This window comes from Rhineura floridana, chromosome 5, assembly GCF_030035675.1.
Source record: "Rhineura floridana isolate rRhiFlo1 chromosome 5, rRhiFlo1.hap2, whole genome shotgun sequence".
NCBI lineage: Eukaryota > Metazoa > Chordata > Lepidosauria > Squamata > Rhineuridae > Rhineura > Rhineura floridana.
Window position 1 is genome coordinate 97,839,137 of NC_084484.1, and position 144,179 is coordinate 97,983,315.

The window sequence follows — 144,179 nt, forward strand, 5'->3', positions numbered from 1 at the left end:
TATGAGGAACCTATGCAAAATTTCTGCTGAGTTCGTCCTACAGAATACAGCGAAACGTATTTCCGCACAAAGTACGAGGCATAATAGGATGGGGCTGGGAAAACCTCGACTACGGGGCCGCAACCTCAGCAAGACGCTCCTCTCGGCCCACAGCGGCCGCCGCTTCAGCCCTCTCCTCTGACTAGGTCCCAGCGGGAGGAAGGGTTCTTCCCTACCGGGACGTACGAAGGAACGCGAATCGGGGCGCCGTCGCTATGGGAACCTGGCGGCGTGACGTCACTTACAATGGAAGAGCAAGAGGGCAGTAGGATTTTGAGAAGGTTACACAAGAACACGGAGCTCAGCACAAGGAACCACGCGCCGCCATCTGCCACACTTCCCGTTTCCACTCGTAGGTCGTCCATGTCTTACACCGGAGAGAAGGGGCACAGAAGAAAAGCGGCTACCAGTCTCTCGATACCAGCTCTCTCATTCAATTACGCGAAGGGCGGGGTGGGGTGGGGGACCAATACAACAGAAAGGCTCGCGCTCACTGCTCAAAACCGCGCAGGCGCACATCTCCGCAGTGCAATTTATGCCTCGTTGCTTTTGTAATAACCAGCGGCTGACCTCACGCGCGACTGTCATGTGGACGCTTGCGTACATATCATAGCTGCCGTCACCCTACTGCTGAGACGTGAACGTAAAGGGACGGGACATCCTATTAGACCCGCCCCGGTAGAGGAGGAGGGCCACCCGCCTCTTTGCCAGGAGAGAGAATATGAAGTTGACGGGTATCGCCTCCTGGATGGGACGGACTGTTGTGATTTAAAAGCGGTCCCGCGAGTTGGGTTATCCAATAGGAATGCGCGCGCCTAGTAGTAGGGGGGCGGCGCTGAGATGAGTGCCCCCCCATCCCCTCAATCCGGCTGGATCCTGTTGCGGTGCCGCTGGCGCTGCTGGGATGGTTGCGGGAGGAGAAGGGGGGTCAGGAAAGCAGGCGGGCATTCTGGTCTGTGCGCAGTAGTGAGAGTCGGACTCCCAGTAGGCTGGAGTAAGAAGTACCAGTGATCGCCGCTTGTGCTGCGAGAACGAGCGCTCCCGCTGCACGACGATAGGGAAAAATAAAAGCAAAAGGAAAGCCGAGTGCCGTCGCTCGGCATCGCTGCTTACTCCGCCATGCCGAAGAGAAAGGTTGGCGACGAGCGCGCGCACACTTTAACGTGTGCTAAGAACGCGTACTTCTCCCTTTTCCATCCCTTTACCTCCCCCCCTTTAAAAAAAAATAGGCGGGCGAGCGGGCTGTCCTTTCATACTGGGGCGTTCTTTTCTACGACGACTCCGTCTGTCGTGAAGGCCCACAGTTTTCGCGCTCATATTATAGGTCCAGGAAGGGGGGAGGGGGCGTGACGGTTGTAAATGGCCGCGATGATCGCCAGACTGTGGCCCATCTGTCTCGTACCCGTTCCGTGTAAGGCAAGCTATATTGGAACGAGCCTCTCGCAGGTTCTAACGTCTAGAACTTTCTGCAGGCATTGGTGGGATACGGCCTCAGGTTCGAATTCTCAACATAGCGGCGGGAAGGGGACGTGTGATGTCACGGCCCCTGGAATGGTGTTCAGCGTGACGTTAATGCGCATGCGATGTTTTTTCTCATATTTTGAAACACGTTCCATTACAGGTGAACGCTGCTGAAGAGGAGGTAAGTACTAAATATATTATGGTGTAATGACGAGGAGGGTTGGTAGTATTATGGAAGTCATTAATATCTGTTTTGTGGTTTGTTTTGCTATAGCCAAAAAGGCGATCAGCACGACTATCAGCTGTAAGTATAGGTTTGCTCTGCCTTTTTTCTTACTTTATTCATTGCAATTATTAGAAGGAAGCCGTAATAGATGTGTGGTGCTCCTCTTTCAGAAACCTGTGACTGCCAAAACTGAAACCAAAAAAAAAAAAACAGCTTCAAAGGTAAGAGGATTTTGGGGAGGGAGAGTTATATAAAAAGACAAATTGTTAATTTATTTGAAATCTGGTTTGGAGCTGGATGAAGGACTTTTTATTTCATTTTAAAAATAGCAGCATTACTAAATGTCTACAGCAGAGGTAGGGAATTGATATGTGGCCAACCTACAGGCCACATTCTATTGGTGGTGGAGCCAAAGGTGGATGTGGGTATGATAAAATTCATGCTTACCTGCCCATCACCTGATATTATAAGATTCCCATGTGAGAAAGGTAAAGCTATGTCTCTCAATTGTTTCTATGCAGCTACAGCTTGAAATATGTTACTTTTCTCTGCCATGCTGTTTTTGGTGGGGTTTGGATACACTTGGGAGAGAGTAGGAGCATGAGTTTATCTGAGCCTTGCTAAAACCAGCATGACAGGCAAAGGCATCAGATTCAAGCCATGGCTGGAAAATGATGTTTCTGATTGCTCCTGAGTGTATCCGATCACTGCCAAATTCTGTAAAGCACCAAATTCAAACTGCTGAATTCAGGTTGTGTCTGCAAAGGAATAATAATTGGGAACTTGCTCTAAGGCAGAGGTTTACAAACTGGTACGTGGACCACCAGTGATCTGTGAGCTTCATTCAGGTGCTGTGAGGCATATCTGTGGATTTGTGGCTGAAGACAGGAGACAGTACATCTATTGCATTAAATATTTTCACTGATTTCAAATTGTATTTTTATTGCTTCTAAGTTTTATTCAGTTCTGTGGAATTCACATTGTAACACAATAAAACAGTACATTAGACATAAAAGACACATTCAAAATACAATTTGAAATCATACAGTATATAGCACAGTGCATTACAATCGCTACCATAGGCAAAAAAGTCATTAAGTGACCTACCAAAACCATTAGCAATTTTCAAGTAGTCCATGGAGGAAAAAGTTTGGGAACCGCTGCTCCAAGGCTTAGAGTGTGGTCTGATTATCACTTTGTAGCGGTGGCTTTATATTTCCCATGCCTGGCGTCATATAACATTAGGTGATGGGCAAGCAAACAGCCTTACAGGCCAGATGGGAAGGCCTGATGGACTAATTAGACCACAGGTTGGTACTTCCTCATTCCACACTGTACTATGCCGAGATCAGAGCTTGGAAAAGTTACTTTTTTTAAACTACAACTCCTATCATCCCCAGCCAGCATGCCCACTGGATTGGGCTGATGGGAGTTGTAGTTCAAAAAAAACTTTTGTAACTTTTCCAAGCTCTGGCCAAGATACTTTAAAACAGCCTTTCCCAACCTTTGGGTCCCCAGATGTTGCTGGACTGTTTTTTGTTGTTGTGTGCCTTCAAGCCGATTATGACTTATGGCAACCCTATCAATCAATGATCTCTAATAGCATCTGTCATGAACCACCCTGTTCAGATCTTGTAAGTTCAGTTCTGCTTCCTTTATGGAATTAATCCATCCCTTGTTTGGCCCCCTTTTTTCCCTTCTGTTTTTCCCAGCATAATTGTCTTTTCTAGTGAATCATGTCTTCTGATTATATGTCCAAAGTATGATAACCTAAGTTTCATCATTTTAGCTGCTTGTGATAGTTCTGGTTTAATTTGTTCTAACCAGGGCTGTGGAGTCGGTACGCCAGACCTTCGACTCCGACTCCTCTATTTTTCTACGGTCCGACTCAGACTCCTTCATAAATGGCAAATGTATATTAACTAGTAATAACAAATTTACTGTAGTAAAATGGTAGCACAAGGCATTTCATCATCACCACGTGAATCCAGAGCTTGGAAAAGTTACTTTTTTGAACTGCAACTCCCACGAGCCCAATCCCTGGGGCTGATGGGAGTTGTAGTTTAAAAAAGTAACTTTTCCAAGCTCTGGATTCACGTGGTGGTGATGAAATGCCTTGTGCTACCATTTTACTACAGTAAATTTGTTATTACTAGTTAATATACATTTGCCATTTATGAAGGAGTCTGAATCGGAGTCGGTACATTGCTACCGACTCCACCCAAAATTGCTTCCGACTCCACGACTCCGACTCCACATCCCTGGTTCTAACACCCAATTATTTGTCTTTTTCGAAGTCCATGGTTATCTGCAAAGCTCTCCTCCAACACCATATTTCAAATGAGTTGATTGTCTCCTATCCGCTTTTTTCACTGTCCAACTTTTACATCCATACATAGAGATTGAGAATACCATGGTCTGAATGATCCTGACTTTAGTGTTCAGTGATACATCTTTGCATTTGAGGACCTTCTCAAGTTCTCTCATAGCTGCCCTCCCTAGTCCTAGCCTTCTTCATTCCTATCCATTGGCTATGCTGGCTGGGGCTGATGGCAATTGTAGGTTAACAACATCTGGGGACCTAAAGGTTGGGAAAGGTTGCTTTAAAATACACTTGTAGGCTTGTATTATGCTGAGGTACTTTTCAGCCAAGGAGACCTGTTAATTACATAGATCTCTTCAAAATTTAAAGACTACATGCATTCAAATGCCACTAACGGTAGTAGATACCAACATGGGGTTGTAGCTAGTCAAACAACCTATGTTGTACAACTTATTTGGGCAGCTATATTTCTGAAAGCAACCTCTATGTTCTAAAACCATAAAAAATAATAAGCGTTCTCTTACATGTTGCTTAACAAAGAGTAAGTTTGACAGGGCCCTATCTCAAGAGGCTTGTTACCTACAATAGACATGTTTTCTTAACATACTGCAGTCCTATGGGAATTTGTTGAAATCCTAAAACTGCTTAATAGTTAACAATTGAAATGAAATTTCAGACAGGGTTTGACTTATATTTTGTTTTGCTGTTCATAATTTTAGTGTAGGATACCATTTAAGAATTTTCCAATGAATTGTGCCTCAGTCAGGAACTCACTAAATGGACTTGACCAAACCCTTATTTTCTCAGCCTTGCCCTTCTCCCTAGCAATGTGGGGATAATATTGTACAGCATTGTTGGAAAGATTGCTGGCATATGCGTGTCCAAATGCTTCACATGCCAGAGTGTGCTATAAAGGCTCACTAATTGCTATAGGATAACCATTGTGCACTATAGAGCTTGTGGTAGCAGTACTATCACATAAGCTGACTGGTTTTCTCAATCCTAGGGCTCTCAGCTGATTAGGTTGACTAGTATCTAAATTATTGGAACTTTTTACAGTTTGTATTGGAAAATTTCAACAAAAGTGCCTCTCTGAGGTGTCAAAACTGAATCAGTGACTCACTATAAAAATACACTGAGTTAAAGCAGGGGTAGGATATCTTCATTCTGCAGGCTGTAACAATGAAAATATTGAGAAGGGTTTCAAAAGGAAATGTTTGGATAATGTGTACACAAGCTGGATCAATGAATAATCTCAGCTCTAAAATTTAATGGGAGATTCTTCATTTTTGTTATGTACTAGTAAGTGCATTAATTTTCTGTAGTAACATATTTAGGGATTTCTGTAGTTTAGATAATTCTTGGAGTGGTATTTCCCCCCTCTAAAATTAGATTTAGGATCAATTCCTACAGTAGAAGTGCAAGCGCTTATCTTTACCATTTGGTTCCAGAATCCTGGTTTAGATATAAGAGAAAATCTATAACATCTGCAACTTCAGGATCCTCAGTTGGATTCATGACTAGTAGTGGCAGTGCTGTGATTAAAATATTTGTCAGATAGTTTGCTATCTGTAGCAAATACTTCCTCCATCCAGGAAAATGAAGGGTTTGAAATAAGGACCAGCAACACTCTGTAAATGAAAAAATTGCTCAGTACTTCTGTAACAGATGACTATGGGATTCTTTTTGAAAGATATCTCTTAATTAAATCAGGAAATGCCCAAACAGCAGAATACTCAAATGCTGTAGAAAGTTTTAAGTAAAGAAAGATGTTGAATACTCAGTATTCATCTGTGACAACTGTTTTGTTTCAGGTTCACTGAAAAGGGCAGGAGCAGCAGATTAATACTGATTCAGAACTAAAGCGCTGTGAACTCCAGTAATTGGTTGATTTGAACAAATAAATAATAGATCTACAGATTAGTAAAATAATTGGCAAATTCCCTTATCCAAAATATCTGATGTTGGTTTAAACAGATACAATGTTGCATGAGCGCCATTGCACTTGGAACAACAAAAAGATGACGTGCCCATTGATGGAAGTTTATATAATGAATGGAAAGGAAAATAAAAACCTCAGCCAGTTGATTCTAGACCTAACTAAATTGATTAGAAATAGATTTGGGATAGAGAAAAATGAGTAATTTACACAATTCATGAAGTAATAGAATTCCTTACTATGGCCATTGCTGGAAAAACCAGACTGGATCTTAATTTCCATATCTTTGGCATCAGTCCTACTAACCCAGCCTTTCCCAACTAGTGGGCCACCAGGTGTTGTTGGACCACAGCTACCATCAGCCTCAGCCAGCATTGTCAATGGCCAGGAAAGATGGGAATTGTGGTCCAACAACATCTGGTGGCCCACTAGTTGGGAAAGGCTGTACTAACCAGATGGCAGAGAAGCAGTCTCATCTGCTAGTAAGCCTTCAGCTGATTCATTGAATTTATTGCTCAAAGATATGTTGGCTTCTTTGGCAGTTTAATGAGTGAATCTTGGCAGAAAAAATAATTTAAATAGCTGAAAATTTTACTCCCTTTTTAGTGGTGCCCCAAGCATGCTACTGAAAGCAGCTTCCTCACCGCCTAATGATGAGAGAGGAAAGTTGTAGTTCTTTTCACCTCTAGCCTTAGTCCCTGTAACACTCACTTGCCATATGCCCCTTGAGTTACTTGGGATTCACTATCAAATTTTAGCTGTTAGCATAAAATGTAGAAAAATATCTTGTCCCTATTTATGTCACTATATATGACACCACAATAATTCTGCTAGAGATTATCAGGTTTCCCTTAAAGAGGACAGTGTTAGTACAAAAATACACATTATTTGTTGTATGTTATTTTATGATTCATAGTTCTTCACTTTGCGCTATAGATGGATATGGATTGTCAAAAGTATAAAATGTCCTTTTAGGCTTCTATTGTGATCTGTTTATGAAAACACAAGGTACTGCTTCATGTATACATACCAAAACTACAGAAACATCAAAGACCTGTTTTAGTATTCTATTGGTTGATTGTAATGCAAATGTTGGAATAACTAAGAATAGCTAGATACCTTTTCACCACACTAGCAGCTATGTTTTTTCTATTAATGATGCTTGACACTATACATACAAATACATGTGATGAGTTCTTCTGGTGATGTGCTAAGACATCATGCCACTAAAAATATGAGTTCTTTCTGAGGCTAGGTGTATATATGAGTCAGCGCTTCATTCCTGACATTCCTACATTTTCTATTTAGATTACTTCTTGGTGTCCTAAGACATTTTAATTGCATTGGGATCATGAATCTTCACATTCTGTCAAATGAGTTATTTTTAAAGGCTAGATGCTGATGGTCTGCTTTATTGCAGGAGAAGCCTGAGGAAAAGAAAGCCCAAACAAAAGGGAAAAGAGGACCAAAAGGTAAACAAACTGAAGATATTAACGAAGAGGAATTAAAGGATAACTTGCCTGCGGAAAATGGAGAAGCAAAAAGTGATGAGGTAAATCCTATGGCTTTGTTGTGTATTCTACAGCCTTCAAAATGGCTATGCTGTCTTACTGGCAGAGATGAGAATGCATATGAAATGTCATGTCATGCTGCAGCATTGCCCTGTGTGGATGTTGCATAATGACATTTAAACAAATTTAAGATCCCTTTCTTCTGGGCACAGCGAAAATACTTATAGTGATAAAAAGGATGATGAGGCAGGAAGAATAGGTGGAGGGGTTTCATTCCTCTGTGTACCTGTTGCTGGGAACTGCAAGTGGGGAAGTGCTGTTGCACACAGGTCCTGCTTGCAGGTGTCCTATAGGCATCTGGTTGAACACTGAGAAAACCAGGATGCTGGACCAGACAGGCCTTTAGCCTGATCCATCGGGCCTTTTCTTATGTTCTTACCCTGATTTCAAATGGCAGAACAAAGGGGTTTGCTGTATGTTCTAGCAAATTCGTTCTTCTCTACTAGCGTCTTTCAGTAGTGAGTTCAGTGGATTTGGCATATTTTCAGCATTAATAAAGTAGGGCTCCACTTTAGGGCGCTTCGCTAATGCGGCAGTCTCAATTAGACGCAATAGAGTAAAGCCCCACTCATACGGCGCTTGTTCCGCTTTTATGGCGGTTTTCGGGCGCCACGCACCATTCTATTCAATGAGTTCCGCTTTTCAGCGGGGGTCCAGAATGTAACCCATCGTATGAGTGGTGCCCTACCATATTCCCAGTCCAAGGGTTGACAGCAGGAAGCATTCTCTTACCAGCCTAGATGATCAGGCCAACTAAATCAGTTCACCAAACATCTGGCATGTATAATATGTGTTTCTATGCATCATTTAATTTGTATATAATTTAAAAAGTAAGTATATACTCTACAAAATGCTTGATTTTTAAACCTGTCAAAAACAGCATTGTCATGAAACACAGCTTTTGACGTTCCTATTTAAGTCCTTGAATTTAAAACTGCTCTGTGTTAATTGAAGTGAAACCTAATGAAAAGTATTAACCTAACTTAAGTATATGATTATTTGTAAAGTTAATCATGTACTTTAGTTATATGGCTCTCATAAAACTGCCTGGCTGTACACAGAATTAGTATTGGTCCTATAGTTTTATGAGTAAATGCATTCTTTGTTAATCAGATAATAATCTTTTTAGTAGGATAATAGGTGCAGAAAGACATATACTATGAGAATAGAATATGCAAGCTTTGATGGGTATTTATTGATATTAATGTGGAAACCAGTACAGTAGGGCCCCGTTTTACAGTGCTTTGCTTTACAGCGTTCCGCTAATGCAGCGGTTGTCAGTTGCAGAAAGGCCCTGCTCTTACAGCGCTTGTTCTGCTTTTACAGTGTTTTCTTGCCGTCGGGCGCCATTTTGGTCAATGTTAGTCAATGGGTTCAGCTTTACAGCAGTTTTCACTTTACAGCGGGGGTCCGGAACGTAACCCGCTGTATGAGTGGGGCCCTACTGTACTGAACATTCTTGAAAATGCACAGGAGCAGAATAATCAAACTCAAACCGCCACTCCAAACTGATATACCATAATGGATTATGAATTTTGTCACTGGAGGCTTCCGTGTTCAGTGTTTGCTTTTAAAGGTCTATATATACCGAAGGTTGTTCTACATGGAGATTGAAGATACAAATATATTGTGGCTGTACCTAATCTGTTGTAGCTGTGCCTAAAAAGGCAAGCTCAAACTGGTTGATTAAAACATTTAAAAACATTTTGGCTCAGAGTAATAGAATACAAAATTCTGTTGCTTCTATATTTCAAATTTGATATACAATATACTTTTTAAAACAATATTTTAATAGGTTTGAACTTGGAAACAAATATATAAAAGTGGTTAAACTATTTTTCCCCCTTTCAGGCCCCAGTATCTGATGCAGCAGGAGAGAAAGAAGCAAAATCTGAGTAACATCTTGTACAAAGTCTCTTAATCAGTGGTTTCTTTACCACCATCTTGTACAATTCAGAGGAATATTTTTATCAACTATTTTGTAAATGCAAGTTTTTTAGTGGTTTTAGAAAACTCATTTTTTTTAAACATGAGGGGATCCCCCCATATCCTTTTTTTAACATAGTTTGAGTGTCAGTGCTTTGTTTTTAAAAGATAAAAATCAAGTACTGGTTGTCTCTCTATATAGCCAGCAATTAATGGAATGTTAGATTAAGGAGAAATTTCAAAATATTACTTACAGTGCTATCCTGTACATCTTTACTTAGACGTAAATCCCACTGATTTCAGTGGTGCTTATGATTTAGCAGGTGTGCATAGGATTGCAGCCTTAACATTCCGGAGGCCAGGGTGGGCAACTTGCAATTTACATGTGGCCCTTTAAGCTATTTTCTTGCAGGATTTCAGTTATCTTAAATTTAGCTTTGTTTCCTTAAATTGTTAGCCTTTACAGTAGTAGAGATAAATTTGAATATATGATGGAAAAAACATGGTCATTGTATGCCAGTATGGTCCCCAGAGGCAAACAAGTTGCTCACCCCTGCTGTAAACTAAGGGATGATTTTTGTAATTTGTTAAAAGAAGCATCACAGACAAAATTTTGGCATTGTGACAAGTAGGAAAATGTCTTTACACTTAACACTTACCCCTCAATTTGTCATCAGTAAATGCTTCCTCAAAACAACTTGTTCCCTGGTGTTGGATCTCCCTTCCAGATTTGTTTTATCTGTGATGAGAGTTATTTTTTGTAGTGGTAGTTTATTTTTTCAACAGCTTTGTAATGTGTTGTGAAAGGTTGGAAATCTGGGTGTTAGTGTGTGTGGTGTTCAATTATTGATTAGATAAATTTTCTGGCTAAGCAGGCATGACTTCACATTATAGTATTGGAGGAGTCACTGGTACTTTTCTACATTGAATGAAAGGTATATCACAGAAGTCATAATTGTCTGACTGGTTTACATTCAAATTATTGGAAGAAGAATCAGTACAAATAGTTAATGTCTGTGATTCATCAAGCAAGATCCAATAAAATGTTGGTCATAAACATTTTGGTGTGTGTATCTCTCTTCAACTTAACTGAAAACTTGCATGTAGATTTTTTTTAAAATGCAGTTGTATTATTGTAAAACGTTTTATCTTTAATTCAGTATTCTGTAGTTTAATAGCCATTCTCTGTATCTCTTTTATGACAGCTTGAAACTATATATATCTGTAGCCATGTTTCCCAAAGGTTTTGCATGAGAGGAGAGTTGGAAATTAGAAGCCAGGAGACTGTGGTGAAGCAACTCAATTGGCCAAGCATAAAAACAGTAAAGGTGGTCCTTAACTTTTGCTTATCCTTAATTTAACTTGGTTTTTTTCGCAGAGCATTGCTGGAAACTTGTTGGTAGCAGGCTCTTTGAATGAATTGACACGACAATGAACTTTCATTAAAGAAAAATGTCTCATAGACAAACTTGCATATATTTACCCATATTTCTATCTTCTCTCAATAGTTCTGATACTGTAGAAAAGGCTTACAATATTTATATTTAGTTGGAGCATTTTTGCCCAACTCTTGAACTGAAATAGGCTTCCACCATAGCTTACAGAGATCAGTAAGTTTGTCTTCATGTTTACAATCTAAAAGACGCAACACAGGGTTGGGGAAGGAAAAAAAGCAAACCCTAACCACCTCTACTCAGAAGTAAGTCCTATTGAATTCAACAGGGCTTATGTCCAGGTAAGGGGTTAAGATTGTAGTCTTAAACACTAGTTCTTATAGCAACAGCTGAAATGGAAAGAGTTGGAGAGGATGAGCCAAAAGCTGCTAGTCTTTCAGTTGAGCTTATGGAGTGGCTTTACATCCCTTATCTCTCCTGCTGCCTGATGAAATGGCTGCTGCTAGGTGACAGTTAATGGAGTGGGGATCCTGATAGAGTTGACTTCTCAGAGCTTTAGCAAGCACAGCTTTGATATTGTGTAAAGCTCTCAGAATCAAAACAATAGCACAACCTTTGGAACAGGGCTGTGGAGTCGGAAGCAATTTTGGGTGGAGTCGGTAGAAATGTTCCGACTCCTTCATAAATGGCAAATGTATATTAACTAGTAGTAACAAATTTACTGTAGTAAAATGGTAGCACAAGGCATTTCATCACCACCACGTGAATCCAGAGCTTGGAAAAGTTACTTTTTAAAACTACAACTCCCATCAGCCCCAGGGATTGGGCTCGTGGGAGTTGTAGTTCAAAAAAGTAACTTTTCCAAGTTCTGGATTCACGTGGTGGTGATGAAATGCCTTGTGCTACCATTTTACTACAGTAAATTTGTTACTACTAGTTAATATACATTTGCCATTTACGAAGGAGTCTGAGTCGGACCGTAGAAAAATAGAAGAGTCGGAGTCGAAGGTCTGGCGTACTGACTCCACAGCCCTGCTTTGGAACACTGACTCCTGTCTACAAAACAGAAATATGAAATATGGAGGACTTGATAGGAGAAGCTTAACTGGATAAGATCGATGGTAAAAGTTAACATTTTCAGGTGTCAAAAGACGTAACTTCTATTGAATAATTTGTGAAAGGAGGATTCCGCCCAACTTGTAGGGGATGTTGTGTTACATTGATGCTAGAGGAGCAGATGCATACAGGATTGCTTCTTTTAATATCCTGGCATGTTAAGGAGAACATAAGTAATGTGAGTCTTCTGCCCAGCATAGCAATAGTCTTGACTTCTGCTTGGATACAGAAGGGATGGCAAAGGGATCCAATGTCTTTCAACAGGCACAGATGGTGGTACATAATTGTATGAAGAGGTCATTAAAAGCAAGACCCTTGGCAAAACTCCATTTTTAATATGGATGTGGTCCAGTATTTTGGGCAAGGTCATGAGGAATTGGTGCAACCAGTTAAAGACTTCCAGGAAAATTAGTGATGTTGAAACACAGGAAGAGTAATACATCTACCTTGAGTGATACTACCACTTAGATCAGGGGTCACCAACCCTTTTCGAGCAGACAACACATTTTGAATTTTGAGAGTGTGCCGTGGGGCCAGTAACAATATGGTTGCCATGGGGGGCATGGCATAACAAAGAGTACAGGTGTTGCTGCTTCTCCTTCCAGACAACCTCACACTTACCATAGGGAGGGAGCAGCTATATCCTGCTGGTGGAGATACAGCTACTAACAGCACAGAACCCTGTTTTCCCCAATGCAGACTCTAAACCAATGCCTGTCATCTTATTTATTTATTACATTTATATACTGCCCCATAGCTGAAGCTCTCTGGGTGGTTTACAGCAATTAAAAACAATAAAAACAAATATACAAATCTTAAAACACAAAAAACAATTTAAAAACACAATTAAATAAAAACAATCTAAAAACACATGCTGAAATGCTTGGAAGAAGAGGAAAGTCCTGACCTGGCACCGAAAAAATAACAGTGTTGGTGCCAGGTGCACCTTGTCAGGGAGATCATTCCATAATTTGGGGGCCACCACTGAGAAGGCCCTCTCGTTGCCAGACTCCCAGCTTCCCTCGGAGTAGGCACCCAGAGGAGTGCCTTAGATGTTGGGCATAGTGTACGGGTGGGTTCATGTCGGGAGAGGCGGTCCATATTGTGGTCCTAAGCCATGTAAGGCTTTATAGGTTAAAACCAGCACCTTGAATCGAGCTCTGAAACATACAGGCAGCCAATGCAAGCGGGCCAGAAACTGTTTTATGTGTTTGAACCGTCTGGTCCCTGTTACCAATCTGACCGCTGCATTTTGCACAAGCTGCAGCTTCCGAACCATCTTCAAAGGCAGCCCCACGTACAGCGCATTGCAGTAATCTAGCTTGGAGGTTACCAGACCATGGACAACTGAAGCCAAGTTATCCCTGTCCAGATAGGGGCGTAGCTGGGCCACTAACCAAGTTGGTAGAAGGCACTGCGTGCCACTGAGGCTACCTGAGCCTTAAGTGACAGAGATGGTTCTAGGAGAACCCCTAAGCTATGAACTTGCTCCTTCAGGGGGAGTGCAGTCCCATCCAGGACAGGTTGGACATCCACCATCTGGTCAGAAGAACCACCCACTAGCAGCATCTCAGTCTTGTCTGAATTGAGCCTCAGTTTATTAGCCCTCATCCAGTCCATTGTCCGCAGCCAGGCACTGGTTCAGCACATTGACAGCCTCACCTGAAAAGGATGAAAAGGAGAAATAGAGCTGCGTGTCATCAGCATACTGATGGCAATGCACTCCAAAGCTCTGGATTACCAAACCCAACGGTTTCATGTAGATGTTGAACAGCATGGGGGACAGAACTGATCCCTGCGGAACCCCATACTGGAGAGTCCAGGGGGCCGAGCAATGCTCCCCAAGCACCACCTTCTGGAGGCGACCCGCCAAGTAGGAGTGGAACCACCGCAATGCAGTCCCTCCTACTCTCAGCCAGTCTTCTCAGAAGGATACCATGGTCAATGGTATTGAAAGCCGCTGAGAGATCAAGGAGAATCAACAGAGTTGCACTCCCCGTCTCTCTCCTGACAGAGGTCATCATACAGGGCGACCAAGGCTGTTTCCGTGCCAAAACCAGGCCTGAAACCCAACTGAAATGGATCCAGATAATGGGTCTCATCCAAGAGTGTCTGGAAGTGGCCTGCCACCAGTCGTTCAAGGACCTTGCCCAGGAATGGAACATTTGCTACCAGCCTATAGTTATTAAGATTTTCTGGGTCCAGGGAGGGTCTCTTCAGAAGTGGTCTCACTACTGCCTCTTTCAGACTGCCAGGGACCACCCCCTCTCACAGAGAGGCATTAATCACTTCCCTAGCCCGGCCAGCTGTTCCATCCCTGCTAGCTTTTATTAGCCAAGAAAGGCAAGGATCCAGCACAGTTGCATGAACCTGTCCAAGCACCTTGTTAATGTCCTCAGGCTATACCAACTGAAACTCATCCAAGAAATCGGGACAAGGCTGTGCTCTGGATACCCCACTTGATTCACCTGCTATAACAATGGAGTCTAAGTCCTGGCAGATGCTAAAGATTTTATCCTGGAAGTGCCTAGCAAATTCATTACAGCGGGCCTCAGATGGTTCTATCATGTCCTTGAAGCCAGCATGTAATAGCCCCCAGACAATTCTGAAGATCTCTGCTGGGCGGCAGATTGATTATTTGATAGTGGCAGCAAAATACTGTTTGTTTGCTTCCCTCACTGCCCCTAAATACAGCTTACCATAGGCACTTACCAGTGTGCAACTGCATCCACCAGCTGTTCGTCTCCATCTGCACTCAAGCCGTCTCCTATGTTGTTTCATCGCTCTCAGCTCTGGGGTATACCATGGAGCCGTACGAGCTCTACACAGCAGAGGGCGCTCAGGAGCAATCATGTCAACCGCCCGGGTCATTTCTGTATTCCACAGTTCAATCAGGGTTTTGACAGGAGCACCAGCCCTATCAGCCGGAAAACTCCTCAGAGCCCTTTGGAAACCATCCGGATCCATTAGTCTCTGAGGGCGGACCAGCTTAATAGGTCCCCCACCCTTGCAGAGGGGAAAAGCGGCTGTAAGTCTAAACTTCAGCAAGCAGTGATCTGTCCATGACAGAGGGACTGATGTAAGGCCCCCCACATTCAGATCACCATCTCCATGTCCAGTTGCAAAAACCAAGTCTAGAGTAAGCCCTGCTACATGTGTTGGGCCAATGGCATGTTGGGACAGTCCCATGGTTGTCATGGAAACCATGAAATCCTGAGCCGCCCTGGATAAGGTGGCCTCGGCATGGATGTTGACATCCCCCAGAACCAACAATCTGGGGGATCTCAACAGTACACCCGAGACCACCTCTGTCAGCTCAGCTAGGGAGTCTGTTGGGCAGTGGGGTGGGCGGTACACCAACAGAATATCCAGTCTGTCCTGCTGACCCAACACAAGGTGCAAACACTCCAGACCAGTAGTCACATGGACAGGGTGCTTGCAGAGGGAGATGGAGCTCCTATAGAGCACAGCAAAAACCCCTCCCTGCTTGCCTGGGAGTAAGCCCTATTAAACACAAAGAGACTTGTTGAGTAGAGATGTATAGCATTGAACTGTAAGTTAACTATACAGTTCATTCTTAATCAGAGTCTGGCTTTGGTTCCAGAGCAGGAGACGTGCCTAAGCCTCTTAGCAAAGTTTTCATAGAATCATAGAATAGAGTTGGAAGGGGGGCCTATAAGGCCATCAAATCCAACCCCCTGCTCAATGCAGGAATCAAAATCAAAGCATTCCCTCTTGAATGGCTCCAGTGTTGGAGAGCGCGCTACCTCTCTAGGTAATTGGTTCCATTGTCATATGGCTGTAACAGGAAGGTTTTCCTGATGTCCAGTTGAAATCTGGCTTCCTGCAGCTTGAGCTCATTATTCTATGTCCTGCACTCTGGGACAATCAAGGAGAGATCCCAGCCCTCTGTGTGACAACATTTCACGTACTTGAAGAATGCTATCATATCTCCCCTCAGTCTTCTCCAGGCTAAACATGCCCAGTTCTTTCAGTGTCTCCTCATAGGGCTTTGTTTCCAGTCCCCTGATCATCCTTGTTGCCCTCCTCTGAACCTGTTCCAGTTTGTCTGCATATTTCTGAAGTGCGGAGACCAGAACTTGATGCAATACTCAAGATCTCACATTTTGTATTTGCCATTTGGGGAGGAAACTCTAACATCCTGCACTTAACATACAGTAGTATAACTTCTAGAGTACCTGATCTCTAATGAACCCACCAAAGGAAAGATGCATCCTGGTTGCTAAGAAAACAAGGAAGAGCAAACTATGGAGATTACATGGGATACAAGAAAAAGTGCACTAGATAATGCTTTTTTAAAATACTGCATCTTTTCCACAGTGGCCAAAGCAAAATCCACAAACTGGGCATGAGGCAATATCCTTCCTCAGTTGGTTCTCCCTAGCAACTAATATTTAGTGATATACTGTTTCTGAACATGGACATTCTATTTAGCTTTCTTGGCTAATGGCATTAATCTTCCATGAAAGTTCTTTTGAAGCCACCTATGCCCAGGAAGAAGCACTATTATGGTGGCTTACGTGGCATAGCTTAGTGAGGGATGTATTAGTGGCTTTTTAGGGCTGTTTCCCAATTAAATATGTAGGAGAGTGACATGGGATAATTCACATTGCTTCTTAAGACAGAAGCTGAACTCATGTGCATTTTCAGATGTTTTAATTATTACTTGTTTTCCCCCCCTGCTTCAGCAAATGTGCATTACTACTATTATCAAATTCTACTCTCCATGAATTAAATCTCATTACACACACCCCTTCACTATTACAGGATTCTCTGATTAGATTGGGATGCAATCTTACAGGTTTCCTAGCTTTCATCCCTACAATCCTTTTTTCAAGAAAAACTGACAAGATGTATTAATGCCTTGTATGCTTGCTGTAAATGAAACTATTACTTGTACTCCAGCACATATGAAGGGGGAAACTCCTCTTCCCTTTTTACTCAGCAGTAATGATAGCAAGAAGAGGTGACAGATTTTCCAAATGCTGATAAATTTCCCCCAGCCTTGTCTGTTTTATTGGGGAGCACATGAAGTCTTGTTGCCTTAGTAAAAGTGTTCCATACACGGCAGAAACATTGAAACACTTCCAAGTGTCTACTCTTGAGTATGACTGACATTAGATACAACCCAAACAAACCAACGTGGCATTTGTCAAAAGAGGCTCATGGGCATTGCCGATTTATCTATGGAGTTAGAAGCTGGAGTTTTCACATTCTGAACCAATAGCTCAAGGAGTAGAATATGGAATGGCCTTTTCTGTTTAAGAGAACAGGTTTTTCTTTATGTTTCTGCTTGCAGGTTTTGTTTTTTTTAATACCCCCATGTCCAAAGAAGATTATGTCCTACATTAATGAAAAACCTCCATTCTGGACAGGAGAATATTCTACCCCCACAATCGATGAAGATGTTGGGTTTTGCTTAGGATAGTCTGTTCTCTTTTGTCCTTTGTCTTCTGGTTAAAGTCAGGGGGACATGTCCGAAGCCCCTCTGTCAGGTAAAGGTAACTTGCACTTCTGCCTCCCAAATATTGAGATTACTGCTTCTAAAAATTTATTTACTCACGCAATTTTTATACGTGTCTTTCCACCACAATGGTTCACAAGGTGGCTTACAACAAGAATAACACAACTTCAATAACATTCAAACAATATTCTCACACAGGAGTTACCGGGCAGTCTGTTCCTGTAGGTTAAGCATCTGTAATAATAATAATAAATAATAATAAATTTAATTTCTTCGTTGCCTATCTGGCCAATGGCCACTCTAGGCGACTTACAAAATTGTTAAAATACAATTGATAAAATACAGTAATACAATATAAAAACAATACATCTGCAGCAACAATATTAAAACTGGGCAGGAGGCATTACAGTTATAACAATTAACCCTCCCCGGATACCCCGAAGGCCTGCTGAAAGAGCCAGGTCTTTAAGGCTTTCCGAAACACATTTAGGGAAGAGGCGTGCCGGAGATCTTGTGGGAGGGAGTTCCAAAGAGTGGGGGCCGCCACTGAGAATGCCCTCTCTCTTGTACCCGCCAATCTGGCTGTTTTTGTTGGCGGGATTGAGAGAAGGCCCTGTGTGGCCGATCTTGTCGGGCGGCATAATTGGTGGCGTTGAAGGCGCTCCGTGAGATAAACTGGGCCGGAACCGTGTAGGGATTTAAAGGTCAATACCAACACCTTGAATTGGGCTCGGAAAACAACTGGTAGCCAGTGTAGGTCGAACAACACTGGGGTGATGTGATCTCGGCGGCGACTATTCGTAAGTAGTCGAGCCGCCGCATTTTGTATCAGTTGTAATTTCCGGACCGTTTTCAAGGGTAACCCCACGTAGAGTGCATTACAGTAGTCCAAACGAGAGGTGACCAGGGCATGTACCACTAGTGGGAGCTGGTGAACAGGAAGGTAGGGTTGCAGCCTTCGTATGAGGTGTAGTTGGTACCAGGCTGCCCGGCTCACTGCCGAAATCTGAGCCTCCATGGACAGCCTGGAATCAAGCACAACCCCGAGGCTGCGGACCTGGTCCTTTAGGGGTAGACTCACCCCGTTGAACTTCAGGTCAATGTCGCCCAACCTTCTCTTGTCCCCCACAAGTAGTACCTCGGTCTTATCAGGGTTCAACTTCAGCTTGTTCCTTCCCATCCAACCACTCACAGATTCCAGGCACTTGGACAAGGTCTCCACAGCCAACTCTGGTGAAGATTTAAACGAGAGATAGAGCTGAGTGTCATCCGCATATTGATGACACTGCAGCCCAAATCTCCTGATGATTGCCCCCAGCGGCTTCATATAGATGTTAAATAGCATGGGAGAGAGGATAGAGCCCTGTGGCACACCACAATTGAGAGGCCAAGGGTCTGATACCTCCTCCCCCAACGCTACCTGTTGGTACCTGTCGGAGAGAAAGGAATGGAACCACTGTAATACAGTGCCTCCAATTCCCAATCCCTCCAGGCGAAGCAGAAGGATACTGTGGTCGACAGTATCAAAAGCCGCTGAGAGATCGAGGAGGACAAGAAAGGTGGATTCTCCCCTATCTAATGCCCTCCTCAAATCATCTACCAGAGCGACCAAGGCTGTTTCAGTTCCGTGACCAGTCCTGAAACCCGATTGGTATGGATCCAAATAATCCGTTTCATCCAAGTGTGCTGACAACTGGTTGGCCACCACTCGCTCAATGACCTTGCCCAGAAATGGTCGATTCGAAATTGGGCGGAAGTTATCGAATACTTGGGGATCCAAGGAGGGCTTCTTTAAGATGGGCTTTACAATTGCCTCCTTGAAGGCTGATGGCATCACACCCTCTTTCAAGGATGTGTTTACCACCGCTTTGATCCCCTCGCCCAATTTCTCTCTGCAGCTCACAAGGAGCCACGAAGGGCAAGGATCAGTAAGACAAGTGGTTGGCTTCACAGATGAAAGCACCTTGTCCACTTCCTCAGAAGAGAGAAGCCAAAACCGATCCCAATTTACCGGCATGCAACTGGCCAACTCTGGTTCATCCACTGTGTCCACGGCGCACGGGATCGAGCTCCGTAAGTGTTCGATTTTATCGGCGAAGTGTTTTGCTAATAAGTCACAGGAGGCCTTTGACTGTTCCAAGGGTTCCTGAGCAACTGGACCGACCAGGCTTTGGACCACCTGGAACAGCCTCCTGGGACAGCACTCCGCAGACGCAATAGAGGCAGCAAAGAAAGCCTTCTTTCCTACCTTTATTGCCACTTGGTAGGCAGCTACTGCTGCTCTAACCTGTGTCCGGACATCTTCGGAGCGGGATTTCCGCCACCGGCGCTCTAGTCGTCTCACCTCCTGTCTCAGACTACGCAACCGCGGTGTATACCATGGTGCTAGCTGAGTTCTATTCAGGGGGAGAGGACGTTTCGGAGCCACCCGGTCTAATGCCCTGGTGATCCCCACGTTCCACTCCTTCACCAGGGTTTCGACCGGGCGACCTTCAGCAGGTTCCAATTCCCCAAGCGCAGTCAGGAATCCATCCAGATCCATCAGGCATCTGGGGCGGACCATTTTAATAGGTCCTTGACCCCTGCGGAGGGGGCATGGCAACGAGAAGTCCATATTTACCAGGTAGTGGTCTGACCATGACACAGGAGTGGCAAGAATCACTCCCAACTTCAGACCACTTCTCTCCTCTCCCAGGACAAATACTAGGTCGAGAGCATGACCGGCTACATGGGTGGGCCCAGTATTACTTAGGTACAGTTCCCAGGAAGCCATGGTTTCCAGGAAATCCCGAGGGGCTCCTATGAGAGCGGCCTCGGCATGCACGTTAAAGTCACCCAGAACTAACAGCTCTGGGGACAATGCCCGTACAGCCGAGACCACCTCTAGCACCTTGGCCAGGGAATCTGCCGTGCAGCGGGGTGGGCGGTACACCAGCAAGATCCCTAAACTGCCCTTCGGGCCCAACCTCCAGTACATACAATCAACAAATTGAGTCCTATGGAGGGGAGGTCTGGCAAAAACCAAGGACTCTCGATAGATGACTGCCACACCCCCTCCCCGCCTTCCCACCCTCGGCTGCTGTGCGTAACGGAAACCTGGCGGACACATGGCCTCAAGAATTGGAGCAGAGGCTTCGTCCAGCCAAGTTTCCGTAATACATGCCAGGTCTGTAAATATGGTAAGTGCGGGTCTATTAGGTGATGTATGGTAATTGACTGAGAGAGAAAGGGGGAGTACATGGGTGAGAAGCTGAAGTATGCTGGATGATGATTGGCCAAGTGGCTGGCTGGCTGAAGGTATAAATGGAGGTTTGTGAGTGATGAGGGGGGGAGAAGTTGTTGAGTTGGTTGGAGTGAGGTCGTTTGGTGAAGGTTGGTTGGCAGAGTTCTGAGGGAAGTTTGGATTGTATTTGGCTGATATTTAAAGAGTATATATATGAACAGAAACATAAAGAGTGACCATATATGAAACCATACACTTGTGAAACATTCCTAAAGTAATCTTGTTATTTCCTGTTGTTAGTAAATAAATACTTATTTGGTTTACCAAAGGCCTGATCCTTGGCTGGGGGAATATACAGACCAGAAGGGAGGGCAAGGTAATTACCAAGGCTGAACAGAAACTGTATCTAATGGTGTTAGTGGTGAAGGGAGATATTGTAACAAGTCAAGTATCCACAGCAACCCAGAGTTGTATGCTTTATTATATATAAAGATACAAAGGGGTTGGGAACAGCATAGGCACACAGTCACAAAGTAACAAGCTATAGAGAGACTGAGGCAAGGTCTCTGGGAGTATTGGTTACAGGACGTGACTGGTGGTGCTGCCTAGCAGTGGGATCTAGTGAGATCTGTGCTAGAGCAGAGTGAGAAACCATATAAAGGACGGTCCTGACTGGTGGTGTCCCTGGTGGTGCCTAGTGAAAGGCAGTAGCCACAAGCAGGTGAGAACCTGACAGGGAGAAGCAGGGAAGGACATCACATGGACAAAGCTAAGAAACTGGCCAGCTCCCACGGCTATTGTCTGTCTGAAAGAGAAACCTGGCCCCCATGCTCCTTGTTGCTTTCCCAGGAAAAGAGGGCTGTGTAGCCTGGGTCAGACAGGCTTCTTGATGTTTGTCTACCAATAGTTTCATAGGCTGAGAGCATGAGGCAACATCTCTCCTTCAGGTGGAAAACAGCTGTGGATGCTGGCCAGTTTTCTCTTGAATGGTCAGTATCAGCACGAGATCACAATGGCCAATCTCTTTCATCAGATAGGCAGCATCAGCATAATGTCACAATGGTAAATATCTTTACTTTAGGAAGGCACCATCAGTGTGGGAATATAGTTTCTTATTGAAGCTGGTAGTAGCAGCATGGGGGCACATTACCTCTCCCACACAGAGGGAGTAGAAGTGGTAGTGTGTGGGCAGCCTCTTTCTCATTGAGATGAACATGTGCAGGATTATGTGGGATTACCTTCTTATTGAGGTAGGCGGCAGCAGTGGTTGGGCCATTAGTATCTCATTGAAATAGATAGGAAGTAAGTTTAGCTGTGATGGGGTAAGTCCTCTTACGGATCAGTAACTACGGAACAGGATCACTATGGAAATGTACTATATCCCTCGCAAGGTAGCACTGTTGGAGATGCTGACTGCTAGACTGGACAGTAAAGAGCGAGAGATGAACACCTGTCCTCCCCTTCCTCTGACAGTCCTAACTGCCCTGGGTGTTGGGGCATAATTGGAGGCAGTGAGTAGAACCACCTATAGGTGATGACTGTCATCTAGCCAGAGAGCTACAAAACCAGCACTGCTGAGGTGTGGTGAGTTGCCACTGGCAGGATGCCCCAGCAAGCTCCATCAAGGTTACAGTGAGGGTGCGGGCACTCTACCTTCAAGTTGGGCTATTATTTTTTGCAGAGTGTCTCTTGTGTGGCCTGGTACGTCTTAGGGCATGCTTTGGGGAGAAGAAGGAGTACCAGCCAGGGACAGGGAGAACAGTTCCACCCATACTTGGGTGAGAGTCTTGGGTGGGAGATACCCACCTGGGTGAGAGCCAGATTGCTGTCTAGGACACATGTGTTTGGTAGGAATGCTTGGATTTAGGAGAATATTTTTTCTTGGGGGCCAACAAAGCTACTTTTGCTTGGAGAACAGGATTATCTCATTGACCTGTAACCCACACATGCTACACTAAAGCCATGGACCTGCTAGGATGATGTAGGCCCTTACACATACTGCCTAACAGTCAAGCTAGCAGTAAAAATGAAGGAAATATTTCTGGTTGCATCTCTCAAAGTAAGTATTTAAATATTCAAACTGTTCAAATCCGGTTGTCTAACTTATTTAAATGTTCAAACTAATGTTAAAACTCAATCCCTTGAAAGGCTTAGAAAGCAAGCTCTTCATCAGGGGTATTCATCAAAGGGAGCTCTGGCCCATGAAAACCTTATGCCAAAACTATAATTATTACCCTAAAACTACTACTACTACTACTGCTGCCCAGTGGCTTACAATAATAACAAAACCCAATAAAACCATAATACTGCACAAAAAGGCAAAATAAAACACAACTTAATGTTAAAAGCACGCAATAGCAACAAATGACACCAGGGATCACCAATCTGTCACCTGTGGGTGCCATAGGGCCCGTGAAGGCCTTCAGTGGTGTCTGCAGTGAGTAGCTCAGAATCTGAGGCTGTTTGAAAAGATACACATCAATGTCAGCCTGCCCCCTGCAACTAAATGAGCTAGTAGCCGGCTTCCCAAATCCCTGCCCTTTCAGATTTTAACCAATAAGTGAAGTCAGGACTGTGATTGATGAGGGATTTGTTGACCTCCAGACAATAGCAAGAACCCATTGCAAATGAGTGTTGTTGTCCAGGGTCTCAAGGAGTCTTAGACCCCTTACTTTTTTGAGAGCAGGGTCCCTTTGTCTCCTGCATCCTATGAGCCAACAAGCAGGAAAAGGAGTGTGTTGGTTACTGAGAAGAGTCTTCTAACATGCTTCTTTGTCCTTTCCTGCTGATTGGAGCCAATCAGAGTGAAAGGAGGTCAGTCAGCCACTGAGAAGGCTTTTCTCAGTAGCTAACACACTTCCCTTTCATGCTCACAGAAGGTTGTATAATCTTTGAAAGTGGTATGGCTATGAGGGCGCACGGCTGTGACTATCATAAAGGGACCATGCACTTCTGAATTTGCCACTACACTACTGGTTGCAAGTCGTGAAAACCAGCTGCCTTTTCCTGCTTATCTGAACATCATGAGTTGTGTAAATTCATAGCTTTCAGCATCCTTTTTCTGTGTATGCACACTGCACAATAATCAAGCAGGAGATCTAGAACATAAGACCACAGCAGGATCTTGGCAGGCATGCACAATAAACAATTTCAGTTATAATTATAATAAAAGTGTTATATATTTTATCTTTCAAATAAATTTTGAACAGGAATTTTAAAAAGTGTACATGCATCATGATGCCATTACAGTGTTATACTTTTCTAATTATAAGGAGTCAAACAAGTTTAATTTTTCCTTGGCTGTTGAAGAGGGCAGTTTATTTGTCTTATTCATAGCCTGCTTTGAAAACTATCCCAATATAAAGCTTTAACGCTATACTCACTTTTCTGGGAGTAAAACTGCAATGCTAATGCCACATACCTGGGAGTAAGCCCCATTGAATTCAATAGGACTTACTTTTGAGTAGACATGGTTAGGATTGTGCTATCAATCAATGGGACTTCTGAGTGAATATAGAAAAAGATGTTGTAAATCTTTGTCTCCCCCTCCAATCCTATTTTTAAGCAATTACTCAGGGCTTACATAGGTGTCACTGCTTTTATTTGGTAGATAAATTAATTTGCTTTTTTTTTTAAAGAAAAGTTCTGTAATGGCCAAATGGTTTTGACAATAAACTATTATATGGGGTGTATGTATTTTTACACCTCCAGTGTATGTATATAAGGTGTCTTTCTAACAACCCTGTGAGGTAGGGTTGCCAACTGGAAGCCAAGGCAGTTCCCAACAAGAAATAAATCCATTTAAAATCCAATAACCATAAAAACAAGTATAAAACAGCTGCAAACAGTTTAAAGTGGCATGATCCTGAATTTTGAGATGGATGAGTGAAGTTCCTTATCACTTGAGGTTGCAGTCCTGTGCACACTTCCCTATCTGAGTAAGCCCCACTGAATATATTGGGGCTTGCTCCTGAATAAACATGCATAGGATTGCACTACAAATAACTTTATGGGTTGTGTGAATAATAAAACATCTTTAACATGCTTATATAAATGCTTATATAAATATTTCTCCATGCTATCTATGTCTTACTAAATATCTGATTTCACACTGTGGTTGTACATTATTATTTCCTCTACACTTTAAGTGTTCTCTTCTTCCTTGGGGTGGTCATTGTCCCCCTCTAAGGGGCAGATTAGGCTGAGAGATGGTGAGTAGACCATGGTCACCAAGTAAACGTTATAGCTGATTTCCATTTTTAAAAAATAAATTAAATAATTTATATGCAGGCAAAGTTTATGAAGTAATGCAAATCCACACAATACATTTAAAGCACATCCAACTCGCATTTAAAGAGCATGATTTCCCACAAAGAATCCTGGGAAGTGTAGTTTCCCCCTCACAGTTACCGTTCCCACCACCCTTAAACAAACTACAGTTCCCACAATTCTGTGGTGGGATTCATGTGCTTTAAATGCATGGTGTGGAACCGCTCTAGGTATGCTCTGAATTCATTACTGACTTGAAAAGAATAATTTTAAAAGATAATTTTTAAATAGGGGAACGGCTGTAGCTCATGATAGGGCATATGCTTTGCATGCAAAGGTCCAAAATTCAATATCTGGAAAAGGCTATTGCCTGGAATCTGGAGAGCCAATGCTAGTCCAGGTCATCAGTACTGAGCTAGATGGTACCAAATGACCGGAGTCAGTATAAGGCAGATTCCTTTGTGCCTAAAAGACCCAAGGGCTACAATGACTCCAAAATTTATTTATGTATTTTATTTACAATACTTATCTACCGCTTTATTGTAAAAAACCTCAATGTGAAGGAATTAGAACAATGCAATTGTAGGCAAAAACAGTTAAAGAGGTATTTAAAACATTCAAAATAATAAAACCAACAGCGAGTTAAAAACAAATAAAAAGCATAATAGCTTCTACATGCCTGGGTAGGCTTGCCTAAACAAAAAATGTTTTTAGCAGGTGCCAAAAAGAGTACAATGAAGGTATCTGCCTAATGTCAACAGGCAGGGAGTTCCAAAGTATAGGTGCCGCCACACAATAAAGGATCAATTTCTTACAAGAGCAGAACAAGCACTATGTGGCACCTGTAACATCGACAGCACACCTTGAACTTGACCTGGTAGCAAATCACAACCAATGCAGATTTCAGAGCAGAGATATTCTGCCGCTGCCAGGATCTCACTTGTGTTAGCAATCATGCTGCAGCATTCTGCTCCAACTGCAGCCCCGGGGTCAGGTTGTGCTGCATGAGGATTTTTGTGACTTTGGCTGACTGGCTGCCAGGATTCTTTTAGTTTTGGTTTTTGGTTAGGAACCCTGTCTGGTTTTGGGATGCTGAGTTTTCTGTCTTACTCATAGGAATCTTGTGGTTGGAAGCCACTGCATTTAGGAAATCACAGTGTTTTGGTTTTCCTTGTCTGTTTGCATTTCATTTATCTTTGACCTCAATCCATTACATACATAGAAGCAACAAGTGGTTCCATGCACTCAACTCAACCCCCTTAAACCCATTGATGATGTACTTTGTTGGTTGCATGACGGTTTCTTGCCTAATCGTGGTAAAAAGAGAACTTGCACACTAGGAAGTGTGGCTGCAATTGCTGTTGTCCCCAAGCTACTGCCTGTGAAGGTAGACCAAATCATGTGCATTTTGTTTGTCAACTATTATTCACTGGAACTGGGTTGGCTGTCAAAGGGCTGTGGCTGCCCTTGTTGAGTGCCCTGGCCTCTTCCTTTGGCTGCTTCACAAAAAGAGGATTTTGTTAGGTACTTGAGCCATAGACCTAAGAATATGTGCATGCTCTTCACTGGCATCCTGACAACATATCTATGTAGATACCGTGTTGTGTGGGCTTCTCTTCTTCCTCTTTGGGTGTTGTGCTCCAAAACACTGTTTTGGAAGTAGACCTGAACACCTCCTGGATAGATGCTTGAGGACTAGCACTAGCTGGGCTATTGCTGGTTGTGCCACTAGGCTTTATGGATTGGGATGATGTGGCATCATTTTGTATGTTGAGTGTGTGGCGATGCAGGATGGGTGCTAGAAGTGTTTTCCCCGTCTGAGTTCATTGGTTTCCTCCACGGATGAGTGATATGCTGGTTTCGGCACAGTCCCTGTTTAGTGGATTGTTTCCAGCAATGCTGGGGTGTATCTGCTCTTTTTATACTGTTGGGCAGGGGTTCCTGTGTTGCACATTTTCTCCTCTCCTCCCAGTCTGAGTGGGTATATGATAAAATATCCACTCTGCCAGTATAACAACAGCATTACTCCACCCCCTCAGCATAACTAAAGAATGGGATTGCTCTGTTCACTATTCAAGCAGTAGGACAGCTACCATTATCTTCAGACAATTTGCAAATATCATTTGTATCCCTCATCTCTGGCACTGTTTGGTGAAAACCAAGGGACACATTATGATACTGTCTTGCATTTGTTTATTTATTTAAAATTTACATGCTGCCTTTCCAAATAAAAAATTCTTCAAAGCAGTTTACATATAAAATAATACATCAATTGTACCAGGATAAGCCCCTCACTGCAACTCCCAAAGTACACTTCAAATAAATTATATGAAACATAGTTTATTAATAACCAACAGTAAAAGATCCCAGAGCTGAATAATGTTGCTCCATATAAGCTACAACCCTCCCTGCCACTGGACAGCTGTTATAGTTCTCCCTTGCAAATAAGTCCACATAAGTTACTTGCCCACAAAAGTTTTTATTAATGCTCCTACACATACAGTGACTGATTGATTATATCTTTATTTACTTAATTTATGAATTGCTTTCTATGAAGCATCCTGAATTAGTTTCATAATTTATTTATTTATTTAAAATATTTCTATCCCGCCCTTCTACTCCACAATGGGGCACTCAGGGCAGCTTAGAATAAAATCACACATACATAATAAAATTATACAGAATATTTTATTTATTTTATTTATTAAATTTATTAGTCGCCCATCTGGCTGGTTGTCCAGCCACTCTGGGCGAAGCACAACATAAAAACATATAGTTCACATTAGAGCCTTAAAATTCCAACAATAACACTAAATAAAAACACAAGACAAAACAGTAAGTTAAAATACATAAAATACAATTATTTAAAATACATAAAATACAATAAGCATATATATATATATATAACACAAACTGAGAAACCTACATGTACACATATGAGTACATATATGGGGAAACAATAGTAAAACCACAAGATAAAATTAAAAATAGAAAACGTAGAGACAGTGTGAGACTCGCCTGTCAGACCCACTCAAAGGCTCTCTGGAACAAGATAGTTTTTATGAGTTTCCAGAAAACCAACAGGGAGGGAACAGAACAGAATTCTTGAGGCAGTGAATTCCAAAGCCTGGGAGCCACAACTGAAAAAGGCTCTCTTGCATGTGCCTGTCAGTCTAACATCTTTAATTCCAGGCACGCAGAGGAGACCAGAGGCAGATGATCTTCAATCCAGGGCAGGAGCATATGGGTGCAAACGGTCCTTAAGATACACTGATCCAAGGCTGTTTAGGGCTTTAAAGGTCAATACCAGCACTTTGAATTGGGCCTGGAAACAAATTGGGAGCCAGTGGAATTGGTAAAGCACAGGGGTAATATGCTCCCTGTGCTGTGCTCCAGCTAACATTCTGGCTGCAGCATTTTGAACCAACTGTAGTTTCTGAACTATTTTCAAAGGCAGCCCTACATAGAGTGCGTTACAGTAGTCAAGCCTCGATTTCACCAAAGCATGTGTCACTGTGGCCAAGTCAACGGCTTCCAGGAAAGGACACAGCTGGTAGACCATTTTAAGATGGCCAAAAGCACTCCTAGCTACCACAGCCACCTGAGATTCAAGCAGCAGGGCAGGATCCAAGAGAATTCCCAAACTGTGAACCTGCTCCTTCAAGGAAAGTGCAACCCCATTCAGAATAGGTTGCAACCCTATCCCTGGCACAGTTTTCCCCTTGGCCAGCAACACTTCCATCTTATCTGGATTAAGTTTCAGTTTGTTTGCCCACATCCAGCCTTTCACAGCCTACAGGCACCAGTTTAGGATGAGCACTCCCTCCCTGCAGTCAGAAGGTAAGGAGAGATAGAGTTGAGTGTCATCAGCATATTGATGAGATTGTACTCCAAATCTCCAGATGACCTCTCCCAGCGGTTTCATATAGATGTTGAAAAGCATGGGAGACAGAATGGAACCCTGTAGGACACCAAAGACCAGGAGAACGAGCAGTAGTCTCCCATCACTACTTTCTGGGTCCTGCCAATCAATAAAGTATGACAATAAAAACATCCACAATAAAACATATATGAAGCCATTCAATGTATTAAAACTATTTCAATTCCAGTGCAAATGCTGACTGAGATAAAAATAACACAGGCAGCTTGTTGAAAGAGAAAGGTTTTCAATAGGCATTGAAAAGTCAATAGAGATGGTGCAGCCTGATATGTAATGGAAGTTCCAATGGGCAGATGTCACCACACCACAGGCCTCATTCATTGTAACACATTTTTGAGCAACCGAAAAGATGACATGTGGACATCACCAAATGGTCAATATAGGAATCAAATTGATTATATAATTGGTGGCAGAAGATGGAGAAGTTCCATACTTTCTGCAAAAACAAGACCAGGAGCAGACTGTGGTACTAGCTCATGAACTGGTCATATCGAAAATCAGAGTAAAGCTGAAGACAACCAACAAAGCAATCATAATACCAAAATACAATTTTAATAACATCCCAGAAGAATATAAAGATCAAATAAGGAACAAGTTTGAGGCTTTAAACTTAGTTGACAGAGAACCAGAAGAACTATGGAATGAAGTCAGAGACGTTATCAGGGAAGAATGCAAAAAGACAATACCTCTAGTTAAAGAGAAAGACCTCAATGGATGACTGAAGAAACTCTTAAAAGGGTTAAACAGAGAAGGAAAGCAAAAGAAGATAGAAACACAGACAGAACCCTAAGCAACAATATGACTAGTACGTAGGGACAAAGAGAACTATTACAATATTATAGAAATAGAAGAGGACAACAAAAAGGATAGAACAAGAGCCCTATTCCAAAAGATTAGAGAAATGAAAGGGAAATTTAAATCAAGAGTAGGGATGTTGAATAATTGACAGGTGAACACACTGACTGGCCAAGATGAAATAAAAGGAAGATGGAAGCAATACACTGAAGAACTCTATAAAAGAGATGCCAGGATGACAGATTCATTCATGGAGGAACTGTATGATGAAGAACCAGGAACTTTAGAATGTGAGGTGAAAGCTGCTCTTAAAATACTTGGAAGAAACAAATCACCAGGAACAGATGGCATACCACTAGAGTGGCTACAAGCTACTGAGACTTGAAGGCACATAACAACAACAGCCTCTATTTTCTGATTGTGTGTAATCAAATTAGTAAGTTAAAATACCTACAAAGGGTCCCTGGATGCAAGAAATTCTTTTATGACTCACCAGCTGCACTGAATATGAAATCTTTGTAAACCACCTGTTAATTACATTAATTGGTCTAGCACCACAAGTTGTATTTGGGTTAATTACCAATCTCTTTTTCACCTCTTAATTACTGGTAATAACAGATTCTTTAACTTAGATTATTTTACGTACATATTGTGAGACATTGTTAGTATGGAACAGGTTGCGCTTTCCTTCATTGTTGTTTACTTTTTGATGTCAGGTCTAGAAGTACCTTTTTGCACAGGCCTTTGCAGCTTGGAGAATGAGGTCAGTATTGAAGTATCGTTGCTATTTCTAATTGTTGTTGATTCAGTTTAATTTATGGTCTAGTAATGTTTATGTATTCCATGATTTAATGTATTGAACTAGATGTAATCCACACTGGGTCTGCATGATTAAAAATGTAAATGCACATAAATAAAATAATCCTGAAAGAGAAACCTTCTTATTTAAAGAATTGTCCCTTCCTGGTTGCACTTATTACCATTGGCCAGTGAGTAGCTATATATGAGACTTTTTTAGGCAGTTACCTTCAACATTCTAACTGAATGCTTCTCTATGGTGTCAGATACAGGTTAGGCTTAAAGCTAATAAACCTGATACAAGGGATCCTATTTGGCCTAGGGACACATTTCAAAATCTTAGAAACTTACAGGCACCACAAAATACCAATTCCAAAGGGAAAAAAATGATGCTCATAATCTGCAAAGAGACAAAACACCTACAACCCCTAAAACAAATGAAATACAGACAAAAAAACCCCAGACAGCACCCCCAAACAGGCAACCCCCTCAAAAACCTCAATTAAAATAATTGGAGAGATAGGAGGCCTTAGCAGGCGCTAGTGTGTGTGTTGGAGGCTACTACAGTGCCTATGGGCATCATGTTGGGGACCCTGGATCTAGAACACAGCTGATGCCCTTCCACAAGAGCTAGGACCTAGCACTATAGATGTCACCACTGGCTTGAGTGGTGCTTACCATCTGTCCCCATAATTAAGGCTGCAATCCTATGCCTGCTTACTATGTGATTTACTAGGAAGACTTATTGAACAGAGAGGGGCTTACTTTGAGGAAAGTATATAGGATCATACTATACCGAGATTTTTTTTTTTAAAAAAAACCCCCACCAGCATAGGGTTTTAAGGAATAAATTAGGCACAACTGCATTTCAGCTAAGGAGGAAATGTACCCCAAGAACTAGGGTCAGTGGAATTTTATTTGAAGGCCAGAACGTCAATCCCACAACTTGTGCCCTCTTCACGCATTTCCATGAAATACAACAGATGTTCCTTATCTGGTTTTAAAATGTTTATAAGTTGCCTTGAATAGAAAGCTCACAAATGTTTCAAATGCGGTTGCAATCCTATGCATGCTTGAGAAGCCCCGCGGGATTTCGTGGCAGAGTAAACCTACAATGATGGTATCTTGCATTAAACCGAGGCACACCCAAAACTCTAAAAAATGCAATTTATATGGGGAAGCTTGGCAATTCTTCTAGAAAACAGCAGCCTGTCCTTCGCATATTTTTATTCATCCGCATTCTCCTCTTCGCGTATTGAATGCTACAAGCCTAGGCACTTACCTGGGAGTAAGCCCTATTCAGCACAGGGCGACTTCCCCGTAAACCTGCCTACTCATTTTCGGCTGGACGGCTGACCTAGCAAAGCGAGGGGTAAAGAGATCACTGTCGCGAACGAGAAGAGCAAACCTAGAGGATTCCCTTTTCTGGTAATCTGTATAAATATTGTGTCTTACACATAATGGGACTTACTTCCGAGGAAGTATGAATAGGAACGTACTGCATGAGGCACATACTCATTTCTTTCAGCCGTAATAAAACAGGAGACTCGCTAGAATTCCTCCCGGTTCCAGTTTCCACAAAAGCCTGTTCGTAAACTATTAACGCCGAAAACGACCACCTTCTTCCGCCCTCGGCCCTCATAGTCTTTCCACACAATGTCTATCTATGCCAGGGAGGGGGGGTAATCTTACTACACGATGCTGCGTTTGTGGAATTTCATGACTTTTTAAAAAAAAGGAAATTGGAGTGCAGCTATCACACTTGATCTAAAGGGACTATTTTTGTTCCTTCGTACCTATTACCCTCGTACCTATTACCCTCCGCTCTACTCCGCCTTTTTTCGGCGCTACTGAAGACGTCAGAGCCGTCCGAGGTCTCTAGGCAGCAATGGCAGCGAGTCTGAAAGTTATTAATGTAGAACCCCGGCGCTAGGGTGCCGCGCTGATATACGTGCGCGCTCCCGCCCGCCGGACCTCACCGTCCCTTGCTCCTACGTACAAATAGAGCGAAGGGGGAGGGGAAGTGTTGATAGGATTATGCCGAGCCAGGCCTGGGCTGCCTCTACGCCAGACAGAGCCCTGAGTCCTGATCTTGTTCCGGCAACGGTGGCCGCTGCGGATATGGCCGAATCCTTGCCGGTCTCCAATTCTCCTTTGGGCGCCGGCAGCGTTTCTTTGCCGCTGATTGAATCAGGTAATACAAAGCTTGAGTGCCGTTTATGAGGAGATGACGGGGGAATTCAGTGAGTCGGGCGAGACGAGCGCTCGGAGCTCTCTGCGGCTCCGCCGCCATCTTACTGATCCCGATTATGAAATGCAGTCACCTAAGGGGATCCCCCAACCCCTCCCCGCTGTCCCCATCCCCCAACATAGCCCAGCTTCGAATTCATCTCTTTTTCTCTTCCTCTTGTAGAACTATACTTCCTTATAGCTCGGTTCTTGACTACCGGGCCTTGCAGGAGAACAGCAGAGGTGAGTTCTTCTGAATCTGCACCCTACATCCTCCGCCCCCCACCCGTGAAGGGCTTCATAGCGCCCCCCTCACTTTGGTCAGAAGTGGTGCTTTTTTTTCTTCTCAAAATCTCCACCCATTCCAAGTATCCTATTCTTTTCTGTACAGGTGCTGGTACAAGAACTGGAAGAGCACCAGGTCTGTGTGACTCTTCCTACATTTTTTGAAACTTGACTGTTTATGCCAATTTTAACCCACCCTTTCTCGTTTTATCTTAATACCTGTCTCTTAGGGACAGAAACTCTTGTCATCTGTGCAAGCGCTCAAACGCCTTTCTTTTCTAACCGGTTCTCTTCTCTTCATCTCTCTTCCCTCCCTTCTCTTTTCAATTTTAGTTACTTCCTAAAAGATTGGATTGGCAAGGAAACGAGCATTGCAGAAGTTATGAAGACTTGGTGAGACTAATTTTGTTGTAAAAAAAATCCACGAGGTTTGGTTTGTATAGAAAATCCTAACTGTTTGTTTTTTTAACCAAATTATGTTTTTCATTCTTGCCTGCTTGCTGTTTAAAGGCTGTGTTATTTGCTAGAAAGTTTTTATTGTGCTAGTCAACAGAAGCCATGAATGGGACTCTGCAAACAGAGGATGTTGTCATCACACTGAGGAGGCGGGGTGTGGGAGTGTGTCATCCGTGCTTGTTAGGATGAAGCAGTCTTTTATTTCTTGGTTTCTACAGAAGATTTGTTAAGCAGCTCTAGTCTTCACAGTGTTTTCTTGCTAGTTATCCCAAAATATGTTTTTCTTCAGAAGAGCTTTGCTTCCACTGGAGGCTTGGGTTGTTTAATAGCTTCAAATTTACATGGAACAAGTTGGGTCAGGTTTTAAATAAATGTTCTGAAGATTTGGTATATATTTTATGGATGCTTGTTAGTCTCTTCACAACAAATCTTGTGAACTCTGAAGGTTGTGGGGAAAGGAGGAGGGCTTGGTGTTGTAACTGCTTTGTTCTTCAGCATTTCTCATCCTCCTTCCTCCAGATGTTGCAGTTTGTTAAAACTTAAATTGCTTTAAATATTATTATACAGCCCAGTCCTAAATGCATTTTAAAGTACCATTGATTATAATGGACTTTCCTTCATTTAATATATTTAGGTTTAGGATAGCATTTATGCCCTGGGATTCACACTGGATTCATTCTTAAGCTATGAGAGGATATAATTGAGAAAAATGCCATCAGAATTTAAAGGGTGAGGGCAGTATTCCTTAAGCTTTATGGGATTTCCAAGTAGAAGTGCATAGGATGAGCTGCCTGATTTCAGTCTTATGTATGCTTACTTGGGAGTTAGTGTCGCTGAACTAGGTGGGACTTGTGTCTGAATAACAATGCATAGGATTGGGTTTTAAGTAATTGTACTACCTGGAAATATTGTATTAGAATCTTGATCCTTTAAATCTGTTGCCACATTTCCCTCTAACAAGATTGGAAAATCCCTGCTTTAACATAATTTGTTACATTACATGATGCAGTAACCATTTTTCTCCTGCAAGAGCAGCTAAATCTAAGCCTAAGGACTGGATATTTACCATTGTGAAGTGTTGTAATTATTTTAAAGCTTACTTTGCTTAAAAAAAAGTATTTGCTTGGCCACCTTATGTTGGGTACAAAAAGCAGATGATAACTGTACTTTACACACTTGAGAAAAATGAAAAAAGTTTTAATATACTTTAAATACTAAGAAAGTTATGTTGCTGCTACAATGTAGTGGATGTTTGCAAATATATCAAATGGTTACTTATAAGGAAATTTGAGTAAATGGGATGTCCAGAGAAGTGCTTAGGACTAGAATCCAAGATTCAACATCATGATTTTTCTGATGTAACTAGTTTGAGAGAATAATTCATTCTATTGTTTAGCTGGAACATCTTATAAAATGTATTATATGTAACTTGGATATACTGAATTGGTTCCATTCTTTATTAACTTCAGTAATAACTTCAGTTTCATGTAAGATGAAAAATGGAAGGGTTTACAGTCTAAATAACATACATATAAGAAAAGTGGAAGGAAAAAGCAAGGCTTAGTTAACATGGTTCTGGTTGGTGTGTCACATGAAACCACAGTTAAAAAGGACTGGTTTAATGTTTACGCTCAGCATCTGGTGCACACTGCTAAATCATGGGCATGTAGCTCATCCCCTGTCATTGCCAGAAAACAGGCCTTGCCTGACTCAGGATGGTTTCAGTGTAGTATAGTTTCAACTTTGATCTCTGAAAAAAATGTTGTAGATACTTGTAAAATTTCATGAGAAAGAAAAGCTCAAATGCATTGCTTGGTTGTGAATATTTGAATTTATGGTTGTGAATACTTGGTTTGATCCAGTGTGATGTAGTGGTTAGAGTGTTGGACTGGGACATGGGAGACCAGGATTCAAGTCTTTGTTGAGCCATGAAGCTTGTTGGGTGACCTTGGGCCACTCAGTCTCTCACCCTAACCTGCCTCACAGGGTTGTTGTGAATATAAAAGTGGGATAATGACATAATATATAATAACAATAGTAATAATGATAGTAATGTCATAATTTAACTCTAAGAGTCCTTTGAGAAGCATGGTCAAGCTTCCTTACATGTTGAATATTTTGACATTTGCTTGGTATACCATGCATTTTTTAGGAATGCAATGATTTTTTTCAAGGTAACAAAACATTGCTTGTGTTCAGTTGCTAGCAAAGAAGTGTTCTGCAGTGTAATCCTATATATGCAAGTCCAGCTTACTCCCTTGTAGGTATGCTTGACAACAGCCTTGGAACATAAAACAAACTCTTGATTACTGCAGCAGGTATTGGTGCTTAGGACTGGGGAGTTAAATGTCCAATGGTATTGATGGTAAAAGACAGCTTGGGGACATCTAAATGAATGGAAAGAAAGCTTTCAGGTTAATAGAATGGAAATTGAACTTCTAATTGTAGTATAATGCAAAGACACTAGTGTTCTGCTTGTTTGCTCTTGAATTTAGAATGTTTCCAAGACTGTTTATAACAATATAGTAATAATAAAACAGTAAACAACAACAAATAAAAACTGGAATAAAAAAGCAGCATTAAAATGATTTAGTCAGAAATTAAAAGCATATCCCTTTGCCATACAGCATCAAAGAAAGCACTAGAGAACAGTATTTAAATAGGGTGTCACAACCAAGAAGGCCCCCTCTTCAGGTTGTGAATACACCTAGAGAGAGATAACCTTGTTGCTTAGGATTGTGATTTTCTGTGACAGTGAAATGAGGCCAAATTTGTTCCTTGTAGGATTATTACTGTTTCAGTTGAAGCAAACTGTTGGCATTCCTTTGAAGATGTAAAATGCATTCTGAGGAGAATATTAGATGCTTGCTATAAGGATGGGTGCACATGTAGTAAAATACTTTAAAAAAAATATTTAGCTTACATAAATAATATGAGTTAGGTTATATTAACTTGAATTTTAATTCTACTTGTGTGTTAGGTCTTATCTAACAAACATGTGGCTCCTGATCACTTGCTGCAAATTTGCAAGCGGATTGGCCCTATACTGGATAAAGAGATTCCACCCAGCATTCCGAGAGTGAACTCATTATTGGGTGCAGGCAAGCAGTCCTTACTGCGAACAGCTAAAGGTATTTTGTGACTTTTTGTATGTCATAATGTGTTAAATTCCAGCTTAAGGATATATGAACTTTACATTTGAAAAATACATACTTGAGCTTCCCAAACTAGGATGTAGTATTTAATATATACTGTCAGCACTAATCCATCTTAGAGCTCTTCCTGTTACACACATAGTGGTTTTCTGTATACTGGTTTAGAAGTTTGTTCTAGGGCTTCAAAAGACAATCTTATATAGAACATGAGAGCCATCTGCCATAAACACTGAAATTTCTAAGTAAGACCTCTCCTCTCCCCCTACCTTTCCTGGCTGCTGCACCGGGAGTACAACAGTAGTTGCAATAATAACTGTTCTGTATGAGAAAAATCTGAGATGAAAATGTACCTGGGCTGAGAAGGCAGTGGAGTGAAGCTGTCCTCTTTCAGATGATTACCAAGTATCTGTTAAGAGCTAGAGCTGTCTCTTAATCACAACTGGGGGCAAGGCTCATATTTGCATATTCTCCACTTCTGCCCATATCCATGGTTTGGTGTTGGGTTTCCACCAACTATTACAGCATTTTGAAGCCATTGTGGAGAGAGCATGTGATCATATGGCCTTCCTAAACTAGTATTATGTATGCATTGGCTCTGTTAATATCCCACCCCCTTAAACATATTTATCACCTGGTCGAGGAAGAAATTCATGGAACAGCTTCAGTTTGTCATGGTCCTCCTTTGTCAGAGGGCTGTCCTCTTCATTTGCAATTCATTAGATTATTTTTAAGACAGGGTGACTTTATTTAAATTGATTTACAATTAACAATTTAAAAAGCTTATTTAAATCCAATTTCTAATTAGTACTTTGATTACCTTGCCAATTAAAATGTGCTAACGTGCAACTAAACAAAATGTTTACACTTCCTTCCAGTGTTGTTGCTTTGTGTTTCACCTATGTTCCTCTCCCTAAATTGCACAATTCATTTCTTACCCAATTTTCTTTTTTGCACAAGAACACATAGTAGCTAAGCTAACAAAACTCCTGCTTATTTCAGCTCATTTGTGCATGTTGGTTGTATCTCTAGAGGCAACTAATGGCTAAGAGCTTCCCAGAAGCAAGAACTTGTAGTTTACTAGGCAGTCTATTTTCATAAGATAAAGAGCAAATCCGCTTGTTTATAGGGATTAAATATTTATAATTGGAGAACTGAGCAAACTTCAGAGTTCTCATAGGTAAAGAGCATAAAAATAGGAATATGCAAAATCAGCTAAGCGGGCACAGTGAAAGATCCTTCTTGTAATAATTAAGTTAGCATCTCCTGGAAACAGGGCTGGATCTTGGGGTTTGTAAAAACCTGCAATCCAACAGTAAAATCCTTGACAACAATACAATATGTGACACATGTCATAACCATAATGCTTGATATCAAAAGAGTTTTCCAATAAGCCCAGGAGCTCTTAATGTTTTTGATAGGCAGCCATTGATTTGAGTTTTAAGAGACTATAAGTGTAGGTGTATCATCCTTCTAATTTAACTAGGCTATTTTTTAAAAGGAAATTTTAATATATAAGACTCTCTTAAAATTCAAACCAAGAGATGTGTGAATCAGTTTTTTATCCACCCTGTTTTGAGTTAATACCCTTGATGCATCAGCTGGAGTATTTCTTTTCTGGAGAGTAATGTCCTACAAGCATAAGTACTTTTGCATACAACTGAAACTTACTTTGCAGATTGCAGAAATACAGTATGGAAGGGCTCAGTCATTGCTGCTCTTCATAGAGGAAGACCCCCTGAAATGCCTGTTAATTGTGGTAAACCACCAAATCTTGGTAAGTTTATCTTTGACTTGTTAATGTACTGTGTCCTCACTGTTTTGCCACTTCTGTTTCCTTTATTCTGTACTGTCTGCCCTGCCCCAGTAGGGCCAAGAAAACTGAAAAGGTAATATAAGGAAATGCTTCCTAGCATGGGAGATGGAAACAAGCTACTACTACATGTTTACAACAATTACTATATATTTAAATATTATATAGTTGATTTTCGGTATGCCAAACTTTGCAAACAAAGAAGACAAAGTAAAATAACAGGAAACATAATTCCTACAGCAAGCTACATTTTGTGTACTTCCATCCAATTTTCTATCCTTTTCCTAGTTGTTCTTCACTTCAAAACCTGAACCCACCATTAGTAAATAATTCTGCTTCATTTTGCTTGCAAAACCAGCGCCTCCCTTTTCTTGCTGTATGTGTAGAATATTTGTCTCCTGCTGCAGTACCAAATAGTCATTTGAGATGGAAACTTTGTCATGTTCATGGTAGACTGCATCCCTCTGCCAAGTTAATGCCTCTGAAACATTAACACTCTGCAAGGGAAGGTGAAACATCGGTAGGGGTTGCTGGAAAAAGTGAATAAGGCAATGGTTTATTTTGTCACTGTATTATTAATGATGCACTATTGGCCATTTTTAATTGTACCACAGTACAGGTAAAGAAATAAGTAGGTCATCCCTGCAGATGATCTTCGCCACCAAGAATGAAGAAAAGATGGTGGATAAACTTTCAGGAATATATTTAGTTAAAGATCTATGAAAGGAGGATATTTGTTATAGGGATATAGCTCAGTATGATTACTTTTTGAAAAATCCTTACTGCATATCTAACTTTTATTTTTCTTCTAGTGGAAGTAAATTATGCAAAGCAGTTGACTGGATGTACAAGACCCAGTTCTTTATTCCCAGGAAACATGTATCAGCATATAAAGATGCACAGAAGAATACTTGGTCATCTCTCTGCAGTTTACTGTGTGGCATTTGATAGGACTGGACACCGGATATTCACTGTGAGTTGCTGTGCATTCTGGAATTTTGCCTAGTGTAGGGAAAAGTGACTGTAGCTGAATCACCCTCTATTAATAATGTATTTTACCGGAATGAGAGGTAAAGAACTATTTCTATGGCAATTGTTTTGTTTACTGCATTTTGATGTCTCTTTGAGAGTGATCACAATTTAGGTTTTATCTCTCTAAAATAGATTAGATTTGTATGTCTTTTGCTGAATTTATATTTCATGTGGAATGGTTTTATACATCTTATAACTGTTTTACCTATTTTATAACTGTATTTTCTATTGCTGTAACCTGCCCTGGGACCTCATGGTGAAGGGTGGGTAAGAACCCTTATAAAATAAATTATATAATATTCATACCCATACACAAAATACCTCTTTTTGGTGGAAAATAAATGCTGTCTTAAAGTGGTTTTGCTCTTGAGTTCTAAGCTGGAAAAAAAGATAAGAGGCTTAATGTAAAGAATGGGACTTGGAATAATTGTGTTCATTACTGTGCACACAAACATAGTAATTTTAGTGTGTTCTGTCACACAACAGCATATTTGTCTACTTTTCAGTAAAGCAGCATGGTAAACATTATGAATGATAAACGCATAGAAAAGCTGTGCTATACCAAACATTATTCTCTCTCTTGCTCACTCATTCTTTGTTTTAGCTAGACAGATTCTATAGATGATCAGCAGTATTGGTTCTGATTTATCTCAACTGCATTTTAGAATTGTTGATACTTGTGTTTGTGGCTCTTAATGTTCTATACGAACCTGTTTGTAAGCTACCTTGAGGGACTTACCTAGTCAACCTTTTAATTTCAAATATATTTTTTTTCCTCCTTAGGGGTCAGATGACTGTTTGGTAAAGATTTGGTCCACACATAATGGCCGGTTACTTGCTACACTGAGAGGCCACTCAGCAGAGATATCTGATATGGCTGTGAACTATGAAAACACAATGATTGCTGCTGGTAGTTGTGATAAAATTATCAGAGTCTGGTGCCTCAGAACATGTGCTCCAATTGCTGTTCTGCAAGGACACACAGGATCAATTACATCTTTGCAGGTAAGTTTCTAGTTAGCTGATCATTTATGTACTAGATATTTGGTAATGTGTGTTGTAAAAATATTTCTTAAAACTTGAAACTTTTCTACTACACTTTGGATACTAATTTATAAGTTTTCTATAAAATAAGACAAAGGCTTTTTCTTCCACTGTCAAATTCTGGATGACTTTGTAAAGGATCTGTATTTTGTTTTGTCTGTCTTCAAATTTAATTAAACACATTTACAAGTATGAAGACAAATACAGCTGAGTGGAATTATTTCTTTTTGTGCAAATTCATCACTTCTTGTAGAGTTTGGTACTAGTTTGGTACTTTACTCAAATATTAGTCTGCTCATAGATACAAGGACAGGAAAATATGGTATAGTTAATGAATAAGTGAAGTAGCTTCTTACTCTTACATTTGTTGGCACAGTGGCAGTACATGTATTTTTCCAGCTGTATACCACATGTAACTGGTTTGTCCACAACTCCCAGCTCTTTGTGTGTATACAGTAGCAATAACACAATTGTTACCACTTGATGTGTAAAGAAGTCCTCAATAGAGGTTGCTAATACAAGACTGTCCAGTGTGAAGCCTATATAGTCAGTTCCTACGGTACAATATTCAGTGGCTCGTCTTGTACCACATCCCATTACCATAGTTTCATTTTTGTTTAATTTTGTATTCTAATATTTTGCTAATGAGTTTTGTTTAATTTCATTGTTCAGCATAACACTGTCATATTCTTGGAGTATAAGATTAGTATTGTATAAATTACTCGTGATATATATGTTTATTAATGCCAAACAAATATATATAATGGAAGAATGTGACTGGTTCTCAGTTTTACCTAAAGTGAGGTTTGACCATTTGATGTTTAATAAAATCACTTGATACTAATTGGATAAAAAAAGTTCTATATTACTTTTGAATATTTATAGGAGAATGCAAAGTAAATTTGACTTTGAAACTAAAAGTAAAGTTTGGACAGAGACTGAAGTTCAGTGTGGTCACCCTGTTTCTTTTAAGATGCACAGTAACTCATGATTGGTTTTCACTTACAGTTTAGCCCGTTGGTCAAAGACTCCATGCGATACATGGCTTCTACAGGTGTAGATGGAACAATTTGCTTCTGGCAATGGGATACCATTTCTATGAAATTCAAGTATGTAACCATCTTGCTATATATCCCTTTTTTATTCTTGTGATGAAAAGTAGTCTTTATCTGGCAGATTTTCTGTGTTGCAACATAGAAAATAAAGTGCAAGCCTCAAAACAGATACAGTAATAGTGTATTGAGAGCCTTACTATTGCAAAGTAAGCAGAAGAAAGATGAAACTGCAGCTTTTCTGTAACAGAGATGCATGACGAAATTTAAAGCAAGAGTATTTGTTATATTTTCTAAACTAAAGATATTAATGGAAGTCATTGTGTTATTCTGGTTATGTATTCAAACAACGTTTTTTGTCTCTAAAGTAACCGGCCACTGAAATTCACAGAAAAACCTAGACCTGGAGTTCAAATGCTTTGTTCTTCATTTAGTGTTGGTAAGTGTATGTAGTACTGACACAGAATATCCTCTCTTCTGTTGGGGAACCCTAAAGATCTGTTTTACTTTTGGTAAGGCGTATAATGCTTTCCATACCTTTTTCTTAGTCTTTAGCTTTCTAGTCACTTTACAGTCATCCAGTTTTTGAGACTTCTGTCTCAAATAATCTGTGCCTCCTTTGTGTTTAGATGTGACATGATTGTTCAGTTCAGGTGTCAAGTTTCCCAATCCTCAAACCATGTTTTGAAGGTTGCAAATGTGCCATCGGTTTTTATGCTATCTTCTGCGTTGCATCTGAATCTGATTTGGCATGTTCTTCATCAAATCATGGTTAGCTCAGATTTGAATGTAAAGACAAACTATAGAAGGGGAGATCTGTACATGAGAGGAGAGTATGTGGGCCTGTAGCATGTTCCTGATTACTAAACCATATTTTGAAGCTCTCATAACATGATGGTTCAATTTAAACGTCATATTTCCAACTAAAGAGAAAAGGTATATAGATTTACAGTAGAAGCTGCCATTACTGGATGTGTAGAACGTGTGGTACAATCTGTTTAAACCCTTAGAATTTTTTAATTGAGCTGACCAAGGAGACAATATCTATGCAGAAATTTTCAGTGTTATGCTACTACCACATTTTAATTATCTTGTAGTAGTTATTAGTTGCAATAAACCAGTACTACACACTGGCCTGGTTTGCATGTCACACTAAGCCAAACGATGGGGTAATGCAAATGAATCAGGATGCATGCTCTGGAAGAAGAAATAATAGCCACTTTGTTCCTCTTTGACTGTTTTGCTGCTGTGCCTTGTTGAGTTAAGCCATAGTTTGGGTTAGCATGTTGTCCAAACCTGGGCTCATGGTTTAATGCTCTTGAGACTAACCATGAGCCATAGGACAAACCTTGGTTACACCTTGTGGTTAGTCTGGAAAGAACACAAGTCCAGGTTTAGACAACACACCAAGCCAAACTATGGGTTAAGTCAGCACAGTGCAGCAGCAAAACGGACAGTAAGGAGTGAAATGGCTGTGATGTTCTCACCTGGATACTTCACGCTTGTGTGTCTGTGTTGAGGTATGGTGTGGCTTAGCATGATAAGCGAACCTGGTGACTTGGTAATATATTGCAAAGAGTTGGGTCAGTAGTAATAAGTAAAATCAGCAGGGATGTTATGAACTTGAGAAAGTTACCATCTTAAGAATGCAATCCTGTACACTCTTGACAATGTTTCATTGAACTCAGAAGGTTGTAATGTGGTCTAGACAAATACCTCTTTTTTGTGTTGTGAAGAATAGAAAAACTTTATTCCAAAACAGTATGATTCAGGTATCTATTTAAGATTTTTAAAAAATATAGTAATACTTTACCTTCACTATTGATGAGAGAACCAATGTGGCCCAGTTCATGGAGAATGGGATTTGGGCATGGAAGACCAGGGTTAACATTTCTATCATTATTTTGCATGCTAGCTTTCAGCCTCGATTCAGATCTCTTCTTACTTTTATAGAGATGGTAACATACCTCCTTAAGATATTATAGATACAAACGAACATCAAACAGTATTGCACTTTCAACATTAGAAGCGTTATCATTGAAGCAGAATACCTTTTCTGTTAAAGATCAGTGGCTGTGTTCATCTTCACTTATGGATGCAAAGAGAAGTTTGTCTACTAATAAATAGAACAATGCTACAATGTAATATGTAGTCATCTCATATTCATTCCAGAAATAATGGGTTGGGTCCAGACTAAATTAGTTGAACTTGTTGTGTTGATTTAAAAGTGATTTCAGTGCAACTAACCTAGTTTGGATGCAATCCATATTTGCTATCTGTCAACATTCTAAACTGCTTACATTTTCAGGTGGGATGTTCTTAGCAACTGGAAGTACTGATCATATTATCAGAATGTATTATTTTGGTTCTGAAATACCTGAAAAAATTGCACAGCTGCAGAGCCATGCAGTAAGTAACACAGTGTCAAATTTAGAAGAACTCTTTTGAAGTATAATTATATGTTCATTTTTTAACATTGATAGAAGTTGTTTTAACATCTGCCTGATACAAATTTGGGTATTGACTTTAAAGTCCAGGTTAATACAGAAATAGGGAACAAATTTATTTATATATTACATTTATACCCGCCTTCCTTTCCATGATAGAAACCCAAGGTGGCTTACATATGGTTCCGAGGTGGTCTCCCATCCAGGCAGTGACCAGACCTGACCTTGCTTAGCGTCAGCAGGGAGCTGGCCTTATGTGCCTTCAAACCATAGACTGGGATTATACTGCTAGCAGATTATGTCTGTTAAGGTTTTGTGTGACCTTAAAAACCTTCATCCTACCACAGGAGCCAACTTTAGACAATAAAATTCTCAGCTTTATAAGCCAAGAAATACACAAGCTTCATGCACCTATGTGCCGGGGGGGGGGGAAGCCAGGAAGCCACCATTAACCATAGTTTCCCATTATGTCTGAACAAGGAAACAATGGATAACTGCTTCTAAATAATGCAGGATAAGGAAGCCATATTTTAAAGTTGGAATTTTGTGTAATCATAGAAGCACCATTTCCAAAAATATATTTACTATTTACTTTGTTAAGTATTCTGTAAATATTTATACATCATACTTTTTAAATATATATATTTACAAAATAGGTACAGTAGGGCCCCACTCACATGGCAGGTTAGGTTCCAGACCCCTGCTGAAAAGCAAAAACCACCGAAAAGCAGATTAGCTGTAGAGTGGGGGTCTGGAACCTAACCCACTGATCGTGCCGGAGGAGGAGATAAGCTGTAGCGCGGGGATCTGATCGCCCTGGAGGAGGAGAAGATCAGCTGTAGTGCAGGGGTCTGATTGCACAGGAAGAGAAGATCAGCTATAGTGCACTACAGCTGATCTTCCTCTTCCGGCTCAATCAGCTGGAACATGGGGAGCTCCAGAAGCGGGGCTTTACTGTATACCTCTTGGGATGGGGCACATAATTCATTAAAACAGGTTCAGGGTCCTCCTTGTGTTGCTGAACTACAACTCCCACCAGCCCCGGCCATTGGTCTCTACTATATGCAGATAGTCTTGTATCTTTAAAATTAATCACTCTTTGCACAAAACAGGAGTGGACCAACTTAAACATTTGATTGGTATTGTTTTCATTCTATTTTAACATCTTTCTTTCTTGCAGGACAAAGTTGATAGCATTCAATTTTCTAATAATGATGACAGGTATGTTTATAAAAACTCATTGAAAACTCAGTAAACTGGAGGGCCTTAAGAAAATTTGGCATTACCGTAATACACACTTGTAATACATTTTTAAAGTTTTTTTAAAATGTTTTTAAAGTTCTTAAAGAAATGTTTTGTTTTAATATGTTTTAAGGATGTTTTGTTTTAATATATTTTAAAGTCTATTTTTATAATGTTTTAGAGTGTTTTTAGTGCTTTTGTTTGCCACTCTGGGCTTCTACTGGAAGGACAACATATAAATCAAATAAATAATAAAAAATATGGAAAAACAGTTTAGACTAGTAGTATGGGACAGTATTAACTTAGCTATATACTTAGTGAAGGGATGGTGAACCTGTGGGGTAACTCCCACCAGCCCAGCCAGCATGGCCAATGGTCAGGAATAATGGAGGGCTATAGGTTTCCCATCTTCATTATAGTGTACACTTACGTGAAGACTAGTGTCGAATTTTTAGTTCACATCTTCAGTACTGGTGCATAAGAAAATTCCTTATGATTATGTTGGTGTCGCTCAAATTCCTGTTATCTTCACCAAATTGAAGGATCCTCCTATTCCTTCACTGCAAGGACCAGTTTTTACACTATAATTCTCCAGGAATTCTGTACTTCCAAGTCTTTTGGGGAGCTTTGTGGCATCTTTTGTTAATAATTATCTGGCTAACTGCTTTAAATACTGAATCTTATTCTGGTCATATTTGCCTTGTAGGAGAACTATTTTGGTTGGGAGTGGAAGAGCATGTCTTTGGTGTCATTCACACAAGATAAATTGCTTTTAGTGTAAGACAGTTGGGGAACCTGTGGCCCTCCAAGTTCTGGGCTCCAACACCCATCAACCCTGACCATTGGCCGTGAGGCTAAGGCTGATGGGCATTGTAACCCACAAGATCTGAAGGGCCATAGTTCCCCATCCCCAGTTCAGGAAATAGTATATGCATGCAGTATTGTGATGAACATATGTATTAGATTGGTCTAGAAAAACATTAGATGTGCAGGTCTACAACTCCACAGAAATGCACTGTTTGTCCTTTAGTGTAGGGATGGGGAACATCAAGCTTGGGGGCTGAATGCAGTCCTCCAGGGCTCTCTATCTGGCCCTTGGTACTCTCCCGAGGCCACACCTTCACCAGCCCTGCTTTGTACTTTTCTTGAGTCGTCTTGCTTGGCATGTGTCCTTGAACTCTGGTAATGCCCCTTGCTTTCCTGGTTGGAGGATAGAGAAGAGTGTGTGAGTAAATAAACATTTGTTATTCTATCTATTTTTCTAATGGCCCTGCCCATCGCTACCATGCCCCCCCCAAAGGTTGCCTAGAAGGAAAGGTTGCCCTCAGGTTGAAAATGTTTTCCCTTGATTTAGTGGCTGTCATGATGGAATAATGCTGTGGTTTGAGAGAAACCACCTTTAAGGAGACTATAGATTGTTGTACATATGCTTTAGTACATTTTGATATAACACAAGCCCCTACTGTTTCAGTATTTGATCAGAGAGGAGTTGGGTGCAATTGTATGGTAAGTCACAAACAACAGAAATGTATGAATGACTAAAGGACCAAGATGGGGAGTGTAAGCCCACCACTTCCCTCAAACACCATCACTTCCCTCAATTCTTTGCCTTTGTCTGCAATAACATGTGAACTAGGTGCTGTTCCATGATGACACCCATGCAAAGGCCTCACTCAGGAGATTGTTTTTGTTTGGGAGATGGGGAAATTATATGAGTGAGGTGGGTTTGTTTTTTTGGGGGGGTGGCTCTCTGTTTCTGTACAGCTTGAGAGCTGCCACTGCTAACCTAGGAACTAGGATGGAAAAAACCAAGAAGGTGGTGGAGAAACATCACAGATTAGAAAGACCATACATTGATTTGGGTAATAGTTGGAGTTATGTACGTTTTGTCATAATACAACACTCCTCTAGTCTAAGGTGTGGTGGGTAGTTATTGATTCATTAGTGTTAAGGCTTGTGAATCTTCTCATTGCTGAACTGATCTTTTCTATGTGCTTGGGAAGTCTGTTTGAATTTGTTTGGAGGCAGCCTTTAGAGGAGGATGTTCTGCAGTCGCACTACTTTTGTATAGCAGTGTGCATATTTTAAGAACTTCTTAAAGGAGTCTCTTAAATATCTGAACACTATGCTTATCTTTTGTATGTCACATAGTATCTTTTAAACTTATGCCAAGGTTCATAAGTGGTAGCAGAGATGGAACAGCCCGAATCTGGCGATTCCAGCAAGCTGAGTGGAAAAGCATTTTGTTGGACATGGCTGACAAGTTATCTGGGTAAGTGTGGTGTATTTTATATGTGTGGGGTGTTGGTAGTAAGTGACTATGACATTTACTACATTGTGGTGGTGTGTAGTTACCTTTTGAGGACTGTAGTCAAATGAGAGACCCTATGTGGTGTGGGAATATTAAGCTTGTTTTAATTAGAAAATAGTGATGATCTTGTATGTTTAGCTGTTCCAGTGGTAAAGTGGTACATTTTTAAGTGCAAGAATTAATAAGAGCCCCTGTCGCCATGCCCCAAGGTGAGGCCAAAGCAGCAGCAACTGTGTTGATCCATATATCTGCCTTTTGGGTCTCTGTGTAGCCCGAATTACTAGGCAAATTGGGATTTGGGACATGTTCTCTCATTTCTGAGTTGGATCATGCCATTAACAAGGCATCTTGAGACAAATCAGGGACTTGCTAAACCTCTGAGTTGCTCAGTAGTTGCCCCAAAAATGCACGACTATTTCTTCTGAGAAATGAACAAGCGAAATATCCCAGAGCTTCAGAGAGGAGAGGTGGAGATGTGGGTTTGCTGAACAAGTTTAGTTCTTAATCGCTGTGAATTATTTTCCTGTGGTAGGGCAATCACAGTGATTTGGGGGAGGGATTAAAATTTTTTCACGTGGATCTATGCCTTCCTCTATGCAAGTCAGTGAGGAGACTTCCATTGTATCCATAAAAATCTACCCCTACCAGTGACCCTTGGGATAAAGGGATCTTTGCTTTGGGGTGTGTATGATATTTTCCCACCCCAGTCTTGCCTTGGACATCTATGGTATTTTTCCACCACCCCCTTCCTCTGTGCAAGTCAGTGGAGAGATTGCTGTCTCCCAGGGACAAAAGGCTATATCCCCAAAAATCGGGGGGGGGGAGAGAATAATGTATTTGCTGGTGTGTGTGTAATATTTTTCCAAGCCTTTCCTACCGACTGATGCTCTTTGTTTCCATCATCATTCCACACCCTGCATGATTCCTGTTGTATCCACTTCAAAACAGTAAAACATGCTATTGCAGAAGAACCACTGGAGCTATTGTTCTGAAATTTGGCAGGCTTCATTCCCTCAGAAGAGGTGACCAATGTCTACAAGCTGCATTCTATTCTGGCAGTAAATGAAAGTTAGACTTGGTTTAAAATTCATGCTATAAAGGTGCCCAGCACGAAATCCTGGATTTACTGCCTGCAATTTGTCAGGTTTAATCCACTTTGAAGGGGCTGCTAGGCCTCCAAATGTCATCCACTCCTGTGAGAAGGAAAGAAGAAAGTTACAACCATTTTAGGTTCCCCATTATAGTGAATGGTGTGTGTGAGAGGTTGAAAAGTGGTTGCCAGGACTGTCAGATCATTTCTAATGTGTTGCCAGCCCCTTGACCAAATTTACTGGTGGCAATGGTGATGGTTCTGGCACTTTTGCTAGTGCTGAAGAGGCTTTCATGGTGGCAGTGCTGCTGAACAATTCACTACCATTGAGATTAGATCAGAACACTCTGAAAACAGGAAGGACCACTCCAATGCTTGTGAAACATTGGATTACTCTGATCTGCTCTCATTAGAGGCAGATAGGTTGTTCAGTGATGTTGCTGTTCTCTGGAGCACCTCCACCTGCTGTCAGTGGCTATGAAGCAGTGGGGATGGGTGGGGTGATCTGTATTAGCTGTGGGTGTCACCTTTGTGTGAATAGTGGTCATATCTGCCACTGGCATCCAGCCCTTGGGCTGCAAAACGTTAGTTGCCCTTGCACCAAAAAATAGCAGCACATGGCATGTCTATTTTAGTAGGATTAGAAGATTGCAATCCTGTGCATAGTTTTTGGACTAAACTCCTTTGAACTCACTGGTGATTACTTTTGACTGAATCGGTTCAAAGAAGTGTTAGAGAGCAATCCAATTTATGAGTATCTGGCAGGAGGAGGCCTGGCAGACGAGGAGCCAGCGGGAAACACCCTATTTTCAGGGCTACCACTGGCTTCTGCCAGATCTCCCTCTGCTGGGCTGGCAGTACACAGTGGATCCATAGCAGTGCTGGCAGGGTCCTGGTGGCGCCGCGGCTCAGCCAGGATGGGGGAGGGCTTCTGCGAGCAGAGCCCAGCAGTGCCAGGAGCCTATCTACTCAACCAGGGGTCTGCCTCATCCAACTCCCCCCAGCCCAGTGCAAAGTCAAGTTGGATTGCGCCCTAGTGTGAGGTAGGAACCTGTCAAAAAAAGGGACGAACAATCCAGCTTCTGCTTGATTATTTTCTTCATTCTTCGACATCCTTTATGTTAATCTGACACAAACAAGCTCGAAAGATCCATTATTGCCCCATTCACTTTCCAGAGCAAGGAGTGTCTGTCAATTTTCTGGAGCATCAGGATAACGGAGGTCATCACTCGTGCTCTGGAAAAAAAAAGTCCAGGAGTTGAGTCTCCTGTGTGTACCCTCTGCTACACCTCCAGGATACTTGTAGCAAAATTGATAAATGTTTGTTTTGTTCTTTTCTATAAAGAAATTCCTAATATAATATGGCATTTGCATTTTAGCAGGCTTAAATTAAATTTCACTTGAATAGTTTGTTACATTTCCAGATTAGTAATTCTAGATTCAATTTTTATTTGACAAATGAATTAAAGTTTTATCTCCATTTTGGTAGACTTTTAAATGTTTTTTAAAACAAAATTTTAAAGTACTGAAATGGTTTACTTTATTTGAAATAGTGATTCGTGTTCAGAAGAAGACAGATTTATGAAGCCCAAAGTGACCATGATAGCTTGGAGTCAAAATGATAAATTGGTAGTTACTGCTGTGAACAATCATCTGCTGAAAGTGTGGAATTCTTATACTGGGCAGCTGCTTCATGATCTCACGGTATGCAATTAAGAGTGGTATTTTATATAAAAAATAGTTCAAATATTTTTATCTTAAATATCACCCCATTGTATTCAATGGGATTCCAGTTATCTTAAAAACTAATGTTTATCTACTTCTCTTCAAAAAGGGACATGTAGATGAAGTGTTTGTTGTGGAACCCCACCCATTTGATTCAAGAATAATGTTGTCTGCAGGCCATGATGGGAATATCTTTATATGGGATATAACAAAAGGCATTCAAATGAAACATTATTTTAACATAGTAAGTGCTTACTTTCAAATTATTTATCTTCCATCAGTGTGTGTTCTCTTTTTTCCTTTGTGTTAAGTATTTATCCACTTATTTAAACAATTATGGTTATATAAAAGCTACCTAACTTATTTTTTCCTACAAAGCAGTGGGTTGTATTCAAGGATGGTCCTACTCAGGGTAGACCCATTGAAATTAATAGACATGTCTAACTTAGATTCATTAATTTCAATGAGTGTACTCTGAGGACTTGAAGACAACCCAGTGAATTTAAAAGGCCTTATTTGTACAGCACTTAATTTAAACTTTGGCCTTTCGTTGTCTGCTGTCAAAAGCCTCTCTAGTGTCACCGTTGCTTCTAGTCCTCCAGTTGATGTTGTATTTTCTAGAGATATTTGTGTGTACAAATTTATAAAATTAAGACCTTAATATATGCTAACACGGGACTGCAGTAAGAGGCGGGTGTTAGTATTATGGAAAGGGACACATTCTCCCATGAAACATTTGTCAGCTGACTGCTTAAAGAATTAGCAGGATACTTTTTAAGCTCCCTTTGTTGTGATTCAGATTGAAGGACAAGGACATGGTGCTGTGTTTGATTGCAAGTTTTCTTCAGATGGACAACATTTTGCCTGTACAGATTCTCATGGACATCTCTTGATATTTGACTTTGGTTGTAACAAACCTTATGAAAAGGTATTCTTTCAGTCTTTTTTCAATTAGCATTACCAGTAAAATTAATGGTGTTAATAAATGTATTTAATATTCAACATTTACTACTTCAGACCTTGTCTCCTGCTTCATGTGTATAGTGTAGACCTTCAGGCTTTAAGGCGAGTGTGGACATAAATCTGTTTGTTGGGAGTGTGGATGAGGTTGAGTACTCCTTTCTCCTCTTGCACACCTGGCTTGAGATTGGTCTGCCTGGTCTCTTATATCAGTTTCCAAAGTAGGAAGCTCTGCATTTAAGTGCTGCCTGCAATTCTAGTTTATAGACAATGAATAAAACACAGGTCACTGGTTTGGCTATCATTAGAAACTGTGGTTTCTAATTAAAATCCATTTTTAATCTGAGCACATGAGGGGAGAGAAGGGGACAAGAGATTGCTCAAGCTTATTTATTCATGTTCCGACAAACCACAGTGTGTTGCAACTGCAGAGTTACATTTGAACCTGATCTCAGTCAATTAAAGCTTCAGTTGATACATCAGTGGGGATGAATCTTACTCAAAGGTACTGAAACTGAAGGGCATGCTAATTTTTTTAAAAAGCCATTTTGACTTTCAGTTTACATACAAAACTGCTAACACTCCAACTTCTCAGTTATGTATTGGCCCAAAACTAAACCTAGAATAGTCCTACATGTTGACTTAGATTCTGCAGTGTGATACAAAATAGTCACCCTAACTGTTCAAAATATGTGGTCCCAGGTGATACTCAGAATATTATGCTCTATAGGCAATTTTGTTAGTGAAATAATGTTGCCTCTCATTGAGTTGAGTGAACAGAAGGTACTACCAAAACAACAGACTGAAGTAAGAGGTGCACCCCTGCTAGGTGCTAGAAAGCATTAGTTTGGGAGACAAATTCTTGAGTAAGTTGTTCTTGCTCAATGAGAATAAGACTGGCACTGAGGAAGACCAATGTGGTCAACACACTGGCTTTTCCTCATAAAACAAATTATAGTTTTATTGGTTTCAAGCACCAGCTTGAAAGCTGTCTTATCCTTCATACTTCTGGTTCTGTATTTAGTTTGCTATAACATTATTGTGTTTTCCCCCCTTTCAACGTTGATTATATGTAAGCTTCATTTCTTTCTAGATTCCTGATCAGATGTTCTTCCACACTGACTACCGACCACTGATTCGAGATTCTAACAATTATGTCCTAGATGAGCAGACACAACAGGCTCCTCACCTCATGCCCCCACCATTCTTAGTAGATGTGGATGGAAACCCTCATCCAACAAAATACCAGCGGTTGGTACCAGGAAGAGAGAATTGTGCAGATGAGCATCTGATTCCTCAGCTGGGATATGTAGCAACAAGTATGTATAGCAATTTTCCACCTCTAACCTTAAAATCATGAAAACATAATGCACAAATCATGTGAATTCATACTGGGGTTTTAAGCAACTGTGTTATATACATTTAGGGTATGGAATGTTATTTATGCCTTCAGCAGAACACTATTTGGACCCTGTTCTGTACAACTTCACTGGTTAACAATATCATTTCTTAATACTGAGTGCTTGTAGAAACTTAATTCAAGTTGAAAAGCAGTCAAATCTCAGACAGGTAATTTTATTTGCTGATAATCTAAGTAAATTAATCTACTGTTAATTTACTTGAGATCAGTGATATAGGGTAGAAAGTTTTCCAAGATGGGACTTTTCCAGTGCTATTTTTCTGTGGAAAATTTTCCATTTCATAAGCTCACTTAGTTATAGTGAATGAATGCCAGTTGCAAATAGACTATTAGACAAGAACAACAGTATCAAAGTGCTTAACTTAGTTTACAAAATATAAGAAAAATAAACGTGCTAAATTAGACCACTCCCTGGGGATCAAAAACTTTCTGATGCAAATTCAAAATTTTCCAGTTCAAAATTTTCTGGAAAACAGATTATCCCTGCTTGAGACAGTTTTTGCAAGTTCTGAGGTAGGTACCAATTTGAGCTGCAATCCAATACATGTCTGCACAGAAGTAATCTCCATTGGGTGCAATGGGCCTACTCCCAGGTAAGTGTGTATTGGATTGCAGCCTTAGATTCCCTTCCAAAATTATAAGACAGTATGAGGATTGGGTATGGCCCAGGACAACTGCTTCTGGGTTTCTTTTTAAACTTGTGCACCTAAGTTCTAAATTGTGTTTGAACTCCCAAGATGTAAAAAGCAGTTTGAAGGTTCTGGAAGGCACCTGCAAGAGAGGTGGGCAGGGGTGGGAATGGATTGGGTGCATTAGCATCTCTGGATCCTGGCCATGGCTGCTAATAGCTTCCATTTCCCATCTAGGTCGGTACATAATAAAATCTCCCTCGTCCACGATTTAATTGTCGATGAGGGTGCCGACCTGGCATGTATAACTGAGACCTGGGTGGGTGATCAGGGAGGAGTTACTCTTTCCCAGCTTTGCCCACTTGGGTATATGGTTCAACACTGTGGTAGATCCGAGGGTCGGGGAGATGGAGTGGCTGTGGCCTATAGGAGTTCTCTCTCGCTCATCAAGCACCCTGTCCAGGTAACGACTGGCTTGGAGTGCCTCCACCTTGTGCTGGGTCAAGGAGACAGACTGGGAATCTTGTTGGTGTACCGACCACCCTGCTGCCCAACAGCTTCCCTAACTGAGCTGACAGAGGTAGTCTCGGAGGTTTTGTTGAAGTCCCCCAGACTATTGGTACTGGGGGACTTCAACATCCATGCCAAGGCTGCTTTATCTGGGGTGGCTCAGAACTTCATGGCCTCCATGGCAACCATGGGGCTGTCTCAATTTGCTACTGGCCCAACGCATGTGTCGGGACATACTCTTGATTTGATCTTTGCCACTGGACATGGAGATGGTGATCTGGAGGTGGGGAGTTTTTCATCGACCCCATTGTCATGGACAGATCACCGCTTGCTGAAATTTAGGCTTACAGCCACCCTTTCCCTCCGCAAGGGTGGGGGACCTATTAAGTTGGTCCGACCTCGGAGACTAATGGATCCTCAGGGTTTTCAAAGGGCTCTGGGGGAGTTTCCGGCTGATAAGACAGGTGGTCCTGTCGAAGCCTTGGTCGCACTGTGGAATGTGGAAATGACCCGGGCTGTGGACACGATCGCTCCTGCGCGCCCTATCCCATGCAGAGCTCATGCAGCCCCGTGGTATACCCCGGAACTGAGAGCGATGAAGCAAGAGAGGAGAAGGCTCAAGTGCAGATGGAGGCGTACTCCTGACGGATGCAATTATGCCTTTGTAAGTGCCTCCACTAAGTTGTATACAGAAGCGGTGAGGGCAGAGAAAAAGCGACACTTCGCTACCACCATTAAATCATCCCTCAACCGTCCAGCGTAGCTTTTTAAAATTGTCCGAGGGCTTTTACACTCTAGTCCTCAGGATATTATAGAATCTTCGGAAACCCGCTGTAATGAGTTCGCTGGGCACTTCCAAGACAAAATCTCATGCATCCGCCGGGACTTAGACTCCAATATTATGGCAGTTGAACCTAATGAGGTATCCGGAGCACGGTCTTGTCCTCATTTATTGGATGAGTTTCAGTTGGTACAGCTCGAGGACGTTGACAAGGTGCTTGGACTGGTGCGTGCAACCACTTCTGTAGTGGATCCTTGCCCCTCTTGGCTAGTGAAAGCTGGCAGGACTGGAACAGCCGGCTGGGCCAGGGAAGTGATAAATGCCTCCTTGAGAGAGGGAGTGGTCCCTAGTTGTTTGAAAGAGGCGGTAGTGAGACCACTCCTGAAGAAACCTTCCCTGGATCCAGATAATTTGAACAACTATAGACCGGTAGCGAATGTTCCATTCCTGGGCAAGGTCTTAGAACGTGTGGTGGCCAGCCAGCTCCAGGTGCTCTTGGATGAAACCGATTATCTAGATCCATTTCAATCGGGTTTTAGGCCCAGTTTTGGCACTGAAACAGCCTTGGTTGCCCTGTATGATGACCTATGTCGGGAGAGGGATGGGGGGAGTGTAACTCTGTTGATTCTCCTTGATCTCTCAGCTGCTTTTGATACCATCGACCATGGTATCCTTCTGGGGAGACTCATGGAGTTGGGAGTTGGAGGTACTGCTGGCAGTGGCTCCGCTCCTACTTGGTGGACCGCCTCCAGAAGGTAGGGCTTGGGGAGCATTGTTTGATACCCTGGACTCTCCATTGTGGAGTCCCGCAGGGATCGGTTCTGTCCCCTATGCTTTTTAACATCTACATGAAGCCGCTGGGTGCAGTCATCAGGAGTTTTGGAGTGCGTTGTCACCAGTATGCTGATGACACGCAACTCTGTTTCTCCTTTTCATCTTCATCAGGTGAGGCTGTTAATGTGCTGAACCGTTGCCTGGCCGTGATAATGGACTGGATGAGAGCTAATAAACTGAGGCTCAATCCTGACAAGACTGAGACGCTGTTGGTGAGTGCCTTCTCCTCCCAGATGGTGGATGTTCAACCTGTTCTGGATGGGGTTACACTCCCCCTGAAGGAACAGGTTCGTAGCTTGGGGGTTCTTTTCGATCCATTCCTGTCTCTCGAGGCTCAGGTGGCCTCGGTGGCACGGAATGCGTTCTACCACCTTTGTTTGGTAGCCCAACTACGCCCCTATCTGGAAAGTGATGACCTCACTTCAGTCGTGCGTGCTCTGGTAACCTCTAGATTGGATTACTGCAATGCGCTCTACGTGGGGCTGCCTTTGAAGACAGTTCGGAAACTACAGCTAGTGCAAAGCGCAGCTGCTAGAATGTTGACGAGGACCAGGCGGTCCGCAGATATAACACCTGTCCTGGCTCGTTTGCACTGGCTACCTATTTGTTTCTGGGCTAAATTCAAAGTGCTAGTTTTGACTTATAAAGCCTTACACGGCGCAGGACCAGGACCACAATACCTAGCGGAACGCCTCTCCCGATATGAACCTACCCGCTTACTACGTTCAACATCAAAGGCCCTCCTCCGAGTCCCGACCCACAGAGAGGCTCAGAGGGTTGTAACAAGATCCAGGGCCTTTTCAGTAGTGGCCCCTGAATTATGGAACAGTCTCCCCTATGAGGTACGCCTGGCGCCTACACTTTTATATTTTCGGCGCCAGGTTAAAACCTTTTTATTCTCCCAGGCATTTTAACTTAATTTATTTTTTAGCTTTCAATCTATACCAGGCTGTTTTACTGTTTAATATGTATGCTTTTTACTGACCTTTGTGATTTTATTGTATTTTACTCTATGTTGTGCACTGCCCTGAGAGCCTTTTGGCTGTGGGCGGTATAGAAATCGAAATAAATAAATAAATATAAAGTAAAGTGTTGACTGTTACAAGATGGCTGTGAGGACAGGCAAAAAGTAAATTGTAAGGCATTTTACACATTAAGAGATGTACAACAGCTGATTGAGAATAGGTTCAAAATTCTCCCATGTGCTCTTAATTTTAAAATGGCTAAATGTGTGTGCTTTTCATTTCAATTTTGCAAGGTGATGGAGAGGTCGTAGAGCAAGTAATAGGTCAACAAACTGCTGACCAGGATGAACAAGGTTTGGAGCCTAGCATATTGGATGGCATGATTAGACATTTACAGCAACAGCAAGACCAAAGAGCTGGCACAGATCAAGACATTCTTCCCCCTGGGCCACAAAATGGAGAAGAAACGTCTAGAAGAGGTCAGTGCTTGCTTTGAAGATTAGATGGAAATTATTAACTTCTGCTGCTTATTATTTCTAATGCTTCACATTTGTGGGGAAGAAACTAATCCACTCTTCAGGTGTAATGCTTAAATCGGTCATAAAAATTAATATGCATCAGAGGTGGTGCATGAGGAATCTTCTATGGTAGACAGGTTTGTCCCTTTCTTACACACTTTCTCCATGCTTCTCAGGGAAAAGATCTGATAAGTTCATTCTGGCTAATTCCTGTCTAATGTTGTTACATAGGCAGGATATATGTTTCTTTTTTGGTGCAGATGCATGAAGCAGTATGGGCAGTGTGCCAGTAAATACAATTTTTTGTAACTTAAATCAGATGTTGTGAATCTTGGAGGTTAACTAAGCCGCTCAGTGAATATGCCTACTTTGAGACATTTTTGACAAGCTAAGGCAGTTGTAAGACTTCCCAAGAATGCTGCAACTATAATCTGTCAGAACTCTTTAATTTTATTTCCACACTAGAAAATACATAACCTGTTGAATTTCTGCCTCTCATACAGCTGTTAAAGGCATAAGAATCTTGTTTTCCCCAATGCCAACCCTAAACCAAAGCCTCGGCTGCTATCCGGTACCCACTGGCCTGGAAGTAAGCCTCATTAAACACAGACTTACTTCTGAGCAGACATGTATACCATTGTACTGTAAGCTACTATGCAGTGAATTCTTAATAAGTCCCCGGTCTTTAGCTCTTGCATAGTTGGAGACATGTCTAAACTGCTCTGCAGTGTATTCACATTTGCCTTTTTTGTGAGGAGGGGGATTCATTAACATTCACCAGCGCTTACTGTGTAGTAGTATTTGCAGAAAATAACTTCTAGGCACTACTGACCTCAGGCAAAACCAGCACAGGAAAGATGCATTCTGGTTGCTAGGGAAAAAGGAAGGGCAAACAATGGAGACCCCAAGGATTAAAAAAAAAAGACAGAAGCAGGAGTAATGCATTAAAAAGTAGTGCTGGGAAAAACAGAAGGGAGTAGAAAAAGAGGAAGGCCAAACGAGATGGATTGATTCCATAAAGGAAGCCACAGACCTGAACTTACAAAATCTGAACAGGGTGGTTCGTGACAGATGCTATTGGAGGTCACCGATTCATAGGGTTGCCGTAAGTCGTGATCGACTTGAAGTCACATAATGACAAAACACAGGAAAGAGGCAAAGTAAAAAGAACACCAACATGCATACAAAAATGCAATTCTCCATCTTTGGAGATGTAGTACTGATTGCAGGTGTTGTCACCATTCACTATATGCTCAGAGGCACAGGATACCAAATTTTTCAAAGATACACAGGAAGTGGATTGGACTGTGAAAGACCAACCCAAATGGTGTTTGCATTTTTACGCATTTGTAAAGTAAAGGTAAAGGTGTCTCTGCACTTGTAGTGCGAGTCGTTTCTGACTCTTAGGGTGACGTCTTGCGACATTTATTGGGCAGACCGTATATATGGGGTGGGATTGCCAGTTCCTTCCCTGGCCTTTCTTTATCCCCCAGCATATGCCGGGTACTCATTTTACCGACCACGGATGGATGGAAGGCTGAGTGGACCTCGACCCCTTTTACCGGAGATTCGACTTCCTCCTTCCGTTGGAATCGAACTCCGGCCGTGAGCAGAGCTTTCGGCTGCATTACTGCCGCTTACCACTCTGCGCAGTGCAATATCTTGGAGAGGAGGTCAGGCCTCCTGCTCCCCTGGTGCATTCACTATAGCTGCCCAATTTCCCTGCTTTTTAAAGTTTGATAGAAATATCTGTTGGCTGTAGGTATGTTCTTAAACCGCAAGGGTTTTTTGCCTATTTGTGAATGTTGTCTAGGGTTGCTCCTAGATCCAGTTTTGTCTCTGGAGGCTTGTGTCCTCAGTAGCACAGAGCCTTTGGTCAGTTTTGTTTGGTTCATCAGCTGCGGCCATTCCTGGCCTGTGAAATCCATGCCCTGATAGACCTTTCAGTTGGATTATTGTAATGTGGTCTACATAGGAGTTCCCTTGATGATGATTCAGAAACTATAGTTAGTGCGAAATGAGGCGGGTCAGCTGTTGAAATGATCAGCCAGTTGGAGCCATAATTCACCGGTTTTTAAAGAGCTGCACTACCTGCTAATACATCTCTGGTCCTGGATGATTTGGGGCCAAAACACTTAAGGAGAACCTCTCTCTATACTATGGTGGGAGGACATGTGCGTAACATGAGAAATGGCCTTCTCCATGGTGACACCCTGATTATGGAACTCTCTTCTCTCTGATATTCAACTTGACACCTACTATTTTCTCATTTAGCTTAAAACGTTACTACTTCCTCAGCCTTTTTGAAATTATGTCCAGCTAGAATATGTAGATGTTCTGCAGATTTATGATAGTTTGTAATGTGAATTTTATTCTGTGTAGATTGTTTTTTAATGCTTCTGTATTTTTCCCCACCTTGAGATCTTCTGATAAAGGGTGGAATATAAATATTTGAAATAAATCTGTTGGGTTACCCAGAAAAATAGCTGGTCTGAAATATCAAGTTATTCAGTAGAAGATGCAACATGCCAAAGCTGTCTCCTGCTAGAATGTTTATTCCCTCTGTATTTTATTAATAGCTTTTCCTCCTTTAGATTTCCGCAGACCAAGTTCTGATATCCAGTCTCCTCCTAATATTGGCCTGAGACGTAGTGGTCAAGTTGAAGGTGTGCGTCAGATGCATCAGAATGCTCCAAGGAGTCAGATTGCTACAGAGAGAGACCTCCAGGCTTGGAGACGGAGAGTAGTTGTTCCAGAAGTAACATCCAGTATGCTCAGGTATGCAGGCATACTAAGCTAAAAGTTATTGTGGAAGCCAATTATAAGTATTGCTACATTTGATAAGAGAGTGGGCTTTTAAATTTTTAAACCTTAGGCACTTTATAAATCTTTGTTCACTTTTAAAATAACATCCCTCGATCAACATAAGCATACTGTTTCTGACCTACTTGCTGCCAACTTATTCTCCTATCCTGACTTCAGAATCCAGTCTGCTTTTCACCTTTTATCTTAATACTGTTAGTTCTAGATTAGAGCCTCAGGGCAGGAGCTAGAACAGAACACTGCTGTTTTATACACTACATACATATTTTTATACGTACATATTTTTATCCTGTTTCTCAGCCAATCAGAATGGCTAATGTGCTGTTGCCAAAGAGTAGCATTAATTGAAACACAGTCCTGTCCTGCCCTTTTTACATAGCGTGTAATTAGTGTAGAGATGTGACCTTTTTCAAACATAAATTAGTAACAGAACTGTAAACTGTAACTACTTTACCTTTCACAATTGAGGTTCTGCTTTGTCTGATGAACTTTCAAAATACCCTTTTTTAGAAATCAAGAGGAGTATAGGGTTGCAAAAGGCAAAGAAGAGAAGTGCGTGTATACTATGGAACAGAAAATGAGGTTGCTTCAGTCTTCAGAAAAGGTAGGAATACAAGCTATAGAGCTCCTTATTATGAATAATATGAGCACACGCAGGCTGTAACTCAAAGGAATGACTTGTGTGCAAAATAACTTTGTGCAAATCTTGTTGAGTGAGAAACCAGAGGTGTGAAAATACAGATAATTCCATCTGTGTACATGACTTCCTTGGATCCTTCACATACACTTAAATGACTTCTTTGCATTGCAACCAGGAGTGAATGTTGAAGGGCCATAGTTCAGTGACAGAGCATATGCTTGCACGCAGAAAGACCCAGGCATCACCAGGTGGACTGGAAAAGTCCTCTGTCTGGAACCCTTGAGAGACACTGTCAGTCACAATAGAAAATACTGATCTAGATGGATCAAGGGTTTGACTCTGCCTAAGGCAGCTCCCTATGTTCCTTTGTTTTCTGAAATTACGCAAGCATGAGTAACTAGATGACAGACAGTTGTTTGGTTACCTCATGCTGCATAGTTATCTGGGCTGCAGATATTGTCTGTTTTTTCTCAATTTGAAATAATTGGCACATTTTGCTCATTAAGTCACTTTTCGCAAGAGATATATGAAACACACTGAAACTACTGGAAGTAGCAGGGCTAGTCTCTAGATGGTTAAATATTGTCCCAATCTTCAGAAAAGGAAAAAGGAAGATCCAGGAAACAGACTGACTTTGATGTTGGGGAATATGCTTTAACAGAAAATAAAGGAGTTGATTTGTAAGCATCTTGATAACTGTTGAGTGATTACTATGAGCCAGCATGGATTTGTCAAGAATAAATCCTACCAGATTAATATTGTCTGCCTTTTTGACTAGGTTGTTAGCTTAATGGATAGTGAGAAAGTTGTGGACAATAACATATTTTGATTTCAGAACAGCATTTGTTAAAAGTCTCCCATGATATTTTGGTTAGCAAACTTCTTAAGTGTGGGGTAGATAACTCAGGTAGATTTCCAAACAGTTGAGAAAATGATACTCAGAGTGCTCATCAAATGGTTCCTCATCAAATTGGAAGGAGGTTTTGGGTGGGGTGCTGTAGGACTCTGTCCTGGGCTTTGTGCTTTTCAACACTTTTATCAGTGACTTAGATGAAAGGGTAGAGCAAACCTTTTATCAAATTTGTCAGTGACACAAAACTCGGAGGGATAGCTAAATACCTCAAAAGACAGGAGTACAATTTAAAATGACTTTGATAGAACGGAAAACTGGGCTGAAACTAACAACATAAAAGTCAAGAGACAAATTTAATAATTGAACAATTGGAGACAAATGCAAAATTGTGCATTTAAGCAAAACAGATGGGTATAAAATGGGGCATACTTGGGTTAGCAATAGTCCATATGAAAAGGTTCTTGAGATTGTAGTCTCACAAGCTGAACATGAGTATGCAGTGTGATGTGACTGCAAAAAAGGCTAGTGCAGTTCTGTGCTCTGTCAATATAGCTATAGTTTCCAAGTCACAGGAAATTATTATTCTCTGCTAGCTTGACTGCATCTGGAGTACTGTGTCTAGTTCTGTACATTGCATCTTTAGAAGAAATCTAGACAGATTGAAACAAGTTCTGAGGAGGGCAGTGAGGATGGTCAGTAATACAGAAAACAGGTTCTGTGAAGAAAGGTTGAAGGAACTGAGTATGTTTAGCCTGGAGAAAAGTGAGAACATGATAGCATTCAAATACTTTAAAGGCCGTTGCATAGATAACTTGTTCGTTGCTACCCCAGAGAGCTGGACTAGATAAAATTCTCTTAAGTTACAGTTGAGTGTTAGTAGAAACCTGTTGACACTGGTTCGGTAACCAGTTACCTAGAAGGCTGTAGGTTCACTTTTGCTGGAAGTCTTCAGGCAGAAGCTAGATAGCCTGCTGTTGGGGATGTTACAGCTCTGGATTTCCTGTATGAGCAAGGGGCTAGACTAGATCACCTGTAAGGACTCCTCTGTGATTCTGTGACTATTTTGAATGTTTCGTTTAGAGAAGCCTTTCCCAATGTTTGGGTCCCCAGATGTTGCTGGACTACAGTTCCCAAAATTCCTGACCGTTGGCCATTCTGGTCCAGCAACACCTGGGGACCCAAATGTTGGGAAATGCTGGTTTAGAATTTGACAACTAGGCTTCTTGTATCTTCTGACAGAAGTGATTCCAATAATTAGTAATGCATGTTTCTACCCCTAACGTAGCTCTTCTTTAATATTTAATTCAGAGTGATTCAGAAGATTCACTGATACAATCCAAGAGAAGGCTTTATAGACGTAAATATGCATCATATCAAGCACGGAATAACATTGAACAATCTGATTCTTCTAGTGAAGATGTGGATGACTGTTTTGGACTTATTGAACAGGTGGCTGCTTCTATTTCATTCACTTCTATTTCATTTTAGTAATTGGGGCTATCAGAAATTCTAACTTTCAGAATTACCCAAAAAGCAGGGTAAAAAAATTAATCTCTTCCTGTGTAGTGATGCCTCCTTCTATGTAGGAAGCTGATACTTCAGCAATGCGTTTTGTGTTCTTATACAACTACATAATTGGTTCTTTTTGTAATATAATTTGCTTCATGCTTGCTAATTTGTATTTAATGCATTTATACTGTGTCTTTTAACCAGAAAGGCTCCCAGAGCAGCTTGCAATCTTGGGAGTAGAGCAGGTGATAAAGTCCAGGTGAGGAGGGCAGAGCTGTTCCAACTATGCAGTTCTTTTCTTAGACAGAGTTTTGAAGTGTTGATACAAATCCTTTGAAAAAATATATTGAAATAATGGTTTATATGTTTGAATACTATTACGAGAAGCTACTTCTACCTAAGTTAGGTTACATAGCAGATCTTGCAGTATCCTTCAAAAAGTCTAATACATCAAGAGAATATCTTCTCATTTGTAATGTAATTTCAGACTCTCTATTTTATTCTAGGAGGCAGAAGAAAGTGATAAGTTGAGTTTGTCTTCCCATGAGGAGCAATGGAAGAGTGGCAGCAAAACAAACAGTAATAGTTCCAGGTAAAATCAGTTTCAAGCATCAGTTTCTGCTGAAAGCTTGTACTGTCTGCCTTTCCTTCCCCCCCCTTTCTCTGTGTTGTCCCCAAGGATCGATATTGGGACCTGTGCTTTTTAACTTGATAAACAATCTAGAGTTAGGGGTAAGCAGTGAGGTAACCAAGTTTGCCGCTGATACTAAATTGCTCACGGTTGTCAGAACAAAAAGGGATTGTGAAGAGTTCCAAAAGGATAACTCCAAACTGAGTGGATGGATGGTAAAATGGCAAATGCAATTCAACATTAACAAGTGTAAAGTCATGCATATTGGAACCCAAAATCTTAATTTCACATACATGCTCATGGGAACTGAACTGGTGGTGACTGACCAGGAAAAAGAACTTGGGAGTTATAGTGGATAGCTCAGTGAAGGATGTTGGCCCAATGTCCAGCAGCTGTGAAAAAGGCATGATCATTAGGAAATGAATTGAACATAAAATTGCCAATACCTTAATGCCATTAGACAAATATATGGTGTGGCCACATTTGGAATACTGTGTACAGTTCTAGTTGCCTCACCTCAAAAAGGATGTTATAGAGTCAGAAAAGACACAGAAAAGTGAAACCGAAATTATCAAGAGAACAGCCTAGGAAGCTGCCTTGTTCCAAACCAGACCCTTGATCTATCTAACTCATTACTGTCTATACTGACTGGCAGTGGCTATCTAGGATTTCAGACAAGGCTCTCTCCCAGCCCTACCTAGCCATACCAGCAATTGAACCGGGGACCTTCTGTATGCAAGGCAGATGCTCTGTCACTGAACTATGGATGGAGCATCTACCCTATGAGGAAAGGTTATAGCATTTGGGGCTTTTTGGTTTAGAGAGAAGATGAGTAAGAGGTGACGTGATAGAAGTGTATAATACATGGTATAGAGAAAGTGGACAGGGAGAAATTTTTTTCCCCTCTCACAACACTAGAACTTGACATCCAGTCAAACTGAATGTTGGAGGATTCAGGACAGTAAAAAAAAAAGGTACTTCTTCACACAGTGCATCATTAAACTATGGAATTTGCTCCCGCAAGAGGCAGTGATGGCCACCAACTTGGATGATTTTTGAGTAGGCAAGGATTCGACAAATTCATGGAGGATAATTCATGGTTACTAACCATGATGACTGTATTCTGCCTCCACTGTCAGAGGCAGTGTGCTGGAAACCACAGGAAGAGAGAATGTTGTTGTGCTGAGGTCCTGTTTGTGGGTTTCTGGCTGTCCACTGTGAGAATGGGATGTTGGACTAGATGGGCCACTGGCCTGATCGAGCAGGCTCTTATGTTTCTGGTTTTTTGCTTGTTGTATTTTGTTCAGAAAAAAAATCTTTTCTGTTAAGCATCAGTTTGTGTCTTACCTTTGAGTCTTGCCAATGCTACATTTTTTAGTTCTGAAAGTGACCTTTTGAAAAAGAATAATTACTTATGATGCAGCTAGATGATGTGCTGTGTCAGCCCTCAGTTTTGAAAAGTCACACAAGAAACATCATGAATACTTAAATTTTACTTACTACCTTGCAACAATGTCATATTTTCTATCTTGTGATGTTTCTGAGGAAATCTTGTGGAAATACGAAGGTCCTCTATACTAGAATGCTTCTGTGGTATTCTGGAGGAAAGATGAAAAGACAGGCAATCTATATTCAGAGTACCAGGAAATGCACTGCCAAGAGGAGGAGATATAATCAATTCCTTCTCCTTGGAGCTCTGAAATTCCACATTGTAATTTGAACACTATTCTACGTATGTGACCGTACAGAGTTTTCATTACAGAACATCTATTGCAATAAAGCATCAACATTCAGCTCTGAATATCATCCAGCAAACTTCAAAACATTAGTTGAAGCGCAGTCAGTTCTGACCTAGTAGATACTTTGGATCTCCAACTTACCTGTGTATGTTTTCTGTCCCCCTCCCCCCTCCAGTGACTCATCAAGCGAGTATTCTGATTGGATTGCTGATGCAGGGATTAACCTACAGCCTCCTAAAAGAAGTTCTCGGCGCAAAACTGTTAGATATTGTAGTTCTTCTGAAGATGCAGCATCACTGGAAAAAATGTCTCCACCAAAGAGAAGGAAAAAAAGATGGAAAAAATACAAACCAAAAAGGCATGAGGAGGTACTGGTTTTTGTTTTTATCTGTTTTTAGATACATCCAATCAGTTAATGGGGTTTAATTTCATACTTTTAAGATTCTCAGAATTACTAGTCTATTTTGTGAATAGGTGAGCACAAGTGCAGAAGAGTGGTTCATTGCAACCAATGACACACCATAATGCCCTCTTTGACACACAACACTAAATCAATTATGGCTTAGCATGAACAAGCAAATGTACAGGAGCATGCTGAAGGTAACTGCAGCCCTATCTAGAGAGAGCTGACGTAGCCACAATGATGCAAGTCTAGGTTACATCCAAGTTGCATTAATGAACGGGGAACATGTGGCTCTGCAGATGTAATTGAACTCCCACTCCCATCAGCCCCAGAAAGCATGGCCAAAATCAATGTTGATGAGAGTTGTGGTCCAGCAACATCTAGAGGACCACACCTTCCCCATCCCTGGATTACTGCAATGTGTTCTACATGGGGATGCCCTTGAGGACATTTTAGAATTTTAACTGGCACAGAATAATACAACTAGAATACTTGTGGAAGCCGGGCACTGAGATCATATTATACCTGTTTGGTATGAATTCCTATTTGGAGTTAAGATGCATGTCTGAGACCCTGCTTTCTGCCCTGCCTGCGAGATCTGTTAGGTTGATTAAATACAAGAGTTAGGGCTTCCTGGTGGCTTTGCACCTTTGGCACTTCCTCTCCAGGAATGTGTATATGGCCTCATCACTGTAAAAACACTACATAGTGTTTAAGTCTATGCTCTTTGCTGAATTGTGCTATATGTGAAAAAAAATTAGCTGCTTGTGGATTTTTCTGTTTTGTTTTGTTTTCATGTGAGTAAAAGTCTTGTAAGCTGCCTTCTGAGGGCGGTATTCCTTGAAAGGCAGGTTACAAATCTTTTCGATAGGGACTCATAACTGACACTGATAACACTGCATTCTAATTTGAGTAACCTTTTATCAGGATGCACAAGTGAATGCACCCCAACCATCGGTAGCCCTAGAACTGTCCTTTGAGTTTCAGCCTCCTGACTGGATAACAGACATCAGACTCCGAAGGTCTCCTTTTGTCCCGCAAATGGGTGATGAGGTGAGAGAATTTCAACTGAATCTAAGCCTAATTTGTTAAAGTAGCATAGCTGACCCCAGTTCTGTAATTTGTTAAGTCATAGAAAAGTAGCCATTGTCCACAAGTGGCAAGCCATGCTGCGGTGGTACTCTCTTGTAGCCTTAAGGATTCTTCACTTTTAAAAGGTACAAGATGGACAACCACCTCAAAAATCAGAGCAAACTGGGGACTCATTACTAGCATATCAGGCACAGCTCTTCCCCTTCTGTCGTAAAGGACAACTGGCCCTTGAGGTAGAAATGGCATGTCTTGTTTGCACGCACAGTTGACGTGGTAGCAGCATGGCATAATTGCTCATTGTGCTCAGCTTTTTGCTGTAAAGGGAAGCAGAGCATAGGAGTGACTGACTTGCTTGTCCCTGCTTCCAATGAACTTGGGTAACTGAAGTTTTCCGCAGGTAGCCTGCCATCAAGCGGGTATCACAGCTCCACCTAGCATCTGAAGGCAAGAATGTTCTGAAGTCAAGACTAGGGGCCTCAGGCCCCTCCCACTCTCCAGTTCATTCTTGCCTTCGTCTGAGGCAGTTGGATATCTAGAATAGCGTTATAGCTAAGTTTTCTGTGTGCATTTTGTCTGACAGAGTGTGTGGATCTGAGTGTAGTTGTTTCCTCTTGTTCCCTTCCCTCTGTCTTCAACTTGAAGTGTGTGGGAGTCATTGTTTTTCATTTTGTTCCCTCCATTGTTATTTTTAACTGGGATTGTTTGACTGGGTTTTTTTTCACGGTTTGCCCTTTCCCCCTGAATCCCTTTGTGGGAGACAGCGCCAGCCGCTATCCTTCCCTTAGCTGGGAGACTGCGGCTACGGCTCTCCCTTCCTCAGGCGGCAGCGTTTCTGTCGGGAGCCTGCGGCTGCAGTTTCCTTGCTCAGCATCAATGATCCGTTTGTATTTGCCGCCTGTTTTCGGCGGCAGCCCGCCTTAGTATCCCGGCCAGGTGCTTGGCTCCTTTTTAGCGGCAACGTTTAGGTTTTCATCAGGCTGCTCCGCACCCCCCCTCACCCAGGCTCGCTCTGCGGCCGTTTTGAGAAGCCACAACTGTGCTCCTCGACTCTCCTGAGGCTATAGGAGTGCGCGGAGGCCGTTCTGCTTCCTCATGGCAGCGGTTTTCCTGGTGGGCCCGTTTTGGGTTTTCTGGTGTTCTTCTCTGACCGCCATTGCTTCTTCATTCCAACCGCCATTTTGTTTTTTGCTAATTTTCCCGCCCTTTTTAATGGACGCCTCTTTGTTTGCCCTTTCATTCCCGCTCTTTCTGTTTGGAATCTCCCTTAGAGAGATTTAGATCTGAGTCTCCCTGTTTTTTGTTTTAAGTAACCCGATCCTGCAAGGCCCTTCAGTATAGTTGCTGTGTGTGTGCTGCAGGGTAAAGAGAATCCTGCACAAGGCCCTCCACTATAGTGGCTTAGATGTGTCCTGAGGCTGGTTACTGAAGCTAATCCGTGGGCATGTACTAAGGTTGTTTGGAACTGTGCATTCTCCCCATCCGTGGGTGTGCACTAAGGCTGTTTGAACTGTGCATTCTCCCCATCCGTGGGCGTGCACTAAGGCTGTTGGAACTGTGCATTCTCCCCATCCGTGGGCGTGCACTAAGGCTGTTGGAACTGTGCATTCTCCCCATCCGTGGGCATGCACTAAGGCTGTCTGGGCATGCACTATAGCCTTGGCTTTGTACATTCTCCCCCACCTGTGGGCATGTACAGAAGTGTGTGTTGGCAATATATTTATACTGTATATTCTCCCCCATCCGTGGGCGTATACAGCAGTGTATGTTGGTGATATATACCGTACATTCTCCCCCATCCGTGTGGCTTGTACGAAGAGTGTGTTGGTGTTATATACCGCACCCCCACCTTGTGCGTGTATATAATGGCGAATCAACAGCCAGAGACAGCCTGTGCTACAGGGGCACAGCAACCGTGTAAGACCCCAGGGCGTCTCACATCTACTAAGCACAAGCAACCCAGACTTCATTCCAAGGCTGTCGCTGAAACCAAACACGTATCTAGCCACACCGCTGCCACAAAAGCACGATATGTGTCTATCCCAACTTCAGTGTCTGCTGGCCAACACAGATTAACAGCCCTCTTTCATTCACCTGCCGGCTTGTCTGAGGACGTATTTGAAGGGCTCCCTAGCCAACCAGCTGGGATCTGTCCTTCTCAACCCATCTCATCAACTGGGGCTCATATATTTCACCGGTCTCATGAATCCACTGCTAATTGGCCTCAACTAGGGCACTAGCCTCTGCTCTGCCAAGTGAACTCAGTGATCTCGGATCCTTATATGGCCGCTCTTGCCCTCTTCTGGGATTGCAATATGGTTTCTCCCACATTTACAGGACTTTCTGAGCTTTTCTCACAAGTGCATTCAGGGTCACAGGCCAATCCATTTCATCGGCAGAATGCGCAGGACATTCCGGCGCTATAAGACATTGTGGCTGCAGCGAGGCAAATCCACTACCCTCACCAAATCCTTTAGAGGCAGGATTGGCAGTGGGACTACCGGTTCAGAGGATCCCTCGTATTCTTTTCAAGCCGAGGGAGGTGCATCCTATTGCCTGTTTCACACTGCCGACTATCTTCCCCTCGCTCGTAGAGTTTTGGACACCTTAGGTCTCCAAACTTTCCAGACTGAATCTGCTATTCCCCCTGTGTAGAGGGCCAAGGTTTTGAAATTTCCAAGATCGACAGATCACTCCTTCCTGTGCCAGATCCCATCGACAAACTGGCCAAAGAAGAATGGGCTTGCCTGCTGCAGCCATGTCATTTTGCTGCCCTCGCCATAATCACGGGGCTACCGCCTTAGCTTTTGGGCCTCTGCTGCAGTTTTCATCCTCTCTAGAGTTTCTATTATATGGCTGGATGATCTCTTGGACAACCCTAATCCAGATCTGGTTACACTAAGCAATGGCCGGCTAATAATTATCTGCCTATTTAGTTGAGCTGTGGCGATACTGCTTCTTCACCACTATGTGTGTGTATCTAGCTGTCCTGGTGCCATATTAATTCTAGATTATTCCGGAATCTGGCCTCCATAGTGCATCCACCTTCCTCAGGGGCAAACCAACAGTACTATGCCTCGGAGCAACATAAAGCACAAGCACTCCAGGCTTCACTCCAAGACTGTTGACAAAACCAAGCATTTAAAAACAGGAGCAGTACTACAACTTTCCGCTTTGTGTGCATGTACTGGCCTCGCTCCACACCGCTCCTCCTACCTTGTGCGTTTGTTGGTGGCATATACCGCAACTCCTGCCATGTGCGTGTATATGACGGAGGATCAGCGCCCAGACGCCTACTTGAGTTACCACCCAGCTAAAGTATGCTTGGGGCCGTACTGCTTCCCTCATCCGTGGGCCTATTCCGGTGTTCCCTATTTCTGCACCTCTCTTCCAGTGCATATTCTCTAGTAAGACCAGATGACGGGTGAGTGTGGACCAGCCCAGGCAACAGGTGAGTCTATATCAGGTCTGTAACCTCTCGCCCTTTTTGGCTGCTAGCCAGCCAAACCTGGCAGACATCTCTCCTACTATTTCGGTGGGGCAAATTGACTGGTGGTCCTCTTATTTGCCTTCACTTCCAGTGAGTCCCTGTCAGAGGTTTCTCCTCGGGCATGATAGCCATATCCAGACGAGCAGGCGGCTGCTGCTGCGACTGCAGAGTAATAAGGAGCTCTTCACTGTTCCTATCAGATCACAGGCAACTCTGTGCAGAGGGACACTCTCACTGCTCCTCCCCACTGTGCCCCAGATTCAAGTCCACTACAGAAGGACGCCCTCACTGCCCCTTCCCACTGTGTGCAGTTGTTTTGGTTATTAGAGGGACTTCTTAGCTACCAGGAACTGGCTTGGACTGTAATTTGATGGTGTTTACATGTTCTCGCCCTGAGACCCTTCTCTGGGCTATATGCAAAGGTTAACCGATCCCATCTACTACATGGAGCATCTTGGCAAATTTCCAATCTGCTGACATATCCAGACAAGCGGACTACTGCTGCAGCAGAACCAGGTTATCTACGGTCCTGTTAGGCCAGGTCAAAGATGCCAGGCCATAGACATACCACTGCGGAGGGACACTCTCTTTGCCCCTCCCCACTGCGTACAATATTTCTAACTCTCAGGAGTCGCTCCTCTCCCTTATCTAATCATGTTATGTTTCTACGGTTCTGGTCAGGCCAGGAACTACACCAGTGCGGAAGGACATTCTCAATGCCCCTCCTCACTGACCGTGAATTTTTGGGTTCTCAGAGGTGGCCACATTCCCTTCAGTGTTGTATGGTTAGGCTGATTTTATGAGGCAATGCTCCCTTTACTGAGGTACTTGTGTGCTGGCCTTACAGAGGCAGGTTGCTTCCTCTGCCTCTGTTAAGCAGCTTGATCTCGCTATTTCACTCCCCTCTCCCTTGGGCAGCTCTCTTTGGCTAGGCTGCATTCAGAAACACTTTGTTGGGCCCTTCTGGCCTCGCGGCTCCAGCCTTTGTAGCTCATTCAAGACCAGACCTCCACATTCTTGTGCTGGTGCTTCTTTTTTCCGCTTCTCTTCCTCTAAGGAGGTTGCTTTTGGGCTGGGCTGGCTTCCTTGCCGGATACCCTGTGTTGGGTTTCTAAATGTTGTTATTTAGGAACAGCACAGCTATAGCCGTTTCTTCAGCTGGCAGTGCTAGGCAGCAGCACCTTCAGCAACAGTCAGTGATATTCAGCAGTAGCCTTTTCAGCAGCTGTCAGTTCCATGTTTTGCACAGCCTGCGTCAGAGGGAATTTTGTGGGGACGAACGTTGCATGCAGTTTGACCCGTGCAAGGTGTACATTAACCCTACGGTAGGTGACGGGGTCTCACGGTTAGTATTGTAGCCAATCTTGGAACTTCTAGTATTCCTCCTCAGCATTGCATCTGGGCAGCAGGGTTGGTGTTGAGGCTCCTTGTGGAACATGATGGACGCTTTCTCGGTCTATCCAGTGACTCTGGAAATGCTTAGCCTTTCCCTCAGATTCCCGGGGAGGGAGCCTAGCTTGCTGCTCAGTCTCCTGGAGCAGTCAATGGTGTAGCATTCTCCTCTCGAATTCATGCTATTCTGACTAGTGATGACAAGAGGGGTCCAGCTTTTTTTCCAACTTGGCTGGAGAGTTGGCAGACTCCTCGCCCGGGAGTATGTTCAATTTTGTGCATTAACCGCAATATCGATTTTTTCCACCTTTGACCTAAGCCTGAACTAATTTCTCAAGCCACAATACAACAGGTGTTGCAATTCCTTCAGAAAGGCCTAATGATGGGGCTTAAGCCCAACACCTTACGTCGACATGCGTCCACTTTATCGTCCATTCTCTCAGTTTCATCCACTGATACTCCTATTTCCTCGCACCCTCTTATCAAATGTTTTCTGAGGGGAGCCACTCTATGTTCACCGGCTGTATCCCATCGTTTTCCTTCACAGAGTTTGTCAAAGGTTCTGCAGGCTCTACAACACCCTCCATTTGAACCCCTTAGGATTGTGCCATTACGTCTGTTGTCGTTCAAAGTCTTGTTCCTGATAGCGATCACCTCTGCGAGAAGATTCTCGGAATTGGGCACCTTGTCTTCCACCCGCCATCTTTGTGTTTTTCATAAGGACTCTGTTGTACTGCGGACAGATCCCTCCTTCTGTCCCAAGGTCAACTCGGCCTTTCATTGCAACCAGGACATCGTTCTTCCTTCCTTTTGCCCGAATCCCAACCATCCCCTGGAGAAGGCTTGGCATTCATTAGATGTCTGGAGGGCCCTCAAGACCTACTTGTCTCGAACCCAGGATATAAGACTAACTGAGTCCTTGTTTGTATCCTTTCATCCGCGATCTATGGGGAAGAAAGTAGCTAATTCTACCTTGTCTCGCTGGTTGCACGCATGTATTACCTTAGCTATGAGTCTCTTAAGCATCCTATTCCTTCTAGAATAACAGCACACTACTAGGTCAGCAGCCACTGCGGCTGTTTTTGCAACCAACACTCCCCTTGCAGACATTTGCAGAGCGGCTGTTTGGTCTACCCCAGATTTGTTTATAAGGCATTACAAAATTGACTGTTATGCCTCTGCTGATGCCTCCTTTGGTAGGCGGGTGTTGCAACAGGTTCTCAATGATATTTAGGATGTGGGTGGTCCCTCCCTGGTATGGGCTGCTTTGGTACATCCCACTTGATGGCAGGCTACCTGTGGAAAATGGACCGTTGGTCTCACCTGAACGGTGATTTTCACAGGTAGACTCCCTGTTGGAGGATATCTGGGGATTTTCCATCTGTTTCTATATGTCTCTGTTTACTTCATAAGGTTTAGGTTCTGTGTAATGAAGTCAAGGCCTTCTGAATCTGTTATATTGAAATGTTAGTATTGTATTATGGAATCGCAATTTTGTTATTTCCTTGTCCATTGACCTTTTTTCCTACATGTTTGAATATCTCTCTCTGGACTCGTCATGAATGAACTGGAGAGTGGGAGGGGCCTGAGGCCCCTAGTCTTGACTTTAGAACATTCTTGCCTTCAGACGCTAGGTGGAGCTATGATACCTGCTTGCTGGCAGTCTACCTGTGAAAATCACCCTTCAGGTGAGACCAGTGGTCCATTTTGGAAGTGGGTAGTTGATGAGTGAAACAGCCAGTGGGTAACTAACCCCTTAAATTAGTAAATAGTAAGTAGAGAAAATATTTCTCAGTTAAATTTATTTTATACTCCAGTAGATCACTTTCATTCATTGATTTTATAAACTTATTTTTGTTAGGTGATATATTTTCGGCAAGGCCATGAAGCTTATATTGAAGCAGTGAGGAAAAACCATATTTACAAACTGAATCCTCACAAGGAACCATGGAGAAAAATGGTTCTTAGGGTAAGACTGCTTCAGCCTGTGTGTGTGGTGTGTGTGTGGTGTGTGTGTGGTGTGTGTGTGGTGTGTGTGTGGTGTGTGTGGTGTGTGTGTGTGTGGTGTGTGTGTGTGTGTGGTGTGTGTGTGTGTGGTGTGTGTGTGTGTGGTGTGTGTGTGTGTGGTGTGTGTGTGTGTGGTGTGTGTGTGTGTGGTGTGTGTGTGTGTGGTGTGTGTGTGGTACTTTACAATTCTTCTCATTGGTTCCCTCAAGGAACCAGTAAAATAGACAAGGATGAGACAGAGGCAAGCATAGTGAACTTCACAGCTGAGTTGCAGAGCTCGAAATGGTTCAGAAAAGGACAACCAAAATTACCAAAGGCTTCCCGTATGAGGAAAGGTTAGAACATTTTTTGGGACTTCTTAGTGTAGAGCTCAGGAAGACCTTGTTGCTCAAGCAAGTCTCATCTGGAACAGGAACCCCTTCATAGTCCTTCCTGTCAGTGAGAATCCAGTGGCCAACTGGGTGGGTAGAATCAGTCCAGCTTGATAGCAAAATGGGTGCTTCAGATCTGTTCTACCTGGGAATAAGCCCCATTGAATTCAATGGGACTTGCTTCCATGTATACATGTATAGGTTGGGCTGTAAATCTTATTTAAAAGAGGTAGCTCTCTTGGCCAAGGGCCACTCAGACAGTGTTATACAAATCTATGGTGCTACCTTCTTTGGAATGCTTTGTACAGTTCTGCTCACCTCAAAAAGGATATTGCAGGAAAAGCTTCAGAAAAGGGCAAGCAAAATTATCAAAAAGGTGGAGCAATTCCTGTATGAGGAAAGTTTTCAACATTTGGGACTTTTTTGTTTAGAGAAAAAGTGTATAAGGGGAAGATAGGATAGAGGTGTATAAAATCATGCATGGTGTGGTGAAGGTGGGCAGAGATAAATTTTCCTCTTTTTCTCCAGTGGGCACCAAGTGAGTACTGTCTTCCCTTTAACATTCCAACAGACCGCCACACAGAGTGACAGTTCATTTTTCCTGCCTCGCTTCAGCAGTACTGATTTCACCTTGCTCTTCAGTCTGGCTAGCTTATATCCTTATTTAAGTTTGAATTTTTCTTCAGTGTTAATTGGTGTGAATATGTATGGAAGGTTTCAGACAATTTATTAATAAATTGGTCTGTTGTGTCTGTTGATTGATTAATTTATTGTAGAATTAATTACTCTAAACATTTGATTCCCTGAATTAATTATCCTACTGATTAGCTGAAAGGTTTAAGTTATTCCCCTTACAGTGAATGGATTTTCTGGGCTAATTCCTCTGTTTTAAACAGCAGTATTTTGGGGGGGGGGTTAAAAAAAAAGAAAAAGAACCAACCAAACCTCCCCTGCTGACGGCAGAATGCCTAAAGATCGTATCAAGCTCTCCGCAGAGTACTCTAAAAAATTAAAATCGGGACAGAGCGGCAGGAGCAGTTGGTGCAGTAGTGACTACAGCCTGCTGAAGTATGATGGTTAAAAAGACAAGCTGCACGCACGGAGGCAGCCACCATTTTCCTCAACAACAAAGTGTCGCAGTCAGCGCTTCGCCCATTCGCTCTTGCAGTAGCACAGAGAGAGGCCAGTAATCCAACAAAGCACGGTTAACCCTGTAAGCAATGCAGTAGCAGAGCAATCAGGGAGGAATCATGCTGCCAAAGATAGACAGTCATAACGCAGTCTTACCAATGTCGTCATTACCGTGCAGAAAGGCAGCTTATGTGGCAGAGCAAAGCCAGCAGTGGATGGCAGTAAATGATGAAATGCTCTCAGAGGAGGACAGGGCCCCAGATCACTCAGTCCTTTTTTTGCTCGGATTCAAATGAGGAGGAAGATGAATTCACAGGATTTAATACATCGCAGTCTGAATGTGCACACAGCACTTTAGCCATGTTGCCTTTGTGCAGTACTGCCACTTCTGCTCAAACTCAGCAACAGCAGCACAGAACCGTAGTTAATACACACAAGCGGCAGCAACACCACCATACGGATTCGGCACAGGCAGTTAATGTGGTCTCTGCTGCCATCTCCTGTTCCACCCAGGAACTACAGCAGGTGCAATCTTTTAATTTAAGCCCTGCTGAATTAAACCATGTTAGAAGAGCTCTGATGGATGACTTTTCAGCATAACTAGCTGCTTTTTGCCGGTCTTTTCAAGTAGCTCTTATGCAAGGACAGCAGTTTGCACGATCAGGTCAGGCAACGGGGATCACTCAGTTGCCAGCCTGTATGTTGCAGTGCAGTTCTCAGGGGGGGCCAAGCAAGTAGGCCTGATGAGGATCAACGGGCTACAAAGAGCACATACAAATGACTCACCAGATCGACATGATGTGGTCAGAGGTAGAGCACGGGGGTTCACAGCACACAGACATGACAGACCACGTTCTGATATGCAACAATTTCTGCATGACAATTCACTTGTTACTCTGGAGGAGGATACAGATATATGGAGTGATGGTTCACAGGTGGATGAGCAGCAGTCCAATAGATTGCTCTTTAACAGCACTGTTTGGCTGGCTGGAACAGAGGGGCAACAGAACATGTGACAGTGCTTCACCAGACCCATATGATGTGTCCAGAGGTAGAGTACTGAGGGTGAAGGTACAGAGGTTTGGCAGGCAAACCACTGAGATGCAACAGAATGTATATGATGATTCAGTTGTCTCTCTGGAGAAGGATATACATGGTTCACAGGTGGAAGAGCAGTCCACCTTGATGCCTTTCCATAAAGGATGGCAAACCTGATGTCTATGGAATTGTAAATTAACTGTTTGGTTGGAATAACCCTGCTGTGTTCCCTCAATAGTCTTAGGTAGTCCCGTGGAAAATGTGAAGTCCACCTTGTCTAAGGGGGCAATGATTGGGCCAGCAGCTAATGGCCACTACAAGGGCAGCTGAGTTGCTAGACACCAGGAAGACACACTATGTGAGGGAAGCGTGGTCTGGATGCCCTGGTCAGTTGAAGTGCACTCATTCAGCTTGGCAAACTGCAATCAAGCATGCAGCTGAGCTCCTGTCAAATGCTCAGCGCCAACCTCAAACTCAAGTACTAGGGGCTGCTGCATGTATGTTACCTGTATCAAGTAATGAATTTGTGGGCACAAGCAGTAGACAAAGACACTTCATTCAAAACAAAACTCTGGTCTCCATAAAGAAAATGCAGGGGCTATATGTGCTTAATGCCTACATTCAGATCAACTGAGCAGGATACGTAGTCCATGCAGTTATCTGATCTGCGTCTGTTTTTGCAGCGGATAAGACAAGTTTATCTGGAAGATGTTAAATTTCTCATTCACTGAAACACAGTGGCTCAAGAGCACTCAACAGGGTCGTATAGTGGCACATTGGGTGCACTGCAGTTGTTTAATTCACAGTGTGTAGTTTTTCAGTCCAGCCACAGACAGCCTGATCAGCCTGGCTATCCACAAATTGTTCTGCCAAGTCATGCAAAAACAATGATGAGGATGATTAGAAAATAAATTAAATTAATCAAACAGTCAGATTAAGAGAAAGCCATATCATGGGCACAGTTCCTCTTCAGATGAGGAGGGTGTTAAGTTCCCAGACTTGCATGCAATTCTAGTGGGCCAGGGGCCAGAGTTCAGAGTGACATCACAGGTTGCTAGACAGCCAGATGCTGCTATGAACACTGATTCCCTTGATCCTCAGATGGTACCAGATATTGAGGAGAGGGAAGGAAGTAACTTCCTCGTACAGATTGAAAAGAAACTTGCACACTCTGTTAAGGATGAACATATTATTCATTTGTTTTGTAGAAGGTTAGCAGCATTGGATCATCCTGACAAACCAACTGATCCAAAACGCAGAGGTTCCAATAGAACCTAGTACTAATCACAAGATGATTCTGGTCCAGCTCCTAAGTAGAAGACTTAGATTGAAGGAGTAGCACTTCTTCAGACTAAAAGATTAATGGTTTTGGCAAATAGATACTGTTCTGTAGACCCAGAGCTTCTGTATAAACTCTTGACTACTAGCAATTAATTTGCCAGTGCTTACTTTAGTGTCCAAAGCTAATCCACTAAAAGAGAGAGCACTTCCATTAGGCATGACTGTTAGAAGAATAGCTTAGATGCATGAAGTGCATCCTACTGCTCAGTAACAGTCTTCAAGTCTGTTTTAGGCGTCATGGTATTCCACAGCAACATCTTTCTACTCACTATTCCACTACATTGTCACGGTTGCCAAGTACTGTAAATGGGGCCAATTTGGGTGCTTCCACATCAGGAGGTGAAGAGTTACTGGGTTCCAGCCTCCACATTCAGTAATTGGAAGCGGCAGTCAGCCTCTCAAAGGCAAAGGGCAGTCACTGCACGCTGTTGTAATATGAGTAATAGTTTCCATAATGTCCCATACTGCACAGTCTGTTTCTTTATTATCAGAGCAGCTTCTGCTGGCTCACTGAAACATTAGATCAGTTGAGGGCTAGATATGGTACGTTCTGAATGTTGAAAGAAGTGACAAAATGATCTCTAATAAATCATGGCCTACACCTGTTTTTAAGGCCACAACAACCTTGGACACAATGCACCAGGTGCGAACTACATCCCTTCTACTTCTCAGGAGTGTTTGCTGCTCCTGATACAAGTCTTGAGGATGGGCTATTTCTGTTTCGCCTCTTTCTCAGAAACTGGTCAGGTCACAGTGGCAAGATGCTAATGCATTTTCTCTTGTGTGACAGACAGCCTTGGTGGCCATTATTAGCTCCATGAGCATTGAGTCCCTCAGCGAGAGGAAAATAAAATGAAAATGATAACGACGATGATGATTATAACAACATATAATAACGGGATGCTACTTAGTAGTTATGGGGTTGTCACATCAGTCATTCAGGAATGCTGCATAAGATCCAGCTACAAGGGTCAACATCTTTCTCAGTCCTAAAAGCACATTCGTCGTTATTTAGACCGGAAAATGTTCCTACAGTGTTGAAGAGTTATAAGACATATCTGTGGAGACTGTTAGCTTTTTCCCTTCACCACACCATTAACTCTTTGGGAAGAGTCTGTTGGTTCCTGTAGAGCGCCAGAGGCATATACCAGTTATCTCATGAGTGTCATGAGAATGTGATGCTTATTTCTAGCAGATAGCCCTGGCAAATTTTTGTTTGGAAGAATTTTCCAAGAGTAGCAGCACATAGCACAAGTTTGCTGTCCTGGAGAACAGCAGTCCTTAACAGTTGAAGGAATGGATAATTACATATATTTTACCGATTCTTGCAGAGTTTAAGGGTCCCCTATAGGATGACCTTACCAATAACTATTAAATAGCAACAAATGCATAGAATAGAGAATGTTTTTGTTTCACAAGTTTCCATGAAACTTCAGCCATATCATCTGCAACGACATATTCACTATTATTTTTCCAGGGGGTTCAGTTCCTCCCTCGAGAAAGTTCAGTAGCAAATTTAATGCATGTTAGTAACCTGTCTTTATTCCTCATATTCAACAGGTAGATCGTTTTTATATAGTTTTTTGAGAATGTGGGCAACAGAATCAAAGACAAACACATGTTTCTTGTATAATCCTTAATTCACTGGAAATTAAGGCTGCCAGGCCGTCTGTTGTTCCATTGCATTCATTTACATAGCAGCTTACATTTGCAGATTACTGGTGCTCAGCAGGTTCGCATAGCATGGTAATATTTCAGGGATTGCTGTGTAGGCATGGGAAGTTTCATCTAGTCAGAGTTCCTAGCTGCTGTCAAAACACTCAGCAGGTTTGGTTGCATAAATTATCAGGTGTCCGTTAGTGAGTTCCTCTTAGCTAGAGCTTCTCTGGCTGCTTCTGAAGAATTCAGGGGATCACTTTACTCTGCACCTGGTATCATGGCACATTCAACAAGAGCAGTATCCACTTACGCAGCACATACAACAAAGATTCCTCTACAAGAGGTTTGTCGGACAGCCACTATCAAGTACTATAAGATGGGCATTTATGCATCTGCAAAGGTAGCCGTGGAGAGTTGAGTTCCTTAGCAGGTGCTGCCGGATCATTAAGGCGCATGTACCCACCCACACAGGTCAGCTGTGGAACATCCCACTTGGGGGTGTCCTGGTGCCCACTGGAGAAGGAATAGTTTTACTCAGCAGAAAGGTGTTTCTCTGGGGGCACCAGGACACCACCAAGGTCCACCCTGGGATGCAACATGAAGAAGAACACAAGGAAAATGGGAGATTGAAGGGTCATGGAACTGATCTAGAAGTTTCCAAGTTCATGTTTCATATTGACTTCATCAAATGCAATCTTATTTTGAGTCATGTTAGTTTTATAAGTGTAATACTTTCAAGCTTGGCCAGACGGTGAACTGTCACTCCGTGGGAGGAACCGCGGTGATGGTCCATTGGAGTGTTAACTCTTTCCTCCCTCAAGCACTAGCAAGGGAAGACAGTATCCACTTGGGGGTGTCCTGGTGCCCCCTGAGAAATACCTTTCTGGTGAGTAAAACGGTTCCTTCTCATAGTACTGGAACTCAGGGCCATCCAGTGAAACTGAATGTGGGAAGGTTCAGACAGAAGAAAGTCTTTCACACACTGTATAGCTAAAATAAGAAAGTTGCTCTCACAAGATGTATGGATGGCCACCAACTTGGTGGCTGTGTTCTACCTCCACTCTAGGAGGCAGTGTGCCTCTGATTACCAGTTCTTGGAAGTCACAAGTGGGGTGAGTGCTGTTGTGCTCGTGTCCTTCTCATAGACATCTATTTGGCCACTGTGAGAACAGGATGCCAGACTAGATAGGCCTTCAGCCTGATCAAGCAGGGCCTTTTGTATCTTGGGAGTTAGGAAACTGAGGTTTGAACCTCAAGTCTTTTATTTGAAACCTCACGTGAACTACTTCACCACATTGGCTCCTGCAGGTGTGTTTCTATATTATATTGAGTCTCGCTTCACAATTAATCTATTGCTTAATTACCCGATAGTCACTTGTATTTTCTTTTTTTAAAAAAACAATCACAGTAGTGCTTTGTGCAAGCTACAGTGACATTGCAGTCCATACTAAACTCTTAGTTCTATTTTATTTATTTTATTAAATTTATATCGTGTTCTTCCTCCCAGAAGGAGGGAGGAATTTGAAATAATTTTGGGTTGCATTCAACTAATATTTACTCAGAATAGACCCTAAATTAATGGACCTGAGTTTAGTCGCTATTAATTTCAGTGGGACTGCTCTGAGTAACAGTTAGTTGAATACAACCTTATACTTCAGTGATCTACACAAAAAAAATCTCTGTTTCTGCTGATGTAAGCCAACACAGCGTAGACAAAGAGTCCAGGAATTATTATAACAGTTTTATTGTAAACGAGTAATTCTTTGTAGTCTGTGTGCAATACCATGAATGGGGTTGGCTCAGATTAAAAAATTGCAAAAAAAAAATATAGAGCTTGGAGCATGAAGCACTCTACCCTTTTTCTCCTTGATTAACTCTTTGGTGCAAACCAATTCAGTCAAGAGGGTTGTGCTAGCACCTTACCCACTCAGTTTCTTTTTTATTTGCAGCTAACTGGTGTGTTACAGTTTTTTGGTTTATATTTTTATTTGACGATGTTTCTCTTCATTGCTCATCAAGGTGGCACTCGTATTATTTAAGCCTTATTTAATTTGTGATCAGTTTTGGTGAGTTCAGTAGCTCTAGAGATACAGAATGTGCTGCTGGTCCTGGAGATGACTATTCTGCAACCCGCAAGATAGGACCACATTGTTCACACATTTACCCAACAACTAGGTCACTTTCAACATTCACTTGCTACAAATATAAGCCTAATGTCTCCTGATACTTTTTAAAAAAAATTAATATAGGGAAACTTAGGTTAGAATTCAAAGAAATGAGCAGAAAGAAAATAGCAGTGCTCTACTACAGGATGTAAATAGACCTTCCATAAGTGGAAGGCACCTGCTGCATTTTGGGATTCTCTCTAATGTCTGCCTTCCATTTTGCCCTGAAATACTTTTCGCTAAATTTCTTTGTTTCTAGGAATAGAACAATAATGGTGCTTTTGAAATAATCAGAATAGCCAAGAATCAGCCCTTTAGAATACTTAAGGTCCTAGAAATGAGTACAGGTTAAAAAGGGTTTTTTTGCTTTAAAAGGCTAACATAAGTTTGGTAGCTGAGGATTTGAGTTTTGAAAACTGGCTTGGAAATAAGATGATGACTTCTTTGTAAGATTAAGAACTGTTTAAGTTTGTTGTGCTCATTGTTGCTGGACTCTGTTACCATTCACACTTTCATATATTGTGAATTAGTTAGCCATTGTACTAATATTAATGAGAATCTTCATTATGTGTACATCTGTTAGGAACAAGAATTGGTAAAAATTGTTGGGATACGTTATGAAGTTGGGCCTCCTACACTGTGCTGCCTTAAGCTTACCCTTATGGATCATGTTACAGGACAACTTCTGGACAAATCATTTTCCCTCAAGTATGTCTTTTTTTCCATGTGTATTTTTTATTTATGCAGACGATAGGCTATTGTACACATTTGAGGACTAAGTTTTAATCTTCTGTCTAGATACCATGACATGCCAGATGTTATTGACTTCCTTGTGTTACGTCAGTTCTATGATGAAGCACGACAAAGGAACTGGCAACCTAGTAAGTCTGTCCTTTTCAGATTATAGAAATATCATTTTGGTAGTACTGTACAGTGTTTGTTTTTGATATTGAACTTCAGTCCCCGTATGTCATCAAACACTGCAACTAGGCAAAATGTGGAGGGCAATTTCGAATGATTTGCTAACTTGAACCGATGATAATTTGTTGTGATGGCAAGGTATTCCTTTTATAAATTATAGGAATGGAATTTAAAACCTAAACACGTTGTGGCATTGGTTAAAAGTTCCTGAGAGGCGACTGCCTTCCTTCCTTCGAACACTAGGGAAGTAAACTCACCTGGGCCCAGTATGCCAGCATGGGAGGAATAGTATTTTAATAGCCGCATAATTACCCACACAGTCATGGACTAGTTTTAAAAAAGCAAATTTAAAAGGGCTATATAATATGTTGTGTTTTTCTTACAGATGATCGCTTTCGTTCAATTATTGATGATGCTTGGTGGTTTGGAACAGTTCTGAGTCAAGAGCCGTATCAGCCACAATATCCTGACAGCCCTTTTCAGTGTTACAGTGTTAAGTATGTATATTTTGCATGGTCACGTCATATTGATGGTAAAGACAGCTTTAAAAGCAAACCAGCATTTGCACCTTCTTTGATTGCTGTTAACACTTTTCTGAAGGCATGTCATTGTTTATAAAGAAGAGAGAAGGCAACCTTTAAGCTTACCTTTTCTTTTCGAAACATTGAACAAGAACACAGATGTTGAAGTGATGTACCCAGTGAAGTGGAGCCGCAATGCTAGATACCCTGTTGCAGTGTCACTGTTGCTTATCAGGAGGGAAAGGGATGCAGCAGTTGGGGCTGTGCAGGCATATCAGCAGAGCCAATCTGATACTTGCATTTGTTAGGTTTGTAGGGAGGGTGCAAAGGAAAAGGGCTTGTGACTTACTGAACTCTTGGGAGAGGAGGGAAAGCAACATAAACAGGGAACTTTAAATGCAAAATCTTGCATTTTGGGATATGATCTTAAGTATGGTAATTATTAATTTTCTATTTGAAAATCTTTACATTTCATTTTATATTTTGCTAATTTGTTAAATAGGTGGGACAATGGCGAAACTGAAAGACTCAGCCCATGGGACATGGAACCTATTCCAGAGAATGGTATGCAAAAATAAAATGTTGATTTTTTTCTTGTTCGTTGAACAAAGGGATGACTATTAGTCTGTTTCTTCAAGTTCTGTACAGTACTTGTTAGCAAATTAGTAATATTTTTCAGAATATTAATAGCACCGAAGAGAAGAGCTAATTCTATGACATTTTAAGGGTTCTCCCATAATTAATAGTTGTTTAGTATAACATTTAATTAACATTTAAGTGTTTAACTGAAGTAGTTGAAGTAGTCAATGGATGAAGTAGTCGTTCACAAAATATTTAAAGAAGTTGCTTGTAAATGAGAAAAGGTATATTGGTGGGTTTGTTTGTTACAGAGAATTGGCAATAATACTCACACAACTGATAAATGCTTACCTTGTTTTGTTCCGTTCAGTGTCAGCTCCCAGACATGATTATTTGTATTTATTAGTCTCTTGATACCAAAAAAGTCTCAAAAGAGAGAATAATAAAATACAAACAGATAAAATCAGTAAGAAGCCAAGTTAAAAATTGATGTCCAATACAACATTCCTAAAAGGCCTTATTACCAAACAATATAAGAAGGAAGACAATGCCATCGTATATCTCTTTTTTTTAAAAAAATAGCCAAAAGTAGTGCCAGGAGGTTACAAGGTTGAGCAAAGGAATGATGGGGATAAAGGCCTGCTTAACCCTGGTTCAGAACTGCACCACCTCCCAACTGCTGTTCCATTTATAGGCTACCTCTATCTTTTTCCACTTTGACCGGGTGGAGATCAATAAACCATTGAGTACTTGCAGGCTTTTCTCTGCTGCTGTTATTCAGTGATGTGGCTAAAAACAATGTATGGATGAATTTGCTGTGCTTGATCTAGTGCTAATGTACCTAACAGATTTTGCAAATCATCACTACTTGTGGGCATGTGTTCTTGATTCCCTGATCTACACTAACAAGCAGGAAGATTTCCTGTCTAGGCTAAGGATTGGCTATAGGGTTCGTACACATCACATATTGGCGGATGATAGAGGCCCTACCAGTAGTTATGCTTTGTAATTGTTTAACAGTTAAGCGGGTTTTGTTTCAGGATCCAGATTTATTTTACACAAGCTACAGTTAGGGAGCAATTGGATGGTTCTCATTTTTAAGCCCTGGTGTACTGTTTATTACTGCACTCAGTAATAGATATTTGACACTAGTATGTTGCCTTGCCCTTGTTTTTCTTTAAGCAACTGGATAACTTCCATTGTAGCTCATCTCTATTTATTGTCTTGGAACAAAGGCCATATTCAAGAATTTGTAGAACTGTGGATCTAATTTTGACTCCTTTTTTAAGGGAGTTGATGCACAATGATGTGAGCATGGGTGTTGAGTAAACAAAAATTGAAATTATATTATTGCCAAGTGCCTGGTTACCTCTGGCTTTAAAAGTTTGTACCATAAGAAGTGGTGTTTAATAAACTTACTGTATTTTGTTTTGTTCTCCTAATATTTCCTGTATTTGTTGAAAATAAGTAGTTGATCAGCCGGTGGAATTGGGAGCTAGTGTTTCTGTGACTGCTGAAGAGATGGCAAAACTATTATACAAACCTCAAAAGGGAGAATGGCAGGGAAGATCCCAAGGTGAAGAATGTGAACGGATTATCACTGGAATTGATCAGCTTTTCACACTAGGTAAGGATCTAGAAATCTAATAAATTATCTCACTCCTGAGAGTGAGTGTGTGTCGCAGATTAAAAACTCAGGATGCACAGTGCAAGTATTTTGACTGTAAATATAATTTATTCCGGTTTCCCAAGTTTCTAAACCAGGACTTAACCTGGTTGTAATTTTTAAGAGATTATTTGTATGGAAAACCATGTACTAGACATTAATTTAGCTGTTTGATGTTATTGTTATTACAGATATTTCAGCAGCATTTGCTGGCCCAGTTGATCTGAATAGGTATCCAAAGTATAGTACAGTAATAGCTTATCCAACAGACCTTTGGACAATCCGAATGAGACTTGTCAACCAGTTTTACAGGTTAGTCTGTTTTTGTACTAAAAACAAGGTGGCACATCTGTCTTAACAATTTCTGCAAAATTAAGCCACCTGTAAATACTGAATATTTGGGAAATCCTCACAATATGCTCATTTGGTTAGTACAGTACAAATAAGCCAAATTTATGAATAACTTCAAAAGGATTTAAATATGTACTACCATTGATATATAATAAACTTCTGGGTTAGCTACAGTATCACAGTTTTCAATATTTCAAAGAAGCTTTTAGTTAACTGTTAAAAGAATGCACAGAAACCTGACTGGCTTGATCTTGCCCTTCTAGCACATTGTGAGGGAGTTAATGTCCTGTATAATAACCTCTATGTGGGAGGGATTTGTTGATGGCTTGAGTGTCTGCGCTGGACCACAGATGTACCATCAATAAGTAGCAGATTCAGAATCTTTTACATGTAATTGTGTGGTAAAAGTAAGCACAGGGTGGGTGCTGATGAAAATAATACCTTCAGTAGTTTTAAAAGTACGAAGAACACTGATGTACTTTTGCATGAATTGATCATTGTTAAAGGGAGTTGGACAATACTACTGACTAGAACATGGAGTGTTTTTGTTCAGCAAGATAATGTATATTATAAATGAAAAGGGTTGTTTTTCACTTAAACATTTCCAGTTCTACTGCCTGAAGGTTTATTCTTACGTGATATCTCTCTCATGTTTGAAAGTGTAGTCTGTTTACTATTAAATATAGGAGGCTCTCTGCACTGATTTGGGAAGTGAGATGTATTGAGAGCAATGCTCGGACCTTCAATGAACCCAACAGCGCTATTGCTAGGTCTGCTCAGAAAATCACAGATCAGCTCTTAGAATTCATTAGGTAAGCAATATTTCAGGATGAAATATGAAATGTGTAAGTTTGTTGCTAAAAAGAGGCGGTTTTGAGACCACTCCTGAAGAGACCCTCCCTAGACTCAGAAAACCTTAATAACTATAGGCCAGTAGCAAATGTTCCATTCCTGGGCAAGGTCCTTGAATGAGTGGTGGCAGGCCAGCTCCAGACACTCTTGGATGAGACCAATTATCTGGATCCATTTCAGTCAGGTTGCAGGCCTGGTTTTGACACGGAAACAGCCTTAGTCGCCCTGTATGATGACCTCTGTCGGGAGAGAGACAGGGGGAGTGTTATTCTGTTGATTCTACTTAATCTCTCAGCAGCTTTCGATATCATCAACCATGGTATCCTTCTGGGAAGACTGGCTGAGTTGGGAGTGGGAGGGTGTGATGATCCCACCTCTGGCTCCCCCTGTCAGGTTCCCACGTGCTTGTGGCTACCGCCTTTCACTAGGCACCACCTCAGGACACCACCACTCAGGATCGTTGATTTTATTTTTTCTCACTCCGCTCTAGCACAGATCTCACAAGATCCCACTGCTAGGCAGCACCACTAGTCACTCCCTGTAAACAATACTGCTAGAGACTTTCCCTCAGTCTCTCTGTAGCTTGTTACTTTGTGTCTGGGTGCCCTTGCTGTCCACAACCCCCTTGTATCTTTGTCTGCAAAGCGTACAATCCTGGATTGCTCTGGATACTTGACGTTGTTACAATATCTCCCTTCACCGCTGCCACCATATGATACAGTTTCCCTTCAGCCTTGGTAATTACCCTGCCCTCCCTTATGGCCTGTGTATTCCCTGCCAAGGATCAGGCTTTTGGTAAACCAATAAAAGTATTTATTTGGTAACACCAGGAAATAACACGATTACTTTAGGAATGTGTAACAAGCGTATGGTTTCATATAGTGTCACTCTTTATGTTTCTGGTCATATATATACTGTCTAAATATCAGCCAAATATAATCCAACCCTCCCTCAGAACTCTGCCATCCAAATAACTCTCCACTAACGACTCTCCAACAACTCTCACCAACCGACCCCCTCTCAACTGTCATCCTCCCATTTATATCCTCAGCCATTCAAACACTCAGCCAATCATCATCCAGCATTCTCCAGCCTTCCAACCCATGCTCTCCCCCCTCTCATTCAATTTACTTACCATATATCCCTTAATAAACCCACCATATTTACAGGATTTAACATATAAGGACATCACAGAGGGACTGCATGGCGGTGGTTCCACTCCTACTTGGCGGGTTGGCTCCAGAAGGTGGTGCTTGGGGAACATTACTTGGCACCCTGGACTCTCCAGTATGGGGTTCCACAGGGGTCAGTTCTGTCCCCCACGCTGTTCAACATCTACATGAAACCGTTGGGTGCGGACATCCGGAGCTTTGGAGTGTATTGCCATCAGTATGCTGATGACACGCAGCTCTATTTCTCCTTCTCATCTTCAGGTGAGGTTGTCAGTGTGCTGAACCGGTGCCTGGCTGCAACAATGGACTGGATGAGGGCTAATAAACTGAAGCTCAATCCAGACAAGACTGAGATGCTGCTAGTGGGTGGTTCTTCTGACTGGATGGCAGATGTCCAACCTGTCCTGGATGGGGTTGCACTCCCCCTGAAGGAGCAGGTTTGTAGCTTGGGGGTTCTCCTAGAACCATCTCTGTCACTTGAGGCTCAGGTAGCCTTGGTGGCGTGGAGTGCCTTCTACCAACTTTGGTTGGTGGCCCTATCTGGACAGGGATAACCTGGCTTCAGTTGTCCATGCTCTGGTAATCTCCAAGTTAGATTACTGCAGTGCACTCTATGTGGGGCTGCCTTTGAAGACGGTTTGGAAGCTGCAGCTTTTGCAAAATGCAGCAGCCAGGTTGGTAACTGACCAACGGTTTGAACATATAAAACCGATTCTAGCCTCCTTGCATTGGCTGCCTGTATGTTTCAGAGCTCGATTCAAGGTGCTGGTTTTAACCTATAAAGCCTTACATGTGTTGGGACCACAATATCTGATGGAATGCCTCTCCCGACACAAACCCACCCATACACTACGCTCAAAATCCAAGGCCCTCTTCCAGTGCCTACTCCGAGGGAAGCTTGGAGGCTGGCAACGAGGGAGAGAGCCTTCTCAGTGGTGGCCCCCAAATTATGGAATGATCTCCCTGACAAGGTGTGCCTGGTGCCAACACTGTTATCTTTTCGGCGCCAGGTCAAGACTTTCCTCTTTTCCCAGGCATTTTAGCATGTGTTTTTAAATTGCTTTTTAAAAATGTGTTTTTAAATTTGTATATTTGTTTTTAAAGTTTTTAATTGCTGTAAACTGCCCAGAGAGCTTCGGCTATGGGGCGGTATACAAATACAATCAATCAATTAAAAAAAGGGAATTAGAGTTTTATTTCTGGCAGTTGCTTTTGACCATTGGTTGCTGTTACCCTCCCGAGAGTGCAGAGGACACAACAAGATATGACCTATCCTAACATGACATTTTTATTTTCCAGGAATCCAAATTGTACAGATATTTTTGAGTTGTGCATTGCAACTAACAATGAGGACTGCATTGATCCTGATGATCTGGTAATAAAATCTGATTCTTACCCTGTAGAGATCATTCTTAGCTTTTTCTTCCTGTTTTAGTGCTATTTTATTAAGACCTATCCTTTTTCTTCACCTTAGTAAAAGCAGAATGGACTCATAATTGTAAGTTTGAACAGGATGGTTTCTAGCACATTTTCTCTAAATGGTAACTTAAAAAAAAAGTGGCGCCCTCCAATAATGTTGCCATGTAGAGTCCTGTGCTAGCCACTCATATTCATTCCCTTTCCCACAACAGCCAGACAGCATTTTGGGGGGTGGGGGGTTGAATGTGTGTGTGTGGACACACTGATGCCCAATCCCAGCTACATTAAAGTCTTAGATTTCTCCATTGATTGACAGCTCTCACTTCTGTTCCTGGGGACATGACTTCTCAGTGTGAACCTGGAAGTGCCCTATGCAAACACTGTAGTGATTCTCTTCCCTTTTTATATCTATGACATTCTGTTCCCCCTCCCCCCCAGTCAGTTAACATTCTGTGGTCATTGAGACCTCATTGGGAATCCCCGTCCCCCCCAACATTTCCCCCTTCAAAGATTTATTTATACTCTGAAAACCTCAGCATTACCCAGCATCTCCTGGTGTGTTGTTTTGGATAGGTAAAACATGGGAAAACGTGAATCAGTATTAGAAGGAATGATGCTGATGAACTTGTCTGGTCTGTTTTTAGGATGATGAAGAGACGTATATGCCCAGAACACCTTCTAGAAAAGTAAGTACCTTATCAATAACTTTGGCCCAATCTGTAAGATAGTAGCAATTTTATAATAATACTAGTTACAATATAGAAGGATATTAAAGGTTATGGCCCAGTCTATTCTAGCAGTTCGGCCATCATTTTGTTAGATATTCCTTATTACCATTTTATATATAGGAATATTGCATTTCTGCTTTAAAGAGACAGGTCTTGAAGAGGAAAATGATTGTGAAACCCAGCTATGATGAAAACAGTTGGAAGAAGCAATGCATGGAACTTGTAAATCTGATTTTCCAGTGTGAAGATTCTGAGCCATTTAGACAACCTGTTGACCTGGATCAATATCCTGTAAGTTATTGTTCATTGATATGCATTTCATATAGTATTTCTGGTGTGCAATGTACTTTCCTATTCTTGTGAAGAGAAACGTGTAAGAATGAGTAGCTTAGGTTGAGAGAGCTATTTATCTTTGGCTGACCTGCAAGCTCCATTGTCAAATAGTGATATAACAGCTGAGAGCCTGCATGTCATGACACAAGTGTGTTCCTCTGGGTTGATGCCTATGAGAAACTTTTACAAAGGAATGGCAAATGAAGAATATACACTGGAATTGCAAAAATCTGTGGGCGATTTTGGAGTTTGGTGAGCAAGAATTGGCAGAAATAGTCACACTATCTCCAGAGGATCTTTCATTCATAGCCACTGTAGATTTGGCAGGATTTAGTATTTTAACATAACATCTTTCAAATATTCTGTTCTCCATGGAGAAGAAAATATAAATGTCAGAGTCTGTCTTCGAGCTGCATGGTCAAATTCGACTAATATAACTGTGCTTCTTTTCAATCCCTAGAAAAATGTATATTATAATTACCTGGGATTAATGTTTCACACACAGTGTGCTCCAGGTTTTTTTTTAATGTTTCCAGAGTTACACTATGTACAAGAAAACTCACCCCTCCCCCATCCTTCTCTGCCCCAAACTTCCTTTAATAATGGAGTTACTTGGCTCCCTTTATTTAGGACTACCGGGAAATTATAGACACACCGATGGACTTGGGCACAGTGAAGGAGACATTAGAAGCTGGAAACTATGACACTCCAATGGAGCTTTGCAAAGATATTAGATTAATATTTTGCAATGCTAAAGCATATACTCCAAACAAAAGATCCAAGGTAATGTTTTTGTACTGTTTAACATACTAGTCAAATCAACATTTGTCCCCATTAGAGGTTAAAGAGAGAAAGGAAGAAAAAAATAGATCTTAAATAATTTGAAATCCTGTTTCAGCATTAAAGGAGACTATTTTGAATAGAGAAATTCAGGTAAGTTTCTAGTTATAAAGCCAGTTTAAAGCACACAAAATAGTAACTTAATCGATCACAAGGAAGTCATAAGATGTATATACCGAGTAACCTTCCATGATAAATCTTGCAAAATTGTAAAGTAATTGTGCTTCCAAACAATATATCCTAGCTGAATGATTTTCTTTAGCCAAATAACATTGGAAATAAACCTAAATTTATTTGAGCAGATACATTTGAGTTGTTAAAACATACATCTTGTTTACCAGGGTCTTATACTATATAATATATATATATACTATATAATAAAAATGTTCCAAATAACGGTTGCATGTTAGCCATACTATGAGATTTTTCAGTTGCTTTCCTTTTATTTTCTTTGGGATTATCTGTTCTTCCTCATTATATTGTTAAATACAAACTTCTCTACTTTAAATACTAGCTTCATTGTGATTTCATAAAGATTAAATCTTAATGAAATAGTTTCATAAGCTTTGAATGATTCATTGACCAGGAGACACCACCACACTTGGAAAACCAATTAGAGGTGTTTATGAACTTAAGCAACATTTTTAGAAAGCCTAAACAGTTTTGGGGTTAACTTTAAGAACAATCTATCAATTGCCTTTTGAACTTTTGCAAATGAGTCAGAAGCATTTCTAGAACTAAACGTAAAAAGAAACTAATTGGGTGACTTAAAGTAATCCTTTAAATCTATCAATATTTTTATATCAACAACTAGTAATTTTTTTAAAATTAATAACAGTCTGGAAAAGTATATTCGATGTATCCTATTACTTCCATCAGTTACTTTTCAATCTCAGCTTTGTGTTTCTAGTTTTTCTGAATGATATTTTAAAACAATTATTGTGAGTTGGTTTTCAATGTGTTCAACTTGAAACAAATGTTAATTACAACCAAACTGAGAAATACAGGAATGCCCAAAATGCCGGAATAGTTTGCAAAAGAAGCATAATGTCATATGACTGATACATATAATTGTGTGTGTATAGCAGAAAGTACATTTAGTGCATAAATCTCATTTAATTTTTATTCATGGCTTAGGTATCTTAAGTGTTTTTTAAATTCTTATAATAAATTTGTTGATTAGGTCGCTGTGCATGAGTGTCTAACTTTTTTAATGAACATGAATATTTTCCAATATAGATATATAGCATGACATTGAGGTTGTCTGCACTCATTGAGGAAAAAATGAGAAGAATTATCTCTGACTTTAGAACTGGACATAAATACAATCGAAGATTACGGAGAAGTCACAGGCACAATAGGAAGTTGCAAAGTCAAAATAAAACACTACAGCACTCTGCCAAAACACTTAGGTAAGTCTTTCTCAGTCTTAGGCTCTTAACAACATTGATTTATTACTTTTGTAACCCACATTTTCCCCCAGGAGCTCAAGGTGGCATATAAACACGGTTCTCCTCCTGATTTCATCCTCACAATAACTCTGTGAAGTAGGTTAGGCTGAGAGACAGTGACTGGCCCAGGGTCACCTAGTGAGCTTCTTGGCCGAGCAGGGATTTGAACCCTGGTCTCCCACTCTGTCAGTATACCACACTGGCTCTCCATTAATTAATTAATTATGATGATGATGTTACTTTGTGGAGCACTCCTGATGGCAGTTAATTTGAGGATATGATTTGAGAGGCTAAGACTGCAATCCTATGATGCCACCTTACCCTGAGAGGGGCTTACTTCTGAGTAGGCATGTATAGGATTCTTCTGCAAGATAAACAACATAATTACACAGCCACAAGAGTGGCTGTATACAATAGCCAGCGTGAATTTTTAACATTCTGCAATGTTAAATTGAAAATAACCCCCATGCCATTCTGATGCTTCCCATAAGCTCATTTAAAAACAAGCCCTTACAAAATTTAGTCCTGAACTCAGAAATGCTTGCTTAACAACCCTCTCAATTTTTATGGCAATACACAAAACAGTCAGAGAGAACAGATAGTTCAAAGTCTAAAAAGAGAGAGAAAAAACCCAGAGCCCTTTTGGACTTTTTTCTCTCAGAATGCTCATAATCTGTTGAAATTCATTAAAAATCAGCCATGTTCATAGAGTACCTGTAATCCTAACGCTGACCTTGCCCCATACTCTGACCTTCATCTTCTGCAGTTTAAAAGTTAAAAAAAATGCCTGGCTGATTTTTAATTAATTTACGAAATTTTGGCTTGAACACAATGATAATGTTGAGCATGCTCAGTAAGAACCAACTAGTGTTCTAAAAGCCAGACTCGCAGCTGCTGGGCTTGGCTAATCAGGGGGCCACACCCACACCAGACTTTGATTTCACGTGAGAGAGTCATGGCTTTCCTCCAAAGAATCCTGGGAAGTGTAGTTTGTGAAGGGTGCTGAGAGGAGACTCCTGTTCCATTGACAGAGGTTCAGTGGCTAGAGTGGGTTAACAGTCAGCCACTCTGATTGAAGGTCTGTTTGGGGAACAGGTCGTCTCCTAGCAATTCTCAGCACCCTTCACTAACTACACTTCCTAGGATTCTTTGAGAGAAGCCATAACCGTCCAAAGTGAAATAAAGGCCTGGTGTGGATGTGGCCAGGGACAGCTTTGGTTTAAATTTGGGTGGGAGGCTACATGTGCCTGCTGTAGAATAAAAAGGTGGGGGAAATGCTGAAAAGCAATGACACTCTTCACAGTGTTTTCCTTTTGGAAAGGAAAGGGGCTTCCCCTCCCTGCCCCTCCCCGGGTCAGTGTTGGACACAGCCATAAAGCACACTGGGTGACCTTTGGCCAGTCACTGCCTCTCAGCCTCAGAGGAAGGCAATGGTAAAACCACCTCTGAATACCGTTTATCATGAAAACCCTATTCATAGGGTCGCCATAAATCAGGATTGACTTGAAGGTAGTTCATTTCCATTTTCAAACCCAATCTCCTCCCCTCCCCCAGGTCAGTTTCGCCTATCCTAAGCATGATTGCATAGGAGTAAATCCCATTGAACTGAATAAGCATGCAAATGATCAGACCTGCCTTTCCCCTCCTTCCCCTCTCCTCTCCCTTCCTGCTACCCTCCCTTCCTCCTCCTCCTCTGCCCACTCCAGCCTCCCTCCCTTCCTCCTCCTCCTCTGCCCACTCCAGCCTCTCTCCCTCCTCCCCCCGTCAGTTTTACCTATCCTAAGCATGATTGTACGGGAGTAAATCCGATTGAACTCAGTAAACATGCAAATGATCAAACCTATTCTCTTCCCCTCCCTCCTCCTGCCTGCTCCCATCCCCTGTGGTCAGTTTCACCTACCCTAAGCATGATTGCAGGGGAGTAAATCTCACTGAACTCAATAAGTATGCAAATGATCAATCCATTCTCAGCAAACTTGCACAGGATCCCATTTCTTACCTCCCGGGTTAAAAAGCAGAGAAATTCACGAATAGGCAAAAAAACCTTGCGGTTTAAGAACGTATCTACAGCCCACAGGTATTTGAAAACTTGAAAAAGCAGGGAAATTGGGCAGCTATAGTGAATGCACCAGGGGAGCAGGAGACCTGACCTCATCTCTGAGATATTGGACTGCCCAATTTCCCTGCTTTTTAATGTTTAATAGAAATATCTGTGGGCTATAGGTACGTTCTTAAACTGCAAGGTTTTTTCCTATTAGTGAATCTCCTCATCTGATCAACTCCTGGTTTTTGGCTGACGGACATTGTTTCCTTGTCTGAACTGGTTTCATTGTGATTCTAGGGACTTCTGGATCCATTTGGTTTAGGATTAGTCTGGTGCTGTATGCTTACCTTTCTTCAAACAGCCAAAACATTTGACTTGTATTTAATACAGATTTAGTAAGGTACCCTAATTAGGAATAAATGCTTGTGCTCCAATGTAATAATGCATTCTATTCTCCTGTTTACCATCTTGGACTACACTTTTCCATATGCTATTTTTCTGCAGCATGAAAATCTTGTAGGAATGCATAATTGCTGACAAACCAGGGACCCAGTCCTACTCAGATTTGGATGGGTGTGGTGCATTTGAGATGTGTGGCATATATGTTCTGTGTATCCTGCCTTCCTCCAAAATTTACTCCAGCTTCCACTGTATAGAGTGCTTTTTACATGTTTGATAGTTTGAGGAACACGCATTTATTTATTTTATAAAAACAAACCACTCCTTTCCACTAGAAACAGCCCTCAAGGTAACTTACACTATTCAGGATGAAAGGTAGGATGTATATTCAACCAGTAAATAAAATAATATAAAATGTTGACAAAATTAGAATGATTTAAACAGGTTGAACAAGACATTACAAAAAGAGCAATGCTGCTATAACAGTTTAGGCTGAAATCAATTAAATTAAAGATATACATTGGTATGTGGTATAGGTGTGATTTTTCCCTGGGTGCCAGTCCATCATGTTGGTTTAGCCTACCATCTGGCACCCAGCTACAGGAAATGCACTATATCTTGGAGGAAGTAGTTAGCAGTCACTGGCTTGTAGAGGCCAGTTAATTTCCTGTCCTTTGTCCAAGGCAGATATCATAGTCCTAACTCCACATCTCCTGCATGAGATTTTTCTGCACCTGTTTCTCCTACTTTCTACTCCTACTCCTTCGTACTATTTATCCTGATTTTTTTACCTTCCCTTTTTTCTTTGGGGTTGTGTTTCACAGAGGGGAAAGGCTTTTCCCTCCTTTTTCCTTGCTTACCCAGGCCTTCCTTCCTGTCATTCCCATTGTGAAGATGTACATTGGTATATGGTATAGGTGTAACTTTCAATTACTGACAATATAAATAGGAAAAAATTACAGAGTATTCTGCATTGATTTTGTTGTCTCTTGCTAAGTAACTTATAATTGACATAATATTTGAGGCATCTTGCCAAACTGGGAAAATACCCTTGTGAAATGCAAAAGAACTTCATAAAATACATCCACATTCATGGACTGCATATTGATTTTATTCTGTTCATCAAGAAATGGAAAGCAGAAGCAGTGTCAATCTCAGGCAAAAAATCAATCTGAGCCAGAAGACTCTTCTAACCAGAATACCTCAAGCAGAAAGTTCTGTGATACAAGCCATAAAATGTATACTGGCAGCTCCAGCCGCAGCATTGCTGACATATCTTCTGATTCCACCTCTGCCTCGTCATTTGGGAAAAATGCACGCACAAGAAGCACAGCTGTAGTGCGCAGTTCCACATTGTCAGGTGAGTAACCTGTTTTGGGGAAAATGGTTAAAGAAGCTTTACAGTCTAAATGTAAATGCCCCTTGTTTCTTGCTGTTAAAATTGCTTTCATCTCAAGAAGGTATAATCTTACTTATATTAATCAAAACCGGCCATACAAAATTTTGCCATTTTCCAAAATACCACTATTCATCAGTTTTGCAGAACTGAACGCTTTTTTATTAGTAGCTTGCTTTTCTTTTAAAAAAAATATTTATATCGTGACTTTTCTCCAAGGAGCTCAGGACAGCATGCCATACATAATTCTCTCCTCCCTCATTTTATCTTCACAACAAGCCTGGGAGGTAAGTCAGACAGAATGCTGACCCAGGGTTACCCAGGGAGCTCTGTGGTGGAGTAGGGATTTGAAGCTGGATTTCTCCAGTCCTGGTCCAACACCCTTACTGGAATTTAAATAAATTGGCATATGCCAAACAATCACATTTATCTCAAAGTCTTCCGGAAGACTTAGAAAAAATAACATACACATCTGCTGGCTTGTTTAACATGTGAAATTCTTCCTTTTGGTATTAGTTTATTGAACTTACTTTAATTTTATTAGATATCCTTTGTGAACTGTACAATTGAAGAGCATATGCAATTACTGTTCTATTTGTATCTTATGGATAGATGTGAATTTCAGTAAATACTAATCAAGTTTCCCAGTATCACCCTTTTAATTTGCAAGAAAGTAATGGATGTGACAGTCACGTATTTACTACTCTGTTTCATGCTGAATAACTAAGAAGCAAAAAGGAGTTAGGAATGCTTGGTCTGTATATTTTGACTAGGTTGGTTTTCTGTTGTCTTTCCAGTTAAGAGATTGTTTGGCCTAAGAGCAGCTTGCAAGGAGGGGTGCTATTGTGGACCTGGCCTCCTGGCTACAGTGTTGCTGCCACATACTGGAATAGTGAGGAATCAAGGCAGAGAGTAGCAAAATCAAGTGGTTTGGATCGACACTGGCACGGCCAAACTGCCCCAGCTTTGCTGACGCCCTGCCCCCTTCACTGTCCCCAGAAGGCCAAGTCTGTGGCAATGCCCCTCCCCACCAGCCACCCCGACTCTGACAATTTTTTAAAATGATTAACATCTGCCCAAATGTATAAAAACTGCTACTGTCTGAAGCCCAGTTGTTATTCAATAGCTGCACATATTTTGGAATAGGGACGGTGAGTGTCATGAGGATGCATAATTCTCCTGCCAAATACCTTTGGACGTGACATGTGTACAAGTATGAGTGAGAGTGTGTCTTGTGCGCCACTTGCACTTTTAAATGTATATGTCATCTGCTGCATTTCTTAATTTTGATCTGCGTAGCTTGACACAAACCGTTGGACATGTTGGTGGAGCAGATGGGAACTGGAATCCAATAGCATCCTTGCTTTAGAATCTTGAGAAAAGGAGAAAATAGGATTTGGGTGACTTAAGAAAACAAGCAATAATAAAATATGGGAAATTTCAAACATATTCTTATATCTGCAGTTTCTAGACATTGTGCTGATGTGTTTTTGAAGAAAAAGGGAAATCCCGTTTGAAGGCCTGTTAACAATTACCTAACTTTTCCAGAAAGTGAGCTGGACCACTCAACAACTGCTTCATCTTCAAGTAGTTCAGAGGAAAGCAAAGAAAGTTCTGCAGAAATCTCATCTCCTATATTACATAATGGAACATCCAGGAAAAAGAGATGTAACTTCAGGATTACTAGAAACAGGGTGTATCAACAAAAGCAAATGGGTAAGAGTGATTCAACTAATGTGGATTGCTGAACTCTTCCATTACTCCCAAGTCTGTAGCTGTAAATTTATTTTGAAATCTGAGATTGTGTCTTTCGGCCCTATAGAGATCCTCAAGCCAGCTTAATGACAACAAAAATCATACTAGCATATAAATATTTCTAAATGAAAATAATTTCCTGAAGTATTAAAAACAATCATAGTAGATATTACAAATGCCGGAGCGCATAATATTTATACAATTGCTACTTTAAAAGTCATCAGAAATACTATGTATTAACCAGTGTTCTGAAAATCCAAGTAAGCCTGGCAGGTCTGCTCCTTGTACTCATTCCACAGTTAAAGCACTGAAAACAAGTCCCATCAGATGGCTTAGAAACATGAGAGAGATCATACAGCAGGAGGAATTCCTTAAGGTAACCTCGATCCAGATCTTGACTTCCCTCACCTTCCGCCAGCCACCTTGACGCATCTGTTTACAGTTGCAGTGTGGATTCAAACTGTGCCTGCAAACATACATTTTTCCTTTGCAAAGCCAGTCTGCAAAGCAAAAGCACTCCTTTGGAGGTCTGCCGGCAATGCTTATCAGATAGTTGGTATTGTCAGCATGCCCAGCTTGCCAGGGAGCAATCAGGAGCACATTTTAACCTGTTGATTGTTCCTTTGCAGCCACATATTTACCTGCCCCACACCTGATGTCACATATGAGATGTATTTTGGCAGGTGGACATAATTTGGAGAAAACAGTCTAATTAGACCCACAGGCCAGAGGTTTTCCACCACTGGCTTTAAAGGACAAATCAGTATTTTGAATTATAGTTGAAAATTTAACTTGAAGTTCAGAAACCAACTTGCTGTTTGTGACCAGGTACAATTTTGGGATCTTGGTTTGCATGTAATTTACTGTTCAGTAAGGAAAATGCTAGACTAAAATACAATCATGCCAAGATTTTTTCAAATGTGTCTCTTGCTGTAATATTGTGAATGATTGTGGAGCTAATATTTTAAATAAATTCTTAATTTAATTTAAATAAATCTTCAAAGGAGATTGGAATCCCACTGTAGTCTAAAATAGTGTTCCAAAGCTTTGATGAACAAAAAACATTCAGTATATGTAAACCACCTCATTTTTATGTCTAGTTTCTCAAGAGAATGGAAGTAGCCAAAGAACTACCAGGAGACAAATATCTGAAAGAGAAGCTGATAATTCAGAGGAGCTTCGTGAGATTTTGAGCAACAGATCTAGAAGGCACAGAAAAATTCCACGTAGAAGTGCTGCTGTGGCAGCTAATAAATTAAAACTGATGAGTGATGTAGAAGAGGAGCTCTCAAGCTCAGAAAGTGTTGGTATTGGAAGCAAAAACAGAAAACTGCCTCATCGCAGTGCTTCTGCTGCAGCCAGAAAAGTATTACTAAATGACTCGGAGGAAAGTTCCATACAGTCTGAAAGTGACACAGAAGTAGAAGAATTTGACAGAAGGAAAATGTCCAGAACTGGTTCAGGTGCTGTTGCTGTTCAAAAAAAGCATGCTAGTGAATCTGAAAGTGGGAGCTCAAATTCTGAAAATGGCAGGCAAAAAATACTAAACAGCTGTTGTGATAATAGTCAAAAGCAGCCATGCAGAGCTACCCAGTCTATGTCTCCCAAAATAAAACTCCCTGTTGAATTCTCAGATGATGACTCCAAAAGCCATGTATCAGAGGATGGGAGCACTCAAAAAACTTCTTATCAGTTACCTTTTGCATTCAAAAGTAATACCAGGAACATCTCTGATGCAGATTCTGAGCCAGACAAATGCAGTGGTTTAGAAAAACAGACTTGTAAAAGAGCATCAACTCATTTCAGGAAAGCTAAAGTACTGAGTGACTCGGAGGAAGAATTGGAGTCAAGGAAAGAGGAAAAGTGCACTAATTTTTCAGAGAGCAGGGGTTTTTCTAAGACTTCAAGACTACCCAAAGATAGCTCCAAGTCTTTGTCTGATTTGGAGTCTGGAACCAATAGTAGTAACTCAACAAAAAGAAGAAAAAGGGAAATCAGAAAAGGTAACATATTTTAAATGTATGAAATGTGATTTAATGCATGCTCCAAATTTAAAATGCTTTTTTTTTAGCATAACTTAGCACGAAAGTCGAGCTATATTCAGCAGAGTTTACTTTGATGAACAAAACATCTCCAGAACATAAACTGTGGGATTTAAGCAGCCTAACAGTTCTAAAGATAGCAACCCTATAGTTAATCCTAGTCACTAACTATTGCAGGCATGATTGATTTAAAACAGCTTGCTTAACTGGATATAGTTTTAAAGTATTTGCTATATAATATTAAACTGAGGATATAGCTCTCAATTCGTAAAGTTTAATATCTAGGGTGATATCCAGTTGTGGCATCCCGTTTGCACAAGCGGCACTTCCCTTTCTCCTCTCCTTGCAGCCCTAGCTCCCACACTTCCAAAATCTGCTACAGAGGTTTCAGTCTTGCCCCTAGTCTTTATAAGACCAGGATGTCATGGTACACTTTGTTTGCTCTTGCTAAGGAAATGTGGGGTTGATTTGTTTATATGGAGGTGGGTTAACAACAAATAGATTATGTCTTGACATCAGATGTGTGCATATATACACTCTAGTTTTAGTAAGTATTTTATAAATGGGCATTTTTCAACAGAACTAATCTTTATTAATGTTTTTTATTGTGGTATGCGTTTTGGGCCTGCTTTTATTAAGAATTTATTTGCATGCCTTTTATAGAACGTGTCATGCAAGAGAATGGATGTAGAAGATCTGCCAGGAAAAGACTGCATGAAAGCGATGCTCAAAAAGAAGAGGGAGCTTACAGAACAAAAAATACTGACCATCATGGTTACCAAAGATTACCACGTAGAAGTGCTACTCTGGCAGTTAATAAACTGAAGCTCCTGAATGATGTGGAAGATCTTTCAAACTCAGAAGGCAGAGGCTTTGAGAGCAATAATGGAAAACTGAGCCATCACAGTGTAGCTTCTACAACTAGGAGGTTAAGCAGTTCAGGGGGTGGAGGCCAACCATCTGGGGAAAAAAATGGACGATATAGCAGAAGAAAGCGCATTCAGGCTGTTTCTGCTAGGAGGTACAATAGTGAATCTGAAAATAGTTCAGATTCTGAAAGGACTTTAAGAAGGAACAGACGCGTTAAAGCCCATGAGCGTCAGCGTAGAACTGCCAATGATGAATCCCCTAATATAAAACCCAGGGTGGAAGTTTCAGAAAGGAATCCCAAAAGCCATATGTCAAAGGACAGGAGTCTTGAAAAACTTTCTACATATTTGCATAGTATTGTAGCAAGTTCTGAATCTGAACTTGATGCTGAGTTAGACCAAAACAGTGGTAAATCTAAGAAGCAGCACAACTCCTGGAAAACTGCAGATTCTCTCAGTAAGTCAAAAGCCAAAAATCACATCAGAACCACAACAGAATTGGATGCAGAACATACAGGGGATGGAATAAGCTCTCTGCCAGTCATCAAGGAACCTTCAAGAAAGCTAAAGTCTAAATGCACTGCAGACTCCAGTTGCCCTTCTCATCTGGACACTGAATTGTATTCCAATAGAAGTAATTGCAGTGATGACACAATAGAGCAACACAAGAAAAAGAAGGGGAAAGTGGAATCTATTAAGAAAGGTAATGTTTCTTGTACTGTATTTCTAAACCAGTGACTAAGGGGAAAGTAAGGATAACAGATCAATCTGCTGTTGGGGTCCAACAAACCCCTGAAAGTCCTAGTTGGAAATAAAGTGTAAAGACTTGTTTTTAAAATATATGAAGATATATATTTATAAAATCTACACACAGCCCCTGCATGCTTCGCACACCACCACACACACACACAGGGTCTCTGTCTTTCTCTCTCTCTCTCTCTCTCTCTCTCTCTCTGCCCCATTTAGGGTCCTTACTGGCCTTCCACCTGCCAGGCTGCCTCCACCATGCCTCAGCTAAGGTTAATATCTCAGTTAAAGTGTTAACTGGACATTACTTCTTTAACAGAAACTTTCCTACCAGAGGTAGGAATAACATGGAAAGAATAGGGATAGGTTCATACAGCTGCTCATAGATGGTGGGGGCAGCTTCGACGGGGGCTTTAAAGGGTGCCTACCCAGCACCCAAGATCCTCCGTGGCGCAGAGTGGTAAGCGGCGGTAACGCAGCTGAAGCTCTGCTCACGGCCGGAGTTCGATTCCAACGGAAGGAGGAAGTTGAATCTCCGGTAAAAGGGGTTGAGGTCCACTCAGCCTTCCAGCCATCCGTGGTCGGTAAAATGAGTACCAGGCATATGCTGGGGGGTAAAGAAAGGCCGGGAAAGGAACTGGCAATCCCACCCCATCTATACAGTCTGCCTAGTAAACGTCGTAAGACATCACCCTAAGAGTCGGAAACGACTTGCACTACAAGTGCGGGGACACCTTTACCTTTTACCCAGCACCCACTTCCCCTCCCCAGTACCAGGAGAAAACAAGAGTTCTCTTTAATGCAAAGCAAACACACAGGCTTATCAGTTTCATCCTAGCAAAGCAAAGTGTACATGCTTATCAGCTTGTCCATAGCAAAGCAAAGATACGGGCTAGTCAGTTTCACCTTAAAACAAAGGCACAGGCTTAAATGTTTGTCCATAGCATAGCAAAGCTGATCAGTTTCACTTCTAAAAAGCCTTCCTTAAAAGCAGCTTCATTCAGGGAGAATTCAGTAACTGAGGTATTGCCATACTTACCTGCCTCCTAAGTTGTCACTGCACACATGTGCATGCGCTCTCTCCCCCGCTCTCTCACTTGCTGTCATGAAGGCCATCCTAGTCTGGCAGCTAGTTTTGAATGGAAAAATTTGCCCAGCATTGCAGGGCTAGTAGAGGCCCCAAAGACAGAGTTGTTGATATGTGGATGTCCTTCATCTGTGTTGGCAAAGGATTGCTTGAATGGTGCCACCACAGAAACGTGTGTCTCTCTCTTTCAAAAGAATAATGCCCCATGGTGCTGGTAGTGGCCAGTCTGCACAAGATAGCCTCACATGAATATGGGCTTGATATTGTTGTGGTTTGTTTCTGTGCAGTCCATATTGAATGCATTTTGGAAATTTTAGTTAAATTCCTTCTCCTTTTGGAAAGTTTTTTCCCATAACTGAAATTAAAGTATTTCAACATTTTCCCCATGATCCCTCCCATCCTGCTGGTCGGCTGAGCAGTGGGAAAGAGGAGGTTGTGAAGTCCCACTGTTGACAAGACACATCCTTCCTCTTCCTTAGTGCTCAGATCAGTCTCTTCCCTTTTGGTTCCAGGCAGGGCTGACAAAAAGGCTTCATTTTCTCAGCGCGCATCACAGAAGCACAGTGAACTGTTCATGAAAAGAGTGATCTCTTCATTGATAGCTCACTTCAGGTGGTGCTGGGAACACAGGCCAGGCGGGAACCTGCTTGAGGTAGAAGCTCCCCATCTCTTGACCAGAGATTGGCACAAGGGAACTGCAAGGTAGGATAAGTGATCAAGGATTAGAATTGGAAAGTTAAGGGAAGGGCCTGCCACACTAATAGTGCAACCCTAGACAGGTCTACTCAGGAGTAAGTCCCACTTACCTCATGGTAAGCGCCATGGGGTTAGCTCCTAGGTAAGTAGGTATGGGACTGAAGCCTTAGATTCTTGAGTACTCGCTGCCTAGACTGTGTAAAGGTGTTTTTTTAAATATATAAAGTTCTCTTAGAACTTTTCAATATTAAAAATATTGTAATGGTGCTTAAATTTCTCAGTTGTACTGCTGTCCTCATATAATATAGTTTGGCTTTGAAGTATTACTCCAGTATATCATTCAAGTGAGCTAATTTCTGTTGAGAATGCAGTATTTTAACATTTAAATTTTTGTCTTGTAGAATCAACCCAAGTGGTGAGGCAAAGTCCAGTAGTACTCAGAAATAGGAAAAAATGCAAGAATTATGCAGAATTGAATAGTGAAACAAAAAATCCCAAAATTCTTAATGGAAAGAAAACTCCACGTCGTAGTGCTACTGTGGCTGCAAATAAAATCAAGCTAATTAATGATGCAAAGGAAGAGTTCTCAGGTTCAGAAGTTGGGTACACTAGAAACAAGTACAGAAAATTGCCACACCGCAATGCCTCTGCCGCTGCCAGAAAGATGATTCTGGATGATGCACCTTCGCTGTCTGAAAGTGAAACAGAACTAAAGGAATGGGAGCTCAAGGAAAAACAGTTTCAGCATCGTTCTTACAGAACTAAAAAATCTAATAGAGAACTAGAACAGAAAAATCTGGTTTCTGAAGCAGAGAGTGTGACAGAACAAAAAAGCAGACACAGCAAGAACCCAAGACGACAATCTCTCAGAACTGTGCATCAAATATTTCCTAAAAGGAAAAAACTTGCGGTAGAATTCTCCGAAGAGGAATCCTCTAGTAGTGTCCTGTCTGAGGAGCAAAGAGATTCAAGCCAGTCACTGCTTCCAGATAACCATGATGTTTCTGAACTGGAAAAAGGGGATAGTGATAAACCTGTAAGGAGTGCAGCAGAGAATGGAAAAAGAGAAAGAAGGCCAGGAAGAAGTGCTTTGTCAAAGCAACCTGGAACTTCAAGGAGCTCAAAATCTGAACCTGATGGCAGTTCCAATTACTCTTCTGGTTCAGAATCTCAAACGGACTCCAAAAATACTGGCAATAGTAGAAAAAGCAAGACAAAAAAGAGGAAAAGGGAAGCCATAGATAAGACTTTAAATGATGGCTTTTCTGAACCTTCCAGAATACCCCAGAGAAGAAAGCGGCTAAAGCTGAATGATGAAAACGATTCTGAGGAATGTGATTATACCAAGTATAAAAGAGGGAATCGACGTTCCAAAATCAGAACTAGGAATGGGGGCAGGAGAACTGTGAGATATGCAGATGAGGAAGATGATTGTGAAATGTAAACTTGACAGGAAGTTCTAGCCTATTTTCCTTTTGCTAGTGATACAAGTAACATGTTGGTTCTTCTCTTCCTATAATTCAGGGAATATATTTATATTTTTCTATGAAAAAGTTAAATGTGGAGGTTCTCCTTTTCGTAATATGACTTGCACATGCCTGACTGTATAGCAGCATTTAGCACATATGCCAAAATGTGCCTCATTGTAGGGGCAATTTTTTTTCTTTAATGATATTTTGCTAAATAAAGTAAACAGTGGGAGGGGGCTGAATAAAAGGTTAAGCAGCATACAGCTTAGAAAGTTGTATGTTTAAATAGTATTATGGTGCTGCAAAGAGACACTAACTAGATTTTACTACATTGGTGTGCTTAAAGAACAGATGAATCTGAAAAACCTGGTGTTTGAGAATGCATGTATCAGTAACAGACTAGTCTCTCACACTACGTATTATAAACAACTCAAAGTGGATACTGATTTAAAAACACACATCAGGTATGATAAATAGTTACCAATTGTAACAACTTGATAAAATGAGTGGTGCTAGAGATTTCTGAACAACAGCTTGAACTATTTGGTAATTAAGAACAAAATACTTACTGATTTCATAAATATGTGGATAAAAGACTTTGCTGCCAGATACAACTTTTGAATATGTGGCTTCCATACTGTAAATTTGAGACCATTAGAATACAGGTGACCACTTGGGCCTAAGATTTTTCTTTGTGTGTGGATGTTTTGTTACAAACAAGCAAAAATATCAGTAAAACTTGTGCTTTGTGATTTTTCCTCAGAATGGATTAAAACTTTGATGCTCAGAGTGCTGGTATTTAAGGTCTTTTGCTAACGTTTGATTCCTGATTCCTTAAGATTTATTTAGTTCATTGATGCACTTAAGCCACCCCACCTCTTTATTTTTTTCAAACTAAAGCACCTTCATGTTGGTGGTGTTTAGGCTGACGCTGTTGAAAACAAAAGTAATTTCACTTCATTGTTGCATATAAAGAATGGGAGTATATAATAATGTAGAACTGCTTAATGATGAGACGTATGAAATTTCCTTTTAAAAAATACCACCCCATTTTTGGTTTACCTTCTCTAGGAGTGTATGTTGTTTAAACATCCTCCCCTTCCTGGGGATGATCTGTTTGCTTTGTGTGATGCTATTTGTTCTAAATCTGTGAAAATTCTACATTAACTATACCGGGTATTTAATTTATCTCTGTGGGTCTCTTGAAATTTTATTTTGAGAACTATTAATTCAGGGTGTTTTGTTTTTTTAAAAGGAACAAAACCCTGAACTCTACTATTTTAGAAAGTTGGTTTTGTCTTCCATGTCTTTTCAAGGTAAAACTCTCCGGATAACATGGTTTGTCTATTAATAAAACTGCTAGTAATCAAAGTTCTTTATTTTTGTATGTTAGAAAATGTGCTTGATATGGATAAAATTGCACATTTCTGTATTTAAATGAAGCTGCTTTGGAGTAGGTTTGTTTGTTTAGGAGCCTTGGAAGTATACATTTGTTTCCAAAGTAAACAATGGTGAAATGATAAAGGGAAGCCCTTAGATTCCTGTAATCTTAAGTGCACTGCTTTGTAAAATGGTTTTTTACTTGCAATTCTGGACTAAAAAGTGAATTTCAGTTGCTTGTCTTCAATGTGTTATAGTAAACTAATACAACATGAAACAAAGTTTCAATCAAAACGTATTTCAAATATCAGAATGGAGACTGAATTTGCCTCTTGGCATACACCAAGTGGAATGTTCCCAAATAAAAGTAAAAATGGGCATTAACAAAAAACATAGGTAATGGTTGCACATTACATTAAAAAGTGAGGGAAAGTGCTCTTCTGCAGTCCCAAAGGGATGCTGTACTCTTTCTACACTGTAGAGCATTCTTTTATGTTGATATTTAAACTTTCAAATGGTGTTCACTCAGCCCTTGAAATGAAGCCACAGCCTGCCTACACCTTGTAATGTTCCTCCCCTGGTACCACCTGTCAGGCTCCCACCCGTGGCTCCCACCAGGGAGAAACGTAGTTTTTATTTTTCTTTAGCTCACCCTAGCACAGATCTCACAAGATCCCACTGCTAGGCAGCACCACCAGCCACTCCCTGTAAACAATACTGCTAGAGACTTCTCCTTGTCTCCCTATGGCTTATTGTTACTTTGTGTCTGGGTGCCCTTGCTGTCCACAACCCACCTGTATCTTTGTCTATAAAGCATACAGCCCTGGGTTGCCCTGGATACTTGATGATACACTATCTCTTCACTACTGCCACCATTTGATACTGTTTCTCCGCCTTGGTAAATACCCTGCCCTCCCTTCTGGTCTGTGAATCCCTAGCCAAGGATCAGGCTTTAGGTAAACCAATAAAAGTATTTATTTGATAACACCAGGAAATAACAAGATTACTTTAGGAATGTTCAACAAGCATATGGTTTCATATAGTGTCACTCTTTATGTTTCCAGTCTTATATATTCTGTCTGAATACCAGCCAAATATAATCCAACCCACAACCAACTCCAATCCACACTCCACAACCAATCGCCAACAACTCCCCCGGACTCAACTGTCATCCTCTCATTTATACCTTCAGCCATTCAAACACTCAGCCAATCATCATCCAACATTCTCCAGCATTCTAGCCCATGTACTCCCCCCTCTTACTCAGTCACTTACCATATATCACTTAATAAACCCGCACTTACCATATTTACAGATATTAAAATACAGAGACATCACACAGCTCTCAAAGACTAAGCATAGGACTGTGACCAGCTAGAGACATTCTAATAGGTAAAACTGTTCTGTAGCTATGGTTACACTCCTTGTTCTACACTGAATGCATCAAGCACTCAAAATAGTGTTGCCCTACATCTTCTAGATAAGTCTCAGGAGTGCACAAGCGTACACAAGCAACTGTCTTTGAAATACCCTGTAAAATGTCTGGCATGTGTTCAGAGTTTCAAGGGAAGGTTCCCTCATTTTCTCTTGTCCCTCAGACTGGTGCAAAATTGTCTTTAAGTTTGTTTGTTTTGTGGGAGGCTGTGCTGTACCAGTGCCCAGTAATCAAGAAAGAAATGAGTTGCCAGCCTAGCTTGTACAGATGTGTTAACCATTGGTTTTAACTGTCAAAAAATGCATTCAAGCTATCCAGCTAGTCTGGTTTATTCTCAGAAAGCTGTTAGAGAGGGAGAACAATTATCTAAGCTACTTCTCTTGATGTGGTATGGAGGGGGGGATACATACAGTAATTCCCTGATCCTAAAAGACTGCCACCATTTCCTTTTTGCTTTTGTCTGTTCGATACAGCAAACATTCAGAACATATAGACCTGAAGAAAGCTAAATAAGCATCAGAAAAGATTGTCACACACCATGTAAACAATAATAAAAGTTGACCCCATATTAAAGGTGGGTGCTAAAGATCTAAAGGTCCCAGGCTATGATCTGAAGGCACATGAGGCCAGCTCCCTGCTGAAGCTAAGCAGGGTCAGGTCTGGTCAGTGCCTGGATGGGAGACGGCCTGGGAACCATATGTAAGCCGCCTTGGGTTTCTATCATGGAAAGAAAGGTGGAGTATAAATGTAATAAAGTTGGCTACCAGGCCTAAAATGGGTGTTCCCTGGCACCCACAGGTGCATTGCCTCCCCCCCCAAAAGGCTTGAAAGAAGCCTATTCTTTACAATTGTTTTCTTGCCAATACTAATTGCCTAGGGCATGTGTCAGAATTGCAATGGGAAGAGTAGCATCCCCACTTTCACTCCAGGCAGATCACCTGGCCCCCAATAATCTTGGTAAAAAGTAAAAACACTTTCTAAGCCTAATTGTTGGAGTGAGTATGTGCATGTGTTATTCCTGCACATGTGGTGTCCACAGATTTCTCCAGTTGGCCAGTTAGCACAGGACCCAAAAGGTTAGTAATCTCTGCTTATATGTTTGTTCACAAGTAAGCCCCACTATTTTTCAGTAGGGCTTACTCCTAGGTTGAGAGTGCATAGCAATGGAGTCTGAGGGCCATACTTCACCAAGAAAAGCGGCCTAATATTAAATGCAGCATACTGGCAGTGCCTACATGTATTCCCAACTCTATTTTAAGAATGGAAGTTGGATTGCCCTCCATTGATGCTTGGGTGTGGTGTCTTAGAATTAGTGCCTGGCTAAAGTTACTGTTTAGACCAATGGGATTGGCCCCTTCCATACTACAAGGTAATTTCCATTCCCAATGGGAAAAGATGGTTATTGATAAAATCTCTAAATTGGGGTTTTCAATTCCCTTTATTCTATCTATGGGCTTTTTGAAAGCCAAAAAACAGATTTTAGAGCGAATTTACGACCTCGATTTCCAACAGCATTTGTTATTAGTTAAAAAGCATAGATATAATGTTAAGCCATGGGCTATGCCGTATTTAACTAATCTAACTATTCCAAAGTATCGGAAGGCGTTACGTGGGCTAGGTTTAACTGTCTGCCTTCTGCTTTATTGGATGGCAGATTTAAGAAATTACCATACAATGATAGATTATGCCCTTGTGGAGATGGTGAGGTTGAGACTATATCACACGTTCTACTTCACTGTTCACTTTATTGTGAGGCCAGGTGCAAGTTTATTCTACCCCTACTTACTCGCTTACCTGACAGGAACAAAACCTGTTACGTGGACTATTTGCTTGCGGATCATAACCCACAAGTAACTCAATTGGTAGCTAAGTTCTGTGTGGCAGCTATTGCCGCTAGAAAGTTATTAATTTCAACAATGCAAGTAGATTAATTGATGGTTTTTAGATATAATCAGTTCCTTATTGTAAATATAGTTGTTTGCTATTTTGTTTTCTTTGGTCTTTGACCGTAATAAACTTGATTCATTCAACATAGAAAGGAATGTTACGAGTGCTTGGGCTAACACCTACTTTGGGTCATTTGGAGTCGAAGGGGTGGCAAGGCCCAGAAGTATTCTGGACTACAATTCCCACACCCCATTTTCTGGCTCGTGCCTTCCTAAATATTGTAAAATGAGGACAAAAAGCAAGGACCATCGTTTGGTACTTTTGGTGGAACGTGAAGACCCTGAATTAAATGTTATCTCATTTTTTGGCAGATTTCCTCATGCCCAGCAGAACAATCCCATTGTTCAATGGCAGCATTAGAAAGCAGAACTAGTTTTTCTGAGTTTCAGCAAGAAATTCACACACCACATGAGATCACCTCATACCCAGCTCCCTCCTTTCCACGTTGATTTGTAAGAGGGAAAGTATTTTAAGAGCAAGGTTTGAGACCCAAGGTGGCGATCTGAGCTCCAACATGTGTAACTGCACTCTCAAGGAACACTGCTCAGGACTGCAGGCCACAGAACAGGGAAGAAGTCTGTCTTGGTGCAAACCTTAAGGCTAAGAGATTTCCTGCTTTTTGGCCAGAGCCCCTTCACATCACTTCAGCTGTATTCCACTGCCCACTCCTGGGCCTAGATAGATAATCTCTGCTACCTGTCATTCCTTATAGTATTAGGGACCTTTTATTTCTTTAGTTATGAATAGGTTAGTGTGTGAATGATTGATGCTGCCATACACCCAGTAATTTTGTAACACTATTTTCTCTCAATAAAAGAAAGCTTTGCTTTAGTCTGGTTTGGATCTGCATTTTTTGGGTTATACACAATATTTAGGCACATTTCAGGGTGAAGTGCTTGGTTTATCCCTAGCAAAAGCCCCATTCTTTCAAATAGGTGTGTTTAATGGAACACGTGGGTGGCAGGTTCACACACTCAGGTTCCCAACAGATAGTAAGTTAACAGAGAAGAGATGTTCACAAAACATGAAACTAAATATTCTATTTATATTTAGAATCTCTTTTAGTTAAAAAGGAGGATGCATGATGTTCAGTACAGTACATTTTACACTCCTAAGTTAAATCTTTCACATTTTGCATATCAACATCTGCTTGAAATTACATTCCAGATTTCCTGAACAAAAGTCCCCTTTTACCCTTCACAGTCTTAGTTGCAGAGACATTGGGAGAGTTCTATTGAACTTTCCTACTGGCTGAACAAAATCCTAGTTTTATTTCAAAGTTCTGCATAATGGTAGACCTAGGACCAATCTTCCCTATGTGTTCATGTGAATAATTCTCCCCCAACTATCTATGGCCATCAGAGGAGCCTGGTACCATAGGGGTTCCTCTTCCCCTCACTAAAGGCTGCAGGGACGGTAGGGAGGAGTTGCTATGGTCTACAGAACTTCCATCTCTGTCACCACGAAACCACTGTGTCTTGGAGCTGGCTGTAAGGGCCTGCACCTGGTGTCAGGCCAAGGAGACAGTAAACTAGGGTTGCTGCTGGTGCACTGTCCACCCTGCTGCCCAGCAGCTTCTCTGACCGAGCTGGCAGAGGCCATCCCAGCTGTGGTGTTGGAGGAGCCCAGAATGATAGTCCTGGGTGATTTAAATGCCCATGCTGAGGCTGCCTCTAGTGTTCTGGCTTGGGACTTCATAGTCTCCATGACAACCATGGGGATGTCTCAAGTTGTCACCAGCCCAATGCATAGGGCAGGCCACACACTCGACTTTGTTTTTACTCCAGAAGGAGAAAGGGGTGGTCTGGAGATGGGGTGGATGGCACCCCATTGTCATGGTCAGACCACTTCCTGGGGAAGTTTAGACTTATGGCCCCGATCCTCCCCTGCAGGAGTGATGGATAGATTAAGTTGGTCCACCCCCAGAGACCAATGGAATCCACAGGATTCCTGAATGTCCTCGGGGAGTTCCCAGTAGATAGAGCAGGTGACACACTGCTTGTCACACTGGAACAGCGAGGCACTTCGGGCTCTTGACATGGTTGCCCCTGAATGCCCTCTCTGGCACTGTGGAACCCAATTTGCACTTTGGTACACCAGTGAGCTAAAGGCAATGAAACAGGCTGAATGACAGCTGGAGCACCAGTGGTAAAAGACATGCTGTGAGGCTGATCAGGCATGAGGAAAAACTGTGTCTACCGTGCAGTGGTGAGGGCAGCAAAGAAGGCCCACTTCTCTGCCACCATCGCATTCTCAAGTAGCTTTCCAGTGGAGCTTTTCTGTATTGTCAGGGTTCTGTTGACATCAGCTCCAGGAAATGGAGTTTTAGATTCTTTGGCGGCACACTGAATTGTTTGCAAGGCACTTTGAGGGTAAAGTTGTTCATCTCCGTAGTAATCTTGATGCCTCATCCACATCTACTGTAGTCCTTAGGTGTCCAGTGCAATGTCTGCTGCAACTTTTTGGGAACGGTTTGACTTGATGCAGCCTGATCACGTGGACAAGGTGGTTGTGGCCAGCAATGTGTTCTCTCAACCCTTGCCCTTCTTGGCTTATTAAATCTTACCGAGGTGGGTTGACTGAGTGGATCCAGGATGTGGTCAATGCATTATTGTGGGAGGGAGTGGTTCCAGCCACCCCAAAAGACGCAGTGATTCGATCACTCCTGAAAAAGCCCACCTTAGACCCATTGGTTTGCAACAACTACCAACCAGTTGCAAATACCCCCTTCTTAGGGAAGGCGATTGAGAGGATTGTGGTGCAGCAATTGCAAGTACTCTTGGATGAAACAGATTATCTTGACCCGTTCCAGTTTGGGTTCAGGCCTGGTTATGGGACTGGATCGGCCTTGGTCTCCCTGATGCAGCGCTGGATTAACCATTAAGCAAAATAAGTGTGCGCTTAAGGCACAACGGGAAGGGGGGCACCACAGAGTTTTCCCCCCTAGCTATCATGCCCTTAACTCTCAACTCTTTCACTGCCACACTCGACTTTAGTCGATTTTTTTGTAATTCTTATCTGCCATGTTTGACTTTAATCTGAATTGTTAAAAAAAAAAATTCTTTGGTATGGTGAGTGACTAAAGTTTAAAAGTTTGAAGGTGTCAGACCTAGCCCTAGAGTTCAGTATGTTTGACTGTCTTACCAAAGTTTTTCTGCATGAATTTCAGTTTTTTTCTAATCATTATAAATATATATATATTTATATATATATTGCCTTGCGTATATTTTTAACATTAATGGTCACAAATTGCACAGCTGAGTGTTTGTTTTCTCAGCTCAGGCATATTAAAAATCCCAACAGAACAACTATGCGACAAGACAGGCTGGATGCCTTGTGTCTGCTAAGTATAGAAGCAGATTTGTTACGCCAGATTCATTTTGAGGACTTGATCAAAGACTGCAATTAAAAAATCTAGGAGAAAACTTTTTAAAGTATAAATAAAGTTATAAGTAGGCAACAGTGTCAATAAGCATTACTTTGCATCTTTTGATCCATGTATGCTGAAATGCTATGTATCTTCAAGGCTAGAAAGCAATGGAATAAAAGATGTTTTTTCGTACAAATGATATTTCTCCATTAGAGTATCTTTTAAAAAAATTGTCCACCAACATCGATTCTGTAGAAAGAGGATTTTCAAAATTGAAAAGTATGCTCTTGAGATCACGTAATTTCAGTAGAGATAATATCAGATCTTATTTTGCTTTATAATCTTTGGGAGGGTGATTAAAAATAGTTTTCAATAAATTTTTGTATTTGCATTTTTCCCTTATAACAATTTTATTAAGAAATGCATAAAACAGTGTTGAAAATTTGCATTTTTTTCTGTTGCCCTAGTTATAAGTAAATAATTTGCTTATATTGCTTACTGCTATTTAGTCTCAAATAAAATAAAAAAAGAGTTTTTATTTAATATAGTTGTGGGGTCTGGCCTGGAAGAAAACTGAATTTCCAATCTCTTATTTCACCTTCAGCACTTTTTGAGTCTTAATGTCTTGTCAGTTAATCAGTGGAAGGGCTGAGAGGGGGACCATTGTTGGGCTGTGCTTAGGGCATCAGTTGACCTTAATCCGGCCCTGCCCTGATGGATGACTTTTATTGGGAGAAGAGCAGGGGGAATGCAACTCTGTTATTCTTACTTGATCTCTCAGTGACTTTTGATACCATGTATCCTTGTGGGCTGACTTGGTGAGATGGGTATTGGAGGCACTGTTTTACAGTGGTTCCGCTCCTATCTCCAAGGTCGTTTTCAGACAATAGTATTGGGTGATTGTCTTTCGGCCCAATGGCAGTTGTCCTTTGGGGTGCCGCAGGGTACCATCTTGTCCTCCATGCTGTTTAACATCCATGTGAAGCCCTTGGAAGCAGTTATCAGGAGCTTTGGGGTGAAGTGTCAGCAGTATGCTGATGATACCCAGCTCTGTTTCTCTGAAACATCTGAATTGGGAGAGGCTGTGCAAGCCCCGGACGGCTGCCTGGACTTGGTGGTGGGCTGGATGAGGGCCAATAAACTGAGTCTGAATCCTAGCAAGATGGAGGCGCTGTGGTTGGTGGTTCCCAAGTTCAGATAACTGGTCAGTTACCTGCTTTGGATGGGGTTGTACTCCCTTTGAAAGAGTAGGTCCGTAGCCTGGGGGTGCTCCTGGATCCATCTTTGTCGCTAGAGGCCCAGGTGACCTCAGTGGCTAGGAGTGCCTTTTACCAACTTCAGCTGGTAAGACAGCTGTGGCTGTTTCTGGACAGGGATAGTCTGACCACTGTTGTCTATGCACTGGTAGCCTCCAGGCTGGATTACTGTAATGCACTCTGGGGGGGACTGCCCTTGCGGTTGGTCTGGAAGCTGCAGCTGGTGCTAACTGCTTCAGTGAGACTGCTCACTGGGGCAGGGTATTGCCAACATGTCACCCCCACTACTGAAAGAATTGCACTGGCTACCTATTAGCTACCGGGCTAAGTTCAAGGTTCTAGTTTTGGTGTACAAAGCCCTATACAGCTTGGGACCAGGATACCTGAAAGACCATCTTACTCCTTATATACCCAGTTGATCACTGTGCTGTGCAGGTGAGGGCCTCTTGAAAATGTTGAGGAACACTGGATTAAACTGTGGAATACAGAGATGACCCGGGCTGTTGACACGATCGCTCCTGCGCACCCTCTCCTATGTAGAGCTCATACAGCTCCTTGGTATACTCCGGAGCTGACAGCGATGAAACAAGACAGGAGGCGGCTTGAGCGGAGATGGAGACGAACTCCCGACGAATGCAATTATGAGCTGGTTCATGCTTCTACTAATCTCTATGTAGGAGCGGTGAGGGCGGCAAAAAAACAACATTTCGCCGCCACTATTCAGTCATCTCTCTCACGCCCACGGGAGCTTTTTAAAGTGGTTCGTGGCCTACTTCATCCAGGCCTACAAGACACGGCAGATACATCGGTAGCTCAATGTAATAAATTTGCTGAACACTTCCAGCATAAGATCTCATGCATTCGCCGGGACTTAGACTCCTATTTAATAGCAGTTAATCCTACTGAGGTGTCCAGAGCACAGTCTTGTCATGTTTTGTTGGATGAGTTTCAGTTCGTTCAGCTCGAGGACGTGGACAAGGTGCTTGGACAGGTTCGTGCGACCACTTCGGTACTGGATCCTTGCCCCTCTTGGCTAATTAAAACTAGCAAGGAAGGAACAGTTGGCTGGGCCAAGGAAGTGATTAATGCCTCTTTACGAGAGGGAGTGGTCCCTGGCTGTCTGAAAGAGGCGGCAGTGAGACCACTCCTGAAAAAACGTTCCTTGGACCCAGAGGATGTCAGCAGCTACAGACCAGTAGCCAATGTTCCGTTCCTGGGCAAGATCCTGGAACGTGTGGTTGCTCCAGGCGCTATTGGATGAAACCGATTTTCTAGATCCATTTCAATCGGGGTTCAGGCCTGGTTTTGGCACTGAGACTGCCTTGGTCGCCCTGTTTGATGACCTATGTCGGGAGAGAGACAGAGGGAGTGTAACTCTGTTGATTCTCCTTGACCTCTCAGCGGCTTTTGATACCATTGACCATGGTATCCTTCTGGAGAGGCTTGCGGAATTGGGAGTTGGAGGCACTGCTTGGCAGTGGTTCCGCTCCTACTTAGCGGGTCGTCTCCAGAAGATAGTGCTTGGGGAACATTGCTCGACACCGTGGGTTCTCCAATGTGGGGTCCCGCAGGGTTCGGTTCTGTCTCCCATGCTTTTTAACATTTATATGAAGCCGCTGGGGGAGGTCATCAGGAGTTTTGGAGTGCGTTGTCATCAGTATGCTGATGACACGCAGCTCTACTTCTCCTTTACATCTTCAGGTGAGGCAGTCAACGTGCTGAACCGTTGCCTGGCTGCGACAATGGACTGGATGAGAACTAACAAACTGAGACTCAATCCTGACAAGACTGAGATGCTGTTGGTGGATGGTTTCTCTGATCGGATGGTGGATATATACCCTGTCCTGGATGGGGTTACACTCCCCCTAAAGGAACAGGTGCGTAGTCTGGGAGTCATCTTAGACTCTTCCCTCACACTTGAGGCTCATGTAGCCTCGGTGGCCCGGAATGCGTTCTACCAACTTCGGTTGGTAGCCCAGCTACGTCCCTATCTGAGTAAGGAGGACCTCTCATCAGTGGTACATGCTATGGTAACCTCGCGTCTGGACTACTGCAATGCGCTTTACGTAGGGCTACCTTTGAAGACGATTCGGAAGCTACAGCTAGTGCAAAATGCGGCAGCCAGACTGCTAACAAGAACTAAGCGGTCTGAGCATATAACACCTGTGCTAGCCCGTTTGCACTGGCTTCCAATATGCTTCCGGGACCACGATATCTGTCGGAACGCCTCTCCCGATATGAACCGGCCCGTACACTACGGTCTACTACAAAGGCCCTCCTCCGGGTTCCGACTCATAGGGAAGCCCGGAGAGTGGTGACAAGATCTAGGGCCTTCTCAGTGGTGGCCCCCGAACTATGGAATGGTCTCCCCGAGGAGGTGCGCCTGGCGCCGACACTATCATCTTTTCAGCGCCAGGTTAAAACCTTTCTCTTCTCTGAGGCATTTTAATTCCTGTTAATTGTAAATTATTATATTTTGATTTTAGACTGTACAGTTTTGTGTACAGTTTTGTGTTATTTTTATTGTATTTTTAATGTTCACCGCCCAGAGAGCTGTTGCTAGTCCGGCGGTATATAAGCTTAATTAAATAAATAAATAAATAAACTGAAGACATCCATTATTGCAGCATGTGAACAAACTATTGGATACCAAACTAAGAAACATCAGAATTGGTTTGATGAGAATGACAGTGAGATTGAACATATCATTGATAAGAAAGGAAAGCCTTCCAGATATGGCAGAAAGACATTAACTGTGCTGCTAAGAAAAAAATCTATGCCAGTGCAAACGCTGAGGTCCAAAGGAGAACTAGAGAATTTTAAGAACACCTGGTGGATAAAGAAAGCTCAAGAAATCCAGCACTTTGCAGATGCTCACGATGCATAGGGCTTTTTTAATGCCACAAAGGCCATATATGGACCAACAAATCACGATACAAATCCCTTACGTTCAATGGATGGTACCAAAGTTCTTAAGGATAAAGAGTCTATTGCACTGCACTGGAAAGAGCATTACCACGACCTCCTTCATAGTAACTCTATTGTGGCTGGTGAGGTCTTCTCGCGAATTCCACAACAACAAATTAGAGATGAGCTTGCAGTATCCCCTAATTTGGATGAAGTCAGTAAAGCCATCAATCAAATGAAGAACAACAAAGCTAGTGGACCTGATGGGATTCCTGCTGAAGTCTTTAAAGAAGGTGGACCTGAACTTACACAACAACTTCATAAGCTCTTCAAAAACATCTGGATGAGGGAGGAGATTCCAGAAGACTTTTGGGATGCCATAATTATCACCTTTTAAAAGAAGGGTGATAGAACAGATTGTGGGAACTATCAAGGTATCTCTCTTCTTTTTACCGCAGGTAAAATCCTTGCAAGGATCCTCGCAAATCTCAGAGGATGTCCTCCCCAAATCTCAAAATGTTTTTCACCCTTCCAAGAGGACAGTGGACATGATCTTCACTGCACAACAGCTTCAAGAAAAATGCTGAGAGCAGAATCAACCTTTATATATAGCGTTGATTGATCTGACTAAGGCCTTTGATACTGTAAATCGAACTGCTCTCTGGACCATCCTTCTGAAAATTGGATACTCTGATAAATTTGTGAATATTTTGCGACTCCTCCATGACAACATGATGGCAACAATTTTGGATAACAATGGCTCTCAAAGTGATCCATTCAAAGTGGGATCAGGCCTCAAACAGGGCTGTGTCATTGCTCCGACCTTATTTGCTATTTTCATCACCATGATTCTACACCTTGTTGAGGGGAAACTTCCTACTGGTGTGGAAATCATATATCAAACAGATGGAAAGCTTTTTAATCTCAGTAGGCTGAAAACAAAAAGTAAGGTAATGTCAACCTCTGTCATAGAACTTCAATATGCCAATGATAATGTAGTATCTGCACATTCAGAGGAAGATCTTAAAACTATCCTAAATGTCTTTGCAGAAGCATATGGAAAGCTTGGGCTCTCACTTAATATTAAAAAAACGAAAGTGCTTCATCAACAGATGCGAACTAGTCCCTCTGTAGCACCATCAATCCAGCTTAATGGTGTAACACTGGTGAATGTTGATCACTTTCCCTATCTTGGCAGCCATCTCTCTGTAAAAGCTGACATTGATGCTGAAATTCAGCATCGTCTGAGCTCTGCGAGTGCCACATTCTCCTGAATGAAGCGTAGAGTGTTTGAGGTTTGGGATATTTGCAGGGAGACCAAAATGCTTATTTACAAAGCCGTTGTACTACCGACCTTACTGTACGCCTGTGAAACATGGACCATTTATAAACGCCACTCCCAACTTCTTGAAAGATTCCACCAACACTGCCTCTGAAAAATTCTGCAAATTACTTGGGAAGACAGACAGACTAATGTTAGCATTTCGGAAGAAGCAAAGACCACCAGTGTTGAAACAATGATCCTTCAACATCAACTTTGCTGGACTGGCCATGTTGTTCAAATGCCTGATCACCGTCTTCCAAAGCAGATACTTTACTCCCAACTTAAGGATAGAAACGGAATATTGGTGGACAGCAAAAGAGGTTTAAAGATGTTCTTAAAGCGAATCTTAAAAAATGTAACATGAACATCGAGAACTGGGAAGTCTTGGCCCATGAACATCCCAAATGGAGGTCGGCTATTATCAAAGGTGGTATGGACTTCGAAGAAGCAGGAATATAGGGCAAAACAAGCTAAGTGGAAGGCATGTCAAACAAATCCTCATCATGACCATCTTCCATCTGGAAACCTATGTCCTCACTGTGGGAGGCTGTGTGGATCCAGAATTGGCCTCCACAGTCACTTACAGGCCCACCGTTAAAGACCTTATCTTGGTACACAATCTTACTCAGCCACGAGTGATTGCCAATGAATGACTATTATATCTCTTGACCTTTGGGATAGGGTGAATTAATATAAATATAATTAAGCATAAATGCAGGTGGTTTTGCAGAAATCTAGCAGCTCTGATATTAAATGGAATGTTGTTCTCAGCCCATCTTGAAAAGAAGTCTTTTATGTTTGAAACGGAAGAAAATTGACCTAATTTTTTCATCACATCTGGCTGCCAGACTCTTGCATTGTGGCCGCAATGGCTTTAAAATCTAATTTGAGTTACAAGAATGGCAGTTTGCTGAATTTGAAACATATTTTAATAATTTTGTCACCTGAATGGTATTGTAATGGCCTTAAAATAACCAGCTTAAGATCTTCTTTGTGTTTGTTTGGAGCAGATGTCTAAAAAACTTTAGCATGTCCAACACATTTAGACACCTGTTAATTCTTATTAAAGATGACCCTTGCCAAATAACATGGAGTTTATTTCAAAGGATTACAGTGCAACATAACTCGAAGTAGATAGCTGAAGCTGCATCCATAACAATATTTTTAAATATGTGTATTATAACAAGATAGGATTACTTTAGTAATTGATAGAAGCTTTTTAAAATCACTGGGTTGTTCATATTAATTGATTATATTTATTTCCTATTAGGTTATTGTATATTTTTCAGAACACTATAGGGCAGATAAATTGACCTTGAAAGGAGTGTATACTACTACATCCAAATCCAGCTATGACCATGTTTGTTCTATATCTGAATTCATCCGCTGTGCTACTCAGCAAACCATATTTTACTTTCATGACTAGTCAGCCCATCTGCAGTCTAGTTGAAGTGTTCAAACAAAGATTTTTTTAAAAAGTTACCATGTAGGTTGGTTCCACAGTCCGTTGCAAACAAACTATTCCAAAATGTCTGCCGGGATAAAATTATTTGATTTTTCTTTGGGGGGGGGAAGGGATGGGGAGAGAAATATGAATTGGTCTGAGACCATAGAACCTGATGTTGGAGAGTTCTCATATTTGCCAGTAGGATGCAGGAATGTTGCTGCACATGTGGATATCCCTGCTGAATAAATGCACTTATCGCTCAATGGGAGGAAGGGGAAGGCAAGTTCTTAATCAGCATACCATCTCCTTAAGTAGGAAAGCCAGGCTGACAGTGCTATCAACTTCCTAAGGGAGAGTGTCCACAGTGCGTTCACATTCAGCGTATATATAAATGTTGTTCGGTATTATAAAAATACTAGAGAGAAATAGGAACTAATTTGGTTGGTCCTATTTCTTAGCAGAGATATAAAAACACAAGCAGCAGAGTGAGAATGTAACCAGCCCCACCTTTCTTTATATAAATAACAACAGACACAATCTTCTTAGGTAAAAGATAAAAACATTGACTCACAACCTCCTTATATGTTAGAAACATAGGCTGTAGCTTAGGTGAAGGAAAATAGAAGTCTCAGTCCATTTTTGGTGTTTGGTATTGATGCTCTCAGCAGAGAGCATCATTTGCCATGCGGCCTCTCTCAATGGTGGATTGATCAGCAATGGAGAATATTCAAAGAATCCTCCAGGACAAAGGAAGGAGGAAACCAGGTAACTAACCCCACCCATAAGGAAGTTACATCATGGTGAACAGGTACATGGGATATTTCCCAAATATCCCCCCCAAGTGAACATGCAACATTTGCCTATTCCAACAAATGTCCGGAAAGTTTAACCCAGTCACATTTAATTTCAAAAGAGGAAATGTCTAAAAACAAATAGTTAACAAAGGAAGTTGAAAGGGAGAGTCAACAGCATTAAATATCTTCAGGATGCTTAATGGTTATTCATTAGCTCTACAATAGAAAGTGATATATTTCCCCAGATTCGGAAAGGTACAGACAAGTTCAAGAGGATACAGGCATGGTTAACAAGCAAAGTGAAAGAACTTCTAAAAGGCAAGATGGCTTCCTTGAAAAAAGTGGAAGTCTTGTAAAAACAAGGAAAATAAGGAGAAGCACACAAACTTGCAGAGCAAGTGTTATTTGGTGGTAAAATAAGGCAAGTAAATAAATAGATTACCATATGGGGGTGGGGGGGAAAGGAAAATGATAAGCATTTATTTGAATACTTCCAAAGCAGGAAACTGGCCAGAGAGTTGGTTGGACCATTGGGTGACCAAAAGTGGGAAGGACAACAGGGAGACTGCAGATATGCTGAAGCAGTTCACTGTCGAAGCTGTTGGACAGATATCTGCACCTGAGCAGATTATGAGATTATTTTAATAACTGTGATGGTCATAAAGAGGTGACAAGATATATTTCTAGGGCTAACTGACAAAGTAGCAAATTAACAAGTTGCCAGGTCTGGAGGTGTGAACTTGATAATCTTCTAACAGAAATATGCAACTTGACTAAAATTAACCCCTTTTTACTTGAGGCTCTGTCTCAGTTAAACTGCTGGGAAGCATTACTAAAACAAAAATGATTTGTAGTAACAAAGGCAAATTCCACATTAAGAATAATTAGGAAAGTGATTCCTTCCTATTACTTTCAAACCTATGGCCCTTGGAAGGGTATCCCAGGATATTTCAGATCTTCTTCGATGTCAGCAAGCCAATGTGAGACCCCTCCTCCCAGCCACTGCAGAAACCTCCAGCATGCTGACCAAATTGATGCTTGGCCTATGTCACTAAGGCCAAAAGGGAGGGATGCTGGTGCTGAGGGTCATTCAGCTAGGAAATGGTTTGGATACAAAGCTGTCCCATTCCCTCAACACTCCCCTCCCCCACGGTCTAAATCTCTCCTGTGAATTTCTGTCTCGTTATTGTTCCCAATGGGAGGGAAATGGTTTTAACCAAGAAAAAAAGGGTCTAAAAGGAGTACAAGTGAACCACTCTGATCTCTCTTCCGTCCTGCCAGTGAGAACCCAGCAGGGTTTTGGATGGGCAGTAAACATTTCAGATTTCCCTTCCCCCACCACAACCCATCCATTCACCTTAGGATTGCATAGTTAATGCACTTATATAAACCGATAGTGCAGCAATATTTGGACTACGATGTACAATTCTGGTATCCATCTCAAGAAGGATATGGAAGAGCACAAATAGGTGCAGACAAGGCCAAGCAAAATAGGAACATAGGAAGCTGACCATTGGTCCATCTAGCTGAGCCTTATCTGACTGACAGCGGGTCTCCAGGGTTTCAGGTACTACCTGGAGATGTTGGGGATTGACCCTGCATGCAAAGCAGATGCTCTGCCACTGAGCTATGGCCCTATGATCAGTGGATTAGAACACCTTCCCTACAAGAAAATGCTGGTGGGAGGGAGAGACAATTTGGGGGAGGGGATTATGATAAATATATGAATGAGGTTACGGACAACAAGAATTATGATGGCAATTTTTGGTTTGCGTTAAAGCACAAGAGGGCAGCATTGTTTAATGTAAGCATTTTGGTTATTCACAATATAGATGCTCAGAAATGCTTTTAAGTATAATGAGCACGTGGGTGATCCACTCAGCAGGATAGTTTGGTCCTTTTCTGACCTATGTGATCATTCTATCCAAACAAAAACATAACAGTAAAGTTGTTGATGTATCTGCAGATCATTTATATGACCCATAATAACTCTATTTACTTCTGGCTGAATGTTTGGTTTTGTTTGGGAAAAGTACACAAGTTAATTTTATGAGAATGTTCCAATGTACTCATTTAATCTTCTGTCCTTTAGTACATTCTGAGGTATTTCTCTTTCCATTAAAACGTTTGCCAGACAGGCACATGTATTTTGAGGTTTCTAATATAGTTCACTCCAAATGTAATGTTCAGTCTGAACATTGAATGCACAGATTGTCCAGATTCAGTTTGTGGTACCCTACTCCTTAAACTCCTTTTATCTGGCATTCTGAATAGACCTGAATACAAAGGGTAAAAATTGACACAAGCCACAAGATCTGCATACATGCCAGGGAGTAACCATCCCTGTTCTCTGCTATATAGAAATAGTTATCTAGGTTCCTAGAACAAGTGGCTCTGATGCCAGTGGGGCAGTGAATCCACTCTGGGCTTTAGTATGAGCTTTCAAGGAGCTGCCAAGGTGCTTTGGACAGCCCCTTGAAAGCTCAGACTAAGATACAGAGCAGATTCACTGCCCCAGTGACATCAGAACCACCAGTCTGCACTGTCTAGAACCCAGCTTTCACATACCTCTTCATACGTTTGCACACACTGTCACATCCATTAGATAAAATTGATGAGACTTTGTGGAACTGAACTGAGGTTCTGCTAAAACAATTTCATAAAGTCTCTCATGTATTTCCCCCACTGTGCTCCAGTTTACCTCTCTATGTGCCATCCTTTAGAGTGTTGCGTTGTGTGTAATTTGTGTTGCTTAACTTCATTTAAAGCAGCACCACAGCAAGCAGAGTAACAGCAGATGTTGAAATGCGAGTGTGCCACTGTGTGCGTGCGTTTACCTAAGAAAGCAGGCTTTTACCCTGCATCAGCATCACTGAGACTGGAGACTTAGTAAAATAAGAAAAGCTAGTTTATTTGAAGAAATACATAGTAAATAGAAAGGCAAACCTAGTTCTAAATAACTAAGTTGGAGGCGTAACGCTCAGGTGCGGGAGTTAGTCCCATGCTAGGAGAGAGAGCAGAGACAAAGGAATGTCTCCTCTCTCCCAGACAGTCAGAGAAGGAAAGGAGTGGAAAGGGTGGAAGGAGGAGGGACAGGTAAGCTTCCTAAAGACTTAACAGTCTAGCAACAGAAGGAAGTCAGTTGGAGCATCACAGGTATCCATCTGGCGGACCCTAGCTCTATCTCCCTTCTGGAGCATAAACAAAAGAACAAAACAGGAGTTGCTCTTGCCCCACTTCCAACATAGAGAAGTACATTCTTTCAGTGTATGGAGCAGGACCTTCCTGGTTGTGGCACCTTATTAAGGAACAGTATTTCTAAAGAAGCTTGTAATTCTTCATCATGGCTTTTCTTTCACCAGAGGGTGAGGACTTCTTTTCCAAAACCTCCTCAGTTTAGATGTCTATTGATCTTAATATCTCCAACTTTTACCTACTATTTTATTGCTGATAATGCATTTTGCAAATGGGTTTTTTAAACTTTGATTGCCATTTATTGTTTTATATTTTGTGTGCCACCTTAATATTTTTTTAAACAATAAGTAGGGTTGTGCTGCAAAAGGCACAGATGGATTCCTTTCCGCTGTGATCTAGTAACTCTTGGAGTGCTTCCCCATTGCAACATTCTATGCTGTTTTTTAGTGCTCGAGTATTACAATGAAAGTTCAGGAAGATATCCCTGTAGTATTTCTGAAGTTGCACTTTGACCTCTTGTTGGCTGGATTGCTAGTGTAGAGTCTATATTACTCATCCAATTGCCCATGTGGTTTGAGAAACAGTTAATAGTTCATTATGAACATCTCATGCATAATGTGTAGTTTCATCTCTTATTTTTCTTAATGGTAGTTAGTCATCATGAGGGATTGTGATTGGCACTTGCTGGAGCATGATTTTCTGGAGGAATTGCAGATGAGGAGGGAAGAGATCAATCTCCCCTCCCTTCATGCTATGTTCCTAATAACAACCTGGTCCCCAGCAGCTCTAATTAATTTTAGAAAACAAGAGGCATAATTGCATTCTATTTATTACCATAATGTGCAATTTGACCCTCACTATTTCTTAATTTGTTTTTACTGAAATCAATATGCACCCAGTACACATATGATCCCTTTTGAATGGATGTGCTTTCAGATGTCATAGCTCAGTTGCAGTGACAGGGTGCATGATTTGTATGTATGTAAGTTCATTCTCTGGCCCATTGAAATTAAAGAATCTCTGATTGCAGGGCTCAAATATATATCTGGGACCCTGCAGAGCTTCACTCTGTCTACTCAGAAGTAAGCTCCATTTGGGTCAATGGGATTTACTCCCAGGTAAGTGTGTCTTGGATTGCAGCCTTAGCCAGGAAAGTTAGCGCTGGGCTAGATGGTCCATTCAGTATAAGGCAGTCTCCTTATTTATTTTGTTTGCTTATATTTATGCCTCAGTCCAGTTTTTTAAAAAAATCTGCATACACAGATCTCCTTAACATATGCACAACCAGCAAATATACAGCTGGACATGTGTATTAAACTGTACTAAAATAGCTGGATGTGTGTTTTTGTAGTTTGGATAAGAATGTGTATCTCCATCCAGAGGCACTATTTGTTTCACACAGCTAGTTGTATGTGAATAGAACTGGCTTGGGACCAATAAATATGCCTTAAATGAATGAGACCCTTTGAAGGTGTGTTTTGCCAGTTCTACACCATCTTATTACCTGTTCAATAGTTCCCTTCAGTGTATTGCTTATATCTTGTTTTACTGGACACCTGTTTATAGGTGACCGGTTTCAGTTTTTCATCAGTGCCGTTCATCAGGTGTGATGCTCTTGATCAGCTCTAGTTTTACAAGGCTACAATGTCTCTGTTACAACAAAAACCTCCACTCTGCCATTTTTCAAGATACTAGCTAAGTTCCCCATATGGTTTCCAGATGGAAACATACTGCTTTTGCTAGCCACCTTCGAAGGAGTCTGTCAGCCAGGTCCCCTCTCAGAAACAAATAAATGGTCTAGTGTCTACTGTATTTCCTTTCAGGCTGCACTCTCCACTTTAAACTTGGCTATGTTTCAGAGCAATCAAAATCCAATCAGCCGTTGTGGTAACTCCATATGTTTTATTTCCAGACGATGCTGTGCAGAGGAAGCTGGAGGAATTTTCAATCTGTAGCTGCGTTCAGGGTGATGTGCTGTGGATCCCTTTGCATGTTTTCCATTTGAATGGAAGCCATTGAGCAGATCTTGGGTTTTGTGGCATAAAGAGTGGTAACACAAATCTTGCAAACAGAGTTATCTTTTGTGAGAAATAAGGCACCTCTAATATGAAGTGATACAAAATGCAAGCCACAACTTTGCTGGGCAATGAGACAGACAAGGCTCTCTGGGGGATGCCAAAAGGTTTTGTGACTCCCCCAAGACCCCCCTATTTTTCATTTAAAAATAAAAAAGTAAAAATTGGCCAAACCCACTTTTACTTAAGCCACACTCACTTTGACATGCAGCTTTGGGAGGGTTGACTGTGGGTTAATGCAGGTGTGGAGAACCTTTGGCCCTCCAGGTATTGCTGAACTATAACTCCCATCATCCCTGGCCATTGGCCATGCTTGCTGGATGAGAGTTGTAGTTCAGCGCCACAAGTGCACAACGGGAAAGTGAACCAACGATATGTGATCTGAACATGAGAAAAAGGGGTAGAAAACTCAGCAAAATGACGTGGTGTAACCACAACTATTCTTAATCACTAACAGGACAAACAAGGTTAAATCACACTGTGTAAAATGACAAGGAAGAAAGTACAACAAGGGCAACAGGGTACAGTTCACAAGACAGATTTAAGGACTCTGTCAAGTTCCCGTTTGCAGTGAAAGCTTCTTCAGAAATTAACTGTTTCCTAAATACTATTTCATAAGCTGAAAAACATAACATAAACCCCCATGGAAGCTTACACATATAATACAGCCACAAGAGTGGCTGTATACTATAGTCAGCATGGATTTTTTGCATTCCGCAATGTTAAATTGAAAATACCCCCCATGCCATTCTGATCCTTCCCATAAGCTCATTTCAACACAAAACCAAAGAAAACCTATAGTCCTGAACTCAGAAATGCTTGCTTAACAACCCTCTCAATTTTCATGATGATACACACAACAGTCAGAGAGAATCGAGAGTTCAAAGTCTAAAAAGAGAGAGAAAAACCAGACCCCTTTTGGACTTTTTTCTGTCAACGTTCTCATAATCTGTTGAAATTAATTAAAAACCAGCCATGTTCACAGAGTACCTATAAGCCTATTATTGACCTTGCCACATACTCTGACTTTCATCTTCTACAGTTTAAAAGGTAAAAAAATGCCGGGCTAATTTTTAATTAATTTAAGAAATTTTGGCTGGAACTCAATGATAACATTGGGCATGCTGACCTAACTGTCAGTGTTCCAGCTGCTGGGCTTGCTGAATCGGGGCCACACCCACACTAGACTTTGATTTCATGTGAGACAGTCATGGCTTCCCCAGAGAATCCTGGGAAGTGTAGTTTGTGAAGGGTGCTGAGAGGAGACTCCTATTCCCCTGACAGAGCTCCAGTGGCCAGAGTGGTTTAACAGTCAGCCACTCTGACTGAAGCTCTGTGAGGGGAACATGGCCTCTCCTAGCAACTCTCAGCACCCTTCACTAACTACACTTCCCAGGATTCTTTGTAGAAGCCATAACTGCCTAAAGTGAAATAATAGTCTGGTGTGGATGTGGCCAGGGACAGCTTTGGTTTAAATTTGGGTGGGAGGCTATATGTGCCTGCTGTAGAATAAAAAGGTGGGGGAAACTCTGAAAAAGAATGATACTGTTCACAATATTTTCCCGTTGGAAAGGAAAGGAGCTTCCCCTCTACTCAGTGCCCACCCACCCAATCTCCTCCCCTCCCCCTCTCCCAGGTCAGTTTCACCTATCCTAAGCATGATTGCACAGGAGTTAATCCCAATGAACTCAAAAAGGATGCAAATGATCAAACCTGTCCTCCCCTCTTCCTCCCTCCTATCCCTCCCTTTTGCCCCTTCCCTCTCCCTTCCTTCACTCCTCCCTTCCTTCACTCCTCCCTTCCCCTCCCCATCCCCTTCCAATCCTGTTTTTCCCCCTCCTCCTCCCCCCTCCGCCTTCCCCCTCCTCCTCCCCGCCCATGGTCAGTTTTACCTATCCTAGGACTATGACCTGGGAGACCAGGGTTCAAATCCCCACACAGATTCTCTGTAGAAACCATAGTAATACAGAAAAGAAGCAAAGTAAGAAGAACACCTCCATCTTTGGAGATGGCAGGTGTTGCCACCACTCACCAAATGCTCAGAGGCACATGTTACCAAATTCTTCCAAGCTACACAGGAAGTGGATTGGGCTGTGAAAGACCAACCCAAATTGTCTTTGCATTTTGACAAATTTGTAGGGCAGTACAATATCTGAGAGAGGAGGTCAGGTCTCCTGCTCCCCTGGTGCATTCACAATAGCTGCTCAATTTCCCCGCTTTTTAAAGTTGGATATAAATATCTGTGGGCTATAGGTACATTATTCAACCGCAAAGTTTTTTGCCTATTAGTGAATCATTATAAGCAAGTGATGTAATCACAGAATCATAGAGTAGTAAAGTTGGAAGGGACCTATAAGGCCATTGGGTCCAGCCCCTGCTCAATGCAGGAATCCAACTTCAAGCATACAATATGAATGCTTTAAACAAAGACAACTTCATAATCTTGCCAAATTTACCACGGAATAGTAATAGCAATAGTGGTGGTTGCCACGCATCATTTTGCTGGGTTTTCTACCCCCCTTTCTCATTTTCAGATCACATACGTATCAGTGGTTCATTTTCCAGTTGTGTGCTTCTAACATGGATTTTATTTTGTATTTTGTATTTACAACTTGAGTCCTCATTGTACTGAGTTGTTCGGCAATGTCTTGAGTGCCAAAGGTTCCCCACATCTGGGTTAATGTGACTCTCTGCCGCAAAAAGGCTAGCCACCCCTGCCATATGTACTTCAGTAGATTGTTTTTTAAATTTTGCTACATACATGGACAAAAGTGTGGAGGATAATTGATTTTCCTCTATGGGAACAGATAAGATCTTTACTCATTCAAAACCTTATTCCATTTTCCACCCAGAAAACTTCCATCCTAAACACACTGGCCACAATCCAGAGAATGACACTGTGAATTCTGTATGCCCAGGAGGACTTTTGGCCTTTTCCCTCCCAAACAGTCCCTGTGCCCTCACCATGTAGTGACCAGACTTTGAAACCTGAAGGAGCATTAAGGATGATTAGCTATGGGTAGGGATGAAAGGATCTGTCAATTTTAGTTTGCTCAGTGTTTCATTTTTCCAGCCTTAAATTCAGTTGTCCACATTTCTGCAGCAATTTGTGGATTTTAAAAAAATCCTCATAAAAATTCTTCAACATTTTAGTGTGAACTTCTACTAAACATATTTTTGTAAGCTGTTTTGATTAATGTACACATTTTTGCAAGCAGTTTCCCCTACTATAATGCAGTTTGTATATTATGTTTGCTAAGATTTTCATTTTTATGCTTACTTTCCCCTAATAAATCCATTTTTGTAAACGTTGATTGGAGAACTGCATCACAAAATTTGGAGAAGTGTAAATTTTGAAGAATGGCTATGTTTCAGTTCTCATATTATTTTGGAAAGTGCCGATTTGATGAATTTGGCTTTAAATGAAAACTGCATTGATTTTTCCCCATCCTTAGCTATGGGGGCAGGGGTGGCTGCTGTTAATTGAAAATAAACATAAAATGTTCCTTGGGAATGCCTGATTGCTTGGGTGGCAGCTAAGGGAGCTCTCTGGATTGTTGGCTTTTTGCTGAAGCATTTTTCATTAACTTGAGTTGGACTTACTTTGTCTATGTATGGATCTTTAATGGTGTTCCTGTTTGAATGAGTATATATATATATTGTTGTACACCGCCCTGAAATTTTATGAGATGGCAGGATGTAAATAAACAAAATAGTGGTGCAAAAAGAGAGAGATTACATTGCCTATATAAATTATTTCCTACAATGACTGCACAGTCCAGATTCTGCAAAACAAACACAGATACTAACCTGCAAAGTTTTCCAGATACCACAGTCTTATACATATCTGCTCAGAAGTCAATCCTGGTAAATTCAATGGACTTTTTCTCATGTAACTGGGCATAGGATGACAGCTTTCATCCCAGAGACAGATTACAAAATGGTTCATATGATACTTTTTATAGTAACCAACAGATTTTTTAAAAAAAGATATTGTATGAACAATTTACCATAAAGTTTAGATTTACTATTAACCAGGCAGTAACTGTCAGATTTATGATTTACTACACAGGCTCCTTTTCAAAGGAAGAAATTCTGCAGAAGAGTTCAGTACCATGTTGTCTTAGGGTAGGACAATAAAGGGAATCATTTTGCATTGTACTTTCTTGCTGAACTTTCCATAGGCTATAAGCCCAAGGTTGCAACCTTAAAAACAGTACAAAATAATAATTAAAATGACTGGCTAATCAGTAAACTCTTATTCCTGTGAGAAATGCTGCTGTACCATATTAATAAAATTGAAACAGAACTGTCTTCAGTTGAGATACATTTTCTAAAAAGACAATGCAATTTAAGTATTCACCAATGATTTAGTCTGCAATCCAACACACACTTACCTGGAAGTCAGTCCCACTGAACCCAATGGAGCTAACTTCTGAGTAGACATGTATTGAATTGCAGTCTTAGTCTCTGTGATCACATGACCTCCAAAGTTGTTTACCCTAAAACACCTATATGTGCTACAAGAATAGGTTATTTTTGTTCCTGGGTTTATGTGTGTACATATTTAGTTATTTATTCAGGGGTGTAGTCGTCCAGGGTCTCAGGGGGTCTTAGATCCCTTAGGTTTTGGAAGCAGGGTCCCAGTAGGGTCCCTATGGCTCCAGGATCCTACAAGCTAATCAGCCTGCAAGGGGACTGTTTTAGCCACTGAGAAGAGTCTTCTACCATGCTTCCTTATCCTTTCCTGCTGGTTGGAGCCAATCAGACTGAAAGGAGGTGAGTCAGCCACAGAAGACTCTTCTCTGTAGCTAACACTCTCCTCTTTCATGCTTATTGGCTCCTAAGGATATCTGTTGTTGTGGGAGAAGGCATTACCAAGGATCTCATTGTCAACCTCCCAGCAAAAAAGGGGGGGAGGGTGTGTGGCTGTGACTAACATGAACGGACCCTCCACTTCTGAATTTGTCACTATACTACTGTATTCAATTGATACCCCATCTTTCTTTCCCAGCAACGACAGTCAAATGACACAATGTGGTGGTTATGGAACGTCTAACCTTTATAACTAGAGGAAAGGATTGCAGTTCAGTAATAATAAGCCAATTCTGTGATAGTCAAACTGAATTAAAATGTTCCCATGGAAGTGTGTAGTCTGAAGTCTGATGCTAAGCTTTGCTGAAGCTAAGCTGGTCTGTGTGAGGTCTGTGCCTGGATGGGAGATTGTCTGGATTGCCTGAGAGATGCAATCACTGTAATAAATAAATAAAAAAGCATAGAAAAGCTGAAGGGGTTGATCAGGATTAAAAGGTGCCTCCTCTGTCAGCAAACAAAAGGAATGAATGTTGAAAATTGCCCTAAATAGTTTTGTTTCCCTGTTCCAGATTGGCTATGATCACCCATATGACCAATCCAGGAAGCATTGCCCTCACTCTAAAGGAGCGTTCTGTGTCTCCAATGGCATCATAATGTTGCCAGATCTGATTGGTGATGCAACATCATGACCATCATATTCACTACACGATTCCTGATCTGTTGAGATCACTCCATGAAGGAAAAAAAATGGAGAGGGGGGTTAATGTTGAAGGAGATTGAGTGAACAATGGTAGCAAACAGGCATGTTTGCTCAGTGGTGGAGATTGCAAGGAAAATATCCCCCACCCCACCTCCACTAGGCTTGATCCAAAACCTGAAATGGGCAAACATTCAGAGCAGCCCTATTGAATAGTTATTACTGCAGCCAAGATGCTCTGGTGAAAGCTTATCCTCATTCTTCATTTTACCCTTATCCAAGAATGGGGAAAGAGATATTCTGGAAGTGCCTGGTGCTATCGAAAAATTGATTGATACACCCAGAAGAACTAGCCACTTGGATAGGTCTTTTTCGAGGGCTAATTTGTACCAGTTGATGCTCTTTCAGTCAATTGCAACCCAATTAAAATTGGGTTTATTTAAAAATATTTTAGCATCTAAATTTAAATGTAGAATGAACAATACACATAGGATATAGGAGAAATACAAGAAGATGTGCAGCAACAGAATGGTGTTGTAGGTTGAGCTCCTAGGATATCATTGGTGTAGCTTTAAATGGAAAGAAACATTGCACAGCTCATTTAACATAACTGTAGCCATTTGAGTATGATATGGGTTTAATACTATCAGCTACTGTATATCTTAGTAGCTAGAGACATTACCTCATGGTACATTGGTCTAGTCTGTAGCAGTAAATCCAGCAAAGAACCTCAGAGAGATGGCATCAGGTTGACAGGAACCTGGCAGCTTTTATGTTGGTAGTAAATAGACTTGGCAAAGGATGCCACGGTGCCGTTGCCAATGTGTACTGGCTAAATGTTGCCTGACTAAAGCCAAATCCTTCAGTGTGGTGACCGGGGAACGGAGCTTCATTCTGCGATGTGTGAAGGAAAATGCTGATGTGGTGTCTGTAAAACATAAAGCACCAGTTTGTTCCTTAATAAAACCTAGTGTTTATTCATACATCCAAACTAATCAGCATGACATTAGTCCTCTGTACAAGATCTAGATTTGCAAGGCTGCTCTAAGGTTGCCATGTTCTGATCTGACTAAGACCAATGTATCTTTCAAGTTCTGGAGTAGGGCAGAACTCCTGCAACTGGTGGCACCACTACCATGGATTGCACTTGAGAACATAGGAAACTGCCTTATATGGAGTGACCATTGATCCATCTACCCCAGTATTGTTTGTGCGGACTGGCAGTGGCTCTCCAGGCTGACCTAGACAGAGACACCGTGGATTGAGCCTGTAACCTTCTACAGTCAAAGCATGTGCTCTGCGACCTTTCCAATTCATATATCTGAACTAATCAGCATGACATTAGACTTCCAGTTCTGACCACGGAAATTAGGAGCCCCAAGAGATAGAGGAGGTGAGGGAGAACAGGCAGCTCTAATCTGTGCTGGAGAGAGAAAGGGAAAGCATATCTGAACAATCAGAATAAATTATGATTTATCCAAATGCACTGAGGGAAACCCCACTTAGACCTCATTTATTTTCTAATCTAATCTAATCATTTACCCTAATCAATATTATAGCTCCGCCGTGATTAGGTGTTGTCACATCACAATTCTGGTCATTACAAGCGCATGTGCTTCTAGTATAACTGTTCCATGTAAATGAATGACTGAAGGACGCAAAGCAAATTCAGCAAAGGCTGCACAGGTGTCATGGCCCCAGATGTAAAGTCTGCAATATATATTTCCCTATACACTGTGCCTTCTTTCGGGAGGGGGAAGACAATGGGTTATGTTCCCCTGTCACAGAACTGTGGTCCCACCTGGAATCTCCCCCATCACTGCTTTTTGGGAAAATGTCTTATCGTCTTGTTTAGCCCTAACTGTAGCATGATCTACAGCTGTCTTCCTTAAGAACATAAGAAGAGCCTGCTGGATCAGGCCAGTGGCCCATCTAGTCCAGCATCCTGTTCTCACAGTGGCCAACCAGGTGCCTGGGGGAAGCCCGCAAGCAGGACCCGAGTGCAAGAACACTCTCCCCTCCTGAGGCTTCCGGCAACTGGTTTTCAGAAGCATGCTGCCTCTGACTAGGGTGGCACAGCACAGCCATCACGGCTAGTAGCCATTGATAGCCCTGTCCTCCATTAATTTGTCTAATCTTCTTTTAAAGCCGTCCAAGCTGGTGGCCATTACTGCATCTTGTGGGAGCAAATTCCATAGTTTAACTATGCGCTGAGTAAAGAAGTACTTCCTTTTGTCTGTCCTGAATCTTCCAACATTCAGCTTCTTTGAATGTCCACGAGTTCTAGTATTATGAGAGAGGGAGAAGAACTTTTCTCTATCCACTTTCTCAATGCCATGCATAATTTTATACACTTCTATCATGTCTCCTCTGACCCGCCTTTTCTCTAAACTAAAAAGCCCCAAATGCTGCAACCTTTCCTCGTAAGGGAGTCGCTCCATCCCCTTGATCATTCTGGTTGCCCTCTTCTGAACCTTTTCCAACTCTATAATATCTTTTTTGAGATGAGGCGACCAGAACTGTACACAGTATTCCAAATGCGGCCGCACCATAGATTTATACAATGGCATTATGATATCGGCTGTTTTATTTTCAATACCTTTCCTAATTATCGCTAGCATGGAATTTGCCTTTTTCACAGCAGCCGCACACTGGGTCGACATTTTCATCGTGCTGTCCACTACAACCCCGAGGTCTCTCTCCTGGTCGGTCACCGTCAGTTCAGACCCCATGAGCGTATATGTGAAATTCAGATTTTTTGCTCCAATATGCATAATTTTACACTTGTTTATATTGAATTGCATTTGCCATTTTTCCGCCCATTCACTCAGTTTGGAGAGATCTTTTTGGAGCTCTTCACAATCCCTTTTTGTTTTAACAACCCTGAACAATTGAGTGTCGTCAGCAAACTTGGCCACTTCACTGCTCACTCCTAATTCTAGGTCATTAATGAACAAGTTGAAAAGTACAGGTCCCAATACCGATCCTTGAGGGACTCCACTTTCTACAGCCCTCCATTGGGAGAACTGTCCGTTTATTCCTACTCTCTGCTTTCTGCTTCTTAACCAATTCCTTATCCACAAGAGGACCTCTCCTCTTATTCCATGACTGCTAAGCTTCCTCAGAAGTCTTTGGTGAGGTACCTTGTCAAACGCTTTTTGAAAGTCTAAGTACACTATGTCCACTGGATCACCTCTATCTATATGCTTGTTGACACTCTCAAATAATTCTAATAGGTTACTGAGACAGGACTTTCCCTTGCAGAAGCCATGCTGGCTCTGCTTCAGCAAGGCTTGTTCTTCTATGTGCTTAGTTAATCTAGCTTTAATAATACTTTCTACCAGTTTTCCAGGGACAGAAGTTAAGCTAACTGGCCTGTAATTTCCGGGATCGCCCCTGGATCCCTTTTTGAAGATTGGCGTTACATTTGCCACTTTCCAGTCCTCAGGCACGGAGGAGGACCCAAGGGACAAGTTACATATTTTAGTTAGCAGATCAGCAATTTCACATTTGAGTTCTTTGAGAACTCTCGGGTGGATGCCATCCGGGCCCGGTGATTTGTCAGTTTTTATATTGTCCATTAAGCCTAGAACTTCCTCTCTCATTACCACTATTTGTCTCAGTTCCTCAGAATCCCTTCCTGCAAATGTTAGTTCAGGTTCAGGGATCTGCCCTATATCTTCCACTGTGAAGACAGATGCAAAGAATTCATTTAGCTTCTCTGCAATCTCCTTATCGTTCTTTAGTACACCTTTGACTCCCTTATCATCCAAGGGTCCAATCGCCTCCCTAGATGGTCTCCTGCTTTGAATGTATTTATAGAATTTTTTGTTGTTGGTTTTTATGTTCTTAGCAATGTGCTCCTCAAATTCTTTTTTAGCATCCCTTATTGTCTTCTTGCATTTCTTTTGCCAGAGTTTGTGTTCTTTTTTATTTTCTTCATTCGGACAAGACTTCCATTTTCTGAAGGAAGACTTTTTGCCTCTAAGAGCTTCCTTGACTTTGCTCGTTAACCATGCTGGCATCTTCTTGGCCCTGGCGGTACCTTTTCTGATCTGCGGTATGCACTCCAGTTGAGCTTCTAAGATAGTGTTTTTAAACAACTTCCAAGCATTTTCGAGTGATGTGACCCTCTGGACTTTGTTTTTCAGCTTTCTTTTTACCAATCCCCTCATTTTTGTGAAGTTTCCTCTTTTGAAGTCAAATGTGACCATGTTGGATTTTCTTGGCAATTGGCCATTTACATGTATGTTTAATTTAATAGCACTGTGGTCACTGCTCCCAATCGGTTCAACAACACTTACATCTCGCACCAGGTCCCGGTCCCCACTGAGGATTAAGTCCAGGGTTGCCGTCCCTCAGGTCGGTTCCATGACCAACTGGTCTAGGGAATAGTCATTTAGAATATCTAGAAACTTTGCTTCTTTGTCATGACTGGAACACATATGTGGCCAGTCTATGTCCGGGTAGTTGAAGTCACCCATTACTACCACATTTCCTAGTTTGGATGCTTCCTCAATTTCATATCTCATCTCCAGGTCTCCCTGAGCATTTTGATCAGGGGGACGATAGATCGTTCCCAGTATTAAGTCCCTCCTGGGGCATGGTATCACCACCCACAATGATTCTGTGGAGGAGTCTGCCTCTTTTGGGGTTTCGAGCTTGCTGGATTCAATGCCTTCTTTCATGTATAGAGCGACTCCGCCACCAATACGTCCTTCCCTGTCCTTCCGATATAGTTTATATCCAGGGATAACCGTATCCCACTGGTTTTCTCCATTCCACCAGGTCTCCGTTATGCTCACTATATCAATGCTGTCCTCTAAGACCAAGCACTCCAGTTCTCCCATCTTGGTTTGGAGGCTCCTAGCATTAGCGTACAGGCACTTGTAAGCAGTGTCTCTCTTCAAGTGTCTTTGGCACTTGTGGTTTGGCCTGTGGTAATTTTGCTCTTCTGAATTTATATCCTGTGCCCCTGCTCTCACAATGCCTACTTCTAGGCCTACCCCTTTTAAAATTTCATCATTTCTTTGGTCTTTATCCCAGGGGGGAGGTTTATTCCGAACCGGACCTTCCTCAGCTCCTGTCGGGTTTCCCCCCTCAGTCAGTTTAAAAGCTGCTCTGCTACCTTTTTAATTTTAAGTGCCAGCAGTCTGGTTCCATTCTGGTTCAAGTGGAGCCCGTCCCTTTTGTACAGGCCCGGCTTGTCCCAAAATGTTCCCCAGTGCATAACAAATCCAAACCCTTCCACCCGACACCATCGTCTCATCCACGCATTGAGACTGCAAAGCTGGGCCTGTCTGGCTGGTCCTGCGCGTGGAACCGGTAGCATTTCAGAGAAAGCCACCTTGGAGGTCCTGGCTTTCAGCATCCTACCTAGCAACCTAAATTTTGCTTCCAGGACCTCATGGCTGCATTTCCCCATGTCGTTGGTGCCAACGTGCACCACGACCACTGACTCCTCCCCAGCACTGTCTACCAAACTATCTAAATGATGGGCGATATCCGCAACCTTCGCACCAGGCAGGCAAAACACCTTGCGGTCTACACACCCATCACACACCCCACTGTCTATGTTCCTAATGATCGAATCACCCACCACAAGGATCTCTCCACCCCCTGGAGATATATCCTCGGCACGAGAGGATAGCTGCTCATCCCCCAAGGAATGGGTCCCTTCTAAGGGATCGTTTCCCTCTTCCTCAGGTGGATGCTCTCCTTCCCCGAGACCATCGTTCTCCATGATAGCAGGAGAGCTATCATCGCTGGAGTGGGACACAGCTATAACGTCCCTGAAGGCCTCCTCCACACACCTCTCTGCCTCTCTCAGCTTTTCCAGGTCTGCCACCTTGGCCTCCAGGAAATGAAGTCGTTCCCGGAGAGCCAGGAGCTCATTGCACCGAGAGCACACCCACGACTGCTGTCCAACAGGCAGATAGTCGTACATGCTGCAGGCTGTGCAAAACACTGGAAAGCCCCCACACGCCTGCTGGCTTCTTACCTGCATAGTTTTGTTTGAGGTTTATTACGTCAATAGGTTGGAGACTGTGGTTTAGTTGAGGTCAGGGAACAGAAGGGCAGAGTGGGGGGCCCTGGCCTCCTCGCTCTGCTGCCGAACTCGCTCTGCTGCTTAACTCGCCTTGACGCTTCCTTAACCTGGTGCCTTCAAGCTCCTATCATCCCTAACCATTGGCCACACTATCAGAAGCGGGAGGGCACTGTGACGCCCTTCCCTGGCTCTCCCTGTCAGGTTCCTACCTGCTCGTGGTTACTGCCTGTCTCTAGGCACCACCAGGGACTCCACCAGTCCGGACTGTCCTTTTTTATGGTTTCTCTCCCCGCTCTAGCATAGATCTCAACAGATCCCCCTGCTAGGCAGCACCACCAGTCACGTCCTATAACCAGTAGTCCCAGAGACTCTGCCTGAGTCTCTCTATCTGGTTACCTCTGGGACTGAGTGCTAAAGCTGTCCCCAATCCCTTTGTATCAATGCAGATAATCCTGGTTTGCTCTGAATACTTGTGGTGTTATTCTTCCCTTTCCCGCTGCCACCATTTGTCACTCTTCAGCCTTGGTATTTACCTCACCCTCCCTTCTGGTCTGTGAAACCCCAGCCAAGGATCAGGCTTTTGGTAAACCAAATTAAGTATTTATTAAATAACAAAGATAACAAGATTACTTCATAAGGCACATAAGCATATGGTTTTATCTAATACTAATCCGAACTCCACCCCCCTCCTTCTCCACGCTCTCCTGACAAACAACTCTCTAAAACCCACCAAAACAACCCACTCACTTTCATCACCCATCCACCTACTCTCCACACAATCTCCTCTCAAAACCCACCAAAACAACCCTCTCAAGTCCACCAACGTCCACCCAGATTTATCTGTCATTCTTCCTTTTATACTGTCAGCCATTTTAAACATTCAGCCAATCATCCAGCATTCTACTGCCCATTCACTCCCCCTTCCTCTTTCATTCTACTTACCATGTATCTCCTATACAAACAGCACTTACCCTATTTACACTAATACAGGAACATGACAGGCACCAGTCTGGAGAAGGCTGCTTCACGGCATCAGTTGTAACCCAGAACCAAACCACATGTTCAGAAATTGTATGGCTGCAGTCATTATGTTTGTATGTTCACTCCTGTCATAAACCCCATGTGGAAATCTAAAATGTCAGAGAAAGATAAACTAGCTAGAACATTTCTCTTTGACAAGCTTAAGTCTGATTCACACATGGTTTGTTAAACAAACCATAAGTCCCACAAACAATCAAACAAATCATGGCTTTTTTCTCCAAAGTTTGTTTTGTTTTCCAGCTACTTTTCCTTTCTGCTTTTGCAGCTCAGTGAACATCTTGGGCGGAGTGCCCAAACAAACAATGGTTAAGGTTGCTGAGTTTCTATGTAATGCTAAGCAATAGTTAAAACAAACTATAATTTGTAAGATAACAACAAACCATAGCTTCAGATAATGGTATGTTGTCAGTAAACAAACCATAGTTAAGCTGCTGAGCAGGGTTCCCACATAATGCTGAGACATGGTTTAACAAACCATAGTTTAATAAACCATGGCTTAGGGTTATGTGCAATCTTTTCCAAATGCTGGGAATGTATTGTGCCAGACAGCATTCAGTTATGTAAGCCACCACCTGCATTATGAAGTTATACCATCCACATGTTTTTTTCTGAACATTTGATTTGGCTCTCAGACACTAGCCTCACCTGAAGCCGCAAATATAGTGCTCGCTTGGTCTCTCAGCGATAAAAAAATTGGATTGGTATCCTTCATTCAAGGATCACCAAGGACCTATAAAACATGCAATTAACTTTTGAAATAAACTGTACAGTGTACTGAAATGTTAACACACCCACAATAATAGTAGTAATGACATTACTGTCAAAATTCAAAAATACAAACTGGCAAAACACCAATATGCTTATTCATAGTTCACCTACTAGGGGAATTACCACTGACAGCTCTGTATTTGAGTGAGCAGACTATTGTCATTCTTGTTTAAATGTTATGTATTAGCATTTTAATGGTAAAAAATCTTTATGGTCCTCATTTCATGGGAGTTATCCTTCAGCTTGTCTGCCTAGATCTTCAAGTGGAAACATAAGAGTATGAGGCTTTGAGTAGAAACCTAAATCCTGGAGTTCCAGCGACTTAGTGTGGGTGAATTTTAAGAGGGTAGATGGGTCTAAGGAATATGACAATGGTGATTTATAAACATGTTGAGAACTTTCTGGGTGCTGTCTTGTAGTCATGAACAATCTTCATTTTCAGGATTCTTAGAACTCTATGCTTCTACTGCTGGCTCCCAGAATAAGGATAACCTTGTATTAACACCCTTGGAACTCTGCATCGAACAATATGGTGCCTCTCCCAGAGAAGATAGCAAAGGTCGAAACTTCTTGCTTCTCCCCAGCTCTCACAGGCCTTATCTTTTACGGTTTCTTTTATTTAAAAAAGTGCACAAATGGGTGCTCAGTACTGAAATCTTCACAGAATGGGGGGAAAGGTTGAGGAAAAGGTATTAACCAGAAGACACCCCTACCCCATATTTATTTATTTATTTGTTTTTTTGTTTGTTTGTTTGATTGATTGATTGATATTCCGCCCTTCCTCCCAGCAGGAGCTCAGGGTGGCAAACAAAAGCACTAAAAACACTTTAAAACATCATAAGAACAGATTTTAAAATACATTAAAACAAAACATCTTTAAAACATTTTTTTAAAAGCTTTCAAGACATCTTTACAAAAAGGTTAAAAACATTGTTTTTTTAAAAAAGGTTTAAAAACATATTAAAAAGCAATTCTAACACAGATGCAGATTGGGATAAGGTCTCAGCTTAAAAGGCTTATTGAAAGAGGAAGGTCTTCCATAGGCACTGAAAAGATAACAGAGCTGGTGCCTGTCTAATATGGAAGGGGAGGGAATTCCACAGGGTAGGTGCCACCACACTAAAGGTCCATTTCCTATGTTGCGTAGAACAGACCTTCTGATAAGATGGTATCTGCAGGAGGCCCTCACCTGCAGAGGGCAGTGATCGACTGGGTATATAAGGGGTAAGACGGTCTTTGTATACAAATATATAGGGCTTTGTACACAAATGTGCAGCCAGTGCAATTCTTTCAGCAGTGGGGTGACATGTTGGCGATACCCTGCCCCAGTGAGCAGTCTCGCCGCTGCATTTTGCATTTTGCATTTTGCACCAGCTGCAGCGTCTGGACCAACCTCAAGGGCAGCCCCACATAGAATGTATTACAGTAATCGAGCCTAGATGTTACCAGTGCATGGATAACAGTGGTCAGGCTATCCCAGTTCAGAAATAGCCGCAGCTGTCTTACCAGCCAAAGCTGGTAAAAGGCACTCCTACCTACTGAGGTCACCTGGGCCTCTAGTGACAAAGATGGATCCAGGAGCACTCCCAGACTACAGACCTGCTCTTTCAGAGGGAGTACAACCCCATCCAAAGCAGATAACTGACCAGTTATCTGAACTTGGGAACCACCAACCACAGCACCTCCATCTTGCTAGGATTCAGACTCAGTTTATTGGCCCTCATCCAGCCTACCACTGAGTCCAGGCAGTAGTCCAGGGCTTGCACGGCCTCTCCCAATTCAGATGCTACAGAGAAATAGACCTGAGTATCTTCAGTGTACTGCTGACACCTTACCCCAATCTCCTGATGACCGTTCCCAAGGGCTTTATATAGACATTAAACAGCATGGGGGACAAGATGGTACCCTGTGGCACCCCAAAGCACAGCACTCAAAAAAAGGCCCTATGTAGGATGAGGAGAAGGCATCTGTTTTACAGCATTTACAGTGCATGCCCAAGCAGGCACCCTACAGATAGCAAACCTATTTACAATAGCAAACCTACCCTTGAGCACTGCTGAAGCCAGTGCTCATCTGCTGTTATGGCCCATGTAGGTTGTTTTGCCAGGCTTTGATACATCAGAACAATGTTCTCCTTGATCCAGATGGAGATGGTAGATGGAGACATGCTATTACTTACACGAGGGGTAGCCAACATGGTGCCCTCCAGATGTTGTTGAACTGCAAGTTCTGCTTCACCAATGCGTTTCCCACAGGGAACGTGCTGGCAAAGCAATGTCTTCCGGGATTGAACTCTCTGCTCCCCATCTGATGAGTGGAGGGTTCAATCCTGCTTTCAGCAGGGGTGTGCTTCACCAGTGCATTCCCCACAAGGAACCCACTGGCAAAGTATCACCCAGCAGTATTGAATGCTGCATCTCCTCCTCCCCCCCAACTACAAGCATCATTAGGGTTTAAAGCCCTAATTAAACATTAGGGCTGATCTCCTATTTGGAAACCAGATTCTGTTTGGGTCAGCCCTGGATTATATTAGATTGGGTGGGGACACTGTTCACAGTCCAAATTTCAACGGATGGGATGACATGTCCAAATAATATCCCTTTATTTTTCTCCTCTCTCTGTCACCTTGCCTGCACAGGAGAAAATGAGATCTATAAAGCTGTAATTCATTGAGAAATGTTAGCTGAGGGATTTAGGGTACCCTGGGTTAAGCACAATTTCTGATCATTCAGAGTGAAGTCTGAAAAATTAAGCCAGCCAGTGCTTACAGCTGGTTATGGTTGTATGTCATATACCTAGGTGGTGACAATTTTGTTTGTAAAGTGGCATTTACTCCCATGTTAAGATCCCCACGGTACTGCCTAATCCTTCATAATGATAAATGCATAAACACTTAAGAGCAATGAGGCCTCAAACATAGACAGCTAGATTATTTGCCGTATGCAATTTGTGTTTACAGAAGAGAGTCAAAATTATAGCTCTAGTGCCTTTTGGAATAGTTTCCATCAAGAGAAGTGAAAAATAACACTCAGCTGAGACAGGCAACTGGAAACAATCAGCAAGCTTGCAACCCACATGAGTGATAGCAGGAAAGAATACCCTTCACTCCTGACAGTTTTAGCTTGGCTACATAGCATTCTAAACTTGGCCCAGAAAGTGCAATGTTTCCCCAGACATGCTTAATATACTCTACTATTGTTGCTTGAGTATCCTTGTGTTCTTTTAGGAAGCTTTTAAACATAGCATAGTGGACCCATTTACATTCACACCAGGGCTAAAGTTTCTGAAAATAACGTACCTTTTGGGAGGAGAATAAGGAGTGCTAATCTCTATCCCCATGCTATGTTTCCTCAATCATGCCTTTGTTCTCTAGAACAGGAGAGATATCTTCCAAGGATAAAAAAAGAATATTAGGAATAAGAGAAAAGTAGGGGTGTGTAACTGTGAATGGCAGACAAATGATGTGAATGTCCAAAAACCTCAAGAGTCAAACAAGGTGTGACATGTTTGCATAATCCGCAATTCAGTGAATGGCTTTTAAGAAGTAAATTGCAGGCACAAGACCCAATCCAGGCTGAGACTCTGGCATGGGAGCTATGGGACTTTAACTCTTTGTCCCCAGCAGTAGCCCTGATTCAGACTTGGGGGCCTATCTGCTATTTGCATTTGGGGCACTGCTGCTGTTGGAGATAATAGGCACGTTTACCTCCAACGTAAATAGTGGGCACGGGGGTCCTGATTCAGGTCAAGGCTGCAGTGTGGTTGAGGGCTGAAGCCTTCTTACCATCTACACCAGGGTCCGGATTCAGACTGGTGCCCTGCACCTGCAATTTACTTTTAAATTGCCAGCAGAACAAAAGGAATCTTGTCCAGTTTGACCCTCAGAGATGCATCAAATTGTCTGCATTCACTCTATATGTTGAGAGAGGGCTGATCTACATGGGAGTATTTCTTCATAGGAAATACACTTCTTTTGCCGTAATTTTTCATTTGCATCATCCGCAATTCCTGCTCAAAAGTTAGCTGCCAATCGCTTTTTCCCATTCACACAAGCAGGCATTCCTCTGGGGACCATTAGTCTCACTTTTTCCTTGTGGTCTCGCCCTCTAATTATACATTTCCACTCCCTCTGGTTGCTAAGATGGCCGAGCATGCTCAGTTTGTTCTACCAGCTGCAGTAGGCTCCTTTAAAAAAAAAAGTATGAATATCTGCATTTTCCCTGATAGGACACAGCTGAAATACAAATCTTTATTTTGAGCAGTGTTATGCTTTTGCACACAAGTTAGAGGGAAAAGAAAATAAAGGCACTGTTTGCAGCAACATAAAAAGGGCCAGCAGAATGGAGGAGAGTAGCTGGAAGTTGCTTGTCAGCCTACAGGAAATAAAATGAAAGAAGGGAGGAGGAATAGTGGGTGTGGAGAGGGGAACAATTGACACGCCCACCTAAAAGCATCAGAGGAAAGTGTTTGCAAGCACTGGAGATAGAGTGAAGACTTTTTTTCTTCCCTTTTTGTATTATCATTGATTGGGTTAGTATGGATTTACAGGGAGAAAAGTGTGTGATAGTTTCTGTTTGCCTGTAACATCATGTGAACCATGCAAATTTAAAGGAGATGTGAGTAGCACCAAACACATAGTAAACCACTGTGTAGAGGAGCCCAGAGTTGACAATAAATGAAATGTGAATACTGACATTCATTCAATGTTAGACATTTCACTGTCATATAAATAATGTCATTGGCAATATCATGTGATTCATGTAAATTTTATTTATTTATTTATTTATATCCTGCCCTTCCTCCTAGAAGGAGCCTAGGATGGTAATGTCAATGCATAACTAATACTGAGAAAGAGGTTTCTTTCAGAAAACTGCAATAGTGAATGCCTTTTGGATTTCATTGGGAGGGGAAATTGCTGAAAAGCTTAAATATATTCTGGTGGGAGGCTGGAGAAGAATTAGGAAAGTGCTTGGCTAAATCTTTTGCAGATGGTAGACAGTTTAATTGCTGTGGTAAACTGTCTGACATTTTTTTAAAACTTTGGGTGCGATCCTACTAATC

At 41.8% G+C, this 144,179-nt stretch overlaps 3 protein-coding genes and 1 long non-coding RNA gene across 13 annotated transcripts in view; 2 read left to right on the forward strand and 2 right to left on the reverse strand.

Moving 5' to 3' along the window:
- The window catches only part of GET1 (guided entry of tail-anchored proteins factor 1), a 13,056-nt gene extending 12,251 nt beyond the window's left edge, over positions 1 to 805 (reverse strand). Inside the window, exon 1 of one of the 2 annotated variants that reach the window (XM_061627652.1) lies at positions 610 to 805. In XM_061627652.1, coding sequence (XP_061483636.1) covers positions 610 to 645 — 36 coding nt within the window. In that variant the 5' untranslated portion in view covers positions 646 to 805. The other variant, XM_061627651.1, reaches the window with a different exon arrangement.
- HMGN1 (high mobility group nucleosome binding domain 1) lies at positions 630 to 9,584 on the forward strand. Of its 4 annotated transcripts, XM_061627653.1 has the most exons (7): positions 644 to 773; positions 1,512 to 1,534; positions 1,661 to 1,681; positions 1,775 to 1,804; positions 1,897 to 1,947; positions 7,409 to 7,540; positions 9,411 to 9,584. In XM_061627653.1, the coding sequence occupies exons 1-7, from the start codon at positions 761 to 763 to the stop codon at positions 9,456 to 9,458; spliced, it is 318 nt and encodes a 105-aa protein (XP_061483637.1). In that variant the 5' UTR covers positions 644 to 760; the 3' UTR covers positions 9,459 to 9,584. The 4 variants fall into 4 exon arrangements, with proteins under 4 accessions (XP_061483639.1, XP_061483637.1, XP_061483640.1 ...); XM_061627655.1 differs by lacking the exon at positions 1,897 to 1,947 and having other exon boundaries at positions 630 to 773; XM_061627654.1 differs by lacking the exons at positions 644 to 773; positions 1,512 to 1,534 and adding an exon at positions 883 to 1,173.
- Positions 9,585 to 27,646: 18,062 nt separating this feature from the next.
- Positions 27,647 to 32,389, reverse strand: LOC133385168 (uncharacterized). The gene is made up of 2 exons (XR_009762801.1): positions 32,302 to 32,389; positions 27,647 to 31,862 (listed from the first exon to the last, which is right to left on the reverse strand). It is a non-coding gene; the product is annotated as an uncharacterized LOC133385168 (long non-coding RNA).
- Positions 32,390 to 32,399: 10 nt separating this feature from the next.
- On the forward strand, positions 32,400 to 109,352 carry BRWD1 (bromodomain and WD repeat domain containing 1). 6 transcript variants are annotated; one of them, XM_061627663.1, is made up of 42 exons: positions 32,400 to 32,699; positions 32,919 to 32,977; positions 33,126 to 33,155; positions 33,353 to 33,412; positions 36,456 to 36,606; positions 38,306 to 38,404; positions 39,253 to 39,413; positions 40,256 to 40,477; positions 41,525 to 41,625; positions 41,937 to 42,007; positions 43,877 to 43,977; positions 45,196 to 45,236; positions 47,431 to 47,529; positions 50,212 to 50,362; positions 50,493 to 50,627; positions 51,183 to 51,311; positions 52,437 to 52,662; positions 56,776 to 56,961; positions 59,595 to 59,778; positions 60,334 to 60,427; positions 62,625 to 62,765; positions 63,332 to 63,417; positions 65,371 to 65,563; positions 66,586 to 66,651; positions 73,431 to 73,538; positions 81,865 to 81,989; positions 82,080 to 82,162; positions 82,588 to 82,699; positions 83,226 to 83,287; positions 84,771 to 84,929; positions 85,160 to 85,280; positions 86,006 to 86,131; positions 88,643 to 88,718; positions 89,407 to 89,448; positions 89,635 to 89,781; positions 90,454 to 90,606; positions 91,903 to 92,075; positions 95,685 to 95,917; positions 97,502 to 97,669; positions 98,809 to 99,711; positions 100,414 to 101,322; positions 103,551 to 109,352. In XM_061627663.1, exons 1-42 carry the CDS (start codon positions 32,543 to 32,545, stop codon positions 104,591 to 104,593), a joined length of 7,686 nt encoding a protein of 2,561 aa, XP_061483647.1. In that variant the 5' UTR covers positions 32,400 to 32,542; the 3' UTR covers positions 104,594 to 109,352. The 6 variants fall into 6 exon arrangements, with proteins under 6 accessions (XP_061483647.1, XP_061483645.1, XP_061483643.1 ...); XM_061627661.1 differs by having other exon boundaries at positions 63,335 to 63,417; positions 66,526 to 66,651; XM_061627659.1 differs by having other exon boundaries at positions 32,401 to 32,699; positions 66,526 to 66,651.
- Positions 109,353 to 144,179: the final 34,827 nt, after the last annotated feature.

Excerpts from the sequence above, each read along its gene's own strand:
- HMGN1 (XM_061627653.1), top strand. Across the intron at positions 1,535-1,660 it reads TTGGTGGGATACGGCCTCAG|GTGAACGCTGCTGAAGAGGA; the intron begins GTTCGAATTCTC and ends GTTCCATTACAG. Across the intron at positions 1,682-1,774 it reads TGAACGCTGCTGAAGAGGAG|CCAAAAAGGCGATCAGCACG; the intron begins GTAAGTACTAAA and ends GTTTTGCTATAG.
- BRWD1 (XM_061627659.1), top strand. The coding sequence starts at position 32,543 with ATGCCGAGCCAGGCCTGGGCTGCCTCTACGCCAGACAGAGCCCTGAGT. Across the intron at positions 45,237-47,430 it reads TTTTCTAATAATGATGACAG|GTTCATAAGTGGTAGCAGAG; the intron begins GTATGTTTATAA and ends ACTTATGCCAAG. Across the intron at positions 56,962-59,594 it reads AGAAGAAACGTCTAGAAGAG|ATTTCCGCAGACCAAGTTCT; the intron begins GTCAGTGCTTGC and ends TTCCTCCTTTAG.